The 144,179-nt window shown below is 37.0% G+C and overlaps 13 protein-coding genes and 1 long non-coding RNA gene across 18 annotated transcripts; 10 read left to right on the top strand and 4 right to left on the bottom strand.

The window, feature by feature from the left end:
- The first annotated feature begins 8,464 nt into the window (after positions 1–8,464).
- LOC140866846 (zinc finger protein ZAT5-like) lies at positions 8,465–9,607 on the top strand. Its single transcript, XM_073271901.1, has one exon. The coding sequence runs from the start codon at positions 8,574–8,576 to the stop codon at positions 9,381–9,383; it is 810 nt and encodes a 269-aa protein (XP_073128002.1). The 5' UTR covers positions 8,465–8,573; the 3' UTR covers positions 9,384–9,607.
- Positions 9,608–9,930: 323 nt separating this feature from the next.
- LOC140861796 (expansin-B6-like) lies at positions 9,931–14,444 on the bottom strand. Its single transcript, XM_073264802.1, has 5 exons — positions 14,314–14,444; positions 11,030–11,106; positions 10,710–10,825; positions 10,414–10,595; positions 9,931–10,252 (listed from the first exon to the last, which is right to left on the bottom strand). The coding sequence occupies exons 1-5, from the start codon at positions 14,442–14,444 to the stop codon at positions 9,931–9,933; spliced, it is 828 nt and encodes a 275-aa protein (XP_073120903.1).
- A 21,175-nt stretch (positions 14,445–35,619) lies between these two features.
- Positions 35,620–39,157, top strand: LOC140863225 (NAC domain containing protein 50-like). Its single transcript, XM_073266507.1, has 4 exons — positions 35,620–36,204; positions 36,823–37,100; positions 37,220–37,405; positions 38,450–39,157. Exons 1-4 carry the CDS (start codon positions 36,009–36,011, stop codon positions 38,963–38,965), a joined length of 1,176 nt encoding a protein of 391 aa, XP_073122608.1. The 5' UTR covers positions 35,620–36,008; the 3' UTR covers positions 38,966–39,157.
- Positions 39,158–47,185: 8,028 nt separating this feature from the next.
- LOC140859846 (uncharacterized) lies at positions 47,186–47,876 on the bottom strand. Its single transcript, XR_012143546.1, has 4 exons — positions 47,761–47,876; positions 47,634–47,678; positions 47,409–47,508; positions 47,186–47,341 (listed from the first exon to the last, which is right to left on the bottom strand). It is a non-coding gene; the product is annotated as an uncharacterized lncRNA (long non-coding RNA).
- Positions 47,877–56,070: 8,194 nt separating this feature from the next.
- On the top strand, positions 56,071–57,090 carry LOC140861795 (uncharacterized). The gene has a single exon (XM_073264801.1). The coding sequence runs from the start codon at positions 56,071–56,073 to the stop codon at positions 57,088–57,090; it is 1,020 nt and encodes a 339-aa protein (XP_073120902.1).
- Positions 57,091–59,256: 2,166 nt separating this feature from the next.
- LOC140861793 (uncharacterized) lies at positions 59,257–59,777 on the top strand. The gene is made up of 2 exons (XM_073264800.1): positions 59,257–59,346; positions 59,397–59,777. Exons 1-2 carry the CDS (start codon positions 59,257–59,259, stop codon positions 59,775–59,777), a joined length of 471 nt encoding a protein of 156 aa, XP_073120901.1.
- Positions 59,778–68,906: 9,129 nt separating this feature from the next.
- Positions 68,907–73,297, top strand: LOC140863019 (NAC domain-containing protein 53-like). Of its 3 annotated transcripts, none has more exons than XM_073266100.1 (6): positions 68,908–69,216; positions 70,252–70,529; positions 71,369–71,527; positions 71,951–72,457; positions 72,539–72,653; positions 72,743–73,297. In XM_073266100.1, exons 1-6 carry the CDS (start codon positions 69,027–69,029, stop codon positions 73,144–73,146), a joined length of 1,653 nt encoding a protein of 550 aa, XP_073122201.1. In that variant the 5' UTR covers positions 68,908–69,026; the 3' UTR covers positions 73,147–73,297. The 3 variants fall into 3 exon arrangements, with proteins under 3 accessions (XP_073122202.1, XP_073122201.1, XP_073122200.1); XM_073266099.1 differs by having other exon boundaries at positions 71,339–71,527; XM_073266101.1 differs by lacking the exon at positions 71,369–71,527 and having other exon boundaries at positions 68,907–69,216.
- A 4,858-nt stretch (positions 73,298–78,155) lies between these two features.
- LOC140860031 (histone H2B-like) lies at positions 78,156–78,824 on the top strand. The gene has a single exon (XM_073262772.1). It carries the CDS (start codon positions 78,184–78,186, stop codon positions 78,628–78,630), a length of 447 nt encoding a protein of 148 aa, XP_073118873.1. The 5' UTR covers positions 78,156–78,183; the 3' UTR covers positions 78,631–78,824.
- Positions 78,825–80,046: 1,222 nt separating this feature from the next.
- LOC140860032 (histone H2B.3-like) lies at positions 80,047–80,671 on the top strand. Its single transcript, XM_073262773.1, has one exon. The coding sequence runs from the start codon at positions 80,078–80,080 to the stop codon at positions 80,504–80,506; it is 429 nt and encodes a 142-aa protein (XP_073118874.1). The 5' UTR covers positions 80,047–80,077; the 3' UTR covers positions 80,507–80,671.
- A 6,575-nt stretch (positions 80,672–87,246) lies between these two features.
- Positions 87,247–89,164, bottom strand: LOC140861792 (uncharacterized). The gene is made up of 4 exons (XM_073264798.1): positions 89,022–89,164; positions 88,750–88,928; positions 88,385–88,641; positions 87,247–87,906 (listed from the first exon to the last, which is right to left on the bottom strand). Exons 1-4 carry the CDS (start codon positions 89,162–89,164, stop codon positions 87,247–87,249), a joined length of 1,239 nt encoding a protein of 412 aa, XP_073120899.1.
- A 20,107-nt stretch (positions 89,165–109,271) lies between these two features.
- Positions 109,272–109,956, top strand: LOC140865027 (histone H2B.3-like). The gene has a single exon (XM_073269513.1). It carries the CDS (start codon positions 109,306–109,308, stop codon positions 109,768–109,770), a length of 465 nt encoding a protein of 154 aa, XP_073125614.1. The 5' UTR covers positions 109,272–109,305; the 3' UTR covers positions 109,771–109,956.
- A 7,442-nt stretch (positions 109,957–117,398) lies between these two features.
- LOC140865012 (histone H2B-like) lies at positions 117,399–118,048 on the top strand. Its single transcript, XM_073269490.1, has one exon. The coding sequence runs from the start codon at positions 117,432–117,434 to the stop codon at positions 117,858–117,860; it is 429 nt and encodes a 142-aa protein (XP_073125591.1). The 5' UTR covers positions 117,399–117,431; the 3' UTR covers positions 117,861–118,048.
- Positions 118,049–119,497: 1,449 nt separating this feature from the next.
- Positions 119,498–125,767, top strand: LOC140860207 (monodehydroascorbate reductase 4, peroxisomal). Of its 3 annotated transcripts, XM_073263084.1 has the most exons (10): positions 119,503–119,826; positions 119,917–119,940; positions 120,502–120,657; positions 121,339–121,461; positions 122,360–122,411; positions 122,876–122,956; positions 123,491–123,609; positions 124,227–124,446; positions 124,585–124,703; positions 124,845–125,767. In XM_073263084.1, the coding sequence occupies exons 4-10, from the start codon at positions 121,342–121,344 to the stop codon at positions 125,583–125,585; spliced, it is 1,452 nt and encodes a 483-aa protein (XP_073119185.1). In that variant the 5' UTR covers positions 119,503–119,826; positions 119,917–119,940; positions 120,502–120,657; positions 121,339–121,341; the 3' UTR covers positions 125,586–125,767. The 3 variants fall into 3 exon arrangements, with proteins under 3 accessions (XP_073119187.1, XP_073119185.1, XP_073119186.1); XM_073263086.1 differs by lacking the exon at positions 122,876–122,956 and having other exon boundaries at positions 119,498–119,826; XM_073263085.1 differs by lacking the exon at positions 119,917–119,940 and having other exon boundaries at positions 120,478–120,657.
- Positions 125,768–126,370: 603 nt separating this feature from the next.
- Positions 126,371–126,984, bottom strand: LOC140864977 (histone H2B). The gene has a single exon (XM_073269439.1). The coding sequence runs from the start codon at positions 126,929–126,931 to the stop codon at positions 126,491–126,493; it is 441 nt and encodes a 146-aa protein (XP_073125540.1). The 5' UTR covers positions 126,932–126,984; the 3' UTR covers positions 126,371–126,490.
- Between the last annotated feature and the right edge of the window lie 17,195 nt (positions 126,985–144,179).

Below are 144,179 nucleotides of genomic sequence, written 5' to 3'. Positions count from 1 at the left end.
GAAGTCAGTGACGTGGATTCCATCATGAAAATGCAGAGGAATCTAAGGGAACATCTTGGGTTGCTTCAAACCGAGTTCAACCAGTTAGTCATTAATGCTGAAATGGCTGGCAGGTTATTGCAAGCTGATCGGATCAAAGTATCTAATCGTATTACTGGATGTATGCAAGCTCAAACTCAACTATAGGTTGCTATTCAAGGACCAATTGTTAAGGCTATAGAGAAACCATTGGTTTCTCATAAACAGGAAATGTTAAAATCATTGGTTTTACAAGAAGAAAAAATACAGCCACTGGTTGTAGAACAAAAGGTTGAGGATTCCAAAACCCAAGAAACAAGTGCTAATCTATCATCAGCTTTTGATGAATTGGATGAAGCAACAATTGATGAGAAATACTCATCAAGTCAACCCTCCACCTCTGGGGTAAAAGAGGAAGAGATCAATCTTAGGTCCAACACTGACAATGGTAAATCTAAGATTGATACTAATCCAGCTATTATTTCTCCATTCCAGGTTTATCAACAGAAGTGGGAGAAATTAAAGACAAGGAGTGAAATCAATCCGAACACTTGCAGGGTTGATGTTGCAGGAATATATCCAAGGGTTTGGCTAAAAAACAATGTCAATCCTAAGGATGTAAAGCTCTGGTATGAATTTGGGGCTTTGGTCTCAGTTTATACAACATCGCCAAGCTTCCCGGAGATATCACAGTTACCAAATGGATCCAGAAAGCAGTTCAAAAAACATGGGCAAATAATGATCATTTGTTCAGAGGAGATGTGCTAGAATTATATTTCTTCAGTGCAGCACCAGAACCAACAGGAAAAGGATCACACGAACCCTTTCATTTCATCAAGCTAAGGAGACCTGATATGACGAGCCATAAATTTATCAAGGATCCTAAAGCTAAAGAAATACCCTTGGTATCCACTTTTGGAGAAAATGAAATCTCAATCAGAAGGGCATGGGGTATTTGGGTCTGTCTCACCGAGACGGACAAAGTCAAATTTCCGTTCAAATTCTACCAGAATTCTGTGAATGGATCGTTCCTGTTAAATACAATGACAGGAAAAACTACGGCTTTCGCGGAAGAACTCTTCGAAAAGAAAAGAAACTTTTTGTTGAACAACAAGCTGCCGGGGAGTAAAGAAACTCGCCGAAAATTTTGTAACATGGCTCACATAGGAATATGGTCAGAGGTTATCTGCCCAGAATGTCCTGATCAGAAGGAGCCAGAGTTCAAAAAAACATTCAGACCCCAAACGTATCGAAAAGATTTTTTCGAGACAAGCTAAGGTAGACAGGGACCACCAAAGATGCGTTTTTTCAGGGGACCACTGCAAAAGCAGAAGATGCCCCGACAAAAATAAAGAAGACATGTGAGGAGGATAGAGCCAAAAGAAAAAGGACGACATATGACTCCTCCACCAACAAACGATGACATCAATAATGGTATTACAGGACAAGGTGGATAACGGGTGATTCATCCACTAGCTAAAGATGCCATTATTAATGGCATAGAAGGACAAGACAAACAGCTGTAAGATTTCCTGAAGTTTCTCGGTGAAACGAGTGGAACCTCAGCTATAAATACAAGCGTTCAAGGAAGCTGAAGATATCGATCATTCCCTTCAGTTTTCTTACAAATAAATTGTTGTAATTTTCTCTTTCTAAGATTGTAATAAGTTTTTTTTTTATGTATTTCAAGAAAAAAGTTACTATGAGTAGCTAAACAAGTTATATTCTCCTCTTCAAAGGAGTTGATTTATGTAATAATATTATGTCTGAATAATTTTTCTAAAGTCTCTTGTTCTTTCATGCTCATATTTTTTAATTAAATTCATATATCATACGCCTTAAGGTAGAAAATGAATTAAGTCTGTGCTGGGTGTCGTTGAAGAAGCTTGTGCAGAAACCATCTGTTGCAACTACGTGGTTGGACTGTGGGGAGCACTTCGTAAAACTCGGCAGGTATGACCCGACGACACTATGGTCAAAGAGGTTTTTGAATTTAATTTATCTTATGGAAGCATGTTGGACCCTAATCCAGAGTATATCGTCTGGAAACCTTGCGTAACCGATAGTTCTGCTTGGCCTGAACTGGTTCGATAGGTAAAACAATGTCACGTACAAAGGATTAAATGCTAAACACTTTGTTAAGACAAATTTGGGGACCACTAGGGAGTTGAAACAAAAAAATTTGAGTGTAGGGAGTTAAGAGAAAGAAATGTTTGGGTTTGGAGATTTTAAAATAATTTGTCCTTAATATTTTAGGAATCAAATATATATAACTACGGCCCCTCTATTATAAACCAAAAACACTTGTATCTTAGTTGAGAAAGTTCCGTTATTTTCTTTAAATAAATGGAGCAAGGATCGATTCCTCATTCCCTCTTCTGAACGTTATTTTTTTATTTTTTCACATTGTTTACCTCTTATTCTCTCTCTCTCTCTTTGTTTTCCCCCTTTTTCCTTCTTCTCTCTCACATCCGTACTTTGTTTTCTTATTTCTCTTTTCTTCTTTAATGTCATCGAATATCTAAATTAGTATTTTTTTTAATGATGATAAAAAAAAATTACTGAAATTTTAAAATTTATTTTCTAAAAATATATAAAATAAAATGACATTATAATAACAAATAAAATAAATAAATCTTCCATATTAATTGAAAAAACAACTTGAAAGATCTAAGATATTTATATAATTATTGATAATTTTAAAATTTATCCTCTAAAATTACACTCTCTCTATTTCATATATAATCACTTTTTCATTTTTTTAAAAAAATTATATAGACTTGTACGGTAATTAATAATATTTTTCAACTTTTTTAATTAATATGTCCATAATTTATTGGACTTTTTATTAAATATATAGATTACTTTCAATAATTTTTTACATTATATAAGTATTCATTAAATAAGAATAAATTTGAAAAGTTATTTACCAATTGAAATTTTCGAAAAAATTGTTAATGTGTGTGAGAAAGAAGTAAATATATATATATATATATATATATATATATATATATATATGTGTGTGTGTGTGTGTGTGTGTATGTGTGTGTGAGACAAATTGATTATTAAATAAATTTATATATATATTATATTTAAAGATAGACACATATATATTTTTAAAATAATAAAATAACATATTTAAAATAATAAAAGAGAATGAGAAACAATAAAGATGTAGTATTTTGTTTTTAGAGTGATCGTGTTTGTGATTACTCTTTACAGCTATCATCGAAAAAAATCAGTCTCGACCATGGATATTAACAAAACTAGGCTTCAAAGGAAATTAAATGGAGGATGATTTTCTCTTGGATGCATTAATGATGATATGTATTGAAAGGAAAATTAACAAAAATCTTTGTATTGATAATATCAATAAACTTTAAAAATTCTAATGAACATCGAATTCCTTTAATGTAAAAAATTTTTGTTCGCAACATACAGTTGATGTTTAATTAGATGAATATAAATGATACTGTAATTTGTCTTTTCTTTTTTAATATTGTGTCTAGCTTGTAGACGGTCCCCCCATAACCGAAATCCTGGATCCTCCCATGTCCACATGGAAGGTAAAAATAGTTTTCTTCTCTCCCTCTCTTTTCCCGAGGTGAGAATATGTGAAATATACTGTGTATGTATCCCCATCTACCAATCTCTCCACTATCTCCATCTATCATCGACCGACGAGCAGAGCGGCGGCGGCGGGCGAGGTTCGGCGGCAGTGGTGATACGACAATGTCTCATGTAAGCCATGGATTAGCTTCCAAGATTTCCTAATCTGGCTCGACGGAGGCAGTGTCGCTATGTTGTTTTCGTGCGAAGTGTGTCGTCGCGCGAGGGGGATGGTGATCTTTGGTGTCTCTCTCGTCGAGTTCCATCCATGGATGAGCTTCTAAGCCTCCAGATCTGCACTCTACGGGATGAGGGTGGTGGTTGCTGTGAGCAGCGGAAGAGGCGGCGCTTGGGTGATTTCCGATTTACAGCCTTGGAGTTGATTTCTCGAAAGCCTCCTGATCTGTAAGCGAAGAGAGGTGCGACATCAGATCTTGGAGACAAGGTTCTCACGTCGGCAGCAGATCAGAAAGAGGAGAGCAGCGACAGTGGCTGGAAAAGGGAGAAATAGTGGCGGTCGTGAGAGGAAAGTCTGGAGTTCCAGCGACGCGGCGGCGGGGCGACGATGATTCCTTGGGCCGTGAGAGGGATGGATAGATGCATGTATATACGCGCATAAGCATAAACACAAATGTTGTTTGTTGTTGTATGTGTTTGATAATAATTATTTTATTTGTGTTTAAATGCATGGGCTGCTTCATCATAAAATTGTGAGAATTTTGATTTTCTCACTTTTACAACTTTGTCTAATATTTTAAAAATATTATGACTTGGTTAGTTTCATTGAGTGGTAGTGAAAAAGTTGTACTAGATATATATTTTTAAAATATATATTTGGTGGGATGTGCGTTCCGGGATAATTAAGGTATTGTCCTTGTTGAGGGTGGACCAAAATACCAACATGTTTGTTGATCTAGCAAAACCTAGTGATGATAGTAAATATAATGAGTAAATTTTCATTATTTCCAAAAATTGGACCGCTGGGTATAACGACGGTTATCTATTTTGCCCATATACGGGAGTTGGACCTAAACTGTTATTCCGGTGGATGGGTTAGGACAGTCACTTATAATATTTTCAACGGAGAGTTTTTCTAATGCCCTATAGATTTTTGTCTTCATGCAATCTCTTTAAGGAATGCATCTTCTGCAATTCCTTGGAGTAGTATCTTCGATGAAAACCTTTGAGTTAGTGTATTTCATGTAGTCTCTTAGGTTGATGCATTCGATGTAACCTCATGAGTTTATGATTTTTAAAGTCTCTAGGACTTATCGAATTCTTCATAGTTATCATAACTTGATGAACTTTTTTATAGTCATTATGACTTGATGAATTTTTGTATAGTCATTATGAATTGATACATTTTTTATAGTCGATATGGTTTTTTTTGAAAAAAAATTTTACAATCGGTGCGACTTCTTCTATAAATTTTTTATAGTCGCTACGACTTCATGAATTTTTTATAGTCCTCATGACTTGATAAATTATTTATAGTCGCTATGACTTGATAAATTTTTTTATAGTCGATATGACTTCTTTTGAAAAAAAAAATTATAGTTGATGTGACTTCATGAATTATTTATAGTCGATATGACTTTTTGGATTTTTCTTTATAGTCGCTATGACTTTTTGGATTTTTCTTTATAGTCGATTTAACTTCATGAATTGTTTATAGTCGCTATGACTTTTTGTTGCGCTCTAGGAGAAATAACGTAGTGCTTAACATGGAGTACTTAGGAATGGATCAAGTTCCCAAGATTTTGTCTCATGGAGAAGTCCTAAACCCACTCTATTAGATGGTGAGGTATCCCGGGACCTTATTTTTATCGTATTGATCTCTTATAGAACTGTGGCTTAGGTAGTCCTACAGGCTGGCCAAGCCACTGTTGGATGGGTAGCCTGAATAATTGCATGGGTCGTGACGTATAAGTTAAGCATTCGTTGATGGAGCTGGGTTTCTTCCTATATAATGAAATATAAAAATAAACAAATAAACGTAAGTTTATTATTAAACATAAAATAAATGAGAAAAATTATATGTAGTGCAAATAAAGTAGCAGCAAGCAATCTATTTTAGCTTGCAGGTGTTTGCCCTATGAGTGTAGAGTTTTTGTAGATTGACATGACTCTCTGTCTTGTGTTATATTTCGTCGTATTTTTCTTCTTGTTTTTTTTTTCCGAGGAGTGCAACTCATCAGTTTCCTCGATGCGTATATATTTTTTGGCTCTAGACAACAGCTCCTCTAAGCTGTTCGAGGATTTTCCTGCTATAGATTCCTTGAACCTTCCAGGGCGCAAGTTTTGCTGCATTATTCCAGACAGCAAATCGTGATTCACGTGTAGGGCTTTGTGAACTGCGTGAGTAAATCGTCGAACATATTCTCTCAAGCTTTCTCCTTCTTTCTGAACAAATGTGAATAAGTATGCTGCTATTTTCGGGTATTTCTTGTTAATTGAGAATTGCTGCAAGAAACACTCGGTGAGTTGCTCCAAGTTGACAATAGATCCAGACGACAGCTTATTGAACCATGTGAGAGCTCGCCCTGATAACGTTATTCGGAATATCTTGCAATAAGCAACATCTGTAATTTTTCGATATGATCTTGAGGATCACTAGTTCCATCGAACTCAGATAGGCTGGGAATTTTGACTACCGTAGGCAATGCTTCAGATAGAATGGCGTTAATGAACGGGCTCCGACGTGCAGGAAAGATTGCTCACGAATTAACTCCAAGTTACAAATGTGTGAGATCCATCTCCACGGGTTGGATTAGTGGTTTTGTTTTTGTCAGAGATGTCGTGAACTGTGTGAGCACTTATTTTACCCTCTTTGCGAGTCGTATTTTTCTTAGTTCCCACGTGATCTTTGTCAATTGTTTTTGGCGCGGTTTTCTTTGGGTCTTTGTTACCGGGGTCATGAGATGAGGACCCTCTTCTATGATCTCTCTTGTCGGTGCTTCGACGTTGACGGGATGCCACGAACTGAGCAATCGCTTCAGTCGTTGTGCGTGCAGTTGTTCCTTCCATTAAGGCTGTCAACATTTCATGTGTGAAACTAAATCCAAGCGGTGGTTCGGAGATGAGAGGTGGGTCTTCATTGCTATTATTTTCTTGAGCTATTTGTGATGAAATATGCATTCTCAATGATGCAGTGAACAATTTTTCACAGACGGCGTCAAGCTGATGTAGCATAAAATTGATATTACCCGATTAGAAAAAATATGGGTAACTTGTGGAGATCTGGATAGCCGGATTAATACTCAAACTGTTTCAAATACCAAACTTCGTGGGTTGTTACATGCATCACAAAGCAAAGTGAGTGGCGTCGGGAGTTGCCCGGCGAAGACACACCAACGCTCAAATCAGTATTTGCATGTGACTATAGAGAGCGTACCTTAATAATGAGAGGACTTGAGCTATTTATAGATAGCCGGAGAGTTTCATAGGCTTGAGCCTCTTATAGGCTTTTAAGAATTTATGGGTTTGATAAAGTGTCCAAATAAATAATATGAGACTCAAATGGATTGAGTCATTGGACTTGGGTGGAGAGAAAATCAAATTGGGTCATAACCCATCATTTATATATATATATATATATATATATATATATATAATCCCATATTTTCTATGTGCTAGTAAATGATGCAATTTTTGGAAAACAGATATAAAACAAAAATCTATTACTTATTTATTTAATTTAAAATAAATTAAATGCAATATATGAAACAAATTAAAAGATAGTCGTAGAAGTGAAGTAATTAATATATTGTTTGAATAGTTTATGGTGATCGAAGTGGTCGCGGTTGCCCACAAAACAGGACATTCCTTACGTGCAAACACATTGTGCTTCAATAATACATATTCTCTTTATTCAAAAATAAAATAATAATAATAATAATAATAATAATAATAATAATAATAATAATAATAATAATAATAATAATAATAATAATAATAATAATAATAATACTACTACATATTGTCTCCATTCAACAACTTACTTGCATGCCTTCCTCAAAGTCTCCACTCCATTTGACTTAATTACTACCTCTCTCCCTTCCCCTGTAATCAACTATATGATACCCTCGCCATGGATGATACGATTCCAAGTTCAAATTTCAGTTTTAGTCTGTTATCTTTATTTTTTTTTTAATTTTAGTCATTCTCCGATATATGTGACACTAATGCAGTGCTGATTTGAATCTTGACGTGTATAATATCACGTAAACATTTTTTAAGAAAATTGATTGAAATTGCTAAAAATCGAAACATGTAGAATTAAATGAAAGCATAGAGGATCGAAATCGTAAAATGACGAACATACAAGACCAAAATTGCATTTTTTTCACTTCTATAATAATAATAAAATTTTGATTTATATACTACATGCACACATTCTGTTACACACAAAATCACACGTTATTTTTGAAATGACGAAATATCTCATATATACTCGTTATCGGAAAATCTCTTCGTTGAGATAGTTTTGTAGCTTCGAATGTAACGTCTAACCGAGTATGCGACCGAATGAATATATATACATTTTTCTATACATGTACGTTTTAGAAATTTAATCAGATGATGGATGAGTAACGGAAGACAAATATATGGTCACGTACTATGGCCTCATGCCAGTTACATTTACATATATGTAGACTATTATAGTTATTATTATCATTATTATACGTTAGCTAGCTTTTGTGGGTTGGAGTATCATTAAAGTATGAATTCTATATTTAGCATAGTGGGATGGATAGATACAATTGACTTGTCCAAACTGAAACTCTTCTAACATTCACTAATTTATTCAAACAACAAGAATCACCATTATCCTCCACCTTTCTCTCACACTCTGTCTCTGTCTCTGTCTTTGAAGCTATAACAAACAATTTGTATTTGTAGCACTTTGTGCATGGTGATGGTGGGGAGGAAGAAGAAGAAGGGACATGGAGGCTACGGCGGGGCCGCCGATGGATTGTAACAAGGACATCTCTTCCCCTAATATTGCCAAGGGCAAACGTACCAAAAGGTTGAGGGTTCTTTCCCCTATTCCCTTGACCATTCATGCCCCATCATTTCTTATCGAAGATAACACAAGCAACCACCAATATCTCAGCCCCGATTACTCCGACGAGGAGGAGGAGGAGGAGGACGACGACGAGGAGGAGAGCACCACCACGGAGGAGGAAGACACCGCAAGGTGCCTTATCCTCTTAGCCAATGGTCATTTCTCCCCTACCAAACACCCTCGTGGCGGTCATCAATATCATCATCAAATTCCCACCAGCAACAAGATGATCACCAACAAGGGTACTATGTACGCATGCAAAACGTGCGATCGGGTTTTCTCCTCGTTTCAGGCCCTCGGCGGCCACCGCGCCAGCCACAAGAAGCCCAAGAACGACAAGAAATCGTCCACGTCGTTATTCGACGAAGAGGATTTCCCATCTCCATCCAATATCTCGTCTTACAAGAGCAGGATGTCTCTTTCCCTGCAACTGATGAACACCAGCAACGCCAATAATGCCTCGCCCCGGATTCACGAGTGCTCCTATTGCGGAGCCGAGTTTACATCCGGCCAGGCACTCGGAGGCCACATGAGGAGGCACCGTGCAGCCTCCGGGCCTATTAGTCCATTATCTAAACCTCCATTAATGCCTACCAAAGAATTCGAATTCGACCTCCGGATCAAGCCCAAAAACGTGTTGTCGTTGGATCTTAATCTTCCGGCACCCGACGACGACCATCAAAGATGATTTAATTTGCCTTTGATTCGAAGCAACAAATTAAAAAAGGTTCAGAAAGAAAGTAGTAGGCTTTCGGCTGCCATTATTGATTGGAAGGTTCATTAATATTCTTTTCTTTTTTTTTTCTTCAATGCATCATTGATCTTCCACATTACAACATTATTTCATTAACAGACATGAATTCAATCCACTGTGATCAATTCTTTCTTTGTTTTAATTCCCCCTAAATTGAAACGGACTTATATATTACATTCATTATTTTCTTTGATTCTTTTAATGACAGATATTAATGTTTCATATTTATTTTTCCCTATAAATTTATTTTGTGCTCTTATGTGGATACATGTGATCTTGTAGCTGTGTAATAGAAAAACAAAGTAATTTATTCCAATAACGACTGACTAAGCAACATTAATGTTGGACAACTAAGGAATACAATTGCATTTCTTCGATCTAAAACATTAATATTAATTTAGATCACATTAGCAATTATTTTATTTTGAAAAAAAACGTGACGAAGTTTGACTAGTAGTAATAGTTAATTTTAAGTACGTAGTTAGAAGTTGATCCCCGATTGATAGGTTACGCCGGGAGCCCAATTTTCCGGGATAACTTGGCTCGCGACGGCGACTTTTTGGGAGTCTTTGGATGTTAACCTCACGGAAAACGGGCCTTTCTCCCCATTATGTAAGTCGATTTTCCATGTAACACCCCACGATAGTTGCATAGGCATCCATGCATTCGAATTCGACGCTTGAAGCTCGATCGTCCCGAGGTCGCCGTCTCCGTTCACAAACTCCATCACGAATGCTAGATAATTAGTGTTGGAACCCGTATCGATCCTGAAGTGGATATTGGTGTTATAATGACATGGAACCCTGCAAAACCCAAAAACAAGATTATATTAACTTTTGTGCTACATTTTCTACTAAAATATAGAGATCGGAGGATGATCCATCACTTTCTCAAATAAAAACAATTGAGTTTTTATGTGAGATTTCTTTCCATGTATATATACATATATTAACGTAGGATTTGCCTTTGGTATTGGATGTTGATTCTTCCGGCGGAACGTAACGGGTCGGCATGTCCCGGATTTGCCATAGATCCGAATGCCTTCCCACTCAAGTCCAAGTGATTATTTTCACATCCGGGACACTGATCTGTTATTGTTACAGTGATCGGATTCCCAGAACAAGCTGTGTTTTCCGTGCATTTGACCTATTATTAGAAAATATATACGACCTTGCATTAATCTATAAGTTCGTAGTTTTATAATTTCAAAGATAACGAGTAACGAAAACTTGATTAAATGGGATGTATATAATTAAGAACCTGAAAACAAGCTCCACAGCCCATTCCTGAATTAAATATATCATTATTTCCTGCAGCTATCATGGCATAATACGGCGAATTTTCTACTTCGGTACTGTATCCACAAGCTCCCCCATCTGCCAAATAAATTGATTAATATACGAAAGATTTTGATGAATTATTTCGTTGCCTTGAGAAAATAATATTCAAATATCTACTTGAATCCAAATAATGTCATAAAATGGAGATTTTTTTTTCCACCAGGAAAAAAAAAACAATTGGTGCAAATATAAAATATATAGTAATTTAAAAATTATAATTACTGCTACTGCTATTACCACTGCCACCTCCCGATGGGTTCCCATACCATGTCGCTATGCCGGATAATAAAGCGGCCGTTGAAGAATCGTTACCGGAACTAAAATTAATTATAATGGCCAAAATGGCGAAAATACTCTGAAATTTTATACGAGTGAGCATGCTGATCTAGTTCTAAAAAATTTTTGAAAAAAAAAAAATAATAGGAATATAGTGATATAGTTATGTTTGTGCTTGTGTACGTCCCATGGGTCGATATTTAGCTTTTATAGAGTAAAAAATAAATTAAATCATTTCACGTTACCATATATGTACAAATTAATCCTTAAATTAGGGCATTTACCGTGCACACGTTGATTTGAAATAATCGATTTGTATATGGTAATTGCGGTCATTTTGACACCGTGTTAATAACCTCTAAAACCAAAAATCAAAATCAATAATTCTACTACGTACTGCAATTTTTTTTTAACTGGTGATTGTGCAATTTATAGCCAATTGTCCCTTAATATACGATGTTATCAAATTGAAAAAGTCGTTTTTAATTTAATATATATATATATATATATATATATATATGATAATTCTAGAATTCATATCTGTTGGGCTTTCAAATCATTATTTGCATATTGTTTTAGGCCTGTATATATTGAACCATGTTTTAAAGTTGAGCAATTTCAATTGGACTTGCAACAAAAGGAACAAATCGAAAAATGAAGGTACGTGCCCACATTATCATAAAATTATGTATGGGCTCGGCCCACATATTTTGTAAATTATTTTTCATTAAATTTACGAAAAACATGTTTTATTGTAATTGAGACTTCGTTTGAACTAGTGTTTATAAAATATTTTTATTTAAAAAATAAGAATAAATATGTGTTGTGACAATTATAAACATTTTATCGTTTTTTTTTTCAATTCTAAAAACATAAAACACATTTCAAATATTGTTCAAAAACTATATTTTAAGAGCAATTTCTAAAAACATTATTCAAAAATCTTGTCCAAACATTTACTTTAATTTTTTAATTTATAAAATATTAAAAACATTTTTTCAAACACTTGTCTAAACGAATCTTAAATTAATTATGATTTCACGTATTTATCTTTTATGATTTAATATTATATAGAAGAATCTTTTAAAATTAAAATAAAATATTTGCATCAACACCAATTTACTCAATGAGAATCGAAAAATAATAACCGCATGATCGAATCCTCGTAGTTGGACTTCTTTTTACAATTTTTTATTTCAATCATTTAGGGTGCTAGTCACTGCTAGCTCCAAATCAATTTAATGCAATCAAAGTCGGCAAGTGCGGGCCGGGGTGGTATTATTTTAATAAATATAAAAAAAATAATTATTATTAATGAGAAGCCCAGAAGAGATTTCTTAACGTTCAGGCAATGTAATACTTTACTTGCACTCATTACTTTTCTTTTTCATTTATTTATACTTTTTTTTCTTTGTTTTTGCATGTTGACTTACATGCATATGTCACTTTCATAGCTTGTCCCTATGACTTTAGCCACATATATATACTTATCATTTATATATTATATAATAATTCCTTTTAAATTTATCTATTAAATCGAAGAGTATTAGTAATTATTGTACGTTGAAGTGGGTGTTATGTTAAGATCATCACTCTACGTACCCTTCTCACACAATCTACGATTAATTTATTCCAATATAATTTCCATTGTTTTCTACTTATTACTGATATACATATGTGAAATTTATATGCATAGATTTTTAATTACTATAATTGAATTATGTAATAAATATATTCATAAAATTATATTGCATGCAACACCTGCATTAGATTGCTAATGTACGTATTGTTGTTATGTATATGCTATTTTTTATTTTTTTTGGAATGGGAACTTAAAATCAGGGGTGGGCCCACCATAGCCAAAAACTTTGAAATTTTTTTTAGTATATAATTATATATTTTGTGAAACAATATATATTATATAAGTACTTGGCCCCTCAGGTGAATGAAATTACTGTGTGGCTTATTGGTAGACCATTTTAAACTTAAACTTGAAATTGAAATTGAAATTGGAAGCTTTGAGCCAAAAAAATTTTCCCTTTTACCTTTTGTTTTTTTTATTATTTTTTACGGTCTTTTACCTTTTGTTTTAATTAAAATATGTAAATAATTTACAAACTAATAAAAATAAATTATGGTCTATTCATTTGAACTAATAAAAAAAAAATTAAAAACCTCTATTCTTCTAATTTTCTTCTTCTTCGTAGTTAAACATCAAAAACGGTTACAACAAAAATAAAAAAAGAAGAAGAAATAACTCGACTTTCACGATCGGTCAAAGAACTAGCTGCCCCAACGAAACTATATGCTGCATAATTCGCTGATCTACGGACAAAAGCAAATAAACAACAGTGAAGTTTTGCTTCTAAAAATCATGTTATGTGCTACTTTTGACACATACAAAATATATTATATATTTTAATACCTTAACTTACTACATTTTCTACTATAATTACTCCTAGTATTCAGATGCATACGTTGCGTGCTTATATAATTTATTTTTTAATTAAAAAATAAATTAAATGATGAAATTAAAAAATATATAAAAATAAAGTTTTCGTATATAAATATCTACCAAATGACAAAAAACGTGATATTTTTGTGATTAAATAACTATCAAATGACAAAAAAATATTGGGCATATCAATGTATTAAAGTCTCATTCATTTTTAATATGATATGTTAAATTAAATTATGGTAATTTTGATATTTAAACGACGGATCATGACATGACTAAAAGGTTTTAAGTTTAATAATATAGTATAATGACATGACTAAAAGGTCTCAAGTTTAATAATATAGTATAGATATACCAGCGAAAAATAAATATTTTAAAATGCTGCTATAGATTGATTTTTGTTTTTCATTTTTTATGTTATATATCTTTATGATAATTATTTTATAGAATAAATATATTATTTAAAATTATACACGTATATTTTGAAGTTATTCAATAAGTTTGTTTTTTTTTTAAGAATCATTTTTCGATATAGATGCAAAATTTATTGGGGGATATGGAGATAAATCCCTATTACCAAACCCAACTTAGAGATCAGTCCCCATGCCCTTCAATTTAGTATTGCACTCCCTGAACCTCAAAAGTTATTTCTTTTAACTCCCTAGTCAACACAATCACGTGTATTTCACCTTCTCTCTCTTCTCTTCACCTCTTTTCTCATGCCGTTTGTTTTTAACCTATTTTCTCACAAGCAGGTTTATTTTTCACCTCTTTTCTTATCTTCTCTTACACGATTTTGACTGTAAAACCCCAGTCATGGACGACGAAGGCCACCGGAGAGGAAGCTGACCTCTTCCCTTCACGTTTTTCACCTTTTTTCTCATCTCCTCTTTCAAGATTTGTACAGTAAAATTCCACCATGGACAAGGAAGGCGACTGGAGAGAAAGCTGACTCCGTGATAAAAATTATACGGTAAATCATATCCTTGTATTTTTTTCTAGTTGATACGATCTTACCTTGCGATTTTCTCCTCTCCTCTATTTCACGATTTCTACATTAAATCCCTAGCCTCTCGGACAACGAAGGTGTTGAAGATGAATCTGAAAACCTTGAATTAATATTTGTAATCCCAGTAAGCATGACAATGTTTCTGTAGTTTTCCTAGATTTGATTTTTCACATTATGCCTCGTGATTTTGATTCAATTTTCTTGATGCGTATAGGTAGATTTATGTAATTGATTTTGTTGTTTTGAATGCTGCTTTGATTGTTCGAATCAAAGCAGCAGTAGCAGCGAAACTATTAGAAATTCTCTTTGGTGTTATTTTTTAAATTGAATTAGAGATTCCGTTAATATAATCTATGTTTGTGGTTGAATTTTTTGGATTGGAAATTAATGTAAGCTAAGTGGTGTTTTTTTTAAAAAAAAATTAAAGTGTTATTGATTCAATTACACAATTTGATAAATTGCATTGTGTGGTTGTTAAAGGGTCGGAGGAAATAGGTGATTGATTTATTTATTGCATTCAAACTCCTTGTGTGGTGTGTTGATTAATTTAATGTTGCACTTGCGATTTCATATTTTCTTCGTATTTTGCAAAACATTTGCGGAATAAAAAAGGGTTGTTGGATGAAGATAATGACTGTTGTTGGTTATATTTTTTAGCTGTATATTCTTCTTGGGTGTCGTTGGTCAATGTGTCGCTCTTTGATCAGGGGCTAAATTTATGTGATTTATTTTGTAGGTTATCGATATAATTTGTGTTATTATGCTATCGTTCAAGAAGGCTGGAAGATCCAAGTGTGTTAACAAAGACAGTTAATTCCTTTGATAATTACATATTTTAGTTGGTAGAAGTTGCAAGTAGTTTTCTACAATTGTCAATATAAAAGTGAGCTACCAGAAGATATGAAATTGAAAAATTGATGATTAATCACAATCTTAAAATATAAGATGGTGTCCAGTCCTTATAATACATTTTATTCATTTTTTTTGTTTATATTTGAATTTTGTTTAAGCTAAAAATTATGGTTATCGTCTTTTTTTCAAGTTTATGTGCATTTTTTGTTTATTTTGTTGAAGTTTATTTTTCAAACCATTGTTTGTTTGATCGATTTTTTCTTGTAGTTTATTGTACTAAAAAATGGCATAATTTACTCTAAATTCATGTTTTTACTTATCTTCTCAAAAAAAAATATAGTGCTACGCTCGAGACGACGATGAAGCATGGAACTACGAAAAAGATTGCACGATGAATAGTGTTAGAACGCGTATTACGAAAACCATATTATCCGAAATTTGTTTAGTAAAGATCCATGAACTTTAAAATTTGTATTGCTGGATATGTTTATGGTAGAAAACATTTTGAGTTAGTATATGTGTACCCCTTCAGAATTAATATGTGTTGGTGTCCAGGACAATGTGCCTATTGCGTTAATATTGCATTTTGATATTCTGATGACTGAGTTTATTTGTGTTTTTTTACAAGCACAACTTAATATATTATATGAAACGACCCTAACTCTATAATTAATAAATAAATATGCGGAATTTTTTTTTTTTTTTATACTTACTAAATATAACATGTACATACATGCTCATACATATATGCACAGAATAAATGGATTTAAAAATAAATAACTAAATAAATAACTCAAATAAAAATGCATTCTTTAATAAAATAAATATCTGAGTCAAATATTGAATTAAAATACTGCATAAATAAAATGATTAAAGTTTGCATGCACTGAAAATATTTAAATAAAATATTCCAAACCACAACCACTGAAAATAATTAAAATGTATAACATGCTGAAGTATTCAAAACATGCAATGTGACTCAGACATCTATCACGGTCACGGGGATCACTGCCAGTCTGCTCATACGTCCTCGCCTCCGGTGGGTACTACATCCTCTACGTACTCACCTGCACCATACCAGTGTAGTGAGCTTAGAAGCCCAACATGCTAACATAACAAGGATTTAAAATAATTTAAATCACTTTAATACTAATACATAACATATACATGAATGAGCATGCTTAAAATAACATCATGACACAACATAACTTAAATTAACTTAAATATCATAATCATACATAATACATAAACATTGTTGAGCAAATTATTTTCTAACATTGCATGGTTGTATCCATAGTGTAACCTTAAATCATACATCAAATACTGATCAGCGTGGAAACCAACGTACGTGGCGGTGACGAATCACCTCTTAAATTGGCAGTAAACTGCCCTTCAATAGTTCACATATGGGGACGAATCCCCCTCAAATTGTCACACTACTTCAACTTTCAACATAAAATATTTTCTTTTGCTCAACCTTAAACATTAAATCATGCATAAAATTATTTCATGAATGCATGCACTTAAATAAAATGTGTGTCCTTCATATATATTTAATTTAATTTCATACTAACAGATAAATATAAAAATAATCTTCAATGCATAAAAATAATTAAATATATATTCAGGACACATGCAATTTCTCATGGATTGTACTGAACTGCTGGCCCTAACACTCAAGCCCATTTACTTAAATCTGGCCCATTAACACTGAGACTGGCCCAATAACATACTTAAGCCCAATAAAAATTATTCTAAGCCCAATTAAATAATTAAAGCTCATTAAAACATTCTTGGCCCAATAACAACCTATTTTTGGCCCAATGGGCCCTAAAGCCCAAAGATTGGCCCAATAACTTCCATGGGCCCCAAGGCCCATAAAAATTAGTGGACTCACTTAATTAATTTAATTAAGCCCAAATACTTAAATTTAACCCAAAGTAATTAAATGAAACCCAAAACATTTTATTTCAAATTAAATGGCCCAAAAACCAATTAAATCATAAAATACTTTAAAATTAAAAAGACTCGAGCCCGGCCCACCAACCCGGACCCGGACCAACTTAACCCGACCCACCACACTACTGACCCGACCCAAGCCAAAGACCCGACCCGGAACCAAACCCTAACCCTAAACCCGACGCCCCCTTTTCCCGGCCTGCTCCAGCCGCCCCTGGCCGGAGCGCCACCGCCCAGACGTAGCCCACGTCTGGGCGGTTCGAACCTAGCCCCTGAACCCAACCCATGCAGCCTAGCTCCTAGCCGAACCGAGCCCTTCCCGAGAACCCTACCTGCGCACCCCTCTCGGCCGAACTGCTCTAGCCTTGGTTCTAGGCTCGTTTGGCTCGAACCACTCGAGCCATTCCAGCCTAGACCCCTTCTACACAACCTAATAGACCCGACCAGCAGCTAGACTCGATCCAAGCATGACAAAAATGTGAGATGAATGAACAATGAATACGCAAACTTCAAACCACACAACTAATTGTTTTCTGAAAATTCTTTGAAGGATCTCGATGCACATACTACACACACGTATACTACTGATATCGTGAAGAAAGGTGAAAGAATACATGCCTTTCACCGAAGTTTGAAGAGGAAAAACGTAGGTGACGAGTCCGGGACGACGGGACGACGACGACAAGCTTTGGACCTTCAAAAACGTGGCTATGGAGTCTTCCTTGGGTGATGGCTCGATGAAGAAGAAGATGGAGGATGGGTGTCGGCTGAGTGGAAATAACGTGGGGGTAGGGATAGGTTTTGGGTAGAATTTAGGGTTATAATTTAATTAAAAATAGGTTTTAGGATATTAAAAATTTTAATAATGATTTTAATAATAAAATATATAACTTAAAAGATCCAACTAATACTAAAAAATCTGATAACTAAATTAAAATCCCGAAATATTAAATTAAGGGAATTTTAAAAATACTAAAAAGTCATTATTTTGGCTCATTTTGAATAAAAACGGACTCCTAAAATTATATAAAATTAAATACTAAAAATATTGAGGAAATAAAACTCAAAATAATATTTTTGGGCTCTAAAAGGACTCATAAAATAATTTGAATAGAAAGTTGTCATCTCGTCCGTCCACGGTCCCGTCTACGCGATAAAATAATTAAAATACTAAAAATCCTAAAAATCACTAATTATGGGTTAAATGCTTAAAAATAAATTAAATCATACACAAATAATTCACATAATTATTTAACCCATAAATCACAAATTTAAATAATTAAATTCCCTAATTAAGCATGCGGATTTACGTATTAAAAGTTTCGGGTGTTACAATTCACCCCCCCCCCCCCCCCCCCCCTTAAATTGGATTTCGTCCTCGAAATTAAAGTACTTACCCGAACAACTCCGGGTAGCGAGTCCTCATATCTGCCTCGGTCTCCCAAGTAGCTTCCTCCTCCGAGTGATTCAGCCACTGGACTCTGACCATCGGTATGACACGCGTCCTAAGCCTCCGCTCCTCCCTAGCCAAGATCCGTATAGGCCTCTCCTCAAATGCTAACTCTGGTGTCAACTGAAGAGGCTCAAAATCCAACACATGCGACGGGTTGGAGACATATCTCAGAAGCATGGATACATGGAAAACGTTGTGCACTGCCGCTATCCCTGGTGGTAGAGCTAAACGGTAGGCCAACGTGCCAACTCTCTCCAAGATCTCGAATGGCCCTATATACCTCGGATTAAGCTTGCCTCTCCGGCCAAATCGCACTACTCCCTTCATAGGTGACACCTTCAGGAATACGTGATCACCTACAGCGAACTCCAAATCTCATCGTATGGTATCTGCATAACTCTTCTGACGACTCTGAGCAGTCCTCATCCGATCTCGAATCTGAGTCACAATGTCAGCTGTCTGCTGCACAATCTCAGGACCAAGTAAAATCCTCTCACCAACCTCATCCCAATGCACAGGAGATCTGCATCTCCTCCCATACAATGCTGCATAAGGAGCCATACCTATAGACGACTGAAAACTGTTGTTATAGGTAAACTCCACTAATGGCAGTCTAGTCTCCCACGAGCCCTGAAAATCGATGACACAAGCTCTCAGAAGATCCTCGAGAACCTGAATCACTCTCTCAGACTGACCATCTGTCTGGGGATGGAATGTTGTGCTGAACAAAAGTCTAGTCCCCATAGCTATGTGCAGACTCTTCCAAAACGCGGATGTGAATCTCGGATCTCTGTCTGACACAATTGACACTGGTATGCCATGCAACCTAACAATCTCCTTGATGTAAAGCTCTGCATACTGTGTCAATGAGTAAGTATTCCTCACCGGCAAGAAATGAGCTGACTTGGTAAGTCTATCCACAATCACCCAAATCGCTTTGCAACCTCTGGCACTCCTCGGTAAGCCAACCACAAAGTCCATCGTAATATTCTCTCATTTCCATTCCGTAATAGGAAGAGGTCTAAGAAGTCCTGCTGGACGCTGATGCTCTGCCTTGACTTGCTGACAAGTCAAGCACTCTGACACCACTCTCCCGATGTCTCTCTTCATCCCGGGCCACCAATACAATAGTTGCAAATCTCTGTACATCTTCGTACTTCCGGGGTGAATGGAGTACGGAGATGTGTGAGCCTCTAATAAAATCTCAGCTCTCAACTGATCGATGTTCGGTACCCACATCCTACCACGGTACTGAACAATACCATCCACCACTGTATACAAGAGGTTACCCCTAGCCTCATCTCTCTGTCTCCATCGCTGCAACTCCTCATCAGTAGACTGTCCATCCCTGATCCGATCTCGCAGAACTGGCTGCACCGTCAATACTAACAAGCTCGGTGCATGACCACTCGGATAACACTCCAAGTCAAATCTCTGAATCTCGCTCTGTAGTGGTAACTGTACGGTCAAACATGATACCACTGACGACTTCCGACTCAAAGCATCTGCTACTACATTAGCTTTACCCGGATGGTAGCTAATGTCACAGTCATAATCCTTCACCAACTCCAACCATCTCCGTTGCCTCATGTTCAACTCCTTCTGGGTGAAGAAGTACTTGAGGCTCTTGTGATCAGTGAAAATCTTGCACTTCTCGCCATACAGATAGTGCCTCCAGATTTTCAAAGCGAAAACCACTGCTGCTAACTCCAAGTCATGCGTCGGGTAATTCTGCTCATGAACCTTCAGCTGCCTCGACGCATACGCAATAACCTTGCCACACTACATAAGTACTGCGCCTAAACCCAGCTTAGACGCGTCGGTGTACACCACTAACTCCTCGTGAGGTACTGTCACTGCTAACACCGGTGCAGTAGTGAGTGCTTCCTTCAGCTGATCGAAACTCCTCTGACAGTCTGAACTCCAGATAAACTTCGCATTCTTCTTGGTTAAGGAAGTCAAGGGTACTGCAATAGAGGAAAAACCCTTGATGAACTTCCTATAATATCCTGCCAAACCCAAGAAACTGCGAATCTCCGAAGCATTCTTCGGAATACCCCAATTCTGCACTGCCTCAACCTTCGACTGATCAACTGCAATCTCATCTCTCGAAATAATGTGGCCAAGAAATGCCACCTGCTCGAGCCAAAACTCGCACTTGCTGAACTTGGCATACAACCGATGCTCACTCAAGGTCTGCAAGGCTGTCTGTAGATGCTGTCTATGCTCCTCAATGCTCCTAGAGTAGATCAAGATATCATCAATGAAGACTATGATGAACTGATCTAGATACGGCTGAAAACTCGGTTCATGAGATCCATGAAAACCGTTGGAGCATTGGTAATCCCAAATGGCATCACTAGGAACTCGTAATGCCCATACCGTGTCCGGAAAGCAGTCTTGGACACATCTGCATCTCTAACACGCAGCTGATGATAACCAGATCACAGGTCGATCTTGGAGAACACTGAAGCTCCCTGCAACTGATCAAATAAATCATCTATCTTCGGCAGTGGATACTTATTCTTCACTGTGACCCTATTGAGCTCTCGATAATCGATGCACAGTCTCATACTGCCATCCTTCTTCTTCACAAATAACACTGGAGCCCCCCATGGAGAAAAGCTAGGACGAACAAAGTCTTTCTCTAATAACTCCTGAATTTGCTCCTTCAACTCTTTCATCTCGGTCGGAGCAAGTCTGTACAGTGCCTTAGAGATAGGCACGGTGTCTGGCACCAAGTCGATGCTGAACTCCACATCTCTCACTGGTGGAATTCCTGCAACATCCTCCGGAAAGACATCCGGAAAGTCACGAACCACCTCTATCTCTGATAATGATCTGCTAGATGGTTCTGTGGTCGTGACAATACTCGCTAGAAACCCCTGGCAACCCCGTCTCAACAACTTCCTTGCCTGAATAAGAGATATCACCTGAGGAAAATCACTGCTCTGAGATGCATGAAAAGTAAACGGGTTGCCTCCTGACGGTTTCACTGACACTGACCTCCGACGAAAATCAATCGAAGCTCCATTGACTGTCAACCAGTCCATACCCAAAATCAAATCAAAACCACTCAATGGCAAAACCACCATATCTGCTCGAATGGAGTGTCCCTGAAGCTCCAACTCCAGTTCTCGAATAACCTTCGAGGTAGAAATAATCTGCCCGGACGGCATAGTAACATCATATCCACTGTCAATAATCTCAGGTGTGATGCCTATCCGCCTGATAAACTCCAGGGAGATAAACAAATGCGTAGCCCCTGAATCTAGCAATGCAAACGTGGAGTTGCCTCCAACTAGAATTCTCCCTGGACACAGAAAATTTTCAACAATTTCATACCACTACTAAACTTTTCCCCAACAAGTCACTACTAACCCTTAATTCTAATCACAAGTAAAACATGCTTCTTATTCTAACATGCAGATAGATAACCCAAAGAACAACAATTCCATAAAGAAAAACGAAATTCTTAACCAAAGGAAAAATTATAAAATACTAGGGATAAGATATACCGGTGATCAAGGAGGTGCCTGGGTCTGCCTCCTCTGCCTGCATGACGAACACTCTACCAGCAGTGTTCTTCTTCCTTGGGCGGTTAGCTATCTGATGCCCTGGCTCTCTGCAGTGGTAACAAACTCCTGCTCCCAACAGACACGGTCCCGAATACATCTTCTGACACTTCGGGCAAGTAGGAAAACCTATAGCATTAGGGGCCCCGCTCCTCTGCTGCTGTGGCCTCTGCTGCTGCGGCCTCTGCTGCGGATTCGGGCCCTTAGCCGGCCCAGTAAACTGCTTCTTCGCAGGAGGCTGCGAAGATGGTCACTGATACCCCGACTGAAACTGTCTCTTCCCCTGCTGCTCTCGCTGCATCTCTCTCCTACCCTCCTCTGACCTCAGTGCTCTACTAATTGTCGTCTCATATGTAGCGACATCCATCATACGTACGTCGTGCTTAATATCCGCTCTCAGTCCCTCCACAAACTGCCTCATCTTCTCCGGTGGACTGTCTGCAATCAGAGGCACAAAATGACAGCCCTTCTCGAACTGGCTCACGTACTCCACCACTGACCTGTCCCCCTGCCGGAGACTCATAAACTCCCGGATCATGCGACTCCTCACATCCTCCGTGAAATACTTGGCGTAGAAGACACGCCTGAACTCCGCCCAAGACAGTGTAGGGAGGTGTACTCCCCTGGCAGCACCCTCCCACCAAAGAGCTGCGTCTCCCCTCAACATATACGTCGCACAGTTCACCCTGTCCGCATCTGTGATCCCCATATAAGCAAAGATGGACTTCAAAGAACGAATCCACCCCTCAGCCACCAATGGATCGGTGGTACCAAGGAACTCCTTCGGCCCCTTCTTCTGGAACCGCTCAGCTACGTCCTCCTCATGGGACATTCTGGGACGTGAAGCCTGCTGCTCTAACAGAGCAGTAACTCCTGCCATCAAGGTAGCATTGGCCTGCTCCAATGCTGCAAGTGGGTTCTGCGGAGGTGGAGGTGGAGGTGTAGGTGGAGATCCCCCACGTCTGTTCATCGGTCTGGGAGGCATTCTGCACCACCACATATTTCTTTACGTAAATCGACATGCATAACTAAGTGGTTTAAAAGTAATGCTAACTTAAATCCTTAAAAAAAATAAATTATACTATAAACACTTAAAACTTACAGACCGGTAGCGTGGATTTCTGAGCTCGCATAGCAGTAATGACCCCTCCAAGGACCGTGCTCTGATACCAACTGAAACGACCCTAACTCTATAATTAATAAATAAATATGCGGAAATTTTTTTTTTTTTTTATACTTACTAAATATAACATGTACATACAAGCCCATACATATATGCACAGAATAAATGGATTTAAAAATAAATAACTAAATAAATAACTCAAATAAAAATGCATTCTTTAATAAAATAAATATCTGAGTCAAATATTGAATTAAAATACTGCATAAATAAAATGATTAAAGTTTGCATGCACTGAAAATATTTAAAAAAAATATTTCGAACCACAACCACTGAAAATAATTAAAATGTATAACATGCTGAAGTATTCAAAACATGCAATGTGACTCAGACATCTATCACGGTCACGGGGATCACTGTCAGTCTGCTCATACGTCCTCGCCTCCGGTGGGTACTACATCCTCTACGTACTCACCTGCACCATACCAGTGTAGTGAGTTTAGAAGCCCAACATGCTAACATAACAAGGATTTAAAATAATTTAAATCACTTTAATATTAATACATAACATATACATGAATGAGCATGCTTAAAATAACAGACACAACATAACATAAATTAACTTAAATATCATAATCATACATAATACATAAACATTTTTGAACAAATTATTTTCTAACATTGCATGGTTGTATCCATAGTGTAACCTTAAATCATACATCAAATACTGATCAGCATGGAAACCAACGTACGTGACGGTGACGAATCACCTCTTAAATTGGCAGTAAACTGCCCTTCAATAGTTCACATATGGGAACGAATCCCCCTCAAATTGTCACACTACTTCAACTTCCAACATAAAATATTTTCTTTTGCTCAACCTTAAACATTAAATCATGCATAAAATTATTTCATGAATGCATGCACTTAAATAAAATGTGTGTCCTTCATATATATTTAATTTAATTTCATACTAACATATAAATATAAAAATAATCTTCAATGCATAAAAATAATTAAATATATATTCAGGACACATGCAATTTCTCATGGATTGTACTGAACTGCTGGCCCTAACACTCAAGCCCATTTACTTAAATCTGGCCCATTAACACTGAGACTGGCCCAATAACATACTTAAGCCCAATAAAAATTATTCTAAGCCCAATTAAATAATTAAAGCCCATTAAAACATTCTTGGCCCAATAACAACCTATTTTTGGCCCAATGGGCCTTAAAGCCCAAAGATTGGCCCAATAACTTCCATGGGCCCCAAGGCCCATAAAAATTAGTGGACTCACTTAATTAATTTAATTAAGCCCAAATACTTAAATTTAACCCAAAGTAATTAAATGGAACCCAAAACATTTTATTTCAAATTAAATGGCCCAAAAACCAATTAAATCATAAAATACTTTAAAATTAAAAAGACTCGAGCCCGGCCCACCAACCCGGACCCGGACCAACTTAACCCGACCCACCACACTACTGACCCGACCCAAGCCAAAGACCCGACCCGAAACCAAACCCTAACCCTAAACTCGACGCCCCCTTTTCCCGTCTCGGCTGCGGCCGTGAGCAGCAGCCACTCCTTGGCTGCTGCCGGCCTGCTCCGGCCGCCCCTGGCCGGAGCGCCGCCGCCCAGAAGTAGCCCATGTCTGGGCGGTTCGAACCTAGCCCCTGAACCCAACCCATGCAGCCTAGCTCCTAGCCGAACCGAGCCCTTCCCGAGAACCCTACCTGCGCACCCCTCTCGGCCGAACTGCTCTAGCCTTGGTTCTAGGCTCGTTTGGCTCGAACCACTCGAGCCATTCCAGCCTAGACCCCTTCTACACAACCTACTAGACCCGACCAGCAGCTAGACTCGATCCAAGCATGACAAAAACGTGAGATGAATGAACAATGAATACGCAAACTTCAAACCACACAACTAATTGTTTTCTGAAAATTCTTTGAAGGATCTCGATGCACATACTACACACACGTATACTACTGATATCGTGAAGAAAAGTGAAAGAAGACATGCCTTTCACCGAAGTTTGAAGATGAAAAACGTAGGTGACGAGTCCGGGACGACGACGACAAGCTTTGGACCTTCAAAAACGTGGCTATGGAGTCTTCCTTGGGTGATGGCTCGATGAAGAAGAAGATGGAGGATGGGTGTCGGCTGAGTGGAAATAACGTGGGGGTAGGGATAGGTTTTGGGTAGAATTTAGGGTTATAATTTAATTAAAAATAGGTTTTAGGATATTAAAAATTTTAATAATGATTTTAATAATAAAATATATAACTTAAAAGCTCCAACTAATACTAAAAAATCTGATAACTAAATTAAAATCCCGAAATATTAAATTAAGGGAATTTTAAAAATACTAAAAAATCATTATTTTGGCTCATTTTGAATAAAAACGGACTCCTAAAATTATATAAAATTAAATACTAAAAATATTGAGGAAATAAAACTCAAAATAATATTTTTGGGCTCTAAAAGGACTCATAAAATAATTTGGATAGAAAATTGTCATCTTGTCCGTCCACGGTCCCGTCTACGCGATAAAATAATTAAAATACTAAAAATCCTAAAAATCACTAATTATGGGTTAAATGCTTAAAAATAAATTAAATCATGCACAAATAATTCACATAATTATTTAACCCATAAATCACAAATTTAAATAATTAAATTCCCTAATTATGCATGCGGATTTACGTATTAAAAGTTTCGGGTGTTACATTATAGGTTGTGGAAATTGTGATTTGCATCTAATAGGAACAAATTAGTTAACAAAAATTGTTGTTATAAAACAGCTGAATATTGGCATAATTTAGTCCAATACTGGCATAAACTTGATCCAATTCAGCATATATCGAGGCGATTCGAGCATATATATTTGAGAAAAAGATGTTCTAATATTTCAAAGTATTTTGTCTCCTATAAAAATGATAGTGGTGAAAATATAACTCTTATTGTAAGTATTGCATTATTGTACCTTTGTCATTATGTGATGCAATTAGTTTACTATTACAATAATTCAATTTGTGTCCAGGTTGAATTTTTGTTAGGATACTTGAGGATTTTCAAGGATGTTGACCTTGCCAATTACAACGTGGGATTCCCAAAGTGTAGAAACCAAGGGATTAATTCCGATTGTGGTGTGTTTACTTGCATATGGACGGAGTGCAATGCTCACGATGACCTCCTTTTACATGGAATTATCCGACTGATTGCAACTTAGACGGTACAAGGCACACGTTGCTGCAACCATCCTAAATGACGAATATGGGTTGATGAAAATGGATTTAGGCAAATGAGAATGGAGTGGACAATTAGTTTTGGTGTATTTTGTACTGTATTTTGATCGAATGAATAATTGTCTTGATAAAGTTTGTACTGTATTTTGGCAGAATGGATGTGTAATTTTCATTTATTGAATCGCTAATATGTGTCGGTTGACTAGATATGGTTGTTAAAACTTATAAATTGATTACGTCACACTTTTATACAAAATTTGACAATAAATGATACTTCACATAACCAATGTTATACTACATTTACCTGTTAATGTACCACGAGTCAATACAACTAGTATTAAGTTTTTGATCTAGCACCAAAATATTATACCAAGTAAAACCAATTTTATACTACACTTGTCTACTAATGTACTACGAATTAGTACAGCTAGTACAATGTTTTTCAATACACACCAACACCACCATGGTAAATATGTATGAAAGATACCAAATTTAACGTAAACTCATACCGCAAATAGTCTCTATTATACTTCCTTTTTCATCGATTGTACTACTGATTAATATAACTAGTACTGCGTTTCAGACCACGAACCAACACCATCATGATAAACATGTTGGAAGATGTACCAAATTTAACAACATATAATAGTGCAAATAGCCTCCATTATACCTCATTTTCCATATATTGTACTACTGGATAATATAACCACTAATGCGTTTCTGACCGCAAACCAAGACCACCATGGTAAACATGTATAGAAGATGTATCAAATTTAACATAAACTCATACCGCAAACAGTCTTTATTGTACTTCCTTTTTCGTACTGTACTACTGATCAATATAACTAGTACTGCATTTCTTACCACGAACCAACACCACCATAGTAAATATGTATGGAAGATGTAAAAAATTTAAAAACACATAATACCTCAAATAGCCTCTATTATACCTCATTTTCCATATACTGTACTACCGGACAATATAACCAGTACTGGGTTTCTGACCACGCACTAACACCACCATGGTAAATATGTATGAAAGATGTACCAAATTTAACAACACATAATACCGCAAATAGCCCCTATTATACCACATTTTCCATATATTATACTACTGGGCTCTAAAACCGATACTGTGTTTTTGACTGCGCACCAACACCACCATAGTAATATGTATGGAAGATGTACCAAATTTAACAAACCATCATACCACAAATAGTCTCCATTATACTTTATTTTTGATCTATTGTACTACTGGTCAATATAACCGGTACTACGTTTGACCACACACCAACATCACCATTGATGTTACAAAATTAGGACATTAGATGCATACATAAGGTTGTTTTAACCATAGATGTTACAAACATATACAATGGATACATATACATGTGTTTGTTAATCACCATACATGCTATCAAATTAGACATTAGAATGCATAAACATGTGATAATCATTATTGATGCTACAAAATTAGACATTTGATGTGTAAACATGTGTTGATCACCATTGATGTTACAAAGTTAGGACATTGGATGCATACATAATGTTGTTTTAACCATAGATGTTACAAACATATATAATGGATACATATACATGTGTTTGTTAATCACCATATATGCTACCAAATTAGCCATTTCATGCATAAACATGTGACAAATCATCATTGATGTTATAAAATTAGACAACTTATGCATAAACATGTGTTTATGCATTCTAATGTCTAATTTAGTAGCATATATGGTTATTAACAAACAAATGTATATGTATCCATTGTAAATGTTTGTAACATCTATGGTTAAAATAATTCTATCTATTCCTACAATGTCCTGATTTTGTATCATCAATGGTGATTAACAAATGTTTTCACATCAAATGTCTAATTTTATAGTATAAATCAAAATACTTTAGCTTGAAAATGAAGTGGTCATCAACGCAGTATCATTTATATCTATATGTAGTACTTTAGCTAGGAAATAAAGTATAATAACGTCTAACTGTTGTATGAAAATGTGTTAAATTTGGTACATCTTCTATACATGTTTTACATTGTGGTGTTGGTGCATGGTCAGAAACATAGTACCATTTGTATTGATACGTAGTACCTTTGCTTAAAACTGAAGTATAATAACGTCTAATCGTGGTATGAGAATTTGTTAGATTTAGTACATCTTCCATACATATTTTACATTGTGGTGTTGGTGTGTGGTCAGAAACACAGTACCATTTATATATATACGTAGTACTTTAGCTAGCAAATAAAGTATAATAACCTCAAATTGTGGGGTTGGTGCATGGTTCAGAAACGTAGTATTATTTGTATTGATACGTAGTACGTTTACTTGAAAATGAAGTATAATAACCTCTAATTGTGGTATGAAAATCTGTTAAATTTTGTACAAATTTCATACATATTTTACATTGTGGTGTTGGTGCGTGATCAGAAACGCAATATTATTTGTAATGATACGTAGTACTTTTTCTTGAAAATGAAGTATAATAACATCTAATTGTGGTATGAGAATTTGTTAAATTTGGTACATCTTTCATACATGTTTTACATTGTGGTGCTGGTACGTGATCAGAAACGCAGTTCCATTTATAACTATACGTAGTACTTTTGCTTGAAAATGAAGTATAATAGCGTCTAATTGTTGTATGAAAATTTGTTAAATTTGGTACATCTTTCATATATGTTTTATATTGTGGTGTTGGTACGTGATCAGAAACTCAGTACTATTTGTAACGATACGTAGTACTTTTGCTTGAAATGAAGTATAATACTATGTCTAATTGTGGTATGAGAATTTGTTAAATTTGATACAACTTCCATACATGTTTTACATTTAGACATTTTTATAATAACTTAACTTTTGCACAATTTAGTCCAATACTGGCATACACTTAATCCAATTCATCATATATCGAGGCAATTGGAGCATATATATTTGGGAAAAAGATGTGCTAATCTTTCAAAGTCTTTTGTCTCCTAGAATAATGATAGTGGTGGAAATATAACTGTTCTTGTGATTTGTATTTAATAGGAACACAATTATTTTAAAATAAATTTTGGTATAATATAGATTAATTTTAACACATTTTAATCTAATACTGGCATAATATCGATCCAATTAAGCATATATCGAAGTGATTCGAGCATATATATTTGGGAGAAAAGATGTGCTCCTCTTTCAAAATATTATGTCTCTTAGAAGAATAATAGTGATAAAAATATAACTATTCTTATGATTTGTATCTAATAAGAATAAAATTATTTTAAAATAATTTTCGGTATAAAATAACTTAACTTGGACAAATATAAGTCCAATACTGGCATAAACTTAATCCAGTTCAGCATACATCGAGGCGATTCGAGCATATATATTTGGGAAAAAGATGTGCTAATCTTTTTTCAAAGTATTTTCTCCTAGAAGAATGATAGTGATGGAAATAGCGACATAATCTTAATTAATTTCGGCATATATCACGGACTAATTACGATTGATTTAAAAAAAATTTGTGCTTATAAAAATTTCGGCAGAATCTTCTCGTAAATAGGACATCCCGAAAAACTCAGACATCAGTGTATATAAAAATAATTCAAACTATGACCTTAACAATTTAAAATATTACACCAACAAGTGCCGACCAGGCATGAAAATTAAATGAAACATCTAATAAACAGTTGAGTATATGACTTACCACCACACAAATACATGGCTTACCACTCAACAAAATACAATAAAATCAAAGTAAGTTTCGCAAAAGGACCAAGGGAATGATGCATCACCAATACTTTCGCGAGATCGAGTAAACCTTCTTGTAGACGTGGTTTTGCAAAGTCTGTGATCTACCATTTGCCTTTTCCTATGACATTAGAAAACAAATTAGTATTTTTTTTCCAAATAAATCATAATATATCAAAACAAAATTATAAGATCATAATATTACTTGTACGCCAAGCTACTAAAAACTATGTTAACAAAACATAATCTTCATTAACAAATTGGAAAAATTGATTAAACAATGACCAAATCTGATAAACATTTTTACAAACTACAAGAACACTATAACAACAAAATTATAATATATAGTTATATACAACTAAAAAGAAAGTGTCAAATCGACAATATATTACAACAATCACCAACAAAAAAATCACAAATAAATTTGAGCAAAATACACAACAACCAACAGCTGGAAAAAATAAGGAATTCGAAGTACAATTACCAGCAAACAAATAACATGAAGATTAATCAAACAAATATAAGTTTCAACCTTAAACCAACACAAACTAAAAAGAATCCAAATATGTTCTAGTGTTAAAGATTTATCTTTTTTCTTAACTTTCTAATTATTTCATTACAAAAAAATCTTGATAAGTAAGAAATACTTGTTCAAAACCAATTTTTAGGAATAATTTCATAAATATAATAACACATATTAATTATCATTGACTCATAAACAATAAGTTCACAAAATAATAGCAGTAAACCGAGATTAAAAACCAACTTGAACTCAAGAAATTCAAACCATCTAATCTTCTCTATAATCATAAAAATAGAAAAAATGGAATCAATGACACTTCAATTTTTCTTTTTAAAAAAACATCGATTAGCTTACATTAATTTTCAATCCGAAAAATATATCCAGAAACATAGATTATATTAACGGAATCTCTAATTCAATTCAAATAAAAAAAATACCACCAAAGAGAATTTCAATAGGATCATTGATGTCGTTGCTTTGATTCAAACAATCAAAGCATCTTTGATTCGAACAATCAAAGCAACATTCAAAACAACAAAATCAATTACATCAATCTACATATACACATCAAGAAAATTGAATCAAAATCATGAGGCATAATGTGAAAAATCAAATCTAGGAAAACTACAGAAACATTGGCATGCTTACTGGGATTACAAATATTAATTCAAGGTTTTCAGATTCATCTTCACCACCTTCGTTGTTCGAGAAGCTAGGGATTTAATGTAGAAATCGTGAAATAGAGGAGAGGAGAAAATCGCAAGGTAAGATCGTGTCAACTAAAAAAAATACAAGGATATGATTTATCGTATAATTTTTATCACGGAGTCAGCTTTCTCTCTAGTCGCCTTCCTCGTCCATGGTGGAGTTTTACTGTACAAATCTTGAAAGAGGAGATGAGAAAAGAGGTGAAAAACGTGAAGGGAAGAGGTCAGCTTCCTCTTCGGTGGCCTTCGTCGTCCATGGCTGGGGTTTTACAGTCAAAATCGTGTAAGAGAAGATAAGAAAATAGGTGAAAAATAAACTTGTTTGTGAGAAAATAGGTTAAAAACAAACGGGATGAGAAAAAAGGTGAAGGGAATAGAGAGAAGGTGAAATACACGTGATTGTGTTGATCAGGGAGTTAAAAGAAATAAATTTTGAGGTTCAGGGAATGCAGTACTAAATTAAAGGGCATGGAGACTGATCTCTAAGTTGAGTTTGATAATATGAATTTATCTCCAAATCCCCAAATTTATTTTATAATAAATATGAAAAAAGAAACATCGTAATTTGTTTGCTTGCCAGTATTTATTAACGTGGCAGGGTACGCCAGATCCGTCACATGGGAAGTATAGTCATTTTGTACCTGCGCACCATAAAGTCGTGTTTGGGTTGCCATTAACTATTTATGGACAATCGATTTCTCAAAATTCACTCCCTTTTTTATATATAATATAATATTATCCTTTCTTTTCGTTTTAATTAATTAATTAACGTGTTCGTTTTGAATACAAATGTGCTTTAGATTGACAGTGACCAAATTTAAAGGTTTACTTGAACTTCAATTCTCCAAGTTACACGATCCTACGAAACCTTCTCGATGTCGAGCCGAGGGGTACCCAATTATGTTTGGCAAAAACTCTTATGAAACGGTCTTAAGAGTCATTTTTTTTAGACAGGTCTCTTATATGAGTTATTCATTAAAAAATATTATATTTTATGTCAAAAGTATTACTTATTATTATAAATATGGGTAGGGTTGACCCGTCTCACAGATGAGACCGTCTCACAAGAGTGTTACTCTGAGTAACACTCTTGTGAGACGGTCTCATCTGTGAGACGGGTCAACCCTACCCATATTTATAATAATAAGTAATACTTTTGACATAAAATATAATATTTTTTAATGAATAACTCATATAAGACATCCGTCTCATAAAAATGACTCTTGAGACTGTCTCATAGGAGTTTTTGCCTATATATATATATATATAATATATATATATATATATAATTTAATAAAGTCTCGACCTTATATAAAAACTGATTTGATAATTTATGTTTGTAAACTAAAATATCCCTCAATTTTACTGACTGATAAAAACAATTAAATGTTAATATATATACATGACTCGTTCTAAATCTAACTTCTCATCCCAAAAGACCAAAACCCACGTTATCCCACCACCCCTTATTTTCTACACATTATATTTCACACACAATGTGTGCATCTATAGCTAGTATATATATATATATATATATATATATATATATATATATATATATATATATATATATCAACTTGCAGCTTTTAATTTTTTAACGAACATCTAAAAAAACAAAATTTTAAAAATACAAGTTAGAGAGATGACGCCCAAGATATACCCTAATAAAATGTCATCTTACATAATTTGAGACGAATTTTTTTAAAAAAATTAAGGAGAATATATCCCAAGATGACTGCAGAACTTATAATTTGATAGAGCAAACTTAAGTTTTAAAAAATATTCATGGTTATGATCTTATACACAATTTTTTTAATAACGTGGAATCAATAATCGTGACGTTTTTTATAAATTTTTATGCTAACATAGTAGAGTGCAAATCACGTTAGTTGATAAATCGCATTAACCAAATCATGTGTGATATACTCGATCGATAAAGTGTTGATAGGAGAATCGAATCATAACCATCGATGTCATTTATTCCAATAATTCGGATATTTGTTAAGCTCATTATCCACTATTTGGTAAATAGTTGAATAGATTCTTTCCCTTTTTAGCCACAATAAAACAACACCTAATTATTTTCTCATGCCGACTCATGTAATGACCAAACAATTCAATGGTCATGGTTCACTTGATATATATTTTCTATGTTGCATAATGTGTTGCGAGAATGTGACTAATAATTGTATATTTTATCAAATATTTTTTTGAACGAATTAGATAGTTTACTTGTTATTCATTGACAACACGCTGATGCTTATTTTATAATCTGATCGGTATTTATAAAACAATACACAAAACACTGAATTTCATTACTTCAATTGACTACATATCAATAGTGAAATTGTCGTAGAAATTGTTTTACTCATATTGTTGATCTCTGAATCATATCGTTGATCTATGAGGCACAAACACCAACATAGCCAATATTTTCATCAGAGACCGTTACTGCTTAAATCGCCGCTAATGAATTCGTCGCCAACTGAACATTGCAAAATCCTTTATGATAAAGTAATTTGACACCCTCACGAATTGCTAGGAGTAGTTCATTTTAAACAACTGAGATAGGTTGGTTTATTTGCTTCTCGAAAGCCATTAGAAGCTGACCTTGGTCATCTCGCAACACCCCACCCCATATATGTTCAAATTTTCATTCACACAAACATCTACATTTAACTTGAGGATATTAGATGAATTTTAATTTACATTTACATGTGTAATTGAAATCATTATTGAGAGGCCAAAACATAGTCCAAAATGAAATGAAACAGCGGAACAAATTACTATAAAATAGTTTTGTGTGAGTCATTATCCACAAAGTTAACGAGGGGATAAGACCGAGAATGCCATCCAAAGTAATTCAAAACACATTAATAATAATAATAATAATAATAATAATAATAATAATAATAATAATAATAATAATAATAATAATAATAATAATAATAATAATAATAATAATAAGTAAAGTAAATCATGTCAATTAATGTATTAGTGTATCTTTCGACTTTATGTATAATTTAGGTTAATATAGTAGTAATACTGATTATTGGTGGAAGGAAGGTTGTACTTTTGGATGAGATAGAGAAAAGTTTTTTTTATTAATAATAATATAATTAACACGAAAAATAATTCGTACATAAAATATTATTGTTTGTATTGTGTTTATTTTTTGGGTCACATATATAGATATTTATCATGGCATATACTCGATAAGGCTAATTCCATATCTTATCACGAAAAAAAGGTTATACAATTTTTTAGGTGTAGTTAATAGGGATATATTAATAATGATTGTAAAACAATATTATTAAATATGATACATGTCTATATATTTGAGATAAATAAAAAAATATATTCTATATAATCGGGATGAAACGAGCATTTGAGTGAAACATAATAATATAATATGTATATCCCAAACGCATTATTTCTAGGCCTTCCTAATCTCTACTTCAGCTTCGGCTCGATATGCAACAAACGAAAAGGGAAAAAATGAGTGCGTTTGATTGACGAATGATCTAAGTGCAAATTGCTCAAAAATCCCCAATGCAAATATGTTTTGCTCTACACTTTCTAAGCACTTTTTTGTACTACAATTTTTGTTAATTTGTACCATATTTTGTATGATATTGTACCACATCTTGTATGGTTTTGTACCACATTTTATGACTAGGGATCCCAAAGCAAAAAAATGTTTGTATTTGGAGATTTTTGAGCAAATTGCCCATGATCTAACAGACTAAAATCATTTTTTTAAAGCGAAAAATGTTTTTCTTAAAAAATAAAAATAAAAATAAAAATAAAAAGGTAAGCTTGTAATAATGAAACAAAAGAATGAGAAACAGCTAGATTTACACATATTGCTTTGGTTCCCTTTTGAAAATGTTTGCCCTTTGATTTTCGATTTCCGTGTCAAGCAAGCATCCGCAACACACACCACACACCACACACTCTCGTTTCTTAACCAATGGGCAAAACCATTAACCAAACCCCTTAAAAATCTCATCTTTCCCAACACCCCATCACCTTAAAATCTTGTGTTAACACCTTGCCTTGCCTTCTAATCTTCTTCTATTTCTTCACTTCTTTCAAACCTAACTTCCTTTCGGGGGTTCTCTCTTTTTTTAAAAAAAAAATTATTTTTCTTGGTTTATTGCATCTGGGTTTTTATTTTTATGTTGAGGTTTGCTGAGGGGGAGTTCTGAATTACCGGGATTTTAAAATTTTTTGGTTGGTGGGTTTTGAGGAAATCGTTGGGCTTTTTTTTTTTTTTTAGGGTGGAGATGGGACAGGAGGTGGTTGTGGCGGCGGGGAAAGGGGCGGCGCCGCCGACTTCTTTGGCACCGGGGTTCAGGTTTCATCCGACCGATGAAGAATTGGTGAGGTATTATTTAAAGAGGAAAGCTTGTGGAAAACCCTTTCGTTTCCAAGCTGTTATTGAAATTGATGTCTACAAATCTGAGCCCTGGGAGCTTGCTGGTAAATGAAATAAATGCTTTTGTGTGCTCGCAAATGAGATTGCTATGTTTTGTTTGTTTGTTTGTTTGTTTTGCTGTGATTCAATTGTATGTTTGGTTAATCTATTTGATGTTTTAGCTTAAAGTCGCAAACTTCAGTCTTTGGTATTATAATTTAATTTAACTGATTTATGTTTCTACGAGTTATATGGGATATAATTATTGTCAATTTTGTTGGTGGTGTTAAGTAATGTTATGCGTAGCTTAAATTCCCCGGTATGTGGATCATGTCATGCGTACGTTTTTTTAAAAAAAATGCATCTTCAAATGTAGTGACAACTGACAAGTCCAATTAGAACTTTCGCTCAAAGACAAATTTTATCCTCCAAAATACTTAACTTGCTTGGCTCAATTAAACTCAGGCTCTTGGGCTTTGTGGTTCGAAATTGCTGTAAAGATAAGTGCAAGAAGAGGAGGTTTCTTCAGCATTAAAGAAATGGATATACATTTAAAAGATTAGATTTTGTTGACCATAACGTTTCTGTATCAATGTTTCTGATTTCATTTGTATTCCTCTTGTTCAAAGTGCATGAATTGTTTAATATCCGCTAATGTATGGGTGCTTTTTTTCCTTAAACAGAATACTCGTCTCTGAAGACTAGAGATCAAGAATGGTACTTTTTCAGCCCCGTGGATAGGAAGTATGGTAATGGGTCTCGTCTGAACCGAGCCACTGGCAAAGGATATTGGAAAGCAACTGGAAAGGACCGACCTGTGCGTCATAAAAATCAAGCCATAGGAATGAAAAAGACGCTCGTTTTTCATAGTGGTCGTGCTCCTGATGGGAAGAGAACAAATTGGGTAATGCATGAGTATAGGCTCTGTGATATGGAATTGGAAAGGGCTGGTGTTACGCAGGTGTGAATGTGGTTTAAGAGATTCATCTCTGTGATTTATTATTTTCTTGTATATGTATTTCTGATTTATATGTAAAGTTATAAATCCTACAATCATTTCGTTGTTTTCCGGCAAAAAAGGATGCATTTGTGCTCTGTAGAATCTTCCAGAAAAGTGGCCTCGGGCCACCAAATGGGGACCGTTATGCCCCTTTTGTTGAAGAGGAATGGGATGATGATGCGATGCTCGTGGTTCCAGGAGGAGATGCTGATGATGATGTACCCAATGGTGATGAAGTACGAGTTGAGTGCAGTGATCTTGGACAGGTTTTTGTTGCCTCTTCTTCCAAATCTATGCAATTGAAATTGATTATGTAGGTGCTAAATATCATGCCGCCGAGAAATTTCCTGGACAAGTGGATGGTGTTGTATATATACTTTGCTCCATCAATCATTTTATTTATTACTTGCTAGGTATGGATGTGATATGAAAACGTGGTTGTGGATTATATTTGCAGAACTGCACATGCAGCGTACGCACGAATTTAAGGGTCACTGTCCTTGAGCACATTTCCCCTTTTTGACTCATTTTCTTGAACGTTAGTTTTGTTGATTCTACTTTGAACACAGTTTCTCACAGGGTTTGTTCGCTTAAGGGACGCTGTCCTTGAGCTTTATTTTGCTGAAAAGGTAAAAAAATTCCCTGGGTGGAAGGAGAATCATGCCTTTCTCATTCTTGGGTGGTCAAATCTAGGACCAAGCAGACTTGAAAGATACACAAAAGTAAAGTGATTATTGTGAGAATGGAACATTTTGGAAATACACCAATCAATTTGCTGTGGATATTTGAATATTTTTATGTTAGAACTGCTTCATCTCAAGACTGACTTTATAGCTCAAGCTGGGAAATGTTGTTCTATAAGACGATCTCCTCCTTAAACTGTGATCTAGGCTTTGATCGGTCGGAAAGATGCAGAATGTATTTGGTCCATCTTTTCACCCACGCGGGTGGTGGAGACACGTGCTGTTCTACGTTGCAGTACGACGTGGAAAATTTTTGCAACGGATCCCTATTGTTACCTTGAATTATTGATGAAATATTATGACCAAATCATTTTTATTTTTTTTTGGATACGCAATTGCATTTAACACATATATATCTTGAAATCTTGCTCGCATGAGTGAATGCATTGAGTACTTTGATAAGTCTTCTCTTGTCCGGAACTCTTAAATGTTGTAGATAACGTGAAAATATTCAGTCTCTATTACTGTAGTTTTCATCAAATCGATGTACATGGGCAGACATCTTCATATGATTCTTTACTTGATTGATTTCAGATTGTAATCTGTTGCGCTCTGTATCTGCTGCAGGATCCTACTCCTCTCATCATGGCTCCTCCTCAGATTGAAAATCCAGTCGAGTCGCAGAGTCTTACCTTTTTGTGCAAGAGGGAGATATCAGAAGATCCCAGGGAACTCTCTCTATCCCAGAGCAAAAGATCGAAACACAATGACCCCAACTCGAGCAATGCTAATGGATCTGAAGATTCAACCACAATGACCCAAGATCCACCGACAATGATGATGACGACAAATTTTCCCTTAGGACCTTTTGACTTTCCCCTACTAGAACCCGTAGAGCGCCAAGAAAGCCGTTCAACGATCAACCCACTCGACTCCTCCAACCTCGAGAAATCCGTGCCTCCAGGGTACTTGAAGTTTATCAGCAACCTTGAGAACGAGATACTGAATGTTTCGATGGAGCGGGAGACGTTGAAGATTGAAGTGATGAGAGCTCAAGCTATGATCAACATTCTTCAATCCCAGGTCGATTCCTTGACCAAAGATAACGAGGATTTGAGACGATGCCTCCCTAGGAGGGGCTAGTTACCCGCGGCTCCTAGTGTCGTATGTTTGATGCTCGTTTCCCTTCTACTTAGGGAAAGATGAGGCAATGAGCTAGCTCTCTGTAGTTTAGTGTCATCTGAACAAGAATCTGTCGACTATGCTCGTTTTCTTCCAGAATAAAACTCTTGAATAAAACTGATATTCCAAATATTGGTGGTGATGCATGCTCCTATATATTAATTAATATGGATTATGATACTCTTATTATTAATTTTTTTAAAAAAATTATGACTATATTATTTTAAAAAATTACATATTAAATATTTTGCGTATACTTTTTGGTATTAGTTTCTTAAAAGATGGCACTACAGTAAAGAGTATCTTACTTGGAGGATATTCTTGGTTCAATATATATTACCCCCCTTTTTTTATTGAAATGTTGATTATTCTTCTACCTGTGAAATATTCATTTTAAATCACATTCATTGCGTGAGGATTGATGTCTGATGACAACTTTTCTTGAATTCTCATAAATTTATCTTGGTTAGTTTTAATGTTTGATTAATTTTTACTATCATATAAGTTTTAATAATTTGATCGATTTATTCTTTATTTTAAAATAAAAATTAAGTTTTTTTATCCTCAATTTTTAATTCGCAAAATTATCTTTCATAATTAATAGGGAGAATTTGTGATAAATCCTTCATAGAAAACTCGAATTCATCCTTAATTTCCGTTTCAGACATTATTTGTTCTCAATCCCTGACAAAAGCCTGCTCTTTGTTTGAACTTCCTATTTGGGTAAGTTTACAAAAATGCCCCTAAAATGATTTATGAAAAAAAAAAAAAACAGGATTGTTCCGCTGTAATCGTTATTTTCCCCCAGTTTCTTCTTCTTGATTCTCCTCTCCCGAATCTTTTCTTCTCTCAATCTTAAACGTTTAATCCATCAACCAAAGTCGCAGATCTGTGTTTACTCGGATAATGTTGAAGATCTACATTGACGTGGGTTGAGGGAATTTCCCATCTTTGTGCTGAAACGGAAATTTTCACATATTTGCAGGTTAGTTTTTAGATTAGAAATCTTATAAATTTGGAGTGAATAAATTATTGTCACGGCTTGATGTATGACTTACAAATTTAAAATGTTGAATTGATGGAATTGTTTGAGATTTTTTATGATTATAGAGGTGGTGTTGAATTTTCGGGCATTGCGTTTGTTTTACAGATTAGCTTACTAATATCAATTTTCACGTTTGTTGCTGGGAATGCAGTTCATTTCACGAGTTTTTGTGATAGATTAGCTTATATTTCGTATTGTTCTCGATTATAATGTTTTAATTCTTAATTTTGGGGTTTTAGTTCTATACTATTACATTTATACTGTGATTTAATTTAGTAGAGTTAAAATCTAGTATTCTGAATTTGAAATTTTGTACTGTTTATGTGTAATATATGATGAAAAAATATATTATTACTTCGATTTATTGTATTGAAGAGCATTCCCCTTTTGTAGTTTGAGAATGAAGTTTTACATACTAGCTTACCAATATCAATTTTTACGTCTGTTGCTGGGAATGCAGTTCATTTCATTAGCATTTGTGATATATAAGCATATATTTCGTATTATTCTCGATTATAATGTTTTAATTCTTAATTTTGGGGTTTTAGTTCAGTATTATTACATTTATATTGTGATTTAAATTATTTGAATTAAAATCTAATATTCTGAATTTGTTATTTTGTACTGTTTGTGTGTAATATATGATGAAAAAATATATTATTGCTTCGATTTACTGTATTGAAGAGCATGCCCCTTTTGTAGTTTGGGGATGGAATCTGGAAGTGGTCCTTACAATCTTTCATTTTTGGGTTGCTGTAAACTCAAGAAGCAGCTGTTTGTCATATCAATTTTCAGTGGTTGTAGCTTGACGGATGTTTTTTCTAGTCTGAGCAAAAAATGTGCAGAAATATCTCCGGAATCCACTATGCTTCAATACGTAGCTCCACTGCATAAGATGCTTGTGTCTTTGAATGATGATGATGATGTCCTTAATATGATTCATCTTCAAATGTGTGTAAAGCTTACGACGATTGAATTGAGGGCAGAGAAAATAAATGAACAGTTCAACAACTTGAATGATGGGAGGTAAAATTCATTTACTTATTATTAAACGTATATTTTCATTCTCCTATTTCGATATGTTTAGTAACATGTTTAATATAAAAAATTAAAGGTAAAATATTGTAGATTGATTTGTATAAATTATCAATTAGTTGCTTGAAACCAAGATTTATTTTTAGTCATTATCAATTTGTTTTTGTGGTTATTGTTCTTTTTTATCTTATTAAATGTAAATTAAACTGTAAGGGTTTATGAGGAAGACACGCAGTCGAAGAGTGACAACGAGGTTGAACAGCCCCCTTGCGCCAATACTATAGATGCCTTGATTAATTGTATTCATGGTGTAGGACAAACATTCAAGGGTGCTGGTGAATTTAGGAATTATTTGAAAAACTTTTCTGTTGCCACAAGACGTTCATTTATGTATATAAAAAATGACAGCGAGAAGGTAATTGTGATTTGTGGTGAAAAGAGCTGCGGTTGGAGAATTTATGCTTCGAAACATAAAAAAAACAATCTATTTGCCATCAGAAAATGTAAACTGCAACATAATTGTGGTGAGAATAATCTACGTAGCAGAGGGCATCCTAGAGCCGATGCCTATTGGATAACGAATGTTGTGAAAGAAAAATTGAGAGGGGAGCCTCTTATCGTCCGTGTACAATGCAGATGGACTTGCAAAGAAATTTCGGGGTAGAGTTAGAATACCGCAAAGTGTGAAAGGGTAAAGAGTTGGCGATGCATGATATTCATGGCACAGATGAAGGATGCTATGATAGATTAAGATGGTATTATGATGCTGTTAAAAATACTAATCCTGGTAGTATTGTAGAGTGTGAGATTGAACCTTTGACTAAAAAATTCAGACGGTTGTTCATTTGTTTTCATGCATGTGTCGTCGGTTTTTTTATTGGTTGTAGGCCATTGATATTTTTGGATGGTACTCATTTAAAGAATAAGTATAAAGGATGCATCTTAGTTGTTGTGTCGAAAGATGCGAACGATGATCTTTTCACAATTGCTTATGCCATAGTAGATGCGGAGAATGATGCGAACTGGGATTGGTTTTGTTATCATTTGAGTCGTGTGCTCCTTTACTATCAATGCATTCCATTCGACGAGTTCACATTTTTATCGGACAAACATCCCAGTATCATCAAGGCAGTGAATCAAGTATTTGTTGGGAGTCACCAGCTTATTGTTTGAGACATTTAGTGGATAATTTCGTTAAGCAGGTAAATTCCAAATTACGAATCCTTGAGCAATTTTACTTTAAATTTCTCATATTATCTGATAATTTTAAGCTGGATCTAAATTTTTATTAATCTTTTTAGGTGTTGAGAAGTTATCCCAGACATAACAAAAAACATTGGTCTTCGGTATTCAAGAAAGCTGCGTATGCTCCGTCTTTTCAAGAGTACGAGCAACATATCAACAATATATTAGAGTCAATGCCACTTGTCAGAGGGTTTATTGTAAATTCTGATCCACAGAGTTGGGCCAATGCATTGTTTGTTGGCAATAGATGGGGTGTTATAAATAACAATATAGCCGAGTGTTGGAATAGTTGGGTTAGGCTAGCTCATCATCTGCCTATTGTTGCTATGGTTGATCACATACGTGTGCAGATAATGAAAATGATGCACCGACGACGTGAATCAACTCTGTTCATGACCAAGGAATTAAGTCCAAGAAAAGAAAAGTCTGTTGTAAGCGCATATATGGAATCCCGAACATTAAGAGTTCAGCGGTCGTGTGATTGGAAGTTTGAGGTTGTTGATGGTGAAAAGTCATTTGCCGTGGATTTAGTGGATATGACTTGTTCATGCAGAGTTTGGCAGATCAATAAGATTCCGTGCAAGCACGCCATTTCTTCCATTGAGACAAAATCTCTGTCTGTGTATGATTTTTGTGACAAGTATTTCAAGATCGAATCGTATCGCGCTGCGTACAAAGGACATATTAATCCTATCCCAACCTTTGACATCAATGAGTCATGTGTTGCTGAATCCGATACAATCCAAGCTCCTTCTGTGCGTAGTCAGCCCGATCGCAGAAGGACGAAGAGAATACCATCGCAAGTTAATACACGTGTCTCAACATGTGGTCGTTGTCATGCTAGAGGACACAATAGACGCAGTTGCAAGGAACCTATAGAGTAGATGTAATCGTTTAAAAATATGATGTTTCAATTATTGGTTATTAGCATAACTTTTTAACAGAATTTATTCAAAACTTAATCTTGACTGTTCAAAAAATATGCAGGGGCAAGCGAATACTGGAAGCTGGTTCGAGCATGAAATTGCCCTCAAAAAGGCACACACGTTCGAGTGGAAGCATTGCTGGATTGCGCTTGGTTTGAGGCTTTTGTGGAACCATCTGTTGTCACATTTTAACTTGAGCTGGGGTCATAGTGTAGTTAAGTGTATTGTGTTGTCTTAAGTTCTTCTGAAACCAACTCTCTGTTTGTGGTAAACAAATATGTAATGTTTGAATTTGAGAAATGATATTTGTCATTACTTTTCAGTGGACGATGCCTTCTCAGTTAACTAATCAAATAAGTCGTTGCTTTACATTTTGAAATGGCAAGTGCTAAGTGATATGTATTTCGTACAACTTGTATTTAATATGGAATAAAGCTGCATAAAATTGGAACTTAATGTCGGATTATTACAATACACAGCGCTACAAGTAATATTAGCGCAAGAACGAAACATGTGCAACCAAAGCAACAACATATTCCTATAATATGGTCGTGTACTGATGCACTAGTAGGCTGGTTGTGTAGCACCTCAGAGGACGAATGCTCGTTAAGCTTGTAATTCAACTGTTCCGTTGAATCATGGACGGAGGAGGAGGCAGAATGTTGAGGCATTGAATACACGCAGCTCTCTTTACCTTGCTTACTTGTGTTTGGTTTCAACTTTGACGATTTCTGAAGAGATTCACCGTGATAATCATCGTACCAGAAAAAGCAATTTTGATGTTGCAGCTCACGAGGACAGAGGTAATATAACTCCCCAGGGCGGGTCGAACGTGGTCCGGCTCTTCGTAATATCATTTCTCCAAAACCACATATACATTGTGGTGCAATCTTCATTTCCATTGTGCTAGATCTTGAGAATTGAAATTTTATTTCGAAAAGCAAAACCCTAACCAAACTGAAACCAAGAAGCTAATAGAAGAGACGAAGTGTACCGACAAAGCTTAATAATGAGGGGGTAGGTGGTGGTCAAAGTATTTTATTAGTCAATGTCCACTAAAGTAGTGTGTTGCTCGTGGCCCACAATGTGTGTCATGCAGCGTATTGTACCATCTTGGAGCATGTTCACAAGGACAAATCATATTGTGCCGTATTTCGGGAGGATTATTCTCAATTTATATGTAATTGTTCTACATAATAGACATTTTGATCCAAAGACACTTCCAATAGGGGAGTGTGATCCTCATGTCACACAATGGTTGTCCTACAATCAGAACGAATTGTTCTCGATTAAGTTATGATTATCCTATTATTGTTTACTAGTTGTGCTCGATCTCAGAGTATCGTGTTATTATAGATGAGTGAAATTATACCAAGTGGAAGTCCACAAATTGGTGTATTAGACGAGAAACAATCACATCAAACAACTCTCAAGTTTGGAATTCAAAAAATATACCACAATAGTATACAATGGTTGTTAGTGGAAATCCACAAATGGTGAATTATCAATGTATTCCTCCTACACCATAGACAAAGTGGGGCACAAACCATTACAAGACAAACACTTGGGTGATGGTTCCATCAATCTCTATAGATTGAAATATCCTCTTCATTTGTGTCATGCAGCGTATTATACCATCTTGGAGCATGTTCACAAGGACAAATTATATTGTGCCGTATTTCGGGAGGATTATTCTCAATTTATATGTAATTGTTCTACATAACTGACATTTTGATCCAAAAACACTTCCAATAGGAGAGTGAGATCCTCATGTCACACAATGGTTGTCCTACAATCAGAACGAATTATTCTCTATTAAGTGACGATTATCCCATTATTGTTTACTAGTTGTGCTCGATCTCAGAGTCTCGTGTTATTATAGATGAGTGGAATTATACCAAGTGGAAGTCCACAAATTGGTGTATTAGACGAGAAACAATCACATCAAACAACTCTCAAGTTTGGAATTCGAAAAATATACCACAATAGTATACATTGGTTGTTAGTGGACATCCACAAATAGTGAATTATCAATGTATTCCTCCTACACCATAGACAAAGTGGGGCACAAGCCATTACAAGATAAACACTTGGGTGATGGTTTCACCAATCTCTATAGATTGAAATATCCTCTTCACTTGTGTCATGCAGCGTATTGTACAATCTTGGAGCATGTTCACAAGGACAAATCATATTGTGCCGTATTTCGGGAGGATTATTCTCAATTTATATGTAATTGTTCTACATAACTGACATTTTGATCCAAAGACACTTTCACTAGGAAAGTGTAATCCTCATGGCCCACAATGTATGTCCTACAATTAGAACGAATTGTTCTCGATTAAATAATATTTATCCCATCCATGCGTACTAGTTGTGCTCGATCTCTCACTGACTTGTTTTTAAAGATGAGTGGAATTAGAGTAAATGATAGTCCTTAAAGACGAGAAAACATCATATTAAACAAGTAATGAGTTTGGATTTCGGACAATATAGCCATATTATATACATTGGGTGGCAATGGACATCCACAAATGGTGCTCTCATTGGGTCATGATCAATGTCTCTCTCCTACACCTTAGACAATGTAGAGCACAATACATTACTAGACAAACACTTGGGTGATGGTTCCACCAATCTCTAAGGATTGAACACACCTCTCCACTTGTGTCATGCAGTGTATTATATGATTTTGGTGCATGTTAACATGGACATGCCTTATTGTTCCTCATATGGAAAAGATTATTCTTCATAATTCAAAGATTGTTCCTAATACATGACATTTTGATCCAAAGACACTTTCAGTAGGAAAGTGTAATCCTCATGGCCCACAATGTATGTCCTACAATCAGAACGAATTGTTCTCGATTAAATAATATTTATCCCATCTATGCGTACTAGTTGTGCTTGATCTCTCACTGACTTATTTTTAAAGATGAGTGGAATTAGAGTAAATGATTGTCCTTAAAGACGAGAAAAAATCATATTAAACAAGTGTTTGTCCTACAATTGGAACACTTGGGTGATGGTTCCACCAATCTATAAGGATTGAACACTCCTCTCCACTTGTGTCATGCACCGTATTGTACCATATTGGAGTTGAACACTTGGGTGAGGGTTCCAAATTCATATTGAATTGTTCTACATAACTGACATTTTGATCCTAAGATACTTCCACTAGGGGAGTGTGATAAAATACTTGCAGCCAGTCGAGCACGATATGTGTCCATCTTCACTGTATTCTGATATTCCCACATCTCAGCCGAGTCACGGGCTAGACACTCTACCCACATGCATGCAAAAACACCACAATCAATTTATATGTAATTATTGGAGCATGTTCACAAGGACAAATCATATTGTGCCATATTTCGGGAGGATTATTCTCAATTTATATGTAATTGTTCTACATAACTGACATTTTGATCCAAAGACACTTCCAATAGGAGAGTGAGATCCTCATGTCACACAATGTATGTCCTATAATCAGAACGAATTGTTCTCGATTAAGTTATGATTATCCCATTATTGTTTACTAGTTGTGCTCGATCTCAGAGTCTCGTGTTATTATAGAAGAGTGAAATTATACCAAGTGGAAGTGCACAAATTGGTGTCTTAGACTAGAATAAATCACATCAAGCAACTCTCAAGTATGGAATTCGGAAAATATACCACAATAGTATACATTGGTTGTTAGTGGACATCCACAAATGGTGAATTATCAATGTATTCCTCCTACACCATAGACAAAGTGGGGCACAATTTTTAAACATACTTACATACTGTATCTCCATAAATCATAAAAGCATACAAAGACTATACATGTTAATCAAAGTTGTTTTTCAGCATTTCTCTTTCGTGACATAAAATACTTGCAGCCAGTCTTGCACGATAGGTGTCCATCTTCACAGTATTTTGATATGTCCACATTTCATCTGAGTCACGGGCTAGACACTCTACCCACATGCATGCATAAACACCACAGTCAAGTGTTTCACCTTGATGACGCATACGTTCCCTCAAAACAGCGGAGTCGGGTATGATGAAATTTGAATGATGACGAACCCAACCAACCAAAAAACGTGCCTTCAAAGATAAATATTATCAAAACACATTTATACAATTCACATAACATGACACAACAAAAACTCACCAACGTTCTACATGCCCCTAGGCTGAACGAATCGGGAAGTGAATTCCACATTTTGAACACCCCTTCCTTTGCGTGAAACACTAGCAGAAACCAATGCGCTCTGCTATTGATTGGAAAAATGAGGTATTTGCATCTCTTAAACAAATCATCATTCATTTTCTGCAAAAATAACTTTGAGGCAGAAGAGAGTTGCAAAAAAAAGGAGTCGTAATCATTATTTTGAACCTTCATTTTTTTTCCAAATTTTTTGAGGTGCTCAAACAATTCTGCCTGCAAATGAAAGAACAAGAAAAATGAAAAACTAACTCAAGTGTATAGTATATCAAACGTAAAATATTAAAATTTTACTAACCTGCACCAAAGTGTCCATGCAAAATATTTCATTTCCATTATCCACACTGAATTTTTCCATCATCCGCATTTGAACATTTATAATCTCATGACTAACAAGCTTACCAAACAAGAAATCACAGGAAACGGACCCTGGTAAATGGAAAATTCCGTCTAGACAAACATCAACACTACAAGAAAATACGAATTATTTTGTATTAAAAAAAGATCCCAAAAAAAGATTAAAATTAATACACGATCTTTCAGATAGAAATTCATACGCTATGTCATCACTCAAAAGATATTCTTTCAACAATTTTTTCTCTTCGTCAGTGGCTTCTTCATGTCCACAGAAATCTGTTCTACCTTGATATTCACCAGTTCAAGCCTTACTCAAGTCGTTATCAGGTAACTCCTCAACATCAATTACTTTATTTGCCTACGTCAGAATACACAAAGATGGTAAAAAACAATAAAGATTTCCATGAATTAAAATATAGGACTTCAATATCAAATAAACAAGGTTAAAGGAAGGTTTCTATCAAAGTTAAACCTTTTTTCTTCCCTTCCTCTTTGGCGTGGTACTGGGTGGAGTCACAAACATTGATGGTTTTCTTTTCTTTACCCGATTACCCCTCGTTCTGACATTATCGACAATAGAAGATTGAAAATTAATGATTTCCTCAACCTTTTCAGAATTATCGTCAGTCTCGTCCACCCCATCACTTTTGTCAGAAGTATCCTCATCAATATGACTTTCAACCACGTTGGTTGAAATATCACCCGCAGAAACATTATTCTCTTTAACCACTTTTGTTACAATATTATCCAACAACTTATCAATCTCATTCAGATCTTCACTACTACCGTCACATGATCCGTTAAGAGAATTCTCTCCATCAGCTTTGCTTTTTTTCATTTCCATGTCACCACTTTCTTCATTTTTATCCCTCGCAAGCTCAGTACCAACAACACCTTTTCCATCCCCCAAGTCATCAACACCTATACTTTTTTTTATCTCAAACTCGATACCAGCCACACCCTTTCCCTTACCCAATCCGTCAGCACATACATCTTCATCCTTCTTCAATTCACCAATATCTGAAATTTTTGTCTCAACCAATTTCTGAACAACCTCATCTTCTACATTCAAATTTTCAGATAAATCAACACAATTGTTGACAGGCACATCAACAAAATCAATTAAATTACCCCATAGGTCATGACTCGCACTCAACTCCTCTTGCTCATCGGTTTCATTCATTCCATCAGCAGCGTCATCAACACTCAGATCATTATCAACTACATTTTCTTGCCTTTGCGATTTCGAGCAAATTCTTTCTCCAAATCCAGATTTTCTTTCAAATCAAACAGCTTCCTCTTAGCGCCAACTCTCTCACGTTTCAGCTGCGCACAAGTTCTTTTCAACATTTTAATCTCAGCAATTTGTTTATTCACAATTTTTTCTAGTTCACAATTATCTCTGTTGCCTCCTTGTTCCTTTGAAACCGGCAGCAACAACTACAACAACAAAGAAGTTAATGAAGAATATTTCTTATTTTTAAAACGTGAAATGTAGGATGCTACTTAAATTACCTTGTTCTCCAACAACATTTCCTCTTTAGGAAAGGGATGAATCGACAAAACCTGATCCAAAAACAAATATATATCATGCAAACCTCCAGCATTCGAAATATGATTAGTAAAAAAGAAGATACCTTGGTTGACGATATGGCATCAAAAGCCACTTCAGCTTTCACAGCATCCAACTTGATCTTGCTTTTTTCGAAACGAAACAGGCGGGGGCAGATATGAACACCACGAGGGACGGCTAATGACGGCACTCTTTCATAGAACCAAGCCTAAGCAAAAAATCATATAAGTAAACAAATTCAACAAATTAATAGCACAATAACTCAGATAATTATATACTAACCATCAAACCAGCCGTACAACCATCCAAATACAATTTACTCGCTTGATTGTCCAATTCTCGGTATAAAAACCTAAACGCAGCATCTCTCCATCCAAACTCAAAAAAAGTGCTCAGTTCATCAATATAGGGAAAGATAAAAGCAGGAGTAATGTAATTACCAGTCGAGAATATTACAGAATTAAATATGAACAAAATGAACATTCGAACAAAGTCATCAATGTTAGCTTCGACATTACTACTTGCAAGGAAAACAAGCTTTTTTTTTATAACGATCCTATGAGTGTTGCTTATTTTCCCTCCGAAATGCCGAGACAGAAAGCTTGATTTAAGCTTGAGGTCCAGATCAACTTGTTGACCTCTCTGATGCAAACCAAGCACGATTGAGAAGTTTCTTGATGTGAAAAGAATGGAAATATCGCCACCAACAACGAACGAGCATGAAGGACTATCAAATCTTTTAAATAGATAGTCAACCCTGCCACTACTCACAGGTAGAACAGGCATGTCTATCCATTTACCGAATGAAGTTTCTTTTATTCTGCTCATTTGTTCATTTCCTATGACCACCTTCAACTCCTCCATTATTTTTTTACAATAGGCGGGAGAACATCGAGTAAATATAACCTTGCCACTTTTGATCGACTCAAAATCATCACATATTTCCTCTTCATCAGCCATTTCTAATATTTAAAAATTATTACAAAAATTTTACATTATAAAAATAACAGAATGGAATATTGCATGGAAAAGAACAAAAACTTCAAATTTGGGAACAATTGGATACTTTTATACAGAAATTTATCAATTGTATTCAACAATATAACATTATTGAATATATATTCAATAAATCACAAACATCACAACAACATAACAATATAGAATTCATTTACGAAGATATAATTCAAAAATAATTTCAAGAACAAAACCCTAAAAATTGGGGATAAATAATTTAAACTGAGGATCTGTCAAAATTAAATACAAAATTTAGGAATAATGATGCGAATGTTTCGACAAATATATGCAAACAAGAACGTTACTAAGACAATTGAGCCACGAAACCCTAAAAATAATGGAAACACATAAATATTAAAGATTCTTACAATGAGGACCAAATTATTCCTCTAAATGAACAATTTTTCTCAGTTACTCGAGAGACTAATCATATATAGCGGCCAATTTAACAAATTTAAAACATGGTTCACCTATTTTTGATTTTTTCGAATTCTTCACCGTGCTAGATTTCTTTTCCTTCCGGACTCTAGAAGCTCCTTCAACTGACTTATCTTTTGAGTGTCTGCTTCGTCTAGTCAACGGTGTCATTTTCTGATCTCAAAAACTTGTCGCAAAAGATCACTGCTTTCCTGCGGTAAGAATCGGTTGGGTGAGGGAGGGAAACTACCGATCGTCCCTGTTTTCTTGTTTTTTGTTTATTTGAAAAATAAAGTGAGGGATAGTGTTGGGTGTTTAAATAAATTTTAGGGGCATTTTTGTAAACTGACCCAAATAGGGAGTTGTAACAAATAGCAGCCTTATGTCAGGGATTTAGAACAAATAATTGCTGACTTGGGGACTGAGGAGGAATTTATGTTTACTAGTAGGGATTTATCACAAATTTGCTGTAATTAATACGGTTAGAAAATATAATATTTTAAAATACAAATAATATCTCATAAAATTGTAATTTGTATATGCACACGTAATTCGTTTGCAAAGACTCTAATTATAAGTGTAGCTGATGTATATTAAAATATTTTTTTGAGGAAAATTTGTAATCTTATTAATTAAATCGTCAATTACAAATCTAATCAACTGGAATAGAAACTCACAATTCCTCTAAACAAATGAGAAATGGGAGGAAACAGAAAAACTAGCTAAATTATGTGCTACAAAATTAGACGACCGGTGAACCTGAATAAAATCTAAGATGACCAGTTCTTGAACTTTTTGCCGAATTTCGGTGGCACATACTCCAAGGTAGCCCAAATCTTTTGAATAATTGTGACTGTTTGTACTGCCAATAAAAAAATCTGTAACAACCTGAATATCTGTAAAGTTCATGTCATATAATAAATTCACCCCTTCTAAAATGATAATTTTAGCTGATATTTTATATAAGTGGAATTGTAATTTAAATTAATATAAGATTTCCTTTGGAATAAATTCGAAGATTGCCCTTGGAATATATATATATATATATATATATATATATATATATGAATTTTGATTTTCTGAGTAATCATCGCGGTCATCTCCGTAAGCACTAGCTGACGTCGGACGGATAAATGAGATCCTACCTGTGCAAGTACTGCCCAAAAAAGATTTAAAAGCGAAGATTTATAGATACATGTGAAGTCCATTATTTTTTCATTGAAACCAGCACATATTATATATATATTATATTATCTCTACTATTATATAATACTTGAGCATGTTAGAGAAATCGTTTTTTGAGGACATCATTTTTTCTTTCCTATTTTACCTCTCTTTCTCCCCACTCCCCACTTCCCACTTACCACTCCTCACTCCTCACTATAACTTCTCTCATCTAAAGTATAATTTATCTTATAAAATCATGTTGATTGTTATTGTACACACGCAACGCGTGTGCATCATTTTACTAGTTATATATAAAGGTTGAGCACCTTATAAGGAGGACACTATCTTTTTTTCCAAAGTTACCCTTACACTATATAAATAAGTAAAGTAGATTTTATTTATATATTTACATGTTTTTCTCATATAACCATTATATATAGGATAGAATGATGAGTAACTTTAAAATTTATTTTTATATTATTTTAGAAATGAAAAAACATAATTTTAAAAATTATTGAAAATAATATAATATTTATATATAACATATATACTAAGGCTGCGTTTACTTATGTTGATAGGATTGTATAGATCTAATTTATTAGATGATTATTAAACTAATTAGATATGATATAGAGTGTTATGGATAAATAATAATTTGTTTACTATGATTGATTACGATTGTGATTAGAATTGTGATTAAAAAAATTCATAATTTTTCCCTTTAAATATAATAAAAATGATTAGAAATAAGGGTATATTAGGAGTTTTCTAATTTTTTTTTCATTTATACAAATCATATATTATTTATCCTTAATAAAATTGAGAATTAAAATGCTCAAATCTAATTATTAACGGGCCCTTGAGTTTAGGAATTTTTATAAATTTTTAAGTAAACATGAGATGAATTATTATTAATAGTCTTATCACATGATAATCACGCCAAGTAAACGCAGCCTAAGTATATTGTATTATTTCATACACAAGCAACGCGTGTGCGGCTATGTTACTATTAATAAATTTTCACTATTAGATGAATTATTAAGACAGTGCTTATGCAGGTAGGGTGAAATCTTCCCTGACATGACTTAGTATTCACATATTTGATGTACAAGATGTCACATTAATCGATGCTCACATAAATATCAACGATGATTACTCAAAAAATAAAACCTCGTTATTATTATTATTATTATTATTATTATATATTTTTGGAAGCAGATATATTTGTTTTATGAACGAACTTTCATTATCTTAAGTTAATCAACGATAGCCATCTCTTCATTTTCAAGTTATTAGTCTCTCCTTTAGGCTATGTTTGGTAGCCTTATTAATAATCCATGTACAAATTTATCCTTTCTAATCCTACGTTCTTCTCATCATATTATTTATCCATTTATTAATTATAATTTTACATCAATCAAATCATTAATTATTTATCATATATTAATCAAATCATTGAATTTAAATTACTATATTACCCCTATAAATAATATTATTTATATTTTATTTATTTTTTAATAGGATAAAATAGAAATTTATAATTTTTATATAAAATTTAATCAATCAAATCAAATCAACTATAATCTATCAATCAAATCAAATATTTTATTCACCATCATTTCTTATTTATTTTTTATTACAATACATTACTTATCTATATATTATTTATCTCATCATCCGTACCAAACATACCCTTAATGCACCGTTTGGTTCGAGGATAGGATAAATAATACTTGGATAAGTAATATAATGTAATATAAAATAAATAAAAAATGATAGTGAATATAATATTTGATTTGATTGATAGATTATAGTTTATTTGATTTGATTGATTGAATTTTATATTAAAAATATAAATTATCATTTTGCCCTTTTAAGAATAAATAAAATGTGAATAATATTATTTATAAGGGTAATATAGTAATTTAAATTCAATGATTTGATTGATGTAAGATAAATGATTAATGATTTGATTGATGTAAAATAAATAATTAATATATTAATAAATAATATGACAAGAAGAACGCGAGATTGGATAGGATAAGTTGTACAAGTACTCATTGTACTCGTACCAAACGGTACCTAAGGAAACAAATCACCAGTCTCCCATAAAAGATAAATCTATATTTATAAAAAAAACAGGTCGATCAGATCATATCTATTGATGCCCCGGTAAGCCAGGGGGCAGGGCCACGAATGCCCCGAAGTGGCAGGGCCGTATTAAGGCAGGCCAGGAGCCTCAGGAGCCCGGGAAACCAGGTCTCTAGGACTTAGATAAGGCCCGTGTTTTAGGGGCATGATCCCCACGATTATCATAAACCCGAGCTTTTCGGGTTCATCGTACGTGACAGGCAAACGTGGACAACTACCGCACCCACGATCCAGATCGTGGCCACTACCCTGGAATTGCGGAGTGACACTCTCACTCCAAGGCCTATAAATACCTGGTCACAGATATTTGTAGAGGTATGTTCATCTAAACTTCCAAAGCACTATACTCATTTCTCTAAAAAGCCCACTCTATTTCTAAGTCTAACTTAAGCATCGGAGTGGCCCCGCCGGAAACCCCTCCGGCGCCCCACTAACGTGCTTTTTATTCCCTTCCTTGGTGTGCAGATCATCTTGATTAAGGAAGGACAGCTCATATATTACCTCCATTAGCCCGGTCACCATGTCAGACCCACTTCACTACCCTGATAGCCCGGGCCCTGGTTTTACCAAACCATCATCATTGGCGCCGTCTGTGGGAAAGCTTGTTCTATAGACGTAGATATGGCTTCTCATGATCAAACATCACCTGGAGACCACCAGCCAGGACGGAATATTACCATTCCCGTGGAGCAGTTCGAATCATATGTCCAAGATGTGGTACGGAAGTCGTTGATAGCTGCAAAGCAGCCACAATCAAAGGACATAACAGTAGAGGAAGAAGGGAATTAGGGTAATCCAAACCCTACTGCCCAGGTTCGAGAAGGAGAAGAAGAAGAAAGCTCTTGGATGCACTCAATACAGCCGTCCATGGCAGATGAGTTGCATGAACTCAGGAGGAAGGTACAGAATTTGGAGGAGGGGGGGTTCCAAAATGGCCTGCCCTATCAAAATTCCGGGTTGCCCTTTTTCACAGGAGGTGATAGAGGAACCCTTGCCACTGAATTACAAGTCGGCAAAAATCCGGGAGTACGATGGGAGCACAGACCCAGAGGAGCACCTGGCTCGGTTTGAAAATGTAGCCATGTTACATTGCTATGGAGATAAGATCAAATGCAAAGTCTTCCTAACCACTTTGGTGGATTCTGCCCAAAGATGGTTTGAGAAGTTGGAGCCCCAGAGTGTTCAATCCTTTGCAAAATTCAAGCAAGTGTTTTTGCAGCACTTCGGCAGTAGCAAGAGGTATAGGAAAACTGCCTATAGCCTCTTTGAAGCAAAGCAGTCAGGAGAGGAGTCTCTACGAACCTATATCAAAAGGTTTAACAAAATTGCTTTGGAGGTCCCGACTTGTGCCCAGGAGACCAAGATCACGGCTTTCACTCAAGGTCTTCGGGAAGGGGAATTTTTCAAATCACTAGTGAAAAAAGCACCCCGGGCCTTCGAAGATTTGCTGGCTCGGGCTGAAAAATACATTAACATGGAGGAAGCTCAGAGGCAGAAAAAGGAGGTGGCCCGGCGGGAGGGAGGCCGGGAACAAGGAAGAAGTAGAGAGAACCATGATCACATGGGGCGATTGTCCCGGTATGCTCTGCACCGAGGGACCCGAGATAAGGCTGTTCATATGTGTGAAGAAAGGGTGGACACGCAGGCCCCTGTTTCTAAAGAGAAGCTCTGGAAGTACTGTGCACTTCATCAAGAGTGCACTCATGACACCAGTAAGTGTCAAACTCTGCAGCAAAGACACCAACTGCCTTATGTTAGAGATGGTAGGCTGGTCCCAAAAAAGCCCCGAAGCGTGCCTTGGCTTCGGGGGTCACAGACATCGATTCCTCCCCGGGATGCCACCAGCTCTCGGGAAAAAGGGAAACAAGAAATGGATCATGCAAAAAAAGACAAAACATCTGGAGACGGGCCAGCCAAGGTATCATTAACATGATATCGAGAGGATCTACGGATGGAGATTCCAACCGGGCTAGGAAGGCCTGGAGTCGGAGGGAAAGTTTAGGTGTAGAGGAAGGAAGGCAGGGTGCGGGGCCAATCATCACATTTGGACCCCAAGACCTGGAGGGAGTAAACTTACCACATAATGACGCCTTGCTTATACAAGCTTGGATCACCAATTATGATGTTCGAAGGGTGTTCGTTGACTCGGGAAGCTCAGTAAATGTCCTTTTTCAAGAAGCATTCGAGCAGATGGATTTGCAGGGTTATGAGTTGAGCCCGGTAAAAACCGCCTTGTATGGTTTTGCCGGGCACACCGTCCAAACCCAAGGGGAAATGTTGCTGCCCATCACCTTGGGATCAGGAGATGAGAAGAGGACGGTCATGACAAGATTCACATTAGTGGAAGCACCTTCTTCCTATAATGTCATCTTGGGTAGGCCGGCTATGAACTCTTTCAAAGCCGGAGCCTCAGCTTACCATCAAAAGATCAAATTCCCAGTGGGAGATAAGGTCGGAGAAGTCCAAGGAGATCAGCCTTCCTCTCGAAAATGCTATGCTGAGACAGTGAAGATAGATTACAAGAGGGCAAGACAGAATGGAAAGGAAGGAGCCCTGGGGGGAAGAGAAGTCTATTCTGTGGAGGAATCTAAAAGCGAGTATGAAGAGGTAGAGATAGAGCTCGGGCAAACAGGGAAGTCTGTTAAAATAGCCCGGGATTTAGCATGGTTGATTGAAGCATTGAGAGGCTGCCTCATTCAGAATAAGGATGTGTTCGCCTGGGCTCAGGGTGATTTGGTGAGAGTTTCATCTCAGGTGGCAGAACACAAACTAAACATCAGCTCGGGTTCCCGACCTGTCTTACAAAAGAAGAGGCATTTTGGGGCCGAGAAGGATAAAGTGATAGCGGAGCAGGTTCAAGAGCTACTGCGGGCCGGGCACATCAAGGAAATACAATTTCCTACTTGGTTGTCCAATGTAGTGCTAGTACCAAAGGCTACTGGGAAGTAGAGAATGTGTGTGGATTTTCGGGATTTAAATAAAGCCTGTTCCAAGGATTGCTATCCTTTACCCCGAATTGACCAGTTGGTGGACTCCACATCCGGGTGTGAGTTGCTGAGCTTCATGGATGCATACCAGGGCTATCATCAAATTCCTTTAGCCCTGGAAGATCAAGACAAAGTCAGCTTTGTCACCTCGGGAGGTACTTTCTGCTACGTAGTGATGCCATTTGGTTTGAAAAATGCAGGAGCTACGTATCAGCGGATGATGGACAGAGTGTTCCGGGAACAGGTAGGTCGAAATGTGGAGGTATATGTGGATGATATATTGGTGAAGTCCAGGACCCGGGATAGTTTCTTACCCGACTTGGAGGAAACCTTTGCGACAGTTCGGCGGTATGGGATCAAATTGAACCCGGCCAAGTGTATGTTTGGGGTGAAAAGTGGCAAGTTTCTAGGGTTCATGGTAACTGAAGGTGGGATAGAAGTCAACCCTGAAAAAGTGAAGCTGTTGCGGGAAATGCCTTCACCAACATCTATTAAGGAGGTACATCGATTAACCGGCCGGATTACAGCCCTGGCTCGGTTTATAGCTCGATCAGCTCATCGCAGCTATCATTTTTTCCAAGTGTTGCGTAAAGCCCAGAGGTTTGGCTGGACTGAGCAATGCGAGCAGGCCTTTCAGGAGTTGAAGGAGCATCTGGCTAGCTTGCCTATCTTGGTTAAGCCGGAATCAGGGGAACGATTGTGGATATATCTGTCCACTACAGAAAAGGCGGTCAGCACTGTATTGATAAAAGAGGAAAATGGAGATCAGAGGCCTGTGTACTACGTCAGCCATGCTTTGAAGGGGGCGGAAGTTAGATATACGGAGATTGAGAAGATGGTCTTGGCTCTAGTAATAACGGCCCGGAAATTGAGACCTTATTTCTTGTCTCACCCGGTAACTGTTCTTACTAATAGCCTCCTGGGGCGCATTATGACTCACCCAGATGCCTCGGGGAGGCTCGTGAAATGGTCGGTGGAATTGGGAGAGTATGATATTGAGTACCAGCCACGTAAGGCCATCAAAGCCCAGGCTTTATCTGATTTTTTGACAGAGGTGGCCACTTTTGGCCAAGAGGAAGTATGGAGGGTTTTTGTAGATGGAGCAAGTGGTATTGGAGGCAGTGGTGTGGGGATCATCCTGATCTCACCCGCCCAAGAGAAGATTGAGATAGCTGTGAAGCTAGACTTCCAGGCCTCCAACAACGAAGCTAAATACGAGGCTGTGATAGCTGGGATGCAACGAGCTCGGAAAGTTGGGGTAAGTCATATCATAATTTATTCTGACTCTCAGTTGGTTGTTCAGCAAGTAAACAAAACCTTCTGTATCCGAGAGGAGAAATTGATAAAATATTGTAAGATGATTGAAGAGCTCGGGGCCAGTTTCAACACTTGGAGTATAGAGCAGATACCCCGGGAAGAAAATATGGAAGCAGATGCCTTGGCTAAAAGAGCGGCCACTGGGGAAGGTGATAGTAGAGAATCCCTTATGCAAAGGGAAACGGTGGCTACCATAGAAGCCCGGGAGCCGGTCCTCCAAGAAAACACATGGAAGACCCCGATTGTCAAGTACCTAACTCAGGAGAATCTCCCGGAGGACAAAGGACGAGCCCGGATCATACGAAGACAGGCAGCCAGGTTTGCTATCTTGGGAGGAAGCCTGTATAGGCGTTCCTACCAGGGCCTTTTGCTCAAATGTTTGGGGGAAGGGGAAACCGAATATGTCTTGCGGGAAGTGCACGAGGGATGTTGTGGAAACCATGGAGGGTCTATGAGTCTGGTCCGAAGGGTGTTGCTGTCAGGATACTGGTGGCCCACTTTGCAGGCAGACGCATCCAAGATTGCCCGGTCTTGTGAAGGATGCCAGAGGTTCGGTAATATACAGCATAGCCCGGCAAGCAACTTGAATCCGATATGGGCATCCTGCCCCTTTGATCAATGGGGTCTGGACATAGTGGGACCTTTTCCACTAGCCCGGGCACAGAAGAAGTTCTTGTTGGTAGCTGTTGATTATTTTTCCAAGTGGGTGGAGGCAGAGCCTTTGGCGAAAATAACAGAGGCCGAGGTGATGAATTTTTATGGAAAAGCATAGTATGTCGATTTGGGCTACCGAGAAAGCTGGTCTCGGATAATGGCAGGCAATTTCAGGGGCAAAAATTGGCAGACTGGTGTGCCAAAATGGGCATTAAGTAGGTTTTCACCTCGGTCACCTATCCTCAAAGTAACGGCCAAACAGAGGTAACCAATCGTACTATTGTTCGATCTTTACAGGCGCGATTACATGGAATGGGGAAAGATTGGGTTGAAGAGATCCCGAGTGTGTTATGGGCCTATCGCACCACTCCACATACTGCAACACAAGAATCACCTTTTAGCCTGGTATATGGTTCGGAGGCTATTTTGCCAGTAGAGATCGGACAGCCTTCAGCTCGGATTAAAGCATATGAGGACACAGACGAAGGAGCCCGGGCACAAGAATTGGATCTCATTGAAGAGCGAAGGGAGAAGGCGGCTCGTAGAATGGAGGCCTACAGAGCTCGGGTGATGAGATCCTATAATCAGAAGGTCAGGCCTCGGGAATTCCAGGAAGAAGAATTTGTGTTGAAAAGAGTTAATCCAGCAGGGGAAGTAGGGAAGCTAGATGCCCGATAGGAGGGACCATATAAGCTTATCAGAAAAGTCGGTGCTAATACTTGGTACCTACAAGACGGCCAGGGACGCCCCCTCAAGCGACCATGGAATGCTTTACATTTGAAGAAGTATTTTGTGTAATGTTTTGTATTCAATGTTTTATTAATGAAGGAGTTTTATCATGAAAGAAGGATTTCCATTATATAAGCCCGGGAGGTACCAGGCCCCGGTACCCATCTTAAGCCCAAGGCATATATAAGCCCTTGGCATTATATAAGCCCGGGAGGTTTCAGGCCCCGGCACCCATCTTAAGCCCAAGGCATATATAAGCCCTTGGCATTATATAAGCCCGGGAGGTACCAGGTGTAACACCCGGTATTTTTAAATACGTAAATCTGCATGCATAATTAGGGAATTTAATTATTTAAATTGTTGATTTATGGGTTAAATAATTATGTGAATTATTTGTGCATGACTTAATTTAATTTTAAGCATTTAACCCATAATTAGTGATTTTTATGATTTTTAGTATTTTAATTATTTTATCGCGTTGACGGGACCGTGGACGGACGAGATGACAACTTTCTATCCAAATTATTTTATGAGTTTTTTTAGAGCCCAAAAATATTATTTTGAGTTTTATTTCCTCAATATTTTTAGTATTTAATTTTATATAATTTTAGGAGTCCATTTTTATCCAAATTTAGCCATTTTAATGACTTTTAATTATTTTTAAAATTCCCTTAAATTGTAATTTCGGGATTTTTATATTTTTAATTTAAGTTATCAGATTTTAACTTTTATTTGGAGTTTTAAAATTTTATATTTTATATATTTACCAACCCTTAATAATATTTTAATTTCCTAAAACCTATTTTTAATTAAAATAAAAACCCAAAACCTAATCTACCCAAACCCACCCGATCACTCACAAAATTCAGCCGCCTCCTTCCCCACTATTCATCATCTTCATCGGCTTCCCACAGAAAAACCCCATAGCCTCGGTTGTTCAAGCTTCAAGTTGGTCGTTCGTCGTTCCGGAATCGTCCCACGCACGTTTTTCTCTTCAATTTCGGTGAAAGGCATGATTCTTTCTCTATTTTTTGTGCCATGTCAGTTAGTGTTTGTGTGTGTGTGTAGGTATCATTCTTTTTATTGAAATTTTTCAGAAATCCAATCGGTTATGGTGTATGCTCTTGGTTCTTGTGTTTTGTTGATCATATTCACTTTTTCTCCTAGCCATGGCTTGTATGACTGCTGGTCAGGGTCCCTAGGATGTCTAAGGTGAGACTAGGCTCGATTGGCTCGGATGGTTCAAGCCAAAAGAGCCCAGATTTTGGGTTGTTTCGTTCGGCCTCCATGGGAAGCGCAGGCTAGGGTTTCAGGGAAGGGCTGTCGGCCTCGGCGATTTGGGCTGCATGGGGCTGAGGGCTGGTGCAGGTTAGGTCCGCCCAGACGTGGGCTACGTCTGGGCGGCGGGACTCCGGCCAGGGGCGGCAGCAGCCCTAGAAGGGCTGCTGTCCGCGGCCAAGGAGAACTGAAGGGGGGGGCGTCGGGTTTAGGGTTCAGCAGGGTTTCGGGTCGGGTTGTGGGGCTTGGGTCGGGTCAGTAGGGTAGTGGGTCGGGTTAATTTGGTCCGGGTCCGAGTTTGGTGGGCCGGGCTCGAGTCTTTTAAATTTTAAAGTATTTTATGAATTAATTGGTTTTTGGGCCAATTAATTAGAAATAAAATTATTTGGGCTCCCAAATAATTTTATTTGGGCTTTTAAAATTATTATTAAGATAGTCCATTAATTTTATGGGCTTTTGAGCCACGGAAATTATTGGGCCATTCTTTGGGCTTTTGGGGCCATTGGGCCAGATTAAGTTGTTATTGGGCCTAGAATGTTTTAATGGGCTTTAATTATTTAATTGGGCTTAGAATAATTTTATTGAGCTTAAGTGTGTTAATGGGCCAGTCTCAGTGTTAATGGGTCAGATTTAAGTAATTGGGCTTGAGTGTTAGGGCCAGCAGTCCGGTACCATCCATGAGAAATTGCATGTGTCCTGAATATATATTTAATTATTTTTATGCATTGAAGTTATTTTAATATTTATATGTTGGTATGAAATTAAATTAAATATATATGAAGGACACACATTTTAATTAAGTACATGCATTCATGAAATAATTTTATGTACGATTAAATGCTTAAGGTTGAGCAATAAGAAAATATTTTATGTTGAAAGTTGAAGTAGTGTGACAATTTGAGATTTGAGGGGGATTCGTCCCCATATGTGATCTATTGAAGGGCAGTTTACTGCCAATTTAAGAGGTGATTCGTCACCGCCACGTACGTTGGTTTCCACGCTGATCAGTATTTAATGTATGATTTAAGGTTACACTACGGATACAACCATGCGATGTTAGAAAATTACTTTGCTCAACAATAGTTATGTATTATGATATTTGAGTAATTTAAGTTATGTTATGGTATGATATTTTGAAGCATGCTCATTCATGTATATGTTATGTATTAGTATTAAATTGATTTAAATTATTTTAAACCCTTGTTATGTTAGCATGTTGGGCCTCTAGGCTCACTACACTGGTATGGTGCAGGTGAGTACGTAGAGGAGAATATAGCTCCTACCGGCGGCGAGGACATATGAGCGGACATGCAGTGACCCCGTGACCGTGATAGATGTCTGAGTCACATTGCATGTTTTGAATACTTCAGCATGTTATACATTTTAATTATTTTCAGTGGTTGTGGTCTGAAATATTTTATTTAAATATTTTCAGTGCATGCAAACTTGAATCATTTTATTTATGCAGTATTTTAATTCAATATTTGACTCAGATATTTATTTTATTAAAGAATGCATTTTTTTTATTTCAGTTATTTATTTATTTATTTTTAAATCTTTTTATTCTGTGCATATATGTATGGGCATATATGTACATATTTTATTTAGTAAGTAATAAAAAAAAATTCCGCATATTTATTTATTAATTATAGAGTTAGGGTCGTTTCACCAGGCCCCGGCACCCATCTTAAGCCCAAGGCATATATAAGCCCTTGGCATTATATAAGCCCGGGAGGTTCCAGGCCCCGGCACCCATCATAAGCCCAAGGCATATATAAGCCCTTGGCATTATATAAGCCCGGGAGGTTCCAGGCTCCGGCACCCATCATAAGCTCAAGGCATATATAAGCCCTTGGCATTATATAAGCCCGGGAGGTACCAGGCCCCGGCACCCATCTTAAGCCCAAGGCATATATAAGCCCTTGACATTATATAAACCCGGGAGGTTCCAGGCCCCGGCACCCATCATAAGCCCAAGGCATATATAAGCCCTTGGCATTATATAAGCCCGGGAGGTACCAGGCCCCGGCACCCATCTTAAGCCCAAGGCATATATAAGCCCTTGGCATTATATAAACTCGGGTGGTACCAGGCCCCGGCACCCATCTTAAGCCCAAGGCATATATAAGCCCTTGACATTATATAAACCCGGGAGGTTCCAGGCCCCGGCACCCATCTTAAGCCCAAGGCATATATAAGCCCTTGGCATTATATAAGCCCGGGAGGTACCAGGCCCCGACACTCATCTTAAGCCCTTGGCATTATATAAACCCGGGAGGTTCCAGGCCCCGGCACCCATCTTAAGCCCAAGGCATATATAAGCCCTTGGCATTACCTACTCTTTTATTTATATATAAGGCATTAAATAATGGATAACAAGAACAGATGAGTTACATTGACAAAGGATTACGAGAGGAGGGGCTCCTACGGCCCAATTACAAATAATAATTCAAAGTGCGGGGTTATTAGAGGGACCGGCATCTGCAGTTGTCTGAGTCGGGGCAGCCTTCGCATTTTCAGCTCCTTGGGTGGCGGGGAGGGAGTCGATGGCCTTATCCAAGTCGGGAAAATCTCTCTTGTCAGAAGACCATAGGCCAGCTTCCTCGAATTGATCTCGGCATTTGTAAAATCCGACCTGGAAAAAGGTGTACGATCTGTCCACCACTGCCTCTTGAAACTCAGCAGAAGATAGGAAAGCTGCTTTGAGCTCTTCTTCTGACTTTAGGCGAGTTTCCAGAGCTGACACTGCTTTCTCCGCTTTATCCCTCGCACTGGCCGCTTCAGCTTGAGCCTCTGCAGCTTGGTTCTCAGCCGCCCTCAACTCAGCCGTAGTGGTGTCTAGAGCATCTCGAGCCTGCCCTAGATCAGCTTCAGAGCGGGCACGATCTAGCTGAGCAGAGTGAAGACCTTGCTCGGCTGCCTCCAGGGCTGAACGGAGGCTAGACGCCGCTTGATCATGACTTTGTTGTGCCATCATCAAGTCCTGTTCCAGTTTTTTTGATCAACTCCGCGGCAGCCCGAGACTTCTCAGCCTCTACGTGTGCCCGATCAGTCTCAATCCGACCAAATCTGGTCGCGTCTTCATAGCTGTCCACCAGCATATGCAGTCCCTGAAAGCAGAGGTATTAGAAATAGAAAACAGAACACGTTTGAGGCTAGGAGAAGTAAACTTACGGATATAACCCGGTTGGTGCCCTCGAAATACTTCACGTTCGGGTTTTGGTTGTAGAGGTGGAGCTGCTCCGCAGAAGTCAAGAGGTCCTTCAGCATCCGTACTCCCCGGCTAGAGGCCCCAGCTTGGAATATATTTTTATTCGCACCAAAGGGACTAGATCCCTGGGCAGCCTGGTAGAAGGGGGCCAAGGGGGGGAAAGAGGGAGAGGAAGGAGCCACCTCTTCTGGGTCACTAAGTATGACCATTTCTGGCTCCTCTATGGTCTTCCTCTTTCGCGTCAAAGGAGAGGAGGGACCGACAGCAGAAGGAGCCTGATCATTCGTCACCCCTGCCTCCATAGATGGAACTGGCAAGGGAACAGCAGAAGGTGAAGGAGCGGAGACCTCGGGGGTGACAACGGCAGTGGCAGCCTCCTGACCTAGGGCTTGTTGAGCCTTGCGTTCCTCCGCTAGTTGAAGGACTCGGGTCTTTCTAGCTGCCTCTGCAGCCCTGGCTTCTTTTTTTTCCTGGGCAGCTGCCCGTTTCTGAGCAAAGGCCTGCTTCATCAGTCGAGATTTTTTCTTCTTAGGCGGGGCTGGGGATGCTGTGCAAAAATGATAGAAATCGATACATTAGAAACAGCATGTAAGAGAAGCAAATACATGGTAACAGTAAAGCATACCAGAGACTGGGGCCGAGTCATCATATTCATCAATAATCCGGTCAACCGGATCCGTTACCCGGGCACCCAGCCCGTAGTCATTCAAACTTTTTTCTTCCAGAAGAGGGGCTGAAGGAATCTTCTGATTTTCCACTAGCTCTTGGGATCGGAGGTAGGGTTCCTCCAACTTATAATTTTTAGGGAGCTCGGGCTGAAGAGGAAGGGCTGTCAAGAATTGGGTAGGTCTGATTCGGGCACCAAGGAGTTGAATATAAAAGAATCTTTCTTTCCAATCCTTCCAAGAGGAAGGGGTATCATCTAGAAACCGGGCATTCTGCCGGGCATTCAAAGAGAAAGCCATCTCAGTGAAACGGCAGGCATAATAGTAGTGAAAGATGAGAGGGGTGATGGCTAAGTTGTTCGCTTTGAAAAGAACGTAAGTGCCAGCCATCATACGGAAGGCATTGGGATGAAATTGGTTCAAGGAAACCTTGTAAAAAGAAGCAATTTTGTAATAAAAGGGATGAATAGGGAAACGAAGTCCATTCCTGAGCTGTTCCCTGAAGAAGGTATAGAACCCCTCGGGCGGCCGGTCAGCCCGGCCTAGGGGCCCCGGAATGAGAATAGAGTACGCAAGAGGAATGTTACCCATAAGCCTAAGTTCCTCTATGGATTCCGGGCGTAGGGTACTGGTAAAGTGGGAGAACCAGGGACCTTCGGGGTTTGGTTTGGGCAAAGGAAGGAGAGGCCCAGAGTCGGAGATTTTAGCCTTACCCTTGTCCTTAGAAAGCCCGATTTTAGCCTTCTTCGGACGAGATGAGGAGGGGGATACTGTGGATTGGACATGGGAGGTAACAGGAGGAGGAGAATCGTGGCATAAGGCCTCGGATTCTATATCAGAGGAGCCACGAACGTTGAAGATGTGGAATTTGACATGTTCAAGGGACAAGGAAACTTTAAGATAAGATAGACAGAAAACTTACAGAAGAAAGCAAGCTTAGTACGCGGAGTCGCCGGAGCCGGAGAAGCTTAGAAGCAGGGAAGGAATAACGTGAACAGGGAAAGTAAAGAAAAAGTGAAGAAAGGGGTTTAGTATTTATAGGCGAAGAGCTTTAATTCTGGTCGTAGATGAAAAGATGATCGAAGGGTAAGGGTGACCTTGGGAAGTTGAACCGGGCAGCGTAATGATGATGCGGGCAGTCGAAAGGACAGGTAACGTCCTCTGACACCTGCCCGTCTTTTCAAATTCTAGGGTTAACGTCAGCCCTATAACTTTTGGACATTAATGGGGGATACTCCAGGAAGGCCGTGGTAGCAAGGCCTTGAATAGCCAGGGGCAGGGCTGTAAGTCAGGACAGCGAGTAAGACTCTAGCCCGACTATTTTTGGGATGAGTAGTGATGCCCCGGGGGGCAGGGACATAAAGAGTCAGGAATTACAGGGTTGTATTAAAGCAAGGGTGGCGGGACTGTAAGTCAGGACAGCGAGTAAGACTCTAGCCCGACTATTTTTGGATGAGTAGTGATGCCCCAGTAAGCCAGGGGGCAGGGCCACGAATGCCCCGGAGTGGCAGGGCCGTATTAAGGCAGGCCAGGAGCCTCAGGAGCCCGGGAAACCAGGTCTGCAGGACTTAGATAAGGCCCGTGTTTTAGGGGCATGACCCCCACGATTATCATAAACCCGAGCTTTCCGGATTCATCGTACGTGACAAGCAAACGTGGGCAACTACCGCACCCACGATCCAGATCGTGGCCACTACCCTGGAATTGCGGAGTGACACTCTCACTCCAAGGCCTATAAATACCTGGTCACAAATATTTGTAGAGGTATGTTCATCTAAACTTTCAAAGCACTATACTCATTTCTCTAAAAAGCCCACTCTATTTCTAAGTCTAACTTAAGCATCGGAGTGGCCCCGCCGGAAACTCCTCCGGTGCCCCACTAACGTGCTTTTTATTCCCTTCCTTGGTGTGCGGATCATCTTGATTAAGAAAAAACAGCTCATATATTACCTCCATTAGCCCGGTCACCACGTCAGGCCCACTTCACTACCCTGATAGCCTGGGCCCTGGTTTTACCAAACCATCATCATCTATAATGAAAAGTAACTTGACATAAAAAATTCATATTTTTCATAAGTCAAATTGAACAAAAAATATGTCCTGCAAAATAAACCTATAAAACTTTTTCACAAGAAATTTTTTTTTTATTTACAAATTTTCAATATTTATCCGAAACGTTTACGGTTTTATTTTTAACACGATACATGCTTTGAAAAATAAATCCATTTATGCTAACATACAATTTTAAAAAAGAAAACGGTGATGGGTTAAAATTCCGTGACCATCAAAAAATCTCAGCCAGGTCAACAATCCCACTCTCCTTTAATTCCACTTTTGGTCCTTAAATATACCTCTAACTCTAAGTTAGTTTGGGTGATCAATATTTAAGAAGTGTTTTGGAGAGATTTTATTTATTTAAAAGTGATTTTAATAGATATTATTTTGAAGTTGATGAGAATCTAAAGTAGATAGTGTTTGGAAATACAAGGTGAAATCTAATACAAGTTAAAGTTTAGTGTTTGGAGAATAATTGCTTCTAAACTTAATTTTTAACTAAATGACAATCATACCCTTATTTGATTATTTAATTTTTGATAATCACATTATAAAAAATGAGTATATAGAATATTATTACATTATGAATTTGTATCAAAAATATTTTATTTTTTATAACATGAATACTTGAAAAAATATATAAGATTAATAAAAATAAAAATATTAAAAATGATAAATTTTGTATAAATATACCAGATATGTACAAAAATTTATGAAAATGCAATATATATATATATATTTTTAAATAAATACTTGTAATAATGATGTAAAAAATTTTTAAAAAAAATTAAAAAAATGCTTGTAATAATAATGTAAGATTAAAAAAATTAAAAATGCTTGTAATAATAATGTAAAATTAAAAAATATTTTTTTAAAAAAATAAAAGCATATGTAATATGATAAGTTTATTAAAGGTTTATAAATGTCAACTTGTAATTTTATACTTTAAAAAAAACAGAAGCCAAAAAAGAATCAAATTTTAGCTTCTTGTTTTTTTGGCAAACGTTGTAAAAGCTAAAGCAGAATTTAACATTTACAAACATTCAAAAGCAATTCTATACAATTAGAAGCTAAAAAGCATTTTGTAGAAGCTCTACTAAACACTCTCTTAATTTCATAATTTTTGGTCCCCACTCCCCAATATATAGGAATGGTAACAGGCAGGTATCTCGTATCAAACTCGTCTCAATTGAGATCAATTATATCAATTTAAGGGAGTGTTTGCAATAGATTGTGCTTTAGTATAAGTGATTAATTTATAGATTATAAAAAAAGATAAAAAAAAATCAAAAGTTGGTAGTGTTTGGAAACAAATATGAAAATTTAAAAATTAAAGTTTGGTAGTGTTTAATAAATAAGTTATTAAAGTGATTTTAACAATGATCTTTTTATTAGAATCACTTTTAGAGAATCATAATCACCACATGACTAGCTTTTGAATTTCAATTAAGTTAAGTATAAGCTAACACATAATCTAGGTTTAAGAAACACACAAAAATAATTTTTTAAGCCAAAAACTAACAATCATTTTTTTTAGTGATTACAAATGAGTTTATAATCGAATTTAGGACAGTCATGAGAATTTGTAAAAACATCATTAGAATCTTATATATGTGTATATATATATATATCTGATAATATGTAATCTAATTATTTTTCTATCAATTTAAATATACTTTTAGTTGGAATTTAAATAGTTTTAAAAGTATATTAATCAAAGATATTTCCGATAAATTTAGGAAAAAGATTAATATGAAAGTTATTGGGTCAAAATTGTTAAACTATAATACTACGGGGACCAAAAAGGATTTCACACATTGTGGGTCCCAGCTAACTCTCTCGTATAAATCTCAACCATGGCTGATGCTTCACTGCCGAATCGAATGGAATCATTCAACTCCCCCTAATTCTTAGAATTAAAACCCTAACTTTAATTTATAGATATCGTTCTTTCTTGTGATTATTTTATTTATTTATTTATGTGTTTTAATGGAATCTACGGCCAAGAAGAAAAGGTCGTCTGAATCGTCGACTGTGCTGGCGCCGGGTTTCCGGTTCCATCCGACGGATGAAGAATTGGTTCGGTACTATTTGAGGAGAAAAGTTTGCGGGAAATCTCTTCTGATGGATGTGATTTCTGAGATCGATATTTACAAGGCCGAGCCTTGGGATCTTTCAAGTATTTCCCTCCTTTTGCAGCTCTCCATACTGTGTTTTTTTTTTTTTTTGGATTGGATGTAGGACTGTATCATTTTTTTTTAAAGTTTGCCGGATGAGTTTACATTATTGTTTATCTGGTTTTGGGAGTTAGAAACTTTGGTTGACGAAGGTTTTTTTCCCGCTCTGAATCGATTGCCACCGAAATTCTTAGATTGTTTTATTGTCCCAGAGAAAGACGTTTCTGACGTATCTGAACTCTGGAGTCATACAGAGAATTTGGGATTCCATTCTAGGGTGTTAATGTTTCTGTCTCGTTTACGTATATTTTGTTTCGAAAAAGTGGGAAAATACTGATATTCTGTGAGGTTCTTATCTGATTACTGGAAACACTCAGAAACTAATTTTAGCTATCAGAAGTATTATTATTCTCGAGATAATGAGGACCAGCTCTGCGAGAACAGAGCCTGATTTGGAGTTTCGATGCTACTTTTGAACTTCCTTTGTGTGGTTTTGAAGATGAATGTACGCAGGCCAGTTCGAGTTTTTACTTTTATTATGAAATACTCCTGAATTCTTTGTTAATTTTTTCATCGACATCGGTCCTGATGTTGTGTGAGCTGTTGCAATACAGCAATACTGTGTTTTGACTGTGGGCGTCATAGAAGAAATGAAGAGTGACAAGGAGAATGAATCGGTCTTCCTTCTCATTTTTTTAAATTCATATTTGTAAATACCAATCCCAAGTTAGGAAATTTGAGCAAATGCACTAAGAATTCTTGTCTTTAATAATGCTACTATGCTGAACACAACAGGAAAAGGAAAAAATATAAGTGGTTTGCTTCCTTTTCTTGAGTTTGTTTTCTAATTTATTGGCTGCCTAACTGTCCATATCAACCTGGTAAAATGGATTATAGAATCTCTTATCTATTTGTGAATTATGTTCGACTAACCTTATCTCTTGTGCTGACATAATAATAAATGGCTAGCTTTAGTTAGATTTTTTTCTGTAACCAAAATCGCAATGAACTTGATGTGATTGCGGGGGTGATTTAAGGTATGTCTAAGCTGAGGACCAGAGATTTGGAGTGGTATTTCTTCAGTATGCTGGATAGGAAGTATGGTAATGGAGCAAGGACAAACAGAGCAACTGAAAAGGGTTATTGGAAGACAACTGGAAAAGACAGGGCTGTTTACCATAAAGCAGTGATTGTGGGAATGAAGAAAACTCTTGTTTATCATAATGGCCGAGCTCCAAAGGGTCAGAGGAGTAACTGGGTGATGCATGAGTACAGACTTACTGACTTGGAATTGGAGAGAGCTGGAATTTCTCAGGTGGGCTTGCTTGTTATCATGTTCTGTTTTGATTATTCCTGATTTCATGGTGCAGAATTAGTGTGGATGATGGATCGCCTTTTTCCAGATAACTTAAAGAATCATATAATTAGAGTATGCTCTGGGAACGATATGGTATTTGGTTACAGTTTCAGGTTTATAAAAACTTATATTTCTGCGCCCATGCCTAGTCTCAAAGCAGTGAGGCTTGGATTTTGCGCCCAGACGCAAGCCGAGGCGCAGCCCTTCAACAAAATGTGCTCCTTGGCCATGAAGTACAAACCTTGGTTCTTTTCAAAGCTTAAAATGCCTTTTAACTCCGCCATAAATGTATTGATGATGAATTCAAGGTAAAATGTGAGAATACGATTAACCCTTTTATCTATGATTATATTTTATTGATGTTCAATAGTTTGTAAGTTACACATTGAATTGTACGAAATAAAAATATCTTCAAATATTTAAATTTTATTATTTTCTGTTGGCATGCCTCACTTGAATAAGTTGTGTGTGTTCCTTTCCTGACGCATTGCACTCAGGCTTTACGATATCCATGGGTTTCGCCCTTCAATTACTGTGGACGTTGTTAAAAGTACAGAGACAGGAAAATGTACTTGGTTACCGCATATAGTTGAATATAAACAACTTGTAGTTGTATTCTTGCTGTAATCATCATCTCTGTGATTCCGTAACTGTATCATGACTAATTCATGATTATAATCAATATCACACCTGGATTAGGTGTTTGAATTTTGAGGATAGTTTGTTCTCACAACTCATTGTTTTTTTTTTAAAAATTTGGTGAGAAGGATGTATTTGTGCTTTGCCGAGTCTTTCAGAAGAGTGGGTCAGGCCCAAAGAACGGGGAACAGTATGGGGCACCATTTGTGGAGGAGGAATGGGAGGACGAAGAGTTGGGATCGGTTCCCAAAAGGGACACTTCAGAGGAAGTTGATTTTGGTGGTGATTTCTGTTTAGATGGTCATGACCTTGAGCAGGTTTGTATTGGTGTTTTTGTCAAATGAAATCTAATAATTTGCAGCCATACGAATAACTAGGCCAGTATAACATGATATACAGGCCCAAGCAGAGCCAGCTTTGTTTTACTTTTGGATTGTTCTAATTGTATGTTTACTTTTATTGTTTCATTTGATGCTTAGCATTGCCACCCTTGCTGAAGCTTCTTAAGGTGCCAAAAATTTTCTTTCTTTTGTGGGAGGCTCGTTGATTCGAAATCTTGGTATTGAGCTTCCAAATGAAGTCTTAAAAATTTCAAATTGATAATTTATTGCATATTTGCTTCTAAATGCTGTCTTTTCTTTTAAGATGTTTAACTGTGCATCTTTGCATATGATTGATGCACCTTTTTGGAAATTATATTTGCTTCATGATCGTCATATACTAATAAATATTTTTACCAGATTCTTGGATCCGATGCTCCCTCTCATATTACCACTTCTCCGCTGAACTTCCAATCTGCAGATGGTAGTCATGGTGGTGAAACTACAGCGTCAGCCAGTGATGTCGAAAATCTTTTGGTGGGTGCAGGTGAACAATTATGTGAACCGGAGCTGTTCGATGGGACCAACTTGTATGATTTACATGTTCCAAGTGATATGAATGTGAACTTAGTCAAGCGTGAATATATTGGTGAATCAAGAAAGTCTGGACATCCTGAGGATGCAGATTACTTGCTTGACGAACCTTTCCTGGATTCTTCTGAATATTTTCCATTTGGCGAGGAAGGGTTCATTGAAACAAATGATCTCTCAAATCCAGTTGAAGCCAATACAGCTGATCTTGGCATGCTTGAGGAGTACCTTACATTCTTTGATGCCAGCGATGACAAGTATCAGTGCTTCGATTATGATCCTTCAGCAATACTAAGTAAGGATATTGTTTCTGCTCAGACACTCCGTCCCCAAATGGTAAATAAATTATTCTTGAAATTCCTTGTTTTTATATTTGTATCTAAGAAATAGAGAACACTAATATGTGATCCATGCCAGGAACTGAACGGGGGAACTAAGCAAGCTGTTATCCCAGGTGGGCAGATCACCGATTATAGTAATGTAGATGCTGCATCTTTATCCCATAAGCAAGTGGCAGCAAAATATCGATCAGGTACCTTGATTTTTCCTTGTATTTTTATAGCAATAAATGTACACAAGTTTAGTGTGATATAACTTGGTTCTACCTTCTTATGTCATTAGATCTCCAGTATCCCTTCATCGAACAAGCGAGTCAAATGTTGAGCAATATCCCTGCTAAACCAGCATTTGCTTCTGAATGCCCTTCAAAAGACTTCACTCTTCATTTCAATTTTGCACACCCTTCTTCAAGTCCAGTGCATGTTACCGCTGGCATGATTCAAATACAGAATTTGATAGTAAGCACTGATGCAACAACCCGTACTTTCAAACCCGAGAACCTGAACACAACTGTTGCTTTTGGTTTCTCACGTGGTGATGATGGATCTGCCAATTTGCAATCGAGCGTTAGTATACATCCAGGGAAGATCTTGTCAGCAATCTCCAGGGATTGGTTTTACATATTTCTTGGGGTGTTTGTTCTCTCCACGAGCTTCAAAATCGGTCTGTCTCTTTGTGCTGACTAAGACTTAAGACTACTCTCTTTGAACGATATACATTTAGACTTTGAGCAGTCTGGTCAACTGCTTAATATCGATGGCAGATACGATGAAACTAAGTTGTGGATTTTCAATCCGGGTTTTGAGCATCCATATATAAGATTCAAAACTTTATTTACATTTTTCGCTGCCGTTGTCTTGAATATCACATTTCACGGTGCCAAGATGGCGAGGGGTCGACATCCAGGTTCTTGAACCCTTCATTGGCACCAGTAGGCTGCTGTGTCGTATGTTTTTCGCGGTATCTCATGGACGCGTTATATAACAAACACTTCGGTAGTGTTTGAGATTACTTCTAAGAAGTATTTTTCAGTTTTTCATTCACCAAAATACAACTTTCATATACAATAATTTCGTTTTCTCTTTCCCCTTTTGCCATCGCATGTGAACTAAATCCCTACTCGAGAAACAAATTGGATAAATCAGTTGTCATTTAGGTTGTGTTTGTGTTGATAAGTTTAAAATCCACATTTAAAGTTTGATTGACGCTCGAGCTTGTTAAGGGCATAAACTTAGTGCCTCCATATACCTTTAAAAAAAAGGAGGAAGTGACGTAATACGAAAATGCGTTCGTATTCAACTTTTGTTCTGTGCGGTTGTTAAGGGGAATTACTTTAGAACAAAAACAACTGGAAAACACTTATCTTAATTTGATAGAAAATGGTGACGTCGAGTTTGAACCATTGACTTGCAATAATTCCCCGATTGAACTTACTTAGAACTTTCTATATTTTTCTCAAAGGGAAGGGGGGGGAAAAAAAAGTTCTCCCGCTTTAACTTTTTCTGAGCAAGAAGTAGTGGATTATCTTTAATTTCTCAAATTTAAAAAAAACAAATCAGAATCCTATGTTAATTTTAACAAAAAAATATGTCGATTTGTACATCTCAAAATATATTAACAGATGAAATCAATTAATTATCAAAATACAAGGAAACCCTGAAACTGTTGTGTATTTGGCATGATGGGAAGGCAAAAGTGAAAGAAAGCTTGTTTGGGCACCACCACTAAGCATATTTCGAAGGTGGAGACGACATTTGTCATTCATATGATGAAAAGATTGTTGGACAGGGAAATGATGGGTAGGTGAAATTGTTTATCCATTAAGTGGTGCATGTGCATGCCCCATTCACTCACAACTATATTGCACTTTTATTTATATGTTCAAATTAACTTTTTTAAAAAATAATTAAGATAAATCGAATCCTCCGTTTTATTTTGGTTTTGATAACTTTTAGTTGCAATTGTTCCCAAGAGAAAGAAACTAGCCAAGATTCATGATATATATATATATATATATATATATATATATATATATATATATATATATAATCTCACGCAATCTAGGATGCGGGATCCACGTGCACTTGTGCCCAAAACAATTCTGATTGCCTTGAAATTTTTAAGGTAGGGTCGTCTTGAAAATGTGAATCCAACGATATTATATATATATATATATATATATATATATATATATATATATATAAAAGTACCTTTAATTTAGCAATTTATATATTTAATATCAAGAAGTCGAGCTAATACAATGGAGGATAGGGCAGTGGTACTGATGGGTCGATGTCAAATTAAAAGTGGGAGAAGACTTTATGGTCAATATGGCATTTTTACAATACACGCACCAACTGCACTCTCGTGCGGCTTTTTCCTTACCAGTGTACTTGTCATTCAAGAAGTTGGTGAGGTAATTTTACAATCTTATTTTTAAATTATTTATTTCAATTTTATTATAATTATTATGATTACATTTTCTTATGGAATGTTTAAAAAAATTCTTGCAAGTACTTGAGTTGCTTGTATAATTTCTGTTATATACTTGGACCGATGAATTTTAGTTCATACATTTCGAAATCTTAGGTTTTCATGATATTGAAGTGAATTTAAATTCATTTTATATGAAGTATCATGTAATTTTAGTAGTGTTTACGATGGAGTTCAAATACGTCTGAAATGAATGTAGTTTAAAATATATCTTTCGGATATTTCCACAAATAAAATCCCTCTGCCCAAATCAAGTTTATCAGTTTAAGCTAACCTAAATGTTTATCTTGCAAGTATTTTAGTGTTAGTTTTTAAATAATTAACTAAAAAATTAAGATTAGTCAGTACTCCGAACCTATAACCAGGGGTGGAGCCAGAATCACGTAAGAAGGGGGGCCAATAAGAAAGAAACTGGAAGCGTAAACACAGACGGATAGATTTTTGACTTTTTTTTTAAAAAAAAAAAAAGAAAAAAAAAGAGAGATATTATTAGAAATAAAAAAAGAAAAACAAGAGAAGTGGACTAGGCCAAACCTCTCTCAATATCTAAACAATTAAATAAGTTTCGAGTGAGTTTTGATATAAGGAAGTTGTCGAACATGATCAAAATGCTCAAATTGGATTCATAATTGCAGCATCTCATGTTTTGCAAAGTTTTTTGGATAAAACTTAGTAGATGAAACGAGATTCATTGCATTCAATTGTTTGCTAGTTTATTTAACACTATCTACTCTATATTTATCAATTAAATTACATTATAATTCATGAATATAGTAAAAATACATTGCTATCCACAAATATTTTCGACCAATTATTCAAAAGATAGAAATAGTCAAACAAAAATAATCAAAGACGCAAAAATTAACAATGCTAATTTCATTTTTTACAATAAATTTTAGTATTTCTAATATTGATATCAAATGTGTTGTCCCATAATTAAATAAAACAAAAATTTAAAATAAGAAAAAAAATAAGGAAAAGAATTAAGAAATATATGCCCTCAAGAAATCAAAACCTAATTTTTTGAGAAAAAATAATTTAAAATACACGATATGAAGAAAAAAATTCACAAAAAAAAACCTGAAATCATTTACGAAATGTCCTTAAATCTTTTTTTTTAAGGCAAAGCGATCTTAAATCTTTATTGGGTGTTGTGTGTCACTGTGTTGGTCGGCTACTCGAAAGAGTCGAAGAGAAGAAATGAATCAAATATCCCATAAAAAAAGAGTTTGATCGCCACTTAAAATAAATTATCTTATTTTATTTGGGAAGCCAATGAATTATATATATATTAAAGGAGATGAGGCACAACCCATTAAAAACCATTAAAAAGAATACCAAACAAAGCCAATATATATATATACACACTATTTTTTATTTTTTTTTGTGAAGGAGAGAGGGGGTGGGGGGGGGTGGGGGGTGGGGTTGGTGCCTCCGCCCCTGCCTATAAGGCAAACATGCATAGTGTTTACTGTATAGTGAAGGTCGGCATAGGACCAACGAGCCCCTCGAGTAAAATATATCATAACTTTAATTTCCTAAACATTTTGTGATAATATCTCTTATGATAAGATTTTACGGATCAATTTTATTATATGAGTCTCTTTTTCAACTTATCAAATGCAAAAATATTTTTTTTATTTTATAGTCTTACTTTTCATTGTAGATAGATATATCTCAAATCGACATGTTTCAAATGACACATTCACAATACCTACTCTTATTTTGTAGTTCATTATTCACTTATTTATGTATATCAAGCTTTCGATTATTTTTTTTAAAAGTGCAATTATACACAATCCAAACACTAATTAATAAAGTAATGCATGCATGCAAACATTAATTAATTATAACAATTAGCTTATAAATAAGTAAAATTACTAAAAGGCCATTGTCGGACTACTATAAATGGGGTGCCAGGTTTCAGGTTCTTAAGCATCATAATTCATAATACATGCTTAATATAGTAAGAATTATATATAAGATAATCGTGAAGCTTAGCAGTTTGCAAATGGCGCAGTACTCTAAGGTGATCATTGCTGCGTTCTTGGTCTTGTTCCTCTTTGTGGACCTTGTGTTGGCTGCTAGAGTTGGAAAGTTGGCTGGTAAGGGCGGTGGCGGCGGAGGAGAAGGAGGGTCGGGCGTGGACTTGGGTTCAGGTTATGGTTCCGGATACGGATCAGGAAGTGGCTACGGATATGGAGAGGGAGAATATGGCGGAGGCGGAGGTGGTGGTGGTGGAGGAGGAGGAGGAAGGGGAGGAGGTGGTGCTTCTGGATCGGGATATGGGTCAGGATATGGCTCAGGTTATGGTTCGGGAGGGGGAAGAGGAGGAGGCGGCGGCGGAGGTGGTGGTGGAGGAGGAGGGGGTGGCTCGGGATATGGCTCAGGAAGTGGCTACGGTTATGGGAGAGGCAGTGGTTATGGTTATGGTTATGGCGGAGGAGGCGGCGGGGGCGGGGGCGGAGGTGGAGGCGGCTCGGGCAGTGGATCAGGCTATGGCAGTGGATCCGGTTACGGAGGTGGTGGATACGATGAGCCATGATTAAATATTGATCGTCCCCTGATTCATCGTTAAGAATTTTAGAAATTTATCCAAATAAACAATTTTCATTTCTTATTTATTGTTTTTCAATTACCAATTGGGATTGATTTTCACTATCGATTATTCTATATGTAATTGTTATGAAATATAGCGGCAACGAATTCCCACGTCATAAAAAAATATAATATCATGTATTTTGTAATAAATTTTGATATATGCTAAGATATCACTTATCGATGTTATCAATAGTAACTTCAAACCTAAATATAGGTAAATATGGCAAACATGCATTTATTTATTTAAGGGGTCCATTGGGACCCAACTGAACCAAATTTAACATTTCAGATTCGTTAACCTGAATTTGATTCAACTGAATCTCCATATTTAAAATTTATTTATTTATATATATTTAATATTTTATTAAAAAATTAAATAAGTTTTCGGTGCGATTGGATGAGCGGATTAGAAAAACCGGACCGAATTAATGAGTCCATTTTTGGTTCAAACCACGCAATCTCTATCGTCCGTTTGGATAATTTAATCAACGGTGGAAACCACCAATCCACGCCACACATATCCAACCAATCACAGCAACTCTCCAACTATATACATACATGCATACGCGCAATTCATGCTTTCAAGTCTCACTCACTCCACACAACGTTGTTTAGCACTAGCGTCTTCAATGGCAGCCAAAGCAGAGAAGAAGCCCGCCGAGAAAAAGCCCGCCTCAGAGAAGAAGCCCGCGGCGGAGAAAGCACCGGCGGAGAAGAAGCTCAAGGCCGGCAAGAAACTCCCCAAGGAAGGCGGCGGCGGTGTCGCCGGGGACAAGAAGAGGAAACGCGCGAAGAAGAACACAGAGACCTACAAGATCTACATCTTCAAAGTGCTGAAGCAGGTTCACCCCGACATCGGGATCTCGAGCAAGGCCATGGGGATCATGAACAGCTTCATCAACGACATTTTCGAGAAATTCGCGCAGGAGGCATCGCGGCTGGCGAGGTACAACAAGAAACCTACGATCACTTCCCGGGAGATCCAGACGGCGGTGAGGCTGGTGCTTCCCGGTGAGCTGGCCAAGCACGCCGTTTCTGAAGGGACCAAGGCCGTCACTAAATTCACTAGCTCTTGAGTGTTTTCACTTGCTTTGCTTTTAGCTGTACTGAAATTAGGTTTGGCCAAGGTAAAATTTGGGCTTTTTTGTGTGCAAGAATGTAGAAAGTTGGCTCATTTGTGGAAAAAGATGTTGATTTCTTGATGATTTTGTCAAAAATATTCAACGTATCACTCTTGAATTGAACCAGGAATTGTCATAGCAGCAATCTCATGATGTAGATTATATCTTGCTTTCGATCCTTTGCGTGTCCTTTAAAAATTAAAATTCGAATAATATTGCAATGAGTTAAACAGTGATTGAGGTGAGGAAAAAGTTCTGAATGAAAATAAAATCAAATATTTGTAATCGAGCTTATATGAATATCATCGAGTGTGCATAGTTTATGACTTTTTTCAAATATATTATAGCCATAGGACTTGGAAGTATATTTTGTGTCCATTTACGTGGATGAATAAAGATTGGGTGTTATCGAAATTGCTTGATTGTTAAGATGTTTGAGTTGAATTGATTCAATTTAAGATGCGATGGAAATGATATTTCTAACATTTTTAACAAATTACTAATATGATATGAATGGTAATATTGCTGATTTTATATTATATATAAATAATAAATGATTTAATTGATTTAACATAAATAATGAATTTATAAATTTCAAACCACACATACGATGTATCATGTAATTGGATCAAAGGACTAAAGACAACCTATATTTGTGCAGATCTGATCTATCTACTTACATAAATTATATTTTGCTTATAATCAATAAAATAAATAATGTCATGCGATCATGGTCTAAATTTATGACAAAAATATATATTTTTTAAGTTGTATCAACGTATTTTTAATGTAATGATTCGTTCAATATTTTTTGAATTTATTGATCTAAATTAAATTACATTTAATAATGTTCTTATATATGTTATTAATTTGATCTTTGTATTAGTCTTTGTAATTGTTAATACATGATGGGGTGTTTTGGTCATCATAATATTATGTTCAAAATTAATCCATAATTTTAAAATTATATCAAACACAATATAATTTATCACACTATATTATTTATCATCATCTTTAATTTGATTATCACTCTTATTATACATCCTCCTCTTATCATCAAATTCAAATAATTTATGCACATATTTAGTTAAGAATTATTTTTTTTCAAAGTTGTCAAAATTGACCAATACTTGAAGCAACGAGCGTCGAGCGCCCCTATAATGAAATTTTATATTATTTATACTGAGATTAAAAATTTGCAATCAACTGAAATGAATACCTACGTGTATAATATCTTCACCGCAGATCATGGTTCCAATCTACGGTCCAAATTCTAGATCCTCGTCAGCCGAAATCGACCAATCAGAACTTCTCCCATCCCTTGCATAAAATCTACCCCTCACCCACTCATGTATCATCGCAATTCGCAAATTCAATCACAACAATATCACACGAAATCGAAATGGCAGCCAAGGGGGACAAGAAACCAGCGGAGAAGAAGCCAGCCGCCGAGAAATCCCCGGCGGAGAAGAAGCCCAGAGCGGGGAAGAAGCTCCCCAAGGAAGGCGGTGCCGCCGCCTCCGCCGATAAGAAGAAGAAGCGAACTAAGAAGAGTGTGGAAACCTACAAGATCTACATTTTCAAGGTTCTGAAACAGGTCCACCCAGACATCGGAATCTCTAGCAAGGCCATGGGGATCATGAACAGCTTTATCAACGATATTTTCGAGAAATTGGCTCAGGAGGCGTCTCGTCTCGCTCGTTATAACAAGAAGCCCACGATTACCTCTCGCGAGATCCAGACCGCGGTCAGGTTGGTGCTTCCCGGTGAGCTTGCCAAACACGCGGTTTCCGAAGGGACCAAGGCCGTTACCAAATTCACCAGCTCCTAAGCTTAATTGATTATTTGTATGTGATCTGCCTCAAATTTGAGTTGGGGTATCTGGTTGGTAGATGAAATTAGGGTTTCATTTATGACGTTTTCATAATCTATGTGTGATCATTGATAAAATGTGTTTATTTAATCGATGCTAGAAATGAAATGGCTTGATCTCTCTCCTCTTTTTGTACGTTGTGTTGAAATCGGTAATAATTGATAAAAATTTGACCTTTGCATTCTTGATAGCTTGAGCTTTTTGAATTGAACCCAAAATATGAAAATCCAATCCCAGAACCAGAGTGATTCTGTGTTTCGATGCTACTTTTGAAGATGAAATTATACACACCATTCTGCTTTGTGTGGTGTTGAAGATGAAATCATACACACCAATTGGAGGTTTTACCTTTAACGTGAAACATTCCTGAATTCTTGTTAGTTTAATATTTTTAATATAATTCATCGGTCCTGATGTTGTTTGAACAGTTGCAATGGTACGTTTTGATTGCATCATCATAGAATAAATGAAGAATGGCAGGGAGAATGAATCGGTTTTCCTTATCAAATAAAAAGAATTTCAAAAGGATGAATAGCATATTTGTAAATACCAATCTCCAAGTTGTTGGAAATGAGTGCATATGCAGTAAACATTCTTGTGTTCAATCGTGCTACTGTGTTGAACACATATGAGAGAGTGGAAAAAATCAGTTGGTTTGTTTCCTTTTCTAAGTTTGTCTTCTAATATCTTGTCTGCCTGACTGTCCATATCAACCTGGTAAAATGGATTGTAGAATCTTTGATCAATTCATGAATAATGTTCAAGTTTTGCTGACATAACTTAATTAACATAAATGGGGCTAGGTTTGGTTATAAATTTTCTGTGAGAACCAAAATGGAAATATATTGATATGTGGTTGCCGGGGGTGTATTTGAGGCATGTCTAAGATGAGTACCAAAGATTTGGAGTGATTCAGGTTATGCTTCGGGTTGAGGAGGAAGGTAAACATTCGAAATTTGAGGTCGAGCTCTTGTTCGAACAGACATTTAAGCTCGAATTTCTATTATTTTCAGCTTGAGCTCGAGGCTCGCCAACAAAATACCAATGAAAATACAAATTTTTGCATAAATATGATGAGGTTTAACTTAAGCGAATAATTTTCGCAGAGCCTAATCCCATCTATCTTTGATACAAAATTCACAAATCACACAGTTTTTAATATTTATCTAGCTAAAACATTTGTTATATAGCTATAGAGCGCAAGCCTCAGAAAATGTTTTATAATAACAATAATATTTAAACCGTATGCAATATATGTCTTCCACACATAATAGCCTTTACATTTCGAGTCCCATATACTGTTGTTTGCACACAAAAATTGGCTCGAGCGGGTTAATTGCAGCCGTGCCAGGCACGTGAGTGCCAAATGAAAATAACAAATGAAAATAAAAATCTAACTTTTAAAACCAAGCGAAAATGAGTCCTGGTTTCATCGTCGGTCTCAAGTCCACCGATAAACGCCAAAGAACTAAAATAAAGTAAAAAAAAAATTATTAATAGCAACCGAATATTGATTCTTTGCTACTGAAAATTCAAAATGACAAGTACTTGCCATGCTAATCACAAAAGTAAATGCTGTAACAGTTCGAGGAACCAGCAACAATAAGCTAAATATGTACACTAAAATGTCTAGAAAATGACAAGATGAAGGTACGAAATTTTTGCAGAAAGATTGCTGAAAATACAGAGCTTTTTGAGAGCTATGTGTTGATGAGATGATGTCTGTCTTCCTCTCCCTTCAAACGGCTCATTTATTTCCAATTCCATAACTTTCGCCCCACTATCTCTCAACATGGGCCATGTTCCTTTCAACTGATTTTTGACTTGATCATCCCTTTTAAATGTAACTTTTCCTTCATTCCTTGCTGATGGATTTCTGTCTTGTAGGCTTCACCTGGTGGGCCGAACCATTTGGGCTGCATGGTTTTTAGAAACTGGGCCAAGGAACTTTAATTCATATAATATTTCATTTTATGGGTTAACAATTGCCCCCTGCAGGTTGATGGCCCATTGGGCCATTAAAACTGGATGATGAATTTCTTACTACATATCGATTCAATGGATATGCTTTTTGACTTGGTTTTCAAAAATTTCAATGATCTTATTCTTCAAATTTTGAATTACTCGATCACATTACCTCAACATTATCATTATTGCTCCTCCGATATTCGCGCTTCTATTTCTCTCCCTCAGGGCTTTTCATCTTCACCGAGTAAATATTTTGAGCTGGTTTAGCTTTGTCCCTTTGCATTGCGTAAAACCTCGATAGTTTAGGTTTTGGGCTGAACTCCTGCTGCTTCTCCAACCAGTAAGTTTGTATCCCTTTGGTTGTTCATCTGCCGAAACCTGCACACACAATAGAAAATACCCTTCAATGGCTTAATTCACCTTTTCTTTGTGCAGTATTTTACTCCTTCCTTTCCATGGCGTCTACTCCTGCAGTTTCATCAATCGCTCCCGAGGAAATGAAAGTCATCGGGTAGGCTCAATCTCCTTGAGCTTATGGTTAATATTATTGTCGCTTTGATTGCTTGGCACTCCTGTTGTATTTATTTGACTTATGTTCCTCACAGGTCTTCAAATCCCCTTATTAAGCCTAACTGTGTTGAAATTCTGGCGACCATAACCCATGCCCCATATGTAAAAGTTCCTTTGCCCTCAACAGTCTTTTCCAACCTGTTTCCCCTTGACTCCTTATCAGCGTCCTCACTGCTTCTGACCAGTTCTGTACAACCTCCTGCTAAGGCAGCTAAATTCAAATCTTGGCCCTGTTTTTCTCCTGAATGGGTGAATTGGATTGATAAACTGGAACCTCATTTTGTTGATATTTGGAAATCTCAAGGGTTGTATTACTTTATTCAGCTTACGAAAGGTCCATTCCCATTGCAGACCAACTTACTAGAATCTGCACTCCGTTTTTGGTCTCCTTCTTGCAATTCTTTCATATTCGCTAGTGGACCAATGACCATTACTCTTCATGATATCCTCCGTTTACTAAGGATTCCATCATTGGTCTAGAATTGATAGGTGTCATCTCGATGACGGATGTTTTTCTAAACCTCCCAGATGAATATCTGAACTACACCTCCTATGCTTCTATCATAGGAACTTGGCATAGTGCCTCTAAGGTCCCAACTTCTGATGAACATATCTTGTTTATGTAGGTACTTGTTTGCAAATTTTTGTTTTGCCCTGCTTCTGGTAGACCATCCGCAGAATACTTATCCCTTGAGCGTCTATTGAGTATTAGAAACCTTGTCAATTTAGGAGTCATGTTCTTAGGATCTGTCTACCGAGGGTTGAGTAAAAGTGTACTCGATACTCCCCTCCGCAAGCTTCAAGGTGTTTGCTGGTTCTTGCAGTTGTGGCTCTTTTCCTATTTTCCAGACATTAGGAACCTTCCGTTTACTAGCATTAATCCTTCGGACAGTAATGCTCTATCCTACTGCATCACCACAGTTTCTAAGGATTTCTTAATGACTTTCTTCAACACTCTTGGGGAGGGGCGTGCTTACTATTTTCCAGTGTTTCTTAACACGGCAAATTATCATTGGATTTTGCGTTTCATGTCTCACCAAAACAGGTCTTTCCCACAAGTTATTGATGACATCCGACTTGCTTGTCTTCATTTAAAATTTTTGATCAGCAGTGGTACCTTTGCCAATGATAATGCCATTCTCCCTTCTGAAATATACAATCCTTTGATCGTGGCCCGGCAATTTGGATTTCCTCCTACTATACCCGAAAAACGCTTTTTCATCCCTCAATAGTTGCCTGAGAACATTTGGGATGAACTAGTTGACCGTCGTTTTTCTTTACCAATGGCTAAATTAAACCTAGTATGGGGATCCTTCTTTCAAGCTCCAATTCAGGAAGTGACTCAGGAAAGCATTGTTCCTTTTATGTCGTGGTGGACTCCCAAATACCAAGCTCTCACTGCTGCTTTGACAGTTCCTCCTGGTAATTGTACCATCTCTAGACTGGACTTTTAAAATCGATTGCCTTACTTATTATTACTTTCTTTACTTTAACAGTTCAGACCTCTGTCAAAAAACTGAAAACTATGGGAAGTGGAGTGCAAAAAGACCCTTCCCCTATTAAAGTCAGAAAAAGTACCCGCATATCACGAAGATTGGCCATGCAACCTTCACGTAGTTCCGAGGTTCCTGTTGATTCAGAAGAAGATGACACCATATCTGTTTCCTCAATTCCATTCAACGTTGATGCCCCTGGATCAACTATTGAAGTACCTCACCCAATAAGTTCTTTACCCTTGAAAGATGCAATGCCTCCCTTTAAGCATCCAACACCAGCTGATGTTACTGAAAACATCATTGCGGCGCAAATCATCACGGGCATATCTTCGAAAGCTCCTCTTCCCAAACTAAGTATTCCCATTCATGCTCCTCAAGTTGCACAAGTTTCCAACATAGCCACCGCATCAACTGCCGTCAAGGTAACACTTTGTTTACAACTATATTCTTATACCTATTGTTACTATTTCATTACCTCCTGGTACCTTTCGCAGGATTATTCTTCTCGACGGATTCAAATGTGCACTGTTCCTTCATTCACGATGGACTTAGATTTCAGTTTTTTGCAAGATGTCAAAAGTGAACCCGTTCCCGAGGTTCCACCCCATCCGGCATCCCAGCATAGAGTCCGTCAATCATGCTATGAGCACCATCAAGTCTTTAATCACTCAGGATTCTATCTCATTAAGAGAGCAACAATATCAAGAACTTCTAGCGGCTTTTCACTTGCTTCAGAGTTCCCAAGGGTGGTTTACCGAATCCCCACTAGGTATGGCTTCTCATTATCTACCTTCTATCCTTTCACGAGCCCGAGATGCGGTGAATAAACATACCGAGTTCTCGGTCAGAATAGAGACTTTCAAGGCCTCTAAAGAAACTTGGGATAATCTCAAGAGAATGAGAGAGAGAGTAAGGTCAACAAGCTGATTGAAGTGGGTCAAATTTTTGACAATGTGGAGGAACAAATATCGCATTTGAAAAAAGAATTGGCTACCTGTGAAGCCAGTAGAGTACAGCTACTTGAGGAAGGCGAATCTCTCAAAGCACAAATACTGTCGGCTGACCAAGATATTGGCAATACTGGGATTCAACTGGTGAACCAAAAATCTGAGTATCAAGGGTGGAACACCATTCTGAATGAAACCATGTCATACTAGCTAGAATGTAAACAGAGGTGGGAAGAATTGGCAGCCGCACTAGGTTAATTTCACTGTTTCATGGAGAAAACAATATTTCTTTTTGTTGCTAAAACGCCTGCTTTTGAACATTTAAGTTTCTTCTCCGGTTTAAACTAATGGTCTAAGTGACCATTTATCGTTAATTATCTTATGCAATCATTCCTGCAAATTCAATTGTTTTATTTATTTACAAACACTCGGCCATAATTTAGCCTGATAATTACAAAAATGGCATTTACAGGCACTCTACATTACTTAGAGAGCACGTTTCTCTCTCATACTAGGAATGTATTGCTTCAGATATCTGCCATTGATGCATCGTTTATGAGGTTCCCCTTCTACACTGGCTAGCCAATAAGCGTTTTCGTCCAAAACTCGATGAACTTTAAATGGTCCTTCCCAATTTGGTGACCATTTTCCCAATTCTTTATCCTTAATTCCCACAGGTAGTATGACTTTCCAAACCAGGTCTCCTTCATGAAATGACTTTTTTCTAACCCGTTTATTGTAACTCCGAGCCACCTTTTCTTTTTGGAGCATGAGGCTATTGAGAGCTTGCATTCGTGTATCATCGAGATCCTCTAACTCTGAGATCATGGCTTCACTGTATGCTTTCGGAATCAAATGATTTTGCATAGCTATTCGTAATGACGGAACCATGATCTCCATAGGCAATACTTCTTCATGCCCATAAGCCAATGCAAAAGGACTCACCCCGGTTGCGGTTCTCTTTGATGTTCTGTACGCCACAAAGTTTCAGATAATAGCCTAGGCCAATCCCTTGGATTGTCTTTCATCATTTTCTGCAAGATTTGAATCAACACTTTATTAGAGGATTTTGCTTGCCCATTGGCCTGAGGGTAATATGGCGAAGAACAGTGTAACTTAATGCCATAATCTGCTGCAAAATCCTTGACTTCCGACCCTATAAACATGGTTCCTTGATCTATAATAATAGATTTTGGTATACCAAATCGATGTATGATGTGCTCCTTGATAAAATCAATCACGTCTTTTTGTTCCACTTTTTTCAATGGTATAGCCTCCACCCATTTAGTAAAGAAATCTGTAGCCACAATAATGAAATTATGGCCTTTAGATGAAGATGGGTAAATTTTCCCGATCAAATCTATAGCCCAACCTCGAAACGTCCATGGTTTTATAATGGCATACATTTCATCAGCAGGAACTCGTTGGATATTGCCATGTCTTTGGCAAGGTTGACATCCTTTAGAGTATCTAATGCAATCCCTCAACATTGATGTCCAATAATACCCATACCTCCTCACGAGCCATCTCATCTTAATTCCTGATTGATGTGCACCACATACTCCTTCATGAACTTGTTTCATGACTTCCATTGCCTCCGGGAACCCAATGCATCTTAACAACAACCCATCCAATCCTTTCCTATATAATCACCTTCTACCAGTATATAATTAAGAACTTTCATCCTCACATTGTAAGGAATTGGTTTCTCGGGGAACTATAAGGCTTCTTTCAGTTCCTCTCTCCAATCGCCTGCCAAATTAACATCCACGTCAAAAGTCTCAATTTGTAATCCTCTTTGCATGATGGAAGGATGATTCCTTTTCTGAATTAACACTAATCGATGGGTGAGTTCCTCAGACAATCTCAAACCCGAAGCAATTTGCGCTAATTCATTGGCCTCCCAATTTTGCTGTCGTGGTACATATTGAAATTTTATCTCCTCAAAATCATCAGCCAGCTGGGAAGCGGCCGCAAAATAGGGAGTCAATGATAGACTCATACATTTATATTCCCCCGCTACCTGCCGGAGTATCAACTGTGAGTCTCCAATTACTTGAACATTCTTTTCCCGTAAATCTTTGAGCACCTCCAACCCAATGACTAATGCTTCATATTCGGCTTGATTGTTAGTACAAGGATCCAGATTAAAGGACAAGGCTGTTTTTATTCCAGTTGGAGATATAATTACTATGCCTGCACCCGCAGTTCCTTCAGTGCTAGACCCATCAAATTTCAATATCCATGGAGGTTCTTCGATCTCATACACAGGGATTTCCACTTCTTCTGGTATTGACTCATCAGAACCTGGATGATGGGCTAAGAAATCTGCAATATCCTGTCCCTTTATGGACTTTTGAGGGCAATAATGTAAACTCTGTTAATGCTAATGACCATTTGCCAATTCTTCCTGATAACACCGGTCTACTTAGCATGTATTTGACCAAATCAGTTTTTGACATAACAAATACAGTTGACTGAATTAAATAATGTCTCAATTTAGTACATGCATAGAACAGAGTCAAACACAATTTTTCAATAGCAGAATATTTACATTCCACCTCATGGAGTGAACGACTTAAATAATATATAGACTGCTCTTTATTTTCTTCATTGTTTTGGGCTAACAAACACCCTATTGATTTCGGAGCGGCTATAATATATAATTTCAAAGGAACTCCATACCTTGGAGGCATCAATATTGGTGGTTTGGATAAATATTCCTTTATTCTCTCAAACGCTTCTTGGGGATGAATTTCCCACATGAATTCGTCAGTTTCCTTGAGCTTTAATAACTGGGAAAATTCTTTAGTTTTACCTGCCAGATTCGAAATGAATCTTCTTAAGTAATTTGCCTGGCCCAAGAACCTCTGTAGTTCCTTTTTACTCTTTGGAAGCTTAGCCTCTAGAATGGCGTTAGACTTATTTTGATCCACTTCAACGCCACGCTGGTGCACCAAGAACCCCAGGAAGTTCCCAGCTTTAACTCCAATGGAACATTTTATTGGATTTAACTTTAGATTATGTTTCCGCATCCTTTCGAAACTCTTCCTCAAATGCTCCACATGATCTTCTGATTTTCTTGATTTCACCACAATATCATCGATATATACTTCAATGAAGTGGTTAATCATATCATGTTATATTGCATTCATTGCCCTTTGGTACGTTGCACCAGCGTTCTTTAATCCAAACGGCATCACAAGCCATTCGAAAGTACCAATAGCTCCTGGACATCTAAAAGCAGTCTTTGAGGTATCTTTTTCATCAATTTTTATTTGGTTATACCCAGAATAACCATCCATAAAAGACAACAATTCATTGTTGGCTACGGAGTCAATGAGCATATCTGTTATTGGCATCACATATACATCTTTTGGAGTGGCTCTATTAAGATCCCTGAAATCAATACAAACTCTCAATTTCCCATTCTTTTTAATTACAGAAACTACATTTGACAGTCATTCCGCATATCTAATTGGTCTAATGAACCCTGCTTTCAACAATTTCTCTATTTCATCCTTTACCTTTGTTTCTACTTCTTTAGACATTCGCCTTGATGGTTGTTTGTACGGTTTGAAATCGTCTTTGATAGGAAGACAATGTTCCACCAAATGCCGATCCAACCCTGGCATGTCTTCATAACTCCAAGCAAAACAATCTTGAAATTATTCCAATAATTCTTTCATCATGATCTTCAACTCATCAGTGAGCAACGCACTAACATATACAGGTTTCGGATTATCCAAATCTCCCAAGTTCACTTCCTCTAACGGATCTTGAACCTGAGGTTGGTGAGCCTCTAACTGTGATGGTGCATATGCGAGATCTTCCAGCTGTAATTCCTCAAAAGAATCAAGTTCTTCTTCAAAAATAATCTTTGACCCATTCACTTCCCATAATAAACTATCACGTATCAAGTCAATTGTTTGCTGCACTTGGGCTTTCTTGATGGAGGTTGCATGTAACGCCCCAAAATTATATTAATGGACTTTATTTGAGATAATCAGAGATTTTAGAAGTCGAGGGCCGATTCGATTTGGATCAGGAACTAGAATGCAATTTTTAGAATTTTCAGGGACTAAAATGCAATAAATGGATTTATTAGATATTTAAGCATGTATTTGACTCTTTCTTTCCACTCCATCTTCTTCCTCCATCTCGCCTCCACCATGGAAATCGCCCCTTTCAATTTCAAGCTTTGGGATTTCCATTTTTGATCGATCCGTTCGATAGTTTTTTTTTTATCCGAAGGCATAGTGACGATCACTGTCTTGAGTGCTCCGTTTAGAATTAAGTTTCTTTCGATTCTGCGAGGTTTGAATTTTTGGATGTCTTTAGAATTGATTTATATTCGGAGAGGATGAATATGAGATAGCTGTGATAGTATATCTAAGACGGTTCGAAGATCTAACGACGATTGGAATTGATATGATTTTTGTTGTGAAATTTCGAAAATGGAGCTTTTAGATTTGAAGGATTTGAATTGTTTTGATGATATTGAGATGATTATGAGTTTATTGGATTGTTGAATTGCTATCTGCATTTTCGGTTTGATCAGTTTTTTAGCCATTATGCCGTCAGTTTGAGTTTTGGATATCGTTGTGATGTTTTGATCATATCGAGTTTGATTGAGCTTTTGATGTCGATATTGATCCTTATGACTTCTTCTGATAGATTGAAGTGAAGTCAACAGAGTTGCGAGATAGCAGCTTTGGTCAGTTTGGAAGATTGAAGTCGGTACAGTATCGATTTTATTATCTATCGATCGAAGAAGTTTGATTGAGTTTTGAATGAATTGATTGGATATTGATTATTATCCTTATTATTGATTTTCAGATTGAAGCACCTTCGAAGCGAATAAGGTATAAGACGACTTTGGAATAGAATAGGACGATTAACTCGAATCCGGATTGATTCGAGTGTCCTAGAAGAAATCACATACTTGCATGTTTATATGCTTATATGAATTTATGATTGAATTTATATTTGAATGCATTAGATTACATATGCATTCATATTGAGACGATTGATTATTCATTTTGAATTAGACGATCTGGAGATTATAGGTGAGTGGCCTTGGTAGGCGATTTACTACAAGTGTTGATTAACTCACTATAATGCTATGGAGTTTAGAGGATTAAAATATACCTCGTCCACCTCGAAAGGGGAGTTCGGTGGGATTGTTGGATATTTTAACCTCAGGATCCCAACAGAAGAAAAGAAGAGAAGAATTCCATTTGATTATCTGAGTCTGATAATCCAAAAGTTTTAAAAGTCATGCATAACATTTTAATTCCACAATTGAATGACTTACTTGAAGAATATGTGGGATTTGATATATATCATGTGTGGTATATTTACATGTTTTTATATGCTAGTCTCTTTTACTGGGAATATCAATTCTCATCGGATTATCCGGCTGTTGTCTTTGTTGTATGTGTACTTGGCAACAGGTGGGGCAGGATCGAGCCAGCGACATCATGGATAGGTGGATGAGAGAGTAGAAGTGAGGTCCTTGGTTTAGGAGTTGAATTGAATTCAAACTCATTATGTTTTTTGGTATTGTAAACCTAGAATTGAAGCATGTTCTATTAGTTTGGATGAATGTATAACTCTAGAACTACTTTTAACGGATTATGCATGTTGAATAAGTTTATGTATATTGATGGATTGTGTTTTGATTGAGTTGGGATTTGATTTTTTTAAAGTAAATCAGTTCTTTTCTGGTACAGAGCATCTCGCTCGATCGGTAGAGTTTTACCGATCGAGCGAGCACCCGGATTTCAAAAACAGAGAACTTATTTTTTTTGGCCCGCTCGATCGGTAGAGTTTAACCGATCGAGCAGAGGGGTTTCATTCGTCTGGGCAAAGAATTCCGGATTTTGGGCCGCTCGATCGGTAGAATTTACCGATCGAGCGAGCACTGTTTACAGCAATTAAATTTTGTTTTTATCTTGTTTAATGCCTGGAGCTTGTATGCTCATTGATTGGATTACAATTAATTAGATGATTAGAATCGAGGCCTCACATTAAGTGGTATCAGAGCGATAAGTTTTTGGATTTTATTTCTAGAAGTGAGCGGGGTAGATCGAGTCCGCTTGAATTTAATTTCTCGCATGTGATTGATTAATTCTATGGTTGAAGAATATGCGAGCATGCTTTATGATTGAGAATTATTTGAATTACTTGGATATGTGATTTAAATTTTAAAGCATGAATTAATTGAGATACGAACTGTTTCGGGTTACTGGTTGCATTGAATACTCTAGAGATCGAATGAGTATGTCAGCTGAGGTTGTTGGACACCAGATAGATGTAATTGAGACGTTGTGTCCTAATCCTCTTGAATCAGATTTTCTATTCGGCAAGTTTTGAACATGATTCAAATAGTAGCGAACCCGATTATACAGAATTGTTCTGTGACTGAACTGATGGATGTCACTCCGGAACTGATGGAATTATTACTGATGAGATTTCAGTCATTTAGCCCTTCAACTCTGAGGAGTTCTGAGATTGAGTTTGGGTGTGAAAGCTGATTAGAAGGGATTGGTCAGTTGTTTGATTCTCTAGACTTCACCGACGAACGACGGATTCAGTTAGTTGAGTACCAACTGCAAGGCATTGCGAAAAGTTGGTGGTTATCGAAGAAAAAAGCCTTAGAGAAACAAGGTTTGGTCGTTTCGTAGAGTTGTTTAAATCTGAGTTTCTGCGACAGGCTTTAGTACTTGCTCTTAGCGAGGATCCACAGACTCTAACTACTCCTGATGATGATGAAGCAGGTAACTGTTCGATTTTGGTCTTACGACTCTTATACTGTTAGATATTGATGCAACTTTTCTTCTTTTTGAGAAGTTAGATTAATACTTCCTCTACTTTTGAGTATCTGAATTAGTTGCGGTGAGTTTAGTTCGAATTTTTGAACTTTGTTTCGATGGGAGTTGATTGTACTAAACAGTACTATACTTCGGTTATCAGATTTTGATTATATTATCGATGTAGTATATTAACCGAGTACAGGGCAATCGAGGTTGATTTCAGATTGTTGCCAGATTCGGATCCGAGATGATAGACGAGTGGATTTTTCCTCCGGTAAGAATTCCTGAGTTAAGAATTCCTTTCTTATTAATTGTCGATTACCGTTTGTTACAGAAAGGTGCGGAGGAATGTTTGAGGTATGCAGATGATGTCTTCAATAAGCCGTGTTGGTTGATTTAACAGAGTTGTTGAGTTTGCTGATGTTGTTCTAGTTGAGATTCCAGATTTGCCTCTGAGTCGAGAGGATGAGTTCAACATTAATTTTAGATCAGACATCATCGACTGATAATCTGAAGGGAAGAGGTTTCAGAGATCGAATTTAGAATGAAGTACGACCGATTTGAATTTTATCGTACAGATTGAATTGGAATTGCATCTGCGATGTTATGAGTCCTTTGAACCGAATCTTTCAGAGATTTGTAAATGAGCTCTTGAGTATTTTTATCGATGAATCTCTTATCCTTCGAAGAGCCGTATTGATCTTTCAGATTCTTTAAGTATTATTCGCAGATTTTCATGTCGATCAATTATGCTATTCTTTTGACGTCTGAATCTTGTTGAGATCGAGTTGTCTTTTCCTCGATCTTTCTCTAGGAAGATGGAATTTTATTGAATACCTCAAGACTAGAGCTGTTATGAATTGATCTGGATCGACGTCCTTATCTGAATTTGAAGATTTTTTTGGATTTAGCGAATTCTATCGCGAATCCTTTGAAGAATTCTTATTGTTGAGAAGACGATTACTCAGCAGATTATGTTCTTCTGGTTAGTTTGTATTTTTGAGACCAGTTCTTATTGAATTGAAGGAGAGATTGAACAACACCTCAGTATTATTGATTTCTTCGATATTGATGACCTTTCGGTGCTTTGCACTCCTTCTTATTGAAAGTTGAGACTTATTATTGTTCAGAAGAACTCCTTGTTAACTTGAGCATCGAAGAAGTTGAAGATGCTTGAGACGCAATGTTAGTTTCCGATTTGAGTCTCACAGAGATCTTATTGCTCGAAATATCTAGCATCTTTTTCTTTGCTTGGAAGATTTCCGTAATCTGCTCTGGTCTTGGAAGATAGAAGTTGATCGTCGCAGTACGAACTGATTATGAGTTGGGAGAGAGAGTTTTAGTGGACGATTAATCTGACTGCGAATTCTATTGTTATCCGGAGAATTGATTGTAACAGCTAAGAATTTAAGCTGGATGATTTGTTCTTATTTTATCTACTTCAGTTTTCCTCTTTGACAGATGATTGCTGCACTTCTGATAGAGTCGGGAACAGATGGAACGTTTATGTAGTGGCCCATATCCAGAATTAACGATAATGAGTAATTATCGTGTGATCATGTTAGATTTAGTAAAACGTGATTAAAGAGACTTCTAAATGGATTAACGGAGCCTGGAAATAGACCTAAAATGATCAGAAATGGTCCGGAGGGTCAGACAGATCGAAAGCTCCGAAGTTAGGATCGGATGCTCCGAAGGTGATCGGAAGCTCCGATGAACGATCGGAAGCTCCGATCGAATTACGTCATCCATGACGTGTGGTTGATCGGAAGCTCCGAACAGGATCGGAAGCTCCGATCACCCCTATCCGAAGTCAACCAGTGAGATTTTGACATGTGGCAGATAAGGATGTTCGGAAGCTCCGATCGATGCCTATAAATATAAGGTCCGAGGCATTCATTTCTTGCCAATTCCGAATTCTCTCCTCGCCCTCGTGGTCCTATTTTAAGGCTTTGGGTACTCTTATTCTAGAGTTGGAGTAGGATATTTGTTTTAGTATAGTCAGACAGTGTCTGACATAGTAGCGGAGCAGTGCACATGTTGTAGAGCCGTGTTCGAGGCTGTGGATTTGCAGCAGGGGAGTGCCCTAGTTGCGGGATAGTCGCCATCAGTGGGCTGACGACGGACGCAGGTATAGCAATGGTCTCCTTAAATTATTTAGGAGTATGCAATAGTTTAGTTAAGGCTTTTAGAGCTTATTGAATGATGCATGGATATTTGTATTGTAGACTTGATGATAGGCTTGGAACCTAGAGTGGGACTACTAGGACTGCCTTAGAAAGGTACGTAAGTACTGACTGAGATTTCCAGCGGATATGCATGCTTATATGTTGCATTTATGTGTTTGCATGTTATTATTGTTATGCGGCATGTGCATATCATCTTGTGCCTGTACATCTGTATATCTTTCGAGATGAGCCAGTTAGGGTTGCTCAGCCCTGTTAGGACGTTTGATATCGAGTACCCTTAGGTACTGATACCTGAAGGACTCCGTGGTCCGCATCCGTGATTCGGGAATGAATGGTCTTGCACAGTGGTTAGCTACCCCGATGTGATGAGCTTATATTCCAGGCGCCAGTCTGAGCAGTTGTATACAGTTATCCCAGATATGGACACCCTGTCATTTGCATGCATCATATTATATGTTTATCCGTGCTTTCGTATTGAGCTTAGAGCTCACGTCCAGTATTTTCTGTGTATCTGGATACCCTATTCGACGGGGCAGGTGTAGGTGCAGGATTGAGCACCAGGAGCCTGGAGGAGCCAGCGACCTTGAAGACAGCAGTATTTAGCTGTAGGTTTTTATCTAAGTAATTCGATTGGGTTGTATAAATCGAGTTTGTTAGCCGGTTGTATTCTGCCGGTCTGCTTGTATTTAAGTCTTTCGCAGCGATTTTATTTAATGCATACTTAATTATGCTCTTAACTCTGATTAGGTAGTGGACAGGGTCGGGTCGCTACATTTATTGGTATCAGAGCTGCATGCAAGGGACTTAGGAAATTGATAATAAGACTTCTTGATTATCCTTGTAGGATTGATTGAGGCCCAGCGAAAGAAGATTTGGTTTTTCATTGCCGAGGTTTGCGGCATAAGTCTTTACTATAAGGAATGCAGCAGTGATGAGAACACCAGTAGTAGCATATCGATAGATAGACTGACTGCTGTGGACGGTTCATCATTCGATGCATTGGGATGTTGATCGAAGAATATATGGATTTCAACCAGGGAAGATTGGAAGGGAAGATCGAGTATATCGCGTCAGATACCTCTGAGGGCTTTTTGGAACGAATGGTGTTTAGTAATCCATGTGGTTCCAGTACTTGAAGATTCTCCACTCGTAGCTGGAGAGATTGTCAGATAGACCTTCACAGGAGATACCTTGAGTGTCTAAGGCATGACAGGTTTCGAACGTAAGGTCTGTAAACTCGTGCAGAACATGGTTTTGCCGGTATGCTTGTATCGATGCTTTTGGTAGGCATACGGAAAACTTCATGTTCAAAAGCATGATTTGGATACAAGAAGAACGCTGATGGTAGATCGTGAGCAGAAGAAGTCGACTGACATGCACTGACGCAGAGCATAGCTGGTTAGCTATCACGTGCCATTTCTCCGGAGTTCTTCGCTGGAGGACATGTAGAGAGACTTGGACGGAAGTATGCTTGTATCGATGCGTGTGTCGATTGGAAGCTTCATGCTCAAGGAGTGAAGACAAGTTCGACAATTTTAAATACTGTATTGATGTATTTGTAAACAGTATTTTAGTTGTAATGAATCATCAGAATTTGGTTGTATCAGTTCAAGTTATTGGATGTACATTTTGTTGTATTTTGAATACTGTATGTATTACATGAGATTGTAATAAAGAAATTGTACAAACTTGAAGTAATGATACATGTGTTACTTATTCAGCAATTCGTGATTGATTGCAAGTAATTTTATAAAGTTTGGCTTGGAATTAGTTGATTGGTAATCAACTAGGATAGCTCATGGATTTTGGGTAAGCCAGCGGTAACAAATTGACATGGGGTTAGTCTAGGTGTCTTCCTAGGGCTGACCTAATTAGTCGTTTGACTGGGTTAGTGCCATTGATTAGGTAATTCATCTGGGGGCATGAGAATATTGATCTTGTTTGGAATTTTGAGTTTTTGTTCTAAGTCGTTTCCTTAGGACAGTAGTCTGATTTACCTTCATAGGTTGAGACTTCGTGATGATGGGATTTCATCGGGATACCAAGTCGAGTATATGCCAAGAGTTGTGGACTATGACCATGACTAGATATGATGGAGCGCGACCCTATGCAAGTGTTACTTTGGGAGTATTTCGTACTTCGGAGAATGCCTGGAAGCCTTTGTGCTTCAGGATTTGGCGGTGGGAAGGCTACTTAGTCTAGAGTTTTGGTAACAGTCACGATGGGATATGACATTGGATTAGATGCCTGGTTAGGTATCAGCGGTTTAGATATCGTCTGACTGTCGTCAGAGATATTGGTTTGCAGTTTTTGTCATAAGGACCAGTCTTGGAGGGATTTTTCCTTGACGAGTGCGTACTTTGAGCAGACAGTTTTAGTCTATTGGATACTGCTAGACTAGTGGATCTAGTCGGTATTTGGATACTCTTGTGATAAGGGTTATCCAGGAGATGGGTTTGTGAAATTCCTGAAAACATTTGACTCGGGGATGAGTAGTTTTCAGCATTGATGGTTTCCTTCAGTGATAAATTATATCCGATGCTAAGGATTGTACATGACTATTTGAGGCGTGAGGATAGCGTGATTTATGCCAGTGTACACTTGGTGGTGATTTCAGGTGGGACACCGCGACAAGTAACCTCAGTCTCGATTTGTTGCAGTCTTAGCAAGAGATATAGTTATCAGGAGCATGTTCAACGATAGTTGAAATATTTTCGGACTTGTATTGCGGCTTGGATTGAACAAGTCCTTATGATCATCTTGGATGAAGATAGACAGTGATAGTATGTCTAGACTGGTGCATGTTTAGCGTTAGTGACTACTTGTAACTGTTGTCTGACTCTGTCAAAGATGAGTGATTGAATCAGCTGTGATTCTTTTTATTTCAAGTATTTGGGATATGCGGACGTGTGGCAGTGAGATCATCGATATTGATCGAGCCATGAGAGTTTCATTGATCAGTGATTGTCTGATTAGGGTTGATATCGTCAGGCATGGCGAGAGCTACAGTATATCGATTTGATTGATCAGATTATTCCAATCGGTACAGATGGGATATAGTGAATCAAGAAGTACTGGGAATGGTACTTTAATTATGGTATGCTTTGATATAACGATTCACGTGCATTTAGGAAATTCTTTAGTCGCTAAGGGATCTCCAGGAATGCGGGAATCGAGACTTTTGGATTCGGCGGATCACGGAAGTGGTCATTAGTTGGCTCTTGTGATCGTAGTTGTTGGTAACGTTGCTTTGGCTACCAGTGATGGATTTTGATCTGAGCATTGCTTGGTATTAGCAATTATTGATCCAGTTTGAGGAAATAGGATTCAGTGATTGTTCCAGGATTGTCAGTGGACGAATTTTGGGGACTGTTGGTCAGAGTGTTTTGCTTGGGATTCTTCCAGCAGATTTCTAGAGATTTGTTCTTGAGAGGCGATTCGACAAGTGCTTATGGATTTCAATGAACATTAGCAGGTTTGAATTAGTTGTTTCATGGGATGAGACAACAGCTGAGACTTGTGTTTCTGAGTCTGGCAGGATTGTTGTCACTGATATCCCGGTGCGTTCTAATATGATGTGTCATTGAGAGGTTGAGATAGCGGGATTGCCGCTAGTATTGATAGATTTTGTGCGGGATCTAGTTGAATCCGTTTGGTTATCCCAGCTAGGGAGCCAAGGATTTGGTTATCTGGAACAGGATTAACCCGAATCATTTTCGTCGATACTATTTCTAGTTTCGAGATAGAAGTAAGCATCTGATATAGACTACTGCTGAGAATGGTGTTGGTCCATCTGGGAGTTTCAGCAGGATGATAGTGAATTTCAAGGCGACGACCTCGAAGGATGCATTTAGACAAGAAATTGTGAATAAGGATTTTGTCACAATTGGGGTTAGAAATCTCTGTTTGCTAGTTGTTGTTCTTTGGGAACATTCGTTGGCCAATGGCAGGGTGAGTACTGAAAGTACGTACTATGACGCCAGGAATTGTCAGGATTTTGTTGTTATCCATGGAAGGATGACTAATATGATTAAGTAGATGCTATCTACGATAGCGGGATTCAGATCAAAGTTTATCGCAATCAGTCTAAGGATTTCAGATGGTTAGAGTGGTGGCAGTGATGCGATTGCTTTGCAAATTGGTGGCCGGTAGTTGCCATTTCTATTCGCATAAAGTACTGTTTTGGAAGATAAATTTTATCCTTCGTGATAAAAAGTAACCCACACGAGTTCTTGAAAAAGGGATATTTAGGATTTGACCGAGAGTCAAATCTAGATCGATTTGTTTAGAGTTTTGCGATAACGTCAAGGGATGCGATGTTATCGTTACACTAGTGAAATACAATGTGTTGTATCTGGTTTTATCGTGGGCAGCGATGGAGTTCGTGCATGTCTAGAGAATAGCTGATGGCTAGTTACGATCTTAGCAGGAGTGTCATCGCTAAGATTTGTAGGCAGGGTGGCTGATACAGTCGGTAATTTGGACCGAAGGTGCCATGTTGTTTCGGTTATCGATGGATAACTGAAGATAGTCAGCAGTGTTACTCGGTTCTCGCAGGATTGCTGATAAGAAGGCAGTGATTTCCAGAGTGATCGTTAAAAGCGTACGAGTTTGAAATCAGTGCGAATTATAAATCGAGTTTATGTTCTGATGTGGTTCAGTGAATGAACAGACCTTGCAGGTTTAGCGAGGTTTGGTATTGTCGAAGGTTATTTGACCAGATGTTTTGAACCGGAACTACTAATGAATTGGACGAATGGTTTATACTATAGTCCCGAGGTTTACCTTAGATTTCGAGGACGAAATCCTTTTAAGGTGGTGGGAATGTAGTGGCCCATATCCAGAATTAACGATAATGAGTAATTATCGTGTGATCATGTTAGATTTAGTAAAACGTGATTAAGGAGACTTCTAAATGGATTAACGGGGCCTGGAAATAAACCTAAAATGATCAGAAATGGTCCAGAGGGTCAGACAGATCGGAAGCTCCGAAGTTAGGATCGGATGCTCCGAAGGTGATCGGAAGCTCCGATCGAATTACGTCATCCATGACGTGTGGTTGATCGGAAGCTCCGAACAGGATCGGAAGCTCCGATCACCCCTATCCGAAGTCAACCAGTGAGATTTTGACATGTGGCAGATAAGGATGTTCGGAAGCTCCGATGGCAGGATCGGACGTTCCGATCAAGGATCGGAAGTTCCGATCGAGGATCGGAGGTTCCGATCGATGCCTATAAATATAAGGTCCGAGGCATTCATTTCTTGCCAATTCCGAATTCTCTCCTCGCCCTCGTGGTCCTATTTTAAGGTTTTGGGTACTCTTATTCTAGAGTTGGAGTAGGATATTTGTTTTAGTATAATTAGACAGTGTCTGACATAGTAGCGAAGCAGTGCACGTGTTGTAGAGCCGTGTTCGAGGCTGTGGATTTGCAGCAGGGGAGTGCCCTAGTTACGGGATAGTCGTCATCAGTGGGCTGACGACAGACGCAGGTATAGCTATGGTCTCCTTAAATTATTTAGGAGTATGCAATAGCTTAGTTAAGGCTTTTAGAGCTTATTGAATGATGCATGGATATTTGTATTGTAGACTTGATGATAGGCTTGGAACCTAGAGTGGGACTACTAGGACTGCCTTAGAAAGGTACGTAAGTACTGACTGAGATTGCCAGCGGATATGCATGTTTATATGTTGCATTTATGTGTTTGCATGTTATTATTGTTATGCGGTATGTGCATATCATCTTGTGCCTGTACATCTGTATATCTTTCGAGATGAGCCAGTTAGGGTTGCTCAGCCCTGTTAGGACGTTTGATATCGAGTACCCTTAGGTACTGATACCTGAAGGACTCCGTGGTCCGCGTCCATGATTCGGGAATGAGTGGTCGCGCACAGTGGTTAGCTACCCCGATGTGACGAGCTTATATTCCAGCGCCAGTCTGAGCAGTTGTATACAGTTATCCCAGATATGGATACCCTGTCATTTGCATGCATCATATTTGTATGTTTATCCGTGCTTTCGTATTGAGCTTAGAGCTCACGTCCAGTATTTTCTGTGTATCTGGATACCCTATTCGACGGGGCAGGTGTAGGTGCAGGATTGAGCACCAGGAGCCTGGAGGAGCCAGCGACCTTGAAGACAGCAGTATTTAGCTGTAGGTTTTTATCTAAGTAATTCGATTGGGTTGTATAAATCGAGTTTGTTAGCCGGTTGTATTCTGCCGGTCTGCTTGTATTTAAGTCTTCCGCAGCGATTTTATTTAATGCATGCTTAATTATGCTCTTAACTCTGATTAGGTAGTGGATCCGGGTCGGGTCGCTACAGTTTATCTTGACTCCTTCATTCGACTTCGAACCAGAGTTGATTGAGAAGATTGAGAACGCTTTGGAATCTGATTCGACCTTTCAGAATCCGATGAATATAGATTAGATCTGAGTATAATCTAAGTTTTAGGTTTATATTGATTCCTTATTAGCGAATAACTTTTGTTGTGCCAGATGTTTTGGTTTGAAACAGAGTATCAGGGGATTGGCACTTTGAAGTTTATTCAGAGTTCTTCCAGACGATCGGAAGATGTTTGATTAATTGAAGAATCAGATCGAATAGAGGATGAGAAAGCATGAAGTTCGAAGTATGGCTTCTGATGTTTTGAACCGTCAACAGTCAGAGAGAGAACGATCCGATTTTCTGTTGTACAGTCTATTCTGATTCAGAATGGAATTGGGATCACATTTTGATGATTTTCGTAGCAAGGCTACTTTGTTGAGTCTGAGATGAGATGTCATCTGAGTATCGTTGATCGAGTAATGGAATCTTCCGTTAAGAATTCTCGATTCTAAGAATTCTTGATTTATTCTGAAGAATGACTGTTGTTACAGAATAGTATGAACGAACTCTCGAAGCTTTACAGTTGATGTATTGGATTGTAACCTGAACTGGTTGATGTGCCAGTGGTTATTGAACGACTGTAGTGTTCAGAATGAACTTCTAGATTGGTCCCGATTGTCAGAACGAGTTCGACACTGAATGGGGATCCGAATTTTATCTACAGGAGGTTCGTGAAGAGAGAACTTTCTCAGAATCGTTTTCGAATTGAGGTCTGGCCATTTTAAACTTTTGACAGGCCGTTTGATTTGACGAATACTCCTGTATTGTGGAAGAATTTTCTGTTGACCGAATCTCTCAGAAGTATTAGTTGAAATTAGGAATTCTTATTGATGAATTTCTTGTTTTCTGGTTATGAGAAGTTTACTGATCGTACAGAGCTTTCTACAATCTTTTTAGAATTGTACGCCGATCAGTTGTTTGCTTAATTCAATGTTTGAATTCTGATTGGACCGAATGAATTTCTTTGATCTTATTATCTGATGATGGAATTTCTGATTATCCGCTCTCATGTATTCTGATTTTCAGTGCTGATGATCTTTTAGTGCTGGGATTTCTTCTTATTGAGATTTTGGAATTATTCTTATTTTATCTACTGTTTGATTTTGATTGATTGATTGATAGAATCCGTTACAGTTTTCTGTATGGGATGATTTTGATGAAGAACGGAGAATTGATATATTGTCATAGGTTGTCAGATGTTATGAATTTCCGAAGTCTGTCAGTCTAGGCAGAGATCTTGATGTAATTGTTCTTTCGGCATAGACTTCGAAGAGAATTTTGTTGTTGACTTCAACTATTTTCGATTCGATACCCTCAGAACGACGTACAGCCAGATCAGATGAGTCGAACTTTAGAGGAATTTCCATGAGTTGTAGTGCTCGACTTAGCACTAGTTGGCAGAATTCTTGATTTTGTGGAGAATTCGTACAATGGCAGCGATCAGATGATTTATGAAAAGCACCTCTCAAGAAGTTGTACGAGGAGAGATGAAGATCTCTTTCATTTTCGAGATGAATTTTCTGTGTCACATGAGTTAGAACGATAGATGATTCGAAATGTGACTGAATTGGAAGGATGTTCTGGCGAGGACGAGATGACTTTTGATAGACGGACGGAGTGTTGATGAAGTAATCGACTAGAGTTTTTGACTTTCTCTATTTTGTTGAGATACCGTATTGATTGAGACGAATGATTCAGAGTTAGATTGGATGCAGATTCTGGACTTAGTTTTGAGATGTAAATTCTTAATGCAGTCCTGTGATTCTATCCTCGACCTTGTGATAGAACTATAATTGATTTCGAGGACGAAATCGATTCTTAGAGGGGGAGAATTGTAACGCCCCAAAATTATCTTAATGGACTTTATTTGAGATAATCAGAGATTTTAGAAGTCGAGGGCCGATTCAATTTGGATCAGGAACTAGAATGCAATTTTCAGAATTTTCAGGGACTAAACGCAATAAATGGATTTATTAGATATTTAAGCATGTATTTGACTCTTTCTTTCCACTCCATCTTCTTCCTCCATCTCGCCTCCACCATGGAAATCGCCCCTTTCAATTTCAAGCTTTGGGATTTCCATTTTTGATCGATCCGTTCGATAGTTTTTTCTATCCGAAGGCATAGCTACGATCACTGTCTCGAGTGCTCCGTTTAGAAGTAAGTTTCTTTCGATTCTGCGAGGCTTGAATTTTTGGATGTCTTTAGAATTGATTTATATTCGGAGAGGATGAATATGAGATAGCTGTGAAGTATATCTAAGACGGTTCGAAGATCTAACGACGATTGGAATTGATATGATTTTTGTTGTGAAATTTCGAAAATGGAGCTTTTAGATTTGAAGGATTTGAATTGTTTTGATGATATTGAGATGATTATGAGTTTATTGGATTGTTGAATTGCTGTTTGCGTTTTCGGTTTGATAAGTTTTTTAGCCGTTATGCCGTCAGTTTGAGTTTTGGATATCGTTGCGATGTGTTGATCGTATCGAGTTTGATTGAGCTTTTGATGTCGATATTGATCATTATGACTTCTTCTGATAGATTGAAGTGAAGTCAACAGAGTTGCGAGATAGCAGCTTTGGTCAGTTTGGAAAATTGAAGTCGGTACAGTATCGATTTTCTTATCTATCGATCGAAGAAGTTTGATTGAGTTTTGAATGAATTGATTGGATATTGATTATTATCCTTATTATTGATTTTTCAGATTGAAGCACCTTCGAAGCGAATAAGGTATAAGACAACTTTGGAATAGAATAGGACGATTAACTCAAATCCGGATTGATTCGAGTGTCCTAGAAGAAATCACATACTTGCATGTTTATATGCTTATATGAATTTATGATTGAATTTATATTTGAATGCATGAGATTACATATGCATTCATATTGAGACGATTGATTATTCATTTTGAATTAGATGATCTGGAGATTATAGGTGAGTGGCCTTGGTAGGCGATTTACTACAAGTGTCGATTAACTCACTATAATGCTCTGGAGTCTAGAGGATTAAAATATACCTCGTCCACCTCGAAAGGGGAGTTCGGTGGGATTGTTGGATATTTTACCCTCGGGATCTCAACAGAAGAAAAAAAAAAGAATTTCATTTGATTATCTGAGTCTGATAATCCAGAAGTTTTAAAAGTCATGCATAACATTTTAATTCCGCAATTTAATGACTTACTTGAAGAATATGTGGGATTTGATATATATCATGTGTGGTATATTTACATGTTTTTATATGCTAGTCTCTTTTACTGGGAATATCAATTCTCACTGGATTATCCGGCTGTTGTCTTTGTTGTATGTGTACTTGGCAACAGGTGGGGCAGAATCGAGCCAGCGACATCATGGATAGGTGGATGAGAGAGTAGAAGTGAGGCCCTTGGTTTAGGAGTTGAATTGAATTCAAACTCATTATGTTTTTTGGTATTGTAAACCTACAATTGAAGCATTTTCTATTAGTTTGGATGAATGTATAACTCTAGAACTACTTTTAACGGATTATGCATGTTGAATAAGTTTATGTATATTGATGGATTGTGTTTTGATTGAGTTGGGATTTGATTTTTTTTTAAAGTAAATCAGTTCTTTTCTGGTACAGAGCATCTCGCTCGATCGGTAGAGTTTTACCGATCGAGCGAGCACCCGAATTTCAAAAACAGAAAACTTATTTTTTTTGGCCCGCTCGATCGGTAGAGTTTAACCGATCGAGCGGAGGGGTTTCATTCGTCTGGGCAAAGAATTCAGGATTTTGGGCCGCTCGATCGGTAGATTTTTACCGATTGAGTGAGCACTGTTTACAGCAATTAAATTTTTTTTTTATCTTGTTTAATGTCTGGAGCTTGTATGCTCATTTATTGGATTACGATTAATTAGATTATTAGAATCGAGGCCTCACATTGCAGCTACCTCTAGTTCCACTTGATGGAACTCAATCATCAACACCTTCAATGAGTGCTGAATCATCGGCCTAAGAGGCGCAATGACCGTGGTCTTGAGAATTTTATTAAACATTTTGTTGGTTTCCAGTGTCTCCATATACACGGATTTAGGTTGGCCACTTTTGTTCTTTCCAAAGAATTTAATTGGCCCAAAATCACCATTGTAATACCTAGATTCAACCACACTGGAACTCGCATGGAAATGTTGTGAATCTGCTTGTACAATCTCCACATCATCTCCAATCCAAAACATCAGGAACTGATGCATTGACGAAGGTATACAATGATTTGCATGGATCCAATCTCGGCCTAACAAAGCCTGAAAATTGGCAGAAGAATTGACCACAAAGAATGCTGAAATCGATGTTTTACTTCCCACCAAAACCTCTGCAGGGAACACTCCAATAGTTTTGATAGCTTTCCCAGTGAATGCTGTCACAGAAACCTCTGTAGGGATAAGATCAGTTTCTTCTTTCCCAAGGTTCTTGAACACCCTTAGTGGTAAGATATTCACGGCAGAACCATTATCGATTAAAACCCTTGATATTGGGTGACCATTTACATGATCCTTGATATACAAAGGTCTGATATACTTGGTCATCTCAATAGTAGGTTTCTCAATAACCACTCTTTTTGGTTTATGAGGTTCTTCTTCTATAGTAACACCATGACATGGTTCTTTAGAAACCTCATCTTGCATTAAGTCCACTCGATCAGCCGGCTTCTCCTTGGACTTAAACATATCTGGTAAAATCATAGACCCAGTGGCACAATCCACCGATATGGTGAATTCGCCAACTTGGAAACTAACTTGTTTCTTGATACTTGGTTTCTCATCAGACAACAAATCATCATCCTCAAATTTTTTGTCTTCTATTGCCTTTCTACCAAATTTACTTTTATTTGGTATAGATGGTTCTTCTCCAGCTCGGCTTGCCCTTGCCTTCACTCGTAAAAGCCTTATTTTTTGAGTTCTTGTGAGCGGCAAAGGAAATTTCTTATGACGTAACAACTGTCATTGTCCTTCAGGTTGCATATTCGGTGGAACAACAAACCTCGGTTTATCCTTTTGCAAATCTCTATTTCCTTGACCACAGTTCATTTTCGTGGACAATGACCTTCTGGTTTGATGGTATGCTCTTGTCTATTGTGGAACCCACTTGTTGCCCCCTAAGCATGTTCGCTTGGAACTATCAAAAGAATTCCTTGGCCTATTGTCCATTGTTCTTTCTCTATGTTCCTGAATCCTGTCATTATTTCTACGCCAATTGGTCTTATCTGTATAGTTCCCTTTTCTGACCTCAAACAGCATATCTTTGGGAACCCAACCTTGCTTCACTGATTTCCTCATATGCATCTCTTTGTCTCGCCGAAACTCTCTTTTTTGGTTGATGATGTTTCTTAGATCCGGAGTACTGACGTTCACGTGAGCCACTGGAGGAAAATGATCCTTGTCTATTAACATGTCCTTCTTTTCAGGGAACTTCATATTTCCTTCATAATCATATCCTGGACAATGTTCCTGAAATCCCAACAAGCATTAGTGATATGATTAAAGGAATTATGATACTTACAGTATTCTTTTCCTTTCAGTTCCTCTTTCGTTGGGATACGATGATCTGTTGGAAAAGTGATAAACTTTTCTTTGACCAGGAAATCAAATATCTCTTCTGTCTTTGACACATCAAATGTGTACTGTACGGCATTCTGACCTTGCATTATTGAGGAACCTGACTTTACTGGTTCGCCTGCCTTGTACTTTAAAGATTGACATACAACGGACCCTGATTTACCTACCTCTGCCAATGAAACATTCTCCACGTCTTGATAATAAGAACCAACAGTAGTTTTCTTCCTTCGAGACTCTTCTTGCAGGAGCTCTTCATACTCAGCCACTTTCGCGGCCATTTCATAGAAATCACGGAATTCAGTTCCCTGAAACTTCTTTCTCAACTCAAAGTCTAATCCTCTTTGGGCCAATTTGACGAATTCAGGTTCTGGAAGTAACACTTTACAACGGCTCTTTAATTTCTTGAATCGTTCAATGAACAACCATGCTGTTTCTCCAGATTTTTGGGTTAATCGGGATAGATCAGCAATACTAGTCTCCGGTTCCATTCGGTAGAACTGAGTATGAAACAACTTTTCTAACTCATGCCAAGTAAAAACAGAGTTCCTTGGCAATTGAGTGTACCACGTAAAAGCTGTTCCAGTAAGAGTATTCGGGAACAACCTCATTTTAAAGAACGGAAAGTTTTCATAATTAGCCAACATACCACATCGAATGGTGAACCGTGCTATGTGTTCCATAGAAGATTGATCATCATCTACTGAGAACAATGTAAAATCAGGTACCTTGAAGCCTTTGGGGTAAGGATTATTAATGTCAATGATCTCTGGATAAGGCTTGTGGAACTCTGGCCTAACCATTGACCTAATCCCTGGTCCATACAAATCCTGCACCATTTCCCTCAATATATCCTGATCCATCGGTGCTGGCCCAGTCAAAGGGTGAGAATAAGTATTTGCCCCCCGAGCAGTCATCATGGGATAAGGTCGAACAAACGATTCCTCATACAATCCAGGCTGAGCACCTGGATTTGTGACTGAAAAGTTCTGAATAACGGGTCCTTTTCCACTGGTTTGTGGGTTTGTGGGAACTCTCCCCCATTGTTCTTCTTCACTTCGATGAGGAGGCGTATACCTTTCATTTTGATGAACAAAACCAGAATGTCCATGGCGGCGAAAATCACCTGCCGGAAACCCTCCATTTGAACCACCACCTTCGTTTGGTTTATAGCTCTCTTCCACCATTTTCTTTGGATTAACTGTTGGTTCTTGTGTAACAGTAACCTTAGGAACAGACTCCCCACTGGACTTAATCTTACTCATCTCGCCTCGCATAAACCCCATGGCTGAAATCACCAGCCTATGGGCCTCTTCCAGACGTTCCATGGTGCTTGAGACCACTATATCCATTTCTTCAAATTTTTTCGATATTACGGAATCAAACTGCTCAGCAGGAACCAACAACTTTTCTGGAACTCTATTGAGACCTCCATCATCGTTAGTTTGGTGAATGTTTTCAACATTTTCACCCTCAATGTGCATTATTTCTGCATCAGGAACTTGCGAAACAGAACCCCCTGCGCCATCTCCCTGTAATGACTTGCCATTACCTTTCTCTTGATCTCTACGGTTCTTCGGTGCCATAAAGGTCCCACTGGGCGTGCCAAAAATATGTTTGCACACAATAATTGGCTCGAGCGGGTTAATTGCAGGCGTGCCAGGCACGTGGTGTCAAATGAAAATAACAAATGAAAATAAAAATCTAACTTCTAAAACCAAGCGAAAATGAGTCCCGATTTCATCGTCGGTCTCAAGTCCACCGGTAAACGCCAAAGAACTAAAATAAAGTAAAAGAAGAATTATTAATAGCAACCGAATATTGATTCTTTGCTACTGAAAATTCAAAATGACAGGTACTTGTCATGCTAATCACAAAAGTAAATGCTGTAATAGTTCGAGGAACCAGCAACAATAAGCTAAATATGTACACTAAAATGTCTAGAAAATGACAAGATGAAGGTACGAAATTTTTGCAGAAAGATTGCTGAAAATACAGAGCTTTTTGAGAGCTATGTGTTGATGAGATGATGTCTGTCTCCCTCTCTCTTCAAACGGCTCATTTGTTCCCAATTCCATAACTTCCGCCCCACTATCTCTCAACATGGGCCATTTTTCTTTCAACTGATTTTTGACTTGGTCATCTCTTTTAAATGTAACTTTTTTTTCATTCCTTGCTGATGGATTTTCGTCTTGTAGGCTTCACCTGGTGGGCCGAACCATTTAGACTGCATGATTTTTAGAAACTGGGCCAAGGAACTTTAATTCATATAATATTTCATTTTATGGGTTAACAACTGTATAGATGAATTTTACATGAAGTTACTAAGTGTAAACAGTAAATATGGAAGAGAACAGTTAAATAATAATTCTAGAGCTAACATGTTTGTGAAAATGACAAATTTATTAGAGGAAAAAGTGTTTTGTCCATATGGAGTATTTGATGTTTGTTTAGCAAATCTAATAAACTTGTGGTAACATTTATCTTCTAAATTGGCTAACGAGAATATACAACACAAAATTATAGAAACTTCTCCTGTTTTTTTCAACATTCGATGCCAAAAAGGAATATTGTGGGGTATTACCACAACCAAAGCATATAGCACAACAGCAAAAAAGCGTTTAATTCCCACACAATCTCTATCGTCCGATTGGATAAATCAATCAACGGTGGAAACAACCAATCCGCGCCACACACATCCAACCAATCACAGCAACTCTCCAACTATATACATACACGCATACGCGCGGTTCTTGCTTTCAACTCTCACTCACTCCACAGTCTACACAGTGTTGTTTAGCACTATCGTCTTCAATGGCAGCCAAAGCAGAGAAGAAGCCCGCAGAGAAAAAGCCCGCCTCAGAGAAGAAGCCCGCGTCGGAGAAAGCTCCAACAGCGGGGAAAGCACCGGCGGAGAAGAAGCTCAAGGCCGGCAAGAAACTCCCCAAGGAAGGCGGCGGCGGTGTCGCCGGGGAAAAGAAGAGGAAACGTTCGAAGAAGAGCACGGAGACCTACAAGATCTACATCTTCAAAGTGCTGAAGCAGGTGCACCTCGACATCGGGATCTCGAGCAAAGCCATGGGGATCATGAACAGCTTCATCAACGACATTTTCGAGAAATTCGCGCAGGAGGCATCGCGGCTGGCGAGGTACAACAAGAAACCTACGATCACTTCCCGGGAGATCCAGACGGCGGTGAGGCTGGTGCTTCCCGGTGAGCTGGCCAAGCACGCCGTTTCTGAAGGGACCAAGGCCGTCACTAAATTCACTAGCTCTTGAATGTTTTCACCTGCTTGCTTTTAGCTAGTACTGAAATTAGTTTTTGGCCAACTTAAAATTTGGTTTGTTCTGTGTAAGAATGTAGAAAATTGGCTCATTTGTGGAAAAAAGATGTTGATTTCATGGTCATTTTGTCAAAAAGATTTGAAGTAAATTACTCTGGAAATGAATCGTGAATTATGATCACTTATCGGATTTTGAAGGACACAAATGATCAAAAGCAAGATATAGATGGAAATATATGAAGTAAGATTCTTTCATTATTTTTTAGTGTTGCCAGTTGCCACCATGAAATGAATTCGTAATTCGTTAAATATGTGTAGACAGCCCATCACTAGTATCCGTTTCAATAATTAAGATAACGAAATTGGTTTATGTTATTGGGTTTAGTTCAAGCTATCTTAAGGCTGCCTTTACTTAGTGGATGAGATTACACGTGGATAAATTATATTATGATTATGAAAATGATTTTGAAGGATTTAAAATAATGATGGATAAACAATAACATGTTTACTTCGAGTTATTAATTATGGAATTGAAATACTGATTGAATGATGAAAGACAGTTTTACCCTCCACTTATGATATACAATCTTATGCTTGATTTTGTATTCATATAATTTGGATTGAGTTATTTTTTACTAATTAAATTATTATTGATTCACACGGAGGCATTTTCATTTATCAAAATTATTAGGTATAAAAATATGTATTTTTTCAAAAATAATAAAATTGATAAATTGAGTAATAAAAAAGAGAGAGACCGAAAAAAATTGGGAGGGAAACAAAATAATTGAAGGTGGGTAGATTAGGATTTATATGTATTTTTTTTCACAAATATGGGTTAGCATGTGTTATCCCTTGTGTAATTAAGGATGACTAATACCATGAATTAGGGTTGAATGACGGGCCTTGAGTTTTGAGATATTTTATTTTTTTTTACAAGTAAACAATGGATGGAGTTGAATTAATAAGCTTATCCTATTGTTATCAAGCCAAGTAAACACACCCTAAAGATATTATTCTAATAGAAGATATAACAACTTATGATTTGTAATGTCAATTCTATAATATTAATTATGCATGTGTATTCAGATATGAACTCTTAGATGAATGATTTAGGTATTACTCATATGATAGGATTTCATTAACCGTAATTGGATTAGTTTGGAGTGTATTCACTTTACCTCATAAAAAAAAGCATTTTCGACTTCCAATTTCATAAAAAATTAAATTAATATATATATATATATATATATATATATATATATATATATTAGCTTTCCGACGTCACTTGATTTTTAGAAGCATGATGATTTTTTAAAAATGGGTTTTTGTCAAAAATGATCTTCTGTTGTGAAAGTAAAATTTATAAAACTCAAAAACTCAAAATATTCTCAAACTCCACACTTTAAATTTATTCTCTCAAATTGTGTTTTTCTACACAAATGGAGAGACCTATTTATAGATCTCAATGGGAGATTAGTCCAAAAATTAAATCATCATCATCTACATCATCACACACTAATTTTCAAAATAATACAACTTAATTTTCAACAATTCTAATATAATATAATATATTTTCAACACTCCCCCTTGTGATGATGATCGTCATATGATGATTGTCTTTATTACGTGTTTTATGCTGCCTCGTTAAAAACCTTACTAGGAAAAAACCAGTGGGATAAAAACCATAGTAAGGGAAAAAGAATGCAGCCACGTAAACTCCCCCTCATGTTAACATGAGTGATTCTTCACATATTCCGCAGATTGCGCATCTCAATGTTGTATATATGCTTTCTGAATATCGTCGTGGGAAGTGCATTTGTGAAGAGATCTGATGAGTTCTCACTTGATTGAATATAACATATATCAATATCTTTATTCTTCTCAAGCTCTTGATTGTAGGCAAAGAACTTTGGGGGTATATGTTTTGTTCTGTCACTTTTGATGTATCCTTCTTTCATTTGAGAAATACATGCAGCATTGTCTTCATACAACGTCACAGGCTTCTTGTCTACTGATAATCCACAAGAAGTTTGGATATGTTGTGTCATTGATTTTAACCACACACATTCACGACTTGCTTCATGTAATGCAATAATCTCGGAGTGATTTGATGAAGTTTTTACGAGTGTTTGTTTCTGTGAACGCCAAGAAATTGCGGTGCCTCCACGAGTAAATACATATCCGTTTTGGGAACGTGCCTTATGTGGATCAGATAAATATCCAGCATCAGCATAACCAATGATACTTTGATTGGTGTCTTTTGAGTACAAAAGTCTCAAATCTGTCGTTCCTCGTAGATAACGGAATATATGTTTAATTCCGTTCCAGTGCCTCTTTGTTGGATATGAACTGAATCTTGCCAATAAATTTACAGCAAAAGATATATCAGGTCTAGTGCAATTTGCAAGATACATAAGGGCACCAATGACACTTAGATATGGTACTTCTGGACCAAGAATAACTTCATCATCCTCACATGGACGGAATGTATCTTTTTTTATGTTTAATGATCTTACAACCATTGGAGTACTTAATGGATTTGATTTATCCATATTAAAACGTTTAAGGATCTTTTCTGTATAATTTGCCTGGTGAACAAAAATTCCACATTCTTTTTGTTCGATTTGCAAACCCAGACAGTACTTGGTTTTTCCAAGATCCTTCATTTCAAATTCTTCTTTCAAGTACATCATAACTTCTTGAATTTCTTTATTCGTTCCAATGATGTTTAAATCATCAACATATACAGCAATAATTACACATCCGGATGTTGTTTTTTTGATGAAAACACAAGGGCATATTGGATCATTTACATATCCCTTTTTCATCAAGTGACCACTTAGCCGATTATACCACATTCGGCCTGATTGCTTCAACCCATATAATGATCTTTGCAATTTTACAGAATAAAATTCTCTGGGTTTTGAACTTTGTGCTTCAGGCATCTTAAATCCTTCAGGGATTTTCATGTATATATCACTATTAAGTGATCCGTATAAGTAAGCTGTAACAACATCCATAAGACGCATTTCCAAATTTTCAGACACTGCCAAACTAATCAAATATCGAAACGTAATTGCATCCATAACAGGAGAATACGTTTCTTCATAATTAATTTCAGGCCTTTGAGAAAAACCTTGTGCAACAAGTCTAGCTTTATATCTGACTATTTCATTTTTCTCATTTCGCTTTCGAATAAAAACTCATTTGTATCCAACAGGTTTTACACCTTCAGGTGTGAGGACTATAGGTCCAAAAACATTACGTTTATTCAGCGAATCCAATTCAATCAGGATGGCATCTTTCCATTTGGCCCAATCATGACGAGTTTTACATTCACCAAAAGATTTTGGTTCATGATCCTCATTTTCATTTATGATGTCACAAGTCACATTATAAGAAAATATCTCATCAATATCTTCTATGTCTTTTCGGTTTCATATTTTTCCAGTATTAATATAACTGATAGAGATTTCACGATTCTCGTCAGTTTGTGGTTCTGACAGAACATTTTCATCATCAGGTGTTTCTTCTGGAACACCATTTTTTATTTTATGATCATCGTGATTCTCTATACCTTTTCTTTTCCAAGGATTTTTATCCTTGGAACCGACTGGCCTTCCACGCTTCACGCGTTTAATGACATCATGAGTGTCTTCAATCTGTTTCTTTGGAATTTCAATTCGAGCTGGGGCATTTACAGCATGTATATATGATTTTGTCACCCCTTTTGTGTCTGCAAATGCATCTGGCATTTGATTTGCTATTCTTTGCAAATGTACAATTTGCTGTACATCTTTTTCACATTGTTTGGTCCTTGGATCCAAATGTAACAATGATGGTACATACCATGTGATTTCTTTTTCGATGTGTTTCTTTTCTCCCCCTAACACTGAGAATATTTCTTCATTAAAATGACAATCAGCAAAGCGTGCTGTAAACACATCGCCTGTCTGAGGCTCAAGATATCGAATGATTGATGGACTATCATAACCGATATAAATACCGATTTTTCTTTGAGGACCCATTTTTTATCGTTGAGGTGGTGCAATAGGCACATACACCATACATTCAAAAATTCTTAGATGAGAGATATTTGGTTCTTTACCAAATGCAAGTTGCAATGGGGAGAATTTATGATATGCACTTGGTCTGATGCGAATTAATGCCGCAGCATGTAAAATTGCATGTCCCCATATAGAAATAGGGAGTTTTGTTTTCATAATCATTGGTCTAGCAATCAGTTGTAGACGTTTAATCAATGATTTAGCTAATCCATTTTGCGTATGAACATGAGCTACAGGATGTTCAACAGTGATTCTCATTGACATACAATAATCATTGAAAGTCTGGGATGTAAATTCTCCAGCATTATCAAGTCTTATTTTCTTGATTGTATAATCGGGAAATTGATTTCGCAATTTTATTATTTGAGTCATCAATCTTGCAAATGCCACATTCCGAGTTGACAATAAGCATACATGTGACCATCTGCTAGAGGCATCGATCAATACCATAAAATATCGAAATGGTCCACATGATGGATGAATTGGTCCACAAATATCACCCTGAATACGTTCAAGAAATATGAGTGATTCAGTTTGGATTTTAGCTGGTGATGGTCTTATAATAAGTTTTCCAAGTGAACATGCTTTACATTGAAACTTATTATTCTGAAAGATCTTCTGGTCTTTCAGTGGATGACCATGTGTATTTTCAATAATTCTTCGCATCATTGTTGAACCAGGATGTCCCAATCGATCATGCCAATTTGTTAATATTGATGAATTATACATCACCATATTTGATTCAATTAGACTTATATGTGTATAATGCAATCCAGTAGGGAGCATTGGTAGTTTCTCAACTACAAATTTCTTTCCTGATTTATATGTGGTAAGACACATATATTTCTGATTTTCATCAGTCATTGTCTCAGTATCATATCCATGAGAATATATGTCATTAAAACTCAACAAATTTCTTTTCGATCGTGGTGAATATAAAGCATCATTTATCAAAACTTTTGTACCATTAGGTAACAAAAATTTCGCTTTACCAAAACCTTCAATCAAGTCTACAGGACCTGATATTGTATTCACCATTGTTTTTGTTGGTTTTAGTTCCAAGAAATATCTTTCATCTCGCAGAATAGTGTGCGTTGTACCACTATCCGGTATGCAAATTTCCATGATATTATTTCCATGTTTGCTCATAGCATTTTCCATATCAAACTTCACAAAAATGTAATAAAGAAAAATTAAGTACAATACAAATGTAAAATATAACATGCTTTATAATACGTGAAAAGTAAAATTTATAAAACTCAAAAACTCAAAATATTCTCAAACTCCACACTTTAAATTTATTCTCTCAAATTGTGTTTTTTTACACAAATGGAGAGACCTATTTATAGATCTCAATGGGAGATTAGTCCAAAAATTAAATCATCATCATCTACATCCTCACACACTAATTTTTAAAATAATACAACTCAATTTTCAACAATTCTAATATAATATAATATATTTTCAACATCTTCGACTATTTTTTTCTTTATTTCGTGGGAAGCCGAATTTTATACATAAATTATTTTAAAATTTGTGTTTCTAATAAAATACGTGGGCTTCCATCTTAAAATTCGTTTTGTCAATTTTATCTAATTCAAGTCATTTTAATGCGTTTTTCCCACCTTTGAAGTAATAAACTAAGTTAACATGATTATTTCGTTCCAAAAAAAATTAAGATGCTTAAGGTCATCTCCAACCATGTTATTTATATTTTCATTCTCTATTGTATGTTTTAGAAATCCATGTTCGTCATTTTAAAAATCTTCTCCAACCCATCTTCTCTAAATTTTATCAAATTCTCTATTTGTTATTTTTTTCAATGCCAACCAATATATAAAATTAAACTCAATTAAATGTGTATTCTGATGGTATTTTCTGGATAATGAATTTATTTTTTCCATCAAAATATATGGTGTGAGTTTTTTTTTTATTTGGTGTTGTGTGAACTTTTTAATTTGTTGTGTCATTTTTAAATCTTAAGTTAAGTAATTTGATGTTTTCGTAACAAAATGTATAATATATGATTTAATGTTCTTGTTCATTACTTGCATTTAATTTGATCCAAATATTAAAACTACAATAAAAAAAAAGAAGAACACTCAAATTAATAAAAATTGGAGCAAACAACCAACTATAATTTAATATAAGGACTGAAAATAATAAAAAAATAATTTGAAACAAAAACCAAAAAATAATTTTATATTTTGAAAAGTCTAATTAATAATTTTGGAAGATTGCGTTGTCGTAAATAAGTCAATCTTCAAAATTCTTCTCTATTGTTATACTGGTTCCCAAAACACTGTACATTTCTCCAAAATGGAGGATGACTATAGAGACCGGTTGGAGCTCAAGTCATCCTCCATTTTGGAGAAAATATCGGTTGGATATGTTCTTAAGCGCGGTTTAAATGTGCTCTATAAAATATTTGTATTATTTTAAAATGAAAAAATATTAAAATATGTGTTTAAATAAATTTTTTGTAGTTTGTTTTTGAAATTTTTATTTTTAAAAAAAGTGTTTTAAATATTATTTTAAATTTATCGTCTTTATTTTCCCATCTTTCCTTATCTAATTATGAGTGCCATCTTTGTTTTATTCAGTTTTTTTTTTTCAAAAATTAAATATGCGATCATTAAAGGTATTGTAAAAAATCAACATAATTCGTCGACCCGGTACGAGTTGATTAGAAAAATATCAAGTTAGGGTTCGGGTTGACCCGAATCTAACCGAGATGACCCGAAAGGCCGAAACTTTTATTATTTAATTTTATTATATCTAAAATTAAAAAATATTTGCTATATTTTTATATTTTTTTATATTTGTAAAAAAATGTTGAATATTGATATAACAGATTTTTGTGATTTGATGTTTATTTTGTACCATTATAATTTTTAAAATAATGTTTCATTTTCTGTAGTAAATAATTTAAATTTTCTATAATGAGAATTTCAAATTTAAGTGACCAATTTTAGTTATTCTTTTTTAAGTGATAAATAGTCAAAGCCTTGAGCGCTAATATAAAAGTTTTATAATATCTTATCTCTTACACATATATATGTTTTCAAACAAATTAAAAATGCATTTGAATATATAAATTTTATAAACATATCAAATAAGTGGGACAGAAAAAATTAAAGTTAATAAAAGCGTAAAAATTCGAGATAAATTAAATTCGTAAGATCTTTAGCTTCCTGTGCTTCTAATATTTACCATTCTTACCTTACGCCATGAAACGTAAAAACATATTCAATATTTGAAAAAATAAAAATAATAATAATTATTATAATATGTCATATTTGAACTCAAAACTAAACATGGAAAGTTAATAAATAATTTGTCTAATAAGATTTTTATCGACATCGGAGGATTGTATAATGAAACTAATATATTTACAGGATCTACGTGTATAGTATCTTTACCGCAGAATGAAGATCCCATCTACGGTTCATATCCGAGATCCATGTCATCCGAACTGGACCAATAACAACTCATCACATAATCTATATAAAATCTCCACCTCACCTAATAACTCTCATCGAAATCCGGCAAATTCATTCTCAGCAAAATACACACCAAACACGAAATGGCAGCAAAGGGCGAGAAGAAACCAGCTGAGAAGAAGCCAGCCGCCGAGAAGGCCCCGGCGGAGAAGAAGCCCAGAGCGGGGAAGAAGCTCCCCAAGGAAGGCGGTGCCGCCGCCTCCGCCGATAAGAAGAAGAAGCGGACTAAGAAGAGTGTGGAAACCTACAAGATCTACATTTTCAAGGTTCTGAAACAGGTCCACCCAGACATCGGAATCTCTAGCAAGGCCATGGGTATCATGAACAGCTTCATCAACGATATTTTCGAGAAATTGGCGCAGGAGTCGTCTCGCCTCGCTCGTTACAACAAGAAGCCCACGATTACTTCCCGGGAGATCCAGACTGCGGTCAGGTTGGTGCTTCCCGGTGAGCTTGCCAAACACGCGGTTTCCGAAGGGACCAAGGCCGTCACCAAATTCACCAGTTCATAAAAGCTTAATCGTTGTTTTGTTTGTCATTGTCGTTGAAATTTGAGTTATTTTATCTGGTTGATAGATGAACTTAGGGTTTCATTGATGAAGTTTTTGGGATCGATTTGAGATCACGGATAAATGTGTTTATTTAATCGATGCGAGATTGCTTGTTAATCAATTAATGAAATGGCCTGATTTCTCTGTTCTTTGAAATGGTTATCGATTTCGATCTTTTTTATTCTTGATAGTATTAGCTGATTGAATTTAACACAGTACTTAAAAACCTTTTCTTGTGATTTCTAGGGTTGCATAATTACTATACATTAGAGTTTCTAGGTTTTCTTATGAATTTTTATTTTTTATAGTTGCATGGTTTTGTCAAAACACTTGATGTTATTATATCTTTTAATTAAAACATTAGCACTATTAGATATATATTCAAAATCATAATTCCCCATTAAAATTTGAAAACATCCTTAAGTTTACTAGGAAATTAATGCATTCAATTGCGAGACATACCTGGTTTTTGATCCATTGAACATATTTATAACAAAAGATCAGAATGGTGAAGATTGATGTAATAGAAACATTCAAATTCACTCCTTAATGCTTCCATTAGGCTCTCAGGTTCACATATTCGTTTCGAGCACCTTGCTTTCTTTTCAAGCTTTATTTATTATTTCCCAAGCTAATCAAAAGGGGCTCAAGAATTGAAAGTTGAGTGTCATTATTACCCGTGAAATTTGCGGTCATCCACCGCAAAAACTGGTATTTTATTAATCCCACATTAATTTTTGGAGAGGCTTCAACTGTTTCTTGGACTCATAAGGAAATTTCTGAACACTACAAGAAAAAACTTAACAATTGATACGGTTTCTGAAAAACCGTAGCAAAATTAATTGGAAATTCAAATATAAATCTATTGTGACATATGAGTGCTACGGTTTTTATTAGCGGCAGATTTAAATTTGCGAGGGTTCTTAAAAACTGTAGCACACTTATTACAATGGTTTTCAAAATCGTCGCAAATAATGCAGATTTGATTTTAAGAACCGTCGCAATTTGCGAGCAATTATTGAATCGCTTTTGACTTTGCGACGGAAATTTAAAAGTAATTAAGTTTTTCAATTTATAGACTCTCACCTCAATTTAGATAACTGTTATATGTAATAGTTGAAAAACAGGATATGGATTGTTACCGGCGAATTGGAAGTGATGTTTATACTTTGAAGGATTATGGTTGAACTCCTAATAGGAAAAATCATAATACTTTTCGTGGAAATTTGAGATGTGAAGATACAAGACAAAGTGTACTTTGTCACGAGTGAATTGTTCCTCAAGTAGAAATCACTCTCTAATATTGTTTCCTAGTGAAATATAAGTACCACAAAAAAAAAAAAAACATGTTTTTGCATTTGGTGGTGTGTGAAATAGAAATCTCAAACATAATCTGAAATGAGCTTATGTTGAAATCCTCTTTATCGAAAGAGAATCTATAAAGATATAAATGCAATGGCCAGTGTTTTGCATCAAATTTTGTGGTTCAAGTATGCTTGGGGTGGGTTTGAATTCCATCCACTTACTTCAAAAAAACTATTTCTTTAGAGTTTCACTAGAAAATATAGAAATGGATTTTCCTTTAGATATAATTGTGATAAAAACTTTTACATTATTTTGAAGGAAATTAGATGTCACATCTTCCGTTCAATCGGTTTCGGATGTTTGAGCATTTCTTTTAAAAATAAGAGACGCATATATATGAGATAACATTTTTTCTGTCCTATTTCTTCTCGGCTTCCCGGTTCTTCTTCTTCCTCTCTTCTCACCATTTTCGCAACTTGAATCGGTTGTATCTTCTTTGTTTGCGGCCGGTTTTCAAAACCGAAAGTAGATTCGGAATACTCTGGACGAGGGCTATCTAGTGATACCCACTTTCCTAAGTTTTAAGCTCAGCCTGTCGGCTCGATTTCCGGCAGCCTAGAAGGTATAATTAGAATTTTAGGGTTTCGAAATTTGGGGGCTTTTGGTTCATTCGAATTTATACGATTGATATTTGTTTACTTATTGGTTGTAGGTACCATAATTGAGCTGCTTGAAGGTATTGGTTATTATTCAGAATTTATTTGGACATAATTTCGAATTTCCAGATTTATTAAGTTGGGATTTTTCGAACTTTACAGTTGTTTAAATCATTATTTAGATGTTTAGATGCTCTAGAAAATTTAAATGTGAATTTTCGAAATTTGTAGGAATTTTTGGAAAATTCAGTTTCGTTCAGGTTTGGATATTTCGACTTTTAGTTTTGAGCTGTTCTTCTATTTTTATTCCGGTGATTTCACTATGGTTTCCGGCTGTTTTGTGGTCGTCTAGCTATAATTAGAATCTTAGAATATTATTTGAGCCAAGCCTGTAGTTTTCTGGTTGAACCAGCAGCAATTTGGGTTTTTTTCTGGTGAGTTTTGATGGTTGTTGTGTTTTGCAGCTGGCTGATAATAATTGAGGTGCTGGGTGCACTCTATACAAACATGCATTAATGCCTGATCTATCATTAGAATATATATATGTGTGTGTGTATATATATATATATAAATATATATATATATATATATATTACTAAAGAACTCAAATTGACCAGTCCTCATGTATGTATGTATTGTAGAATGCCTCCAATCAATCCATGGGTCGATAAAATAAGGAATGAATCTCCATCTCCATGAAACCCAGCCCCATAATTCGAGAAGAAAACCTCAACTCACCCTCTGCTGATTGAGTATTCTACCCACTGTTACTGCTACTCTATTAGTACCAATTTGAGGTAACTTCTCCTCGATTTGCTTTCATTTTCATGTTCTCACAATTCTTCTATTCTTTCACCAAGACTGCATCGAATCTTATAATTAATAATTTACACTCAGATTTGAACTACATATTCCATAGAGAGTGATGCAAGTGGTGCAAATTTCTTCTTCCCTTCATTTTTTTAGTCATTAGAGGCACCATCTCTTTGCGTATTAATGGAGTGACTGAATTAAATTCGTCTTAAATCCTATTGCTGAGAGTTGGGGAAAAAAATGATAGAATCAATCGATTTTATTTTTGTAGTTCGATAATCTCGTTACTGGATTCATTACACCTATTCATACTTCTATTTGATCATATGTTGGGCATTAATTGTAATACACTTACTAGTGCATGGTTTCTCTATTTAATGATTGAAAAAAAATGAAATTGATGTAATTGCAGTAGAAACTCAGTAGACTTGATTATCCTTGTTTCATCTAGCCAATGTTTGTTCTGAATAAAAAATTTTAAATTATTTTTAAAAAAATTTATTCTCTCAAAATAAATATTATCTTAGTTGTTATTCAGCAATTTAGTTCATCAGATTGATTAGTTTAATTATTTCTTATCCCTCAATATATATACTCATCTATGCATACAAAAGATATATGATCACACACACCTACTCGTTTGTGTTTATGGTGGGGTGCAACAGCAAATGGGGAGGGCGTATGTGTACGTTATCGTGGGAGGAGGGGTATCAGCTGGCTACGCTGCCAATGAATTTGTCAAGAGAGGCATCACTCACGGTGAACTCTGCATCATCTCTGACGAGCCGGTAACTCTAGTATCTCATAATTTTTACTTATATTTGTATCTTTTTCCTGAAGGTGAGAAATTGTGTTTGTTGCAATCTCTTTGACTAAGAAGTTGTGTTCTTTTTTGTTTTGGTCAAACCATTGACGGCCTTTTTGGAAAGTTATTTGTGATTAAAATGTTCAAATATATATATATTTTTTGTAAACTAAATTTATCACAAATTAATGGAAATAATCAAGCCGGTATCAACACCAATGCCTGATACTCAATATAAAATTATGTAAATCTGTCTCTGAATTTTATTTAATTTTTTTGGTGTGTTTTATTGTTCCCTGGTTGCATTTTGTGGTTGAGGTATAGCTTGGTTTGGCAAATTGAACATGATTTTTTTCGTAATGTTTACTTGTATGGAGTTCAAAACTTCCTATTGGAATTTGGTTGTTTTTTATTTAAATTTGAGTCAGTTTTCATATACTTACAGCTTCCGGACTTGATCAAGTGTGGATAAACACTAGACAGCGGAGATTTATTCTAGTTTAGCGGCTTAATTGAGCTGAATAAATCGTGTGGTGGAGATTCAATTTAATAGATTGATTATGGTTTCTCACCATTTGAATTCCACAAAAATTATTGAGTGCAAATTCGCTAATTAATTAAAGAATTGGAGTAATTTAATAAAACCTTGAGGTGTTTATTATTCATGTTTCCTTTCAGTAATTTAGTTTTTGGATACCATGTGTTGGTATCACACGATCGTTGTCATAGTTTCTTTATCCTGTGAAGTACTCGTATGTATTGAAACTTCCACTTAGTTAGAGCCCGAGTTGTGCTTTGATATGAGGAGGCTTGAGGTTTGCCTTGTGATTGGATGTTTGCTAAGACCTTAAGTTAGTTTTATGTTATTTTGACTTTTGCAGGTTGCACCGTATGAAAGGCCTGCATTGAGCAAAGGATATTTACTTCCAGAAGGTATTCAATCCCTTGTGATCTGTGAATCAGCAATATCACGGATTCCTTGACGATAAACTTGTTCCCCATCTAAATGATGTCTTTCCTAAAATGATTTTGCACCTTAATGACAGATCTAAGATTAATACCCATAATTTTGAAACCCAACAGTTGGAAAATGTTATATCGAGCTACTTAGATGCATGATATTTACCTGCCTTTTCTTTGTTCGACGGTAAAATACAAACATGCATTCAAAAATCATATCAATGAGGCGTTCAAAAATGATAAAAATCAAAGCAATGCAAGAAATGAAAGGTAGATGGAAATTCAGGGTGGGGAATGGGATCCGGAATATGATTTTAGGCTTTGAAATGTAAAATCTAAGTTATTATTATATCTTTCACGAATAACATCAGCCAGTGTGAGAATGTGGAATTAATGTTCTGTGTAATGTAACTTCTCATTATTTTAATCACATGCAGCTCCTTCACGTCTCCCCTCATTTCACTGTTGTGTGGGTACCAATGATGAAAAATTGGTTCCGAAATGGTACAAGGAACACGGTAATTTTTCCGGAACTGTATGTTAATCAGTCGCAGACTTTTATTTGGTTGTATGGACGGTCATTTGTACAAGGGCGGACCCAAGTTCAAGCCCACCCGGGCTTTAGCCCGGGTGGGCCCGAAATTTTTTTAAATTTTGTATATAAAATTTTTGAATAATTTTGGTTTAATTTGGTGGTAGCCCGGGTAGATTAAAAATCCTGGGTCCGCCATTGCATTTGTAGACACTTGATGAGGTAGGCTGCGTAGGTATAATAACTGGTGATTGAAGAATGCTCGCGTAGTTATTGTGGAAAATATGCTATGAGTCATTCGAAACTTGATTTTGGCTTTTATCAAACTAGTAATTGATTTTTGTAGACAGGATTTAAGTTTGTGTTACTTCAAATGCATTTGAAATTTCTTGGGTTGTGGAGAATATCTTAAAAAACCGAAGCTACTATACTCAGTTGTTGTTTTGTGTTAAGAGGGTGTGTGAGCTTTCTGAGTTATATCATAATTCAAGCGTTGTTTACATTTCAATTTGTGCAATAGGTATTGAATTGATTCTTGGAACTCGAGTCAAGTCTGCTGATGTGAGGCGTAAGACATTGCTAACTGCAACTGGAGAAACCATAAGTTACAAATATCTAATTGTTGCGACAGGTGCTCGGGTATTGAAAATGATCTTTTGTCCATCTTATGTACTCTATTGTGCTTTATAACATCTTATGTGGATTAATATTTTGCTAAAAATTAAAGGGAAAGTAAAAGGCCTTTCTCCTAATTGGCATTCGAACGTCACGATTTTATGGCAGAATTCAGTTTTGGTGTGTTTCATAGTTCGGGGGGGGGAGGGGGGGGGGGCAGTGTAAAAACCACTTCACTAAATTAAGCCGCCTGTAAGATGATTTAATGCTCGTGACTAATAGAATGTACTCTCTGCGTCTGAAGTTTCTTTTTCCATTTTCTCTTTCAGGATGCCAAAAAAATGTTCCATACAAAACATGGCAAGACTTTTTTTCTCAAAACTGTCTGCTTCAAAGTTATGATCTGATGATACTGTCTAAAACGAGTACGTTTTCAAATTTTTATTTCCACCTAAAAAGTTGAGCCCCTTCTAATTGGCACATTTAAATAGGAACGGATGAGGTAATAAGGGCACAACTTATCATGAAACGGTTTTGATTTTGTAAAGACCGGTACTTAGTGAATGTAATTGTTAAAAATGCTTGAAATCAAGAGAAATAAATAATTCAGTGTATGACTGTTTATATGGCTCATTTTTTAGGCTTTGAAGATCGAGGAGTTTGGTGTTAGTGGATCTGATGCTGCTAATGTGTGTTATTTACGAGATTTGGCTGATGCTGATAGACTCGTTAATGTCATGCAATCTCGTGGCGGTGGAAATGCTGTTGTTGTTGGCGGCGGCTACATAGGAATGGAATGTGCTGCATCTCTAGTGATAAACAGTTTTAAAGTGACCATGGTTTTCCCCGAAGAACATTGTAGTAAGTAATTTCATGATATAATTTTCTATAATTTATCTGTTGTAAATTTGGTGGGACAATTTACTTTCTGTACATCAAGGATTGTGATTCAAGTAAGTCTTCCCGTGCTAATATTTTTGGACTACTTGATTTCTGTAGTGGCACGATTGTTTACCCCAAAAATCGCCAGTTACTACGAAGACTTCTACCAGTCAAAAGGAGTGAAATTTGTGAAAGGAAATGTGTTGAAATCATTTGATTTTGACATCAGTGGGAAGGTAAAAGTTTTAATTTCTTTCCTGCTTTAGAAACTTGATACCTATGTAGTTTCTCACGTATTCAATATTTGAAACCACCAAACTGATACATGTGTAATTTCTCACGTATTCAATATTTGAAACCACCAAATCTCTTTTAAGGTCACTGCTGTTAATCTTAAAGATGGGAGCAAACTTCCAGCAGATATTGTTGTGATTGGGATTGGAATTCGTCCAAACACAAGTCTTTTTGAAGGTCAGCTAACAATGGACAAGGGTGGAATCAAAGTGAATGGGAAATTGCAATCGAGCAATAGCTCGGTCTATGCTATGGGAGACGTTGCCTCTTTTCCGGTCAAAATTTTTGGAGAAACACGCAGGCTCGAGCACGTAGACTCTGCAAGAAAGGCTGCTAAGCATGCAGTGAGTGCAATCATGGAACCTGAAAAGACTGGAGAATTTGACTACCTACCATTCTTTTATTCCCGAGTCTTCACATTGTCTTGGCAGTTTTATGGAGACAATGCAGGGGAAGTGGTATATTTTGGCGATTTTTCAGGAAATGCTTTTGGTGCGTACTGGATAAACAAGGGGCTTCTTGTTGGATCATTTCTTGAGGGTGGAACTAAAGAACAGTACGAGGCAATAGCTGAAGCCACTAGAATAAAACCTATTGTTGAAGACTTGGGGGAGCTTGAGAGACAGGGTTTGGGATTTGCTATGACCGTTGGGCAAAAACTTCCACCTTTGCCAAATGATGATGACGGCAGCAGTGGCGATGGAATCTGTGATGTGATGATGGAGAAACGGTTATTCACTTGGCATGCGACTGCCGGAGTTATTGTAGCAGCATCAATAGCAGTGTTTGCATATTGGTATGGTAGAAAGCGCAGAAGGTGGTGAGATGTGTTATTTATCCGAATTCAAGATTGTACGATGGCATGCCACCATGTTGTAGCATTTTTAGGGCACGGGGATTTTAAATCTCTCTATTTATTATATCGAGGGTGGGGAAAAGTGATTGAATTATGTTTACAAAGAAATAATAATAATAATAATAATAATAATGAGGTCACGTCTTTATATATGGGCATGAATGACTAATAAATTAGTATAACAATCTCAATAATTGCTGTTGTTGCTGTTGCAGTAGAACTTTCTCACCACATGCACGACACCGCCTACTTCAATATAATGACCAAATTATATATCATCACGAAATTTCATTAGCTTCAGTTCCAATTGATAACACTTCTATTTTATACAAGTAGTTCATTTGGAAAAAGATTTGGCGCTTATTGAAATTAATTGAGTGACTTTGATATTCACTTTTCCGTTTGTTTATCAAATCAAAACGAATTAAAGAATTTGAAATAGCATATACAAGAACAATCTATTATCCTCACTGTCAAATCAAGTAAGAGGTCGGGGTGTTACAATTTCGTTGATTTGTTTTCAACAAATGTTTTTTTCAGAATCCAAGTTCAAGTAACAGCTAATTTCACAAATTCCAAACAAATTCAGAGACTTTGGCCACGTATTTCAACTCAACAAAGCATTCGAGTATATCACAAATTCACAATCAAATAACTTGAAAACGTAAATTTCCCAAAACCATTGTAACTATAAAACATTTCAGTCCATTTGTTCAACATAATTTCTGCATAAATTAACTGGAAATGCGAAAATAATAGAAACACCAGAATTCATTCATTCATTCATACGAGTAGGAACTTGATTTACATAATAACCCTGACAAAGCAAAAACTCCAAAGGGCATAAAAAACGAAATCCTACTAACTAATTCTTCAAGAGCTGGTGAATTTGGTAACGGCCTTGGTCCCCTCAGAAACTGCGTGCTTAGCTAGCTCACCGGGCAGAACCAACCTGACCGCGGTCTGGATTTCCCGAGACGTAATCGTCGGCTTCTTGTTGTACCTGGCCAGGCGAGACGCCTCCTGCGCCAATTTCTCGAAAATATCGTTGATGAAGCTGTTCATGATCCCCATGGCCTTGCTGGAGATGCCGATATCAGGGTGCACTTGCTTCAGAACTTTGAAGATGTAAATCTTGTAGGTTTCCACGCTCTTCTTCGTCCGCTTCTTCTTCTTATCGCCTGCAGCACCGCCCTCCTTGGGAAGCTTCTTCCCCCCACGTGGCTTCTTCTCCGCCGGGGCCTTTTCCGCCGCTGGGAATTTCTCGGCGGCGGGTTTCTTCTCGGACGGCTTCTTCTCTGACTTCGCTGCCATTATTTCGCTTCAACTTTTCTTATCAGATTGATATTTCGAAATTTGAATGTGTTTGAAAAAAGGCAGCTGGGAGATCGTAATATATAGAGGTGTTGTCTATTCCTATTGGTTATTGTAGAGTGACGCGGATGCAGATAATGTCCGTTGATTAAGGTCCATCTGACAGTCCAGATTAAACATTCAAATGCGTGATAATTTTTGGATGGAGAGGAGAAATTTAACGTGGGATCGCATTAGCTTTTGGCGGTAGCCGAAATTTCGACCACGTGTCGGTTTCACTATTTTTTGATACTTAATTAGGGCTGAAGAATATTTCGGTGAAATTCAATTAATCGAATGAATCGAATGAATTTAAAATTTTAATTTAGTTAATTTAAAAAATTTGATTTTAATGTTAGAAAATTTCAATTAATTCTGTTTGATTTTAGATTTTTTTTATAAAAAAATTCGGTTAATTCGATTAATCGAATTATAAATAATTAAATTTTGAATTTTTTTATGAGTGAATTGTCCTAAAATCCCTAATACCCTTCCTAACTTTATTATAACTCTTTAGGCAAAATATTCTTTACTATAACTCCCTAGGACCACCAAACTTGAATATTTTAATATTTAATTCTTGTGTTGGATTTATGCTAATCTATGCTTGAAATCTATAGGTTCTATGCTTAACTTGTAAAGGTTTTATGCTTGAATCTGGAGATTTTGTGCTCATTTGTAGTATAAAGAATTATGCGGAAAAATGGTATCAGAGCTTTAGGTTAATTATTCAGACATAATATTATTCGTTAATTCATGTTTTTCTTTGTTGAGGAGAAGATTTTACAAAAAGATGACTTCAAACGAAGGTTTGAATCAAGAGGATTTTATTCATACGAAATCCTATAAACAAGTTAATCTAAATTTAGAGTTAGAAATCATTTTTCTTTATCTCTTCAAATTTGAGAGCATTAGTCGCAACCTATTGTAAGTAATCTATTCACAATAGATTACTTACAATAGGTTGCGACTAATGCTCTCAAATTTGAAGAGATAAAGAAAAATGATTTCTAACTCTAAATTTTTAGCGATTACCCCAGATTCCTCTAAACTCTCCGGAGATCTTAGAAAATTCAAAAGACGGTACAATATTACAGCAATCAGTTGTATGAAATACCTCGGCAAATTGAATAAATCCTTAAGAAACAAGAAGAAATTCTTGGAACTCTAAAGGATCTTCAAAATAAAATCATAAACCTAGAACATACTTCTGGTTCTAGAAAAGGAAATACAGGAGGAAAGTTACCACTCTCGTTTTGTACCGAACCTTTGTTACATCAGAAAGGTAAAACCAAAATGGTTCAAAAACCTTTAACTAATGATGGAATGATGATTAATCTTATAAAAGCAGTATCAGAGAAAAACACTATCTGATGACTACTTTAGAAAGATTAAATCTCGAGGATCTACAAGATCTTGCGGATTCTTTTGCGAATCTCAAAGTTGTAGATCTAAAAATGAATTCCTCTGAGGGTGAACAACCCATGGGAAATCCCCCAAGATATGTGGTAAAAACAGAAGAACCACATAGTGAGTTCCATGTGGGAGAAAATTCACATCCAGCAAAAACCAGGTCAAGAAGGAGTAAAATACCACTACATCAAACTCCTTATGGAAAAACTGTTTTAGACTCGATACATCCTTATGGGGTTATGTTAAACCTTAATGTTTTGGACTTCAAAAACAGAGAAGATCTTATAGATGATTGGACGTCAGCTATGAGAATTGCAGCATGGACATTAGATCTCAATAAATAAGGATTCATTAAACTTCTAGAAATGAGTCTAATGGGATCTGTCAAGATCGCATGGGAGATGACTATGCCAGATACGAAGGAATCAATCTTAGCAGGAGAATCCCTCAGCGAGATTGGAGAAAGAATGGCCACCCTATTTAAAGCACAATTCATAGGGGTAGACTATTTCAATAATCAAGATACAGAGAAAAAGAGAAGATATACTCAAGCTCTGTATAGCCTCGATTTACATGATATCTGTTTAGTTGATGAATACATTATGTTATTCACTAAATACAGATGAAATTCGGGAGTCGAGGAAAATGTAGCTATTCAGCTATTTTTTGCAAAAATATTAAGTCCCTGGAGAGAAATGCTGATTAAAGAATACGTTCCAGGTAATCTTGATACATTGGCAAGACGCGCGTCCTTTTTGAAAGGAAAATTGGCAGAATGGTGCCATATGACAGCATTACAAAAGAACTACAAGAAAATAAGGGGTATAGATAAGCGTACACCTTTGTGTTGTAGAGAAAATGATCTTCCAACGATCATTGAAAACAGAACACAGGGATTTAAAAGGAAAAAAATCAGAAATAATCCCTATAATAAAAGAATGAAGAGTTCTTGGAAACCAAGAACATTTTGGTCCAAACAAAAAGCCAAATCCTATAGATCAGGTAGAAGAAGTGGACCTACAAGAACGTCCCCAGCAACAGGCTCATCACAAAGCAGGGGAAGAACATTATCAAAAAGAACTTTCAGAAGAACTCATACAAGGACAAGTGAAAGTTTCAAGGATTGCAACTACTGGACATGTGGAGCAAAAGGACATATATCTACAAATTGTCCAGAAAACGAGAAAAAAGGAGTCAAACTCTTTGAAGCAACACCAGATATGGATGATGCGGTTTTCTTTCAAGATCTAGTCCAAGTATATCAATTTGAGGATATCACCTTAGATGAAAGCATATACGAAGAAGAGATATTATTTAGTCAAGAAGTTTATGAGGATGAATCAGAATCAGAATCAGAGTAAAGAGGAGGTGTTTCGACATGAAACACATGAAAGTTTGGCTGGGTTCTTTAGTCAAACCACGATATCTCATAATATGGTTCAAAGGATTATGAGAGAAAATCCAACACTACAGAAGTACGAAGGATTTTCGGCAGGACAAGTTGAAAGATTTTTAGGAAACCTAGGGCTAAGACAAAGAAGACATAATTTGATTTATAAGGTATTCAGAAGGGAAATGGCGATTCCTATGGAATTAACCAGTAATCAAATTGAGATGCAGTTGATTCCCTTTGAAGAAATTCGAGAGGAATTACAGAAATTAAAAGCAGAATTAGCAAAGACAATGTCTTGGATTCATATTGGAGCAATCCAGATTATGATCAAAGCTACTTTTAAAGAAGGAATAGATTCACCCATAGATATCGTAGTATGCGATAAAAGAATGGGGAATATACAAGATGCGGTTCTAGGAACTATCTCAGGAAATTTGTGCGCAAAAAAAATTGTGGGAGTTATTTATCCAAGAATAGCCTACAATTTAGCTGATAGAGATTTTAGTCGAGCCTTGACGTTGCATCAAAACTTCAAGGAAAAAAAACTAATGAAGGAAGGTAATAGGCCATATTCTATTACATATCAAATTTCATATGCTTTTTCTAATACTCACCATTCTGAATTATTTATTAGAAATGAGTTCATTGAAATTCCAAAGATATTTGGGAAAGTTGCTCATGCAATATACCCGGAAAGAATCGAGTTTCCTTTAATTCAGGAAACAGACATTCAAATTCAAGACAGACCTGTTCTATACAGAGACCTTAAAATAGAACTCTGAAGGTTATCTTTCCAAGGAGACCGAATGACAAGTAGGAGATGGGACAAATCTCCTATTCAAGAAATTCCACCAGAAGAAAATGAGTTTTCTATAATAGGAAAACTTAGATCTCCAGAAGGATGGAAAGAAGTGAAAATAGTATTCGAAATTACAAGTCATCGAAATCAGTTCCCTTATAACTCGATTTACTATTTGGAACAACAAGAAAAAGGAACTTACCAAGGAGTGATAAATATTGGAGAATTGGAAGTTTAAATCTGTGGAATTCCAGGAAAAGAAATGGATCAGCTCATTCTTGGCCTAGAATTTCTGGAGGACCATAAACCATGGAAACGCCTTGAAAAAAGAATAGAGTTTATGGCAAAAGAGAAGACTTGGAGGATTCAATAAAAATTCTACGAGATGGAAAACCAAGAGAATTGGATAAGGGACAATCCTTTAAACAGATTCGAAAACTCTATTTACAAACAGAGGAAGAAGCAACTATTGAAATTAGTAAGTCATGAACATGATTTACTAGGACGCATCGAAGAAGTAGAAAGAATTAACCATACTCTACCTTCTGAAGCCTTAGGAAAACTAAAGGTGAAAAGTCTTAATCGGATTACTGAGTTGCAACACAGTCTGTTAAAAATGGCAGGGTCATTTAGTAATCCTTTTAAAAAATGACAACAAGTCCTTTCTCCATATACATTCCAATAGGAATGTTGTATGAACAATATAAGGCTGAATACTTTGCAGCTTATATTGACTTGGGAGCAGGAATTTGTACAGCAAAAAGAGGAGTCTTCCCTGAAGAATGTGAAGAAGAATTGCCAAAAATTGCTGGACGGGATTTCTCTAGAAGAATTTTAATTATTTGCAAAGGAATAAAACAAGCAGAAATCCTCATGGGAGGAGCAGGTCAAACACCTTGGTACAAGGTAAAGACACCACCAATCTATTTTCATGATACAAGAGCTGATATCCTGTTAGGAAATAACTTCTTACAAATGTTTAAGAAGTACACACAAGACAATGAGTCAAGAAGACTTATGTTCACTACAATTTGTAATCATAAAATTATCGTTCAAATACTCAAAGTTGCTTTTTATCGACAATTGCCGATAATATTTCGCAGCCAGCGTGGTGATAAAGGACAACTTTTTCACCCAAAAATAAAAGATACAAGAAGGTTTGGAGACACCATGTTGAAAATAACAACATAAAAAGAACTCAAAACAGAGGATATGGAGCTTCTCAAGGTGACTCTAAATCACAGAGATATAGAGTTAGAAAATAAGGTATCCCTTGAAGATGTCAAAAAGAGGCTCAAAGAAAGTTACAACGAGCATCCTTTGGCATGGTGGGATAGAAATCAACTCAAAACTAGTCTTACTCTAAAGGAAGGCAAAAAGTATGAATTCGTCAGATATAAGCCTATCCCGATGAACATAACATATCAAAGGGATATGAGAATAATTATCAAGGAATATTTGGACCTTGGTCTAATCAAAGAAGGAGTTTTACCATATAGCAGCCCAGGATTTCTGGTCAAAAATCATGGTGAAATAAAAAGAGGAAAACCCAGATTAGTTATTAACTACCAAGGTATTAATAAAATCCTGGAGTTTGATGGGTACTTCATATCGAGTAGAGAACACCTAATTAGCTGTGTACGAAATGCTAGAGTGTTCTCAAAATTTGATTGTAAGTCTGGATTTTACCAGATTCGAATGGAAGAAGGCAATAAGAAATTCACAGTCTTTTCTACTCCACAAGGACACTATATTTGGAAAGTTATGCCTATGAGATTGGCTAATGCACCCCAGATATTTCAAAGAAATATGGATAACATTTTTAAAGATTATTTCAACTTTATGTTTGTTTATATTTATGATATTCTTATAGCATCAAAAAATATAGACGAACACGTTAAATACTTAGAGATTTTCTCTAAAATTTGTAATTAAGAATGACTGGTCTTATCTGAAAATAAAGCAGTCATAGCAACAAGGAAAATTGAATTCCTTGGTATTGAGATTGATGAAACTGGAATAATTCTACAACCTCATATTGTGGAAAAGGTAAAGAATTTTCCAGATAAACTCAAAGACATAAAACAACTCCAGAATTTTCTTGGAGTAGTTAATTTCGCAGGGATGTTCATTAACAACCTAGCAATGTACAGAAAGGTGTTCAGTCCTTTGTTAAAAAAGGATGCTAGATTTATATGGACCGAAGACCATACTCAAGGGATAAACCAATTAAAGGAGATATGTAAGAATCTCCAAAAAATGGCTATACCCGAATATGAAGATAATCTGGTTTTATTTACGGATGCTAGTGACGATTGGTGGGCAGCAGTCCTTACCAAGATAACTCCGGATGGAGAAATACCATGAAGATACTGTAGCGGTCTTTTTTCAGAATCAGAGGCCATCAGATGACATATCAACGAAAAAGAATTTTATGCAGTTAAAAGGGCTTTCGAAAAATGGCCATTATTTTTACTTGCTAAAAAATTCACGCTAAAGGTTGATAACACCCAGGTAAAAGCTTTCTTAAAAAATAAGATTGAATCTAAACTTGAGAAAGCTAGGTTATTAAGATGGCAAGCATTATGTCAAAATTATATTTTTGATATTGTTATTATTAAATCTCATGAAAATATTCTTGCAGATTTCTTAACAAGAGATGGAAGGCAGTGACGTGGATTCCATCATGAAAATGCAAAGGCATCTCAGGGAACATGTAACACACGAAAATTTTAAACGTAAATCCACATGCATAATTAGGAGAAATTAATTTTTAATTAAGGGTTAAATGTATTTATGTGATATTATGTGATTTATATGCATGATTTAATTTATTTTATCATTTAACCCACAATTATAGTATTTTTAGATTTTTAAGGAAATAATTGGTTTTGATCGCGTAGACGAGACCGAGGACGGACGAAACGCCAAATTATTTAGCCAAAAATATTTTATGAGTTTTACGAGCCTTAAAATAATATTTTAAGGTGTTGTGTCAAGAAAATTTTAGTATTTAATTATATATTTATTTAAGGGTTGATTTTTAGCCAAAATTAGTCCCTTTATTGACTTTTATTAATTTTTAAAATTTTCCTAAAATATTATTTCGGGATTTTGATTTTTATTATCAGAATAATATGTTATGTTGAGATTTAAATATTATATTTTAGGCATAATTTTATCTTAAATTAGTTATTATCTTAATTAAATTCTAATTAACCAAAAATCTATCCTATCTACCCTAAACTCACGTCTCCCTCTCCCTTAGCCGCCTCCAACCTTTCTCCATCACCATCTTCACGCCCCATAGCAGATATCAGTCCTCCATAGCCGATCCTTCAAGGAATTTGTGAGTTCTTGGCCGCTCGTCGTTCCGGAGCCCCCGTTCACGCGATAATCTTCGTTATATTAACAAGGCATGTTTATTTCCTTTCTTTCACACCATATAAGTTAATTATTCATGTTATAGCAGATTTTTAACGTCTCTGCATAGTTGTTTTTTGGATATCATGCGAGACCTTGAGTTTTATGGTTGAAAAGTTCATGATCATGGTTATTTGGCTTCACATCTCATGTTCTTCCTTGCATGGGCGGTCCAAGGCTGTTGGCTCATGGTTAAGAAGTGTGATAGGGTTCCTAGGGTCGAACCAAGGCAGGTCTAGGTTCTGGTAGAGAGCAGGCCGATCGGGTTTCCTTTGTTGCACAGCAGGTCGGCATTTTACGGGTTTCCCGAAGCGTGGCTCGCTAGGGCTGTGTAGGAATCGAGGTAGGTCAAGGCATGGCTCTTTGGAACCGCCCAGATGTGGGCTACTTCTGGGTGGTGGAGCTCCGGTCGGTGGGTGGCTGGAGCTAGCCGGCAGCAGGCCGCAAAGCCTGCTGCTCACGGTCGAGGAGAAGCTGGGAATTGGGGGTGTCGGGTTAGGTGTTCTGTGTGGGTTCCGGGTCGGGTATGGAGTTTGGGTCGGGTCTGGGTTGTAGTGGGTCGGGTCAGTTGGGTCCGGGTCCGAGTTAGGTGGGCCGGGCTCGGGTATTTTAATTTTTAATTAATTAAGAGTTTAGTTGGTTTTTGGGTTTAAATAATAAGTTAGAAAATTATTTGGGCCTCCAAATAATTTTATTTGAAATTATTTCAGTTAGCCCAATTATTTTTATGGGCTTGGGAGCCACGAAAATTATTGGGCCAGTCTTTGGGCTTTTGGGCCTATTGGGCCAGAATAGGTTGTTATTGGGCCAAAAATGTTTTAATGGGCTTTGATTTATTAATTGGGCCTAGAAATGTATTTTTGGGTTTAAGTGTGTTAATGGTCCAGTCTCAGTGTTAATGGGCCAGATTTAAAAAAACGGGCTTGGGTGTTAGGGCCAGCAGTTCAGTACAACCCATGAGAAATTGCATGTGTCCTGAATATATATTTAATTATTTTTATGCATGGAAGTTATTTTTAGTATTTATATGTTAGTATGAAATTAAATTAAATATATATGAAGGGCACACATTTTATTTAAGTACATGCATTCATGAAATAATTTTTATATACGATTTAATGTTTAAGGTTGAGCAAAAGAAAATAATTTTATGTTGGAAGTTGAAGTAGTGTGACAATTTAAGGGGGATTCGTCCCCATATGTGAACTATTGAAGGGCAGTTTACTGCCAATTTAAGAGGTGATTCGTCACCGCCACGTACGTTGGTTTACCACGCTGATCAGTATTTAATGTATGTATGGTTACACTATGGATACGACCTTTCGATGTTAGAAAATACTTTGCTCAACAATGTTTATGTATTATTATGATATTCAAGTTTAATTTAAGTTTATGTTATGTTCATGATATTTTTAAGCATGCTCATTCATGTATATGTTATGTATTAGTATTTAAGTGATTTAAATTATTTTAAACCCTTGTTATGTTAGCATGTTGGGCCTCTAGGCTCACTACACTGATATGGTGCAGGTGAGTACGTAGCGGAGGATGTAGTACCCACCGGCGGCGAGGACCTATGAGCGGACAAGCAGTAACCCCGTGACCGTTGTCTGAGTCTACGTCATGTTTTGAATATTTTTATCGTGTTATACATTTTTATTTATTTTCAATGGTGGATATTATTACTCATCTTATTTAAATATTTTCAGTACATGCAAATTTTATTTATTTTGCTTATGTCAGAATTTTATTAAATGTTATACTCAGATATTTAATTTATTAAAGGTTGCATTTTTATTTAAGTTATTTATTTTTAAATCTATTTATTCTGTGCATATATGTATGGGCATGTATGTACATATTTTTACTTAGTAAGTATAAAAAAAAAAAAATTTCCGCATATTTATTTATATTTAGAGAGTTAGGGTCGTTTCAGTTGGTATCAGAGCACGGTTCTTGGAGGGGTCATTACTGCTATGCGAGCTCAGAAATCCACGCTATCGGTCTGTAAGTTTTAAGTGTTTATAGCATGATTTACTTTTAAGAATTTAAGTTAGCATTAATGTTAAAACACTTAGTTATGCATGGAGATTTACGTAAAGAAATATGTGGTGGTGCAGAATGCCTCCGAGACCTATGAACAGACGTGGGGAATCTCCACCTCCACCTCCACCTCCGCAGAACCCTCTTGCAGCATTGGAGCAGGCCAATGCTAATATGATGGCAGGGATTACTGCTCTGTTGGAGTAGCAGGCTGCACGTCCTAGACTGTCACACGAGGAGGACGTAGCTGAATGGTTCCAGAAGAAGGGACCGAAGGAGTTCACTGGTACCACCGATCCATTGGTGGCTGAGGGGTGGATTCGCTCTTTGGAGTCCATCTTTGCATACATGGGGATTACTTACGCCGACAGGGTGAACTGTGCGACTTATATGATGAAGGGAGATGCAGCTCTTTGGTAGGAGGGTGCTGCCAGGGGAGTAAATCTTCCTACACTGACTTGGGCGGAGTTTAGGCGTATCTTCTACGCCAAGTATTTCATGAAGGATGTGCGCAGTCGCATGATCCGGGAGTTTATGAGTCTCCGACAGGGAGACAGGTCAGTGGTTGAGTATGTGAGACAGTTCGAGAGGGGCTGTCATTTTGTGCCTCTGATTTCAGACAGTCCACCAGAGAAGATGTGGCAGTTTGTGGAGGGACTGAAGGCGGATATCAAGCATGACATACGTATAATGGACGTCGCTTCATATGAGGCGGCAGTTAGTAGAGCACTGAGGTTAGAGAAGGGTAGGAGAGAGATACAGCGAGAGCAGCAGGAGAAGAAACAGATTCAATCTGGATTTCAGCGACCATCTTCGCAGCCTCCTGCGAAGAAGCAGTATACTGGGTCGTCTAAGGGCCCAAACCAGCAGCAGAGGCCACAGCAACAGAGGCCACAGCAGCCGAGGGGCGGGGCCCCTAATACTGGAGGTTTTCCTAATTGCCTGAAGTGTCAGAAGATGCATTCGGGACCTTGTCTTTTGGGAGCAAGAGTTTGTTTCCACTGTAGAGAGCCAGAGCACGAGATAGCTAATTGCCCGAGGAAGAAGAACACCACGGGTAGAGTGTTTGTTATGCAGGCAGAGGAGGCAGACCCAGACACCTCTTTGATCACCGGTATATCTTACCCCTAGTATTTTATAATTTTTTCCTTTGGTTAAGAATTTCGATTTTTCTTTGTGAAATAATTTGTATTTGAGATTTCCTATCTGCATGTTAGAATAAGAAGCATGTTTTACTTGTGATTAGAATTAAGGGTTATTAGTGACTCATCTTTGGGGGAAAGTTAGTAGTGGTATGAAATTGTTGGGATTCTTCTGCGTGCAGGGAGAATTATAGTTGGAGGCAACTCCACGTTTGCATTGCTAGATTCAGGGGCTACGCATTCATTTATCTCCCTGGAGTTTATCATACGGATAGGCATCACACCTGAGATTGTTGACAGTGGTTATGATGTCACTATGCCGTCAGGACAGATTATTTCTACCTCTAGTGTCATTCGAGAACTGGAGTTGGAGCTTCAGGGGCACTCCATTCGCGCAGATGTGGTGGTTTTGCCGTTGAGTGGATTTGATTTGATATTGGGTATGGACTGGTTGACAGTCAATGGAGCTTCGATTGACTTTCGTCGGAGATCAGTGTCAGTGAAACCATCAGAAGGCGACCTGTTTACCTTCCATGCATCTCAGAGCAGTGATATTTCTCAGGTGATATCTCTTATTCAGGTGAGAAAGCTGTTGAAACGGGGTTGCCAAGATTTTCTAGCAAGTATTGTCACGGCCTCAGGACCATCTAGCAGATCATTATCAGAGATAGAGGTGGTTCGTGACTTTCCGGACGTCTTTTCGGAGGATGTTGCAGGAATTTCACCAGTGAGAGATATGGAGTTCAGCATCGACTTAGTGCCAGACACCGTGCCTATCTCTAAGGCACCATACAGACTTGCTCCTACCAAGATGAAAGAGTTGAAGGAGCAGATACAGGAGTTATTAGAGAAAGGCTTTGTTCGTCCTAGCTTTTCTCCATGGGGAGCTCCAGTATTATTTGTGAAGAAGAAGGATGGCAGTATGAGATTGTGCATCGATTATCGAGAGCTCAACAGGGTCACAGTGAAGAATAAGTACCCACTGCCGAGAATAGAGGACCTATTTGATCAGTTGCAGGGAGCTTCGGTGTTCTCCAAGATCGACCTGCGATCTGGTTATCATCAGCTGCGAGTTAGAGAGGCAGATGTGTCCAAGACTGCTTTCCGGACACGTTATGGGCATTACGAGTTCTTAGTGATGCCATTTGGGATGACCAATGCTCCAGCGGTTTTCATGGATCTCATGAACCGGGTATTTCAGCCGTATCTTGATCAGTTCATCATAGTCTTCATTGATGATATCTTGATCTACTCTAGGAGCGTTGAGGAGCATAGGAAGCATCTACAGACAGCCTTGCAGACTTTGAGGGAGCATCGTTTGTATGCCAAGTTCAGCAAGTGCGAGTTTTGGCTTGAGCAGGTGGCATTTCTTGGCCACATTATTTCTAGAGATGGGATTGCAGTGGATCAGTCGAAGGTTGAGGCAGTGCAGAAATGGGGTATTCCGAAGAATGCTTCGGAGATTCGCAGTTTCTTGGGTTTGACAGGATACTATAGGAAGTTCATCAAGGGTTATTCCTCTATTGCAGTACCCTTGACTTCCTTAACCAAGAAGAATGCGAAGTTTATTTGGAGTTCAGAATGTCAGAGGAGCTTCGATCAGCTGAAGGAAGCACTCACTACCGCACCGGTTTTGGCGATGGCAGTACCACACGAGGAGTTAGTGGTGTACACCGACGCGTCTAATCTAGGTTTAGGTGCAGTACTTATGCAGTGTTGTAAGGTTATTGCTTATGCGTCAAGGCAGTTGAAGATTCATGAGCAAAACTACCCGACACATGACTTGAAATTAGCAGCAGTGGTCTTCGCTTTGAAAATCTGGAGGCACTATCTGTATGGAGAGAAGTGCAAGATTTTCACGGATCACAAGAGTCTCAAGTACTTCTTCACTCAGAAGGAGTTGAACATGAGGCAACGGAGATGGTTGGATTTGGTGAAGGATTATGACTGTGACATTAGCTACCATCCAGGTAAAGCTAATATAGTGGCCGATGCTTTGAGTCGGAAGTCGTCAGTGGTATCGTGTTTTTCAGTGCAGTTACCACTGCAGAGTGAGATTCAGAGGTTTGATTTGGAGATTTACTCCAGTGGTCATGCACCGAGCTTGTCAGTGTTGACGGTGCAGCCGATTCTACGGGATCGGATCAGAGAGGGACAGCCTACAGATGAGGAGTTGCAGCGTTGGAGACAGAGGGATGAGGCCAAGGGTGGTCTTCTATATACAGTTGTGGATGACATTGTTCAGTACCGTGGTAGGATGTGGGTACCGAACGTCGATCAGTTGAGAGCTGAGATTCTAGCAGAGGCTCACACATCTCCGTACTCCATTCACCCCGGAAGTACGAAGATGTACCGAGATTTGCAGCTATTATATTGGTGGCCCGGGATGAAGAGAAACATCGGGAGAGTTGTGTCAGAGTGCTTGACTTGTCAGCAGGTCAAGGCTGAGCATCAGCGTCCAGCAGGACTTCTTAGACCTCTTCCTATTCCGGAATGGAAATAAGAAAATATTACGATGGACTTTGTAGTTGGTTTACTAAGGAGTGCCAGAGGTTGCACAGCTATTTGGGTGATCGTGGATAGACTCACCAAGTCAGCTCATTTCTTACCAGTGAGGACTACTTACTTGTTGACACAGTATGTAGAGCTTTACATCAAGGAGATTGTTAGACTGCATGACATACCAGTGTCGATAGTATCAGACATAGATTCGAGATTTACGTCTGCGTTTTGGAAGAGTCTGCATACAGCATTGGGGACCAGATTACTATTCAGCACAGCTTTTTATCCCCAGACAGATGGTCAGTCTGAGAGGGTGATACAGGTTCTTGAGGATTTACTGAGAGCCTGTGTCATCGATTTTCAGGGCTCATAGGAGACGAGATTGCCGTTAGTGGAGTTTACCTATAACAATAGCTTTCAGGCGTCTATAGGTATGGCTCCTTATGCAGCTTTGTATGGGAGGAGATGCAGATCTCCTCTTCATTGGGATGAGGTTGGAGAGAGAATCCTATTGGGTCCTGAGATAGTGCAGCAGACTGCTGATATTGTGACCCAGATTCGGGATCGCATGAGGACTGCTCAGAGTCGTCAGAAGAGTTATGCATATACTCGACGACGAGATTTGGAGTTCGCTGTAGGTGATCACGTATTCCTGAAGGTGTCACCTATGAAGGAAGTAGTGCGATTTGGCCGAAGAGGCAAGCTTAACCCTAGATATATAGGGCCATTCGAGATCTTGGAGAGAATTGGCACGTTGGCCTACCGTTTAGCTCTACCACCAGGGCTAGCGGCAGTGCACAATGTATTCCATGTATCCATGCTTCGGAGATACATCTCGAACCCGTCACATGTGTTGGATTTTGAGCCTCTGCAGTTGACACCGGAGTTAGCATTTGAGGAGAGACCTATACGGATCTTGGCTAGGGAGGAGCGCAGATTGAGAACGCGGGTCATACCGATGGTCAGAGTCCAGTGGCTGAATCACTCAGAGGAGGAAGCTACTTGGGAGACCGAGGCAGACATGAGGACTCGCTACCCGGAGTTATTCGGATAAGTACTTTAATTTCGAGAACGAAATTCGATTTAAGGGGGGGAGAATTGTAACACACGAAAATTTTAAACGTAAATCCACATGCATAATCAGGAGAAATTAATTTTTAATTAAGGGTTAAATGTATTTATGTGATATTATGTGATTTATATGCATGATTTAATTTATTTTATTATTTAACCCACAATTATAGTATTTTTAGATTTTTAAGGAAATAATTGGTTTTGATCGCGTAGACGGGACCGAGGACGGACGAAACGCCAAATTATTTAGCCAAAAATATTTTATGAGTTTTACGAGCCTTAAAATAATATTTTAAGGTGTTGTGTCAAGAAAATTTTAGTATTTAATTATATATTTATTTAAGGGTTGATTTTTAGCCAAAATTAGTCCCTTTATTGACTTTTATTAATTTTTAAAATTTTCCTAAAATATTATTTCGGGATTTTGATTTTTATTATCAGAATAATATGTTATGTTGAGATTTAAATATTATATTTTAGGCATGATTTTATCTTAAATTAGTTATTATCTTAATTAAATTTTAATTAACCAAAAATCTATCCTATCTACCCTAAACTCATGTCTCCCTCTCCTTTAGCCGCCTCCAACCTTTCTCCATCACCATCTTCACGCCCCATAGCAGATATCAGTCCTCCATAGCCGATCCTTCAAGGAATTTGTGAGTTCTTGGCCGCTCGTCGTTCCGGAGCCCCCGTTCACGCGATAATCTTTGTTATATTAACAAGGCATGTTTATTTCCTTTCTTTCACACCATATAAGTTAATTATTCATGTTATAGCAGATTTTTAACGTCTCTGCATAGTTGTTTTTTGGATATCATGCGAGACCTTGAGTTTTATGGTTGAAAAGTTCATGATCATGGTTATTTGGCTTCACATCTCATGTTCTTCCTTGCATGGGCGGTCCAAGGCTGCTGGCTCATGGTTAAGAAGTGTGATAGGGTTCCTAGGGTCGAACCAAGGCAGGTCTAGGTTCTGGTAGAGAGCAGGCCGATCGGGTTTCCTTTGTTGCACAGCAGGTCGGCATTTTACGGGTTTCCCGAAGCGTGGCTCGCTAGGGCTGTGTAGGAATCGAGGTGGGTCAAGGCATGGCTCTTTGGAACCGCCCAGACGTGGGCTACGTCTGGGTGGTGGAGCTTCGGCCGGTGGGTGGCTGGAGCTAGCCGGCAGCAGGCCGCAAAGCCTGCTGCTCACGGTCGAGGAGAAGCTGGGAATTGGGGGTGTCGGGTTAGGTGTTCTGTGAGGGTTCCGGGTCGGGTATGGAGTTTGGGTCGGGTCTGGGTTGTAGTGGGTCGGGTCAGTTGGGTCCGGGTCCGAGTTAGGTGGGCCGGGCTCGGATATTTTAATTTTTAATTAATTAAGAGTTTAGTTGGTTTTTGGGTTTAAATAATAAGTTAGAAAATTATTTGGGCCTCCAAATAATTTTATTTGAAATTATTTCAGTTAGCCCAATTATTTTTATGGGCTTGGGAGCCACGAAAATTATTGGGCCAGTCTTTGGGCTTTTGGGCCTATTGGGCCAGAATAGGTTGTTATTGGGCCAGGAATGTTTTAATGGGCTTGGATTTATTAATTGGGCCTAGAAATGTATTTTTGGGTTTAAGTGTGTTAATGGTCCAGTCTCAGTGTTAATGGGCCAGATTTAAAAAAACGGGCTTGGGTGTTAGGGCCAGCAGTTCAGTACAACCCATGAGAAATTGCATGTGTCCTGAATATATATTTAATTATTTTTATGCATGGAAGTTATTTTTAGTATTTATATGTTAGTATGAAATTAAATTAAATATATATGAAGGGCACACAGTTTATTTAAGTACATGCATTCATGAAATAATTTTTATATACGATTTAATGTTTAAGGTTGAGCAAAAAAAAATAATTTTATGTTGGAAGTTGAAGTAGTGTGACAATTTAAGGGGGATTCGTCCCCATATGTGAACTATTGAAGGGCAGTTTACTGCCAATTTAAGAGGTGATTCGTCACCGCCACGTACGTTGGTTTACCACGTTGATCAGTATTTAATGTATGTATGGTTACACTATGGATACGACCTTTCGATGTTAGAAAATACTTTGCTCAATAATGTTTATGTATTATTATGATATTCAAGTTTAATTTAAGTTTATGTTATGTTCATGATATTTTTAAGCATGCTCATTCATGTATATGTTATGTATTAGTATTTAAGTGATTTAAATTATTTTAAACCCTTGTTATGTTAGCATGTTGGGCCTCTAAGCTCACTACACTGATATGGTGCAGGTGAGTACGTAGCGGAGGATATAGTACCCACCGGCGGCGAGGACCTATGAGCAGACAAGCAGTAACCCCGTGACCGTTGTCTGAGTCTACGTCATGTTTTGAATATTTTTATCGTGTTATACATTTTTATTTATTTTTAATGGTGGATATTATTACTCATCTTATTTAAATATTTTCAGTACATGCAAATTTTATTTATTTTGCTTATGTCAGAATTTTATTAAATGTTATACTCAGATATTTAATTTATTAAAGGTTGCATTTTTATTTAAGTTATTTATTTTTAAATCTATTTATTCTGTGCATATATGTATGGGCATGTATGTACATATTTTTACTTAGTAAGTATAAAAAAAAAAAAAATTCCGCATATTTATTTATATTTAGAGAGTTAGGGTCGTTTCAGAATACCTTGGGTTGCTTCAAACCGAGTTCAACCAGTTAGCCATTAATGCTGAAATGGCCGGCAGGTTACAACAAGCTGATTGGATCAAAGTATCTAATCGAATTACAGGATGTATGCAAGCTCAAACACAACTATGGGCTGCTATTCAAGGGCCAATTGTGAAGGCCATAGAGAAACCATTGGTTTCTCATAAACAAGATATGCTAAAACCATTGGTTTTACAAAAACAAGAAATACAACCACAGTTTGGAAAACAAGATGTTGAGGAAGCTAAAACTCAAGAAACAAGTGCTAATCTATCATCAGCTTTTGATGATCTAGATGAAGCAACAATTGATGAGGATTCCTCATCAAGTCAACCCTCCGCCTCTGGGGTAAAAGAAAAAGAGATCAATCTTAGGCCCAACACTGACAAGGGCAAATCTAAGATCGATACTAATCCAGCTATTATTTCTCCATTTCAGGTTTATCAACAGAGGTGGGAGAAATTAAGTACAAGAAGTGAAATTAACCCTAACACTTGCAGGATTGATGTTGCAGGGATATATCAAAGGGTATGGCTAAAAAACAATGTCAATCCTAAGGATGTAAAGCTTTGGTATGAATTTGGAGCCTTGGCCTCAGTTTATACAACGTCACCAAGCTTCCCGGAGATATCACAGTTACCCAAATGGATTCAGGAAGCAGTCCAAGAAACATGGGCAAATAACGACCATTTGTCCAGAGAAGATGTGCTTGAATTATATTTCTT

This window comes from Henckelia pumila, chromosome 4, assembly GCF_033568475.1.
Source record: "Henckelia pumila isolate YLH828 chromosome 4, ASM3356847v2, whole genome shotgun sequence".
Classification (NCBI taxonomy): domain Eukaryota; kingdom Viridiplantae; phylum Streptophyta; class Magnoliopsida; order Lamiales; family Gesneriaceae; genus Henckelia; species Henckelia pumila.
This window is presented reverse-complemented; position numbering and strand designations above follow the sequence as displayed.

Coding starts and splice junctions, on each gene's coding strand:
- LOC140860031 (XM_073262772.1), top strand. CDS start 78,184: ATGGCAGCCAAAGCAGAGAAGAAGCCCGCCGAGAAAAAGCCCGCCTCA.
- LOC140864977 (XM_073269439.1), bottom strand. CDS start 126,931: ATGGCAGCGAAGTCAGAGAAGAAGCCGTCCGAGAAGAAACCCGCCGCC.
- LOC140863019 (XM_073266099.1), top strand. CDS start 69,027: ATGGAATCTACGGCCAAGAAGAAAAGGTCGTCTGAATCGTCGACTGTG. Junction 71,528..71,950: donor ATGGTCATGACCTTGAGCAG/GTTTGTATTGGT, acceptor TATTTTTACCAG/ATTCTTGGATCCGATGCTCC. Junction 72,458..72,538: donor AGACACTCCGTCCCCAAATG/GTAAATAAATTA, acceptor GATCCATGCCAG/GAACTGAACGGGGGAACTAA.
- LOC140866846 (XM_073271901.1), top strand. CDS start 8,574: ATGGAGGCTACGGCGGGGCCGCCGATGGATTGTAACAAGGACATCTCT.
- LOC140860207 (XM_073263085.1), top strand. CDS start 121,342: ATGGGGAGGGCGTATGTGTACGTTATCGTGGGAGGAGGGGTATCAGCT. Junction 123,610..124,226: donor TTGTTGCGACAGGTGCTCGG/GTATTGAAAATG, acceptor CTCATTTTTTAG/GCTTTGAAGATCGAGGAGTT. Junction 124,704..124,844: donor ATTTTGACATCAGTGGGAAG/GTAAAAGTTTTA, acceptor ATCTCTTTTAAG/GTCACTGCTGTTAATCTTAA.
- LOC140861796 (XM_073264802.1), bottom strand. CDS start 14,444: ATGGTGGAATTTTACTGTACAAATCTTGAAAGAGGAGATGAGAAAAAA. Junction 11,107..14,313: donor GGTTTTACAGTCAAAATCGT/GTAAGAGAAGAT, acceptor AATTAATTTTAG/TTCCGGTAACGATTCTTCAA. Junction 10,596..10,709: donor GCTGTGGAGCTTGTTTTCAG/GTTCTTAATTAT, acceptor TTCTAATAATAG/GTCAAATGCACGGAAAACAC.
- LOC140863225 (XM_073266507.1), top strand. CDS start 36,009: ATGGGACAGGAGGTGGTTGTGGCGGCGGGGAAAGGGGCGGCGCCGCCG. Junction 36,205..36,822: donor TGAGCCCTGGGAGCTTGCTG/GTAAATGAAATA, acceptor TTCCTTAAACAG/AATACTCGTCTCTGAAGACT. Junction 37,406..38,449: donor AGTGCAGTGATCTTGGACAG/GTTTTTGTTGCC, acceptor TATCTGCTGCAG/GATCCTACTCCTCTCATCAT.
- LOC140861793 (XM_073264800.1), top strand. CDS start 59,257: ATGGCAGGCAATTTCAGGGGCAAAAATTGGCAGACTGGTGTGCCAAAA. Junction 59,347..59,396: donor CTCGGTCACCTATCCTCAAA/GTAACGGCCAAA, acceptor CGATCTTTACAG/GCGCGATTACATGGAATGGG.
- LOC140865027 (XM_073269513.1), top strand. CDS start 109,306: ATGGCAGCCAAAGCAGAGAAGAAGCCCGCAGAGAAAAAGCCCGCCTCA.
- LOC140861792 (XM_073264798.1), bottom strand. CDS start 89,164: ATGCCAGGGTTGGATCGGCATTTGGTGGAACATTGTCTTCCTATCAAA. Junction 88,929..89,021: donor GAGAAATTGTTGAAAGCAGG/GTTCATTAGACC, acceptor TATTGATTTCAG/GGATCTTAATAGAGCCACTC. Junction 88,642..88,749: donor TAGATGTCCAGGAGCTATTG/GTACTTTCGAAT, acceptor ACTTCATTGAAG/TATATATCGATGATATTGTG.
- LOC140865012 (XM_073269490.1), top strand. CDS start 117,432: ATGGCAGCAAAGGGCGAGAAGAAACCAGCTGAGAAGAAGCCAGCCGCC.
- LOC140861795 (XM_073264801.1), top strand. CDS start 56,071: ATGATATCGAGAGGATCTACGGATGGAGATTCCAACCGGGCTAGGAAG.
- LOC140860032 (XM_073262773.1), top strand. CDS start 80,078: ATGGCAGCCAAGGGGGACAAGAAACCAGCGGAGAAGAAGCCAGCCGCC.